The sequence below is a fragment of the Eulemur rufifrons genome, chromosome 30 (assembly GCF_041146395.1).
Source record: "Eulemur rufifrons isolate Redbay chromosome 30, OSU_ERuf_1, whole genome shotgun sequence".
In the NCBI taxonomy this organism is placed as follows: domain Eukaryota; kingdom Metazoa; phylum Chordata; class Mammalia; order Primates; family Lemuridae; genus Eulemur; species Eulemur rufifrons.
Window position 1 is genome coordinate 129,348,590 of NC_091012.1, and position 104,566 is coordinate 129,453,155.

Genomic DNA, 104,566 nt, shown 5'->3' on the forward strand with positions numbered 1-104,566 from the left:
GTGTAAATTTATTCCTTTGTAGAATCATGGTTCTGTTGTTTTTGTCTAACGTGATAATTCAGAAAATCCTTGCTAGTGAATTCTAAAGCTCCTTTTAGAAATTATATGGGATGTGAAATACAGAAACCTCACTGAAATCAAGAAATAATGATGCCAGCCAGACTGGGAAAATGTAAGCAGATAGTGCCACAATTAGCTCATATAGTGCCTTTGAGCAAGTTAGGAAAAGGTGCCCTCCCTGGGCAGACACAGCCCCATGGGCTCATGGTTTGGCAAACAGAGCAGGGGTCATATTTTAGCCCCACTCACCCTCTTGGGTGCATTCTTGTGCAGGGTATGACCTGTACAGCCATACATGGCATCCAGTACTCATACCCATCTCCTGACCTCATCCCCAATGATCAGATTATAGAATCTGCACAAGATGTTTAGCTTTATACCTTGGCCCCAGAGAGGGATGGAACTGTAATCTAGACCATATGTCAGGAAAATTGTGAATGCAGATGAGATACACACACTGCCACTTCTCAAATGCCAAGAGCCTTTCAGAGGAGGGGAGTAGACTAAGATTACTTTTTAAAAGAGTTATATATAAGGAAAAAAATCATTGCTGTAACTGCATGGTAGATATTGTTGATTGTTACAACTGGTACACTCTGGCCCAGCCAGAGCTATAATTATTTTTTAAAATGTGTCAAGTCTTAAAAAGTATAGTGACAAGAGGGAGCAGCTATTGGGAACACTGAAGTGTCCTGCAATGCTGCTGTTTCCATATGTATCAAACCTTGATTGCTCCTAGTTCCATAGGGTCTCTTGCTTCCCACCTACCCTGCTTGAGCAGTGCCTCAAGTATGTCCTTATTAGGAACATTTCAAAACCCTTTAGTTAAGTCTTTCACTAAGGTTCCCTTGCATATATTTCAAGTGAATGTTGTATCCCAGACTAACCATAATAATAATATAATACATTTCTGTGAGTGCTGATTTGTCTTTGCAATATTTCTTCTCTGATTTATTTAATTGTCTTGTATTTATATGTTAAATCGACAAAAATGTTAAAATCGACAAACATGTTAAAATCAACGCAATAAATTTGCATTGAAGTTCTTTAAGTTTGGTAAATTTCACAAAGAGAAAACATTTGCAGTCTCTTTCCCTGGTGGCACGGCATGGCATGGAAGTGGTAGGACATGTCTGATTAAGACAAACATGACAATAACATCCATGGGGAAGCAGCAGACACCCTGTGACTGTGAAATTAGAGCAAGGGTTGTTCTGCCTCATGAGATCAGCTTCCGAGGCTGTTTTTTCATTTTCCCATTTCTCCTTCAAGATTATCTCTTCAACGCATGCTGCCTGTGGCCTATAGGCAATGTACAAGACCCTATTCAGATCCCATCCAAGGATCTGCTTCCTCAGCATCAAACAGTGGGATCTCAGGAAGGTGAGGGAGGATTTGGGATTTCTGGATTGCTGGTTACCATGTGGGAGCCCCAAACAGGTGAAGCTGGCCTCACCCCCACAAGAAGTCTATGAGCAATCTATCCTTCCAAGATCCTCCGCTCTTATAAAGATTCCAAACACCAAATTGATAACATTTGAGATACTCAATATTTGGGAAGGTGAGACCTCAGAAACCATTTTTCTGAAGCAGATTATGTAACCAAAGTGTACATAAAGGATGTAAAATTTCCAATGTCCTTTAGATCCTCACCCCTTATTTTTCCTATTATGTTTTGTGCCTGGGCTGTGGTCCTTAAGCCAAATGTCAGACAGACGCGGGCAGGACAGAAAGAGAATGTTCCTGAGAAGCATCCTCCTTTGGATTTAAAATTGGTCCCACAGTCTCAGGCTCTATTGTAAGGAGACAGAGGTGGTACCAATATTAGGAGGGAAGGAGTGTCAGAACAGTGGCCAGTATTTGAAGAAGTGTTTCCTCAGAACACTGGGGAAGTTTTTTTGTCCCCAAAACACACTGTAATCATTAATCCCACAAAGGAACTCTCATTGACTTCAGTGGATAGCATCATGATAGTGCTCATCAAAAATGGTGAAACAGCTTCACTTGGGATACTGGGTTGTGTCTAAGGAGGTCACCTAGGAGGCAGGTCAGTTTGTTGAAGGCCATTTGGACAAAGATCTAATTTACTAAATGACCAATTCACCAAGTGAACTTGTTTGGTGTCATTTTGTCTCCATAACAGCATTTTTTTGTTTTCTTTCTTTTGAGACAGAGTGACCCCCTGAGTAGAGTGCCGTGCATTAGCCCAGCTCACAGCAACCTCAAACTCCTGGACTAAAGTGATCCTCCTGCCTCAGCCTCCCGAGTAGCTGGGACCATAGGTGCGCTCCACCACACCGGGCTAAGTTTTTAAAAAAATTTTTGTAGAGATGGTTATCTTGCTATGTTGCTCAGGCTTATGTCAAACTCCTGGCCTCAAGTGATCTGCCCACCTCTGCCTCCTAGGGTGCTGGGATTACAGGTGTGAGTCACTGTGCCTGGTCTATAACAGCATTTTAAGGACTATTTAGTTTGTCTCTGTCTCAGCTCCTCACTGCTGCAGTATGAGTCTGAAAGACAGGAAAAAGGAAGGACTGAATAGGCATAAGAACATAATCTTAACGTGTGGACTGCCATGTGAGTTGTATTTAACTCAGGCTAGTTTTGAGCCCAGGGCCTCGTGAAGCAAAACCCTGCAGTTGGTTCGTGAAAATCTTACTTATTGATGTTCTTATTATTTCCATTAATATTGACAATTTAATTCTAAAAAAGTGGATTGTGTTGCATATAACTCATGCACAGAAAACAATAAGAAATAACAAATTAAAAAAGATCATTTTGTTTTAATAAAACACTGTGGCTCCAGGGGAAAAAAAATTTTTTTTCTAGTGTGGCAATCAATGTGTTAAATATGAAGAATTCTTACAAGTATGTACTTTTTTTCTTTTCACCTTAGTCTCCAGGTACCGCATCAAGAAGTCAAGGCAAAAATTGAATATATATTCCTCGAGAATATATTCTTTTAAATATATTTAATAAATATAATCCTTACTGTGATGAAATCTTATGCTTCCTGGCATTTCCTCTGTTTATCTCTCAGTCTCAAACTAGCCACTGGAAGCTGGAGCAGAGACAAATTCAACATTCTTTAAATGTTATAATGAAAAAGAAAATGACCTCCAATCAACTAAAATTAAATTGTCATAGAAATAGCTAAATTTGGTGAAGTAATTATTTTCAGTGAATTAATTCAGAATTGGCCCTCTTTTCTGGGTCAAAGATGGAGTATTTAGAGTCAAAGACCTGAACCCTACAAGAGAAACAGTTATTGGTTTCCACGTTGGATGTTGACATGTGGCTTTCTGAAAACTGCTTTGGCTGAAGCCCCTGTGGCAAGAAGATGGGCAGACCCTCTTCGCTGGGCTCAGATAAGTCATACATGGTGCCACTCTAGGGTCCAGTTCTGGCTTTTCATCTTTAGGAAGATCATGAATTGGCTTCAGAAACGAATAATAACATTCCCCATGATATACCATAACTACTTCTTGACAAATATTTGAGAAATGACTTGGACACAGGTTTCTAGTGGGTGATAACCAGAGAAAGGCTTCATGGATATGGGGACCAAGATATGGAGGTTTTGTATCTCAGGGAGTGAGGATACTAAGATACAAGACTGATTCTTATATAGCACAGCCTATTAGTACAAAATGAACCACTAAAATTCGCTTGGAAATTTGAAAGCTAAAAAGTGGTAGCCTTCCTTTTTGGTTTTATCCCAGAATTTTCAGCATATGGAAAAACATAGCTTATATGATAATATGCATTAAAGCAGAGACCAACACCTAAGAATGTAGACTGGCCATACATACACCAAAAGGGGTGCATGTGTGTATAGCAGAATTAGCAAATAATGAGATCAAAAGTTGAAAATGTTTTTATACTAGGTGGAAATGCCAAGTAATGAGCAAAGATTTCATCAGTTATTTCTCCCATGGCTGCAAAACATACTCCTGAAGAAGTACTCAATGGGAACAAAAGCCATAAATAAAAAGAAGCAATGCACACCTGTAATCCTAGCACTCTGGGAGGCCAAGGCGGAGGATTGCTTGAGGTCAGGAGTTCGAGACCAGCCTGAGCAAGAGCGAGACCCCGTCTCTACTAAAAATAGAAAGAAATTATATGGACAGCTAAAAAATATATATATATAGAAAAATTAGCCGGGCATGGTGGCGCATGCCTGTAGTCCCAGCTACTCGGGAGGCTGAGGCAGGAGGATCGCTTAAGACCAGGAGTTGGAGGTTGCTGTGAGCTAGGCTGACACCACGGCACTCTAGCCCGGGCAACAGAGCGAGACTCTGTCTCAAAATAAAAATAAAAAAAAAAAAGAAGCAATGATCCTAGCTTTTAGATGTAGAATACATGAAAATTCTATTAAGAGTACATATTCAGATTCCAAGATAGATTTAATGATGATAATGTCTAGTTTTATTTATCCCTTAGACCATAGCAAATTCTTCATGGAGGCACATCAATCACATGGATTGCTGCAAAATTCAAGAGCCAATATTAAGAAAAAAAAAAAAAAAGGTGAGCTAATGAGGGGTTTGGTGCTTTAGTTGAGTGACAGAGTAAAGTCACACATTTATGTTCTGGAATATTTAACATGAATTTGGTTAAGGGCCAAACACAGGGGGACCCAGCTAAGCAGGACTGATTTTTCATTCACCCACTCAATCAACACTAATTGAGCTCCAACTATATACTCAACACTGTATCAGGCATGGTAGAAGATACCAAAAACTGTTTCAATGAGTAACTACCGATCCAGTTAGAAAAACATGCCTCATCCACATATGAAAACATAAATAACAACAGGAGGTGATACATTATCGTCAAACTTTTCTATAAGCCAGGCTTGTGCTAAATGCTTTATACTCATCCTCTTGATCTTCAGTCTGTGAGGTAGCTGCTATTATGCCCATTTTACAGATGAGAACACTTAAGTTCAAACAGTTTAAACAGCATGCCAAAGGTCACACCTTTGTAAATGGTGGAACGAATTTGAACTCAATTTGGACTGACTCCAAGGTCTTACTAAAGAAATTGCTAAGGAAATCAGAGAATGGGAAAGGCTAATAAGAGGGAAGAGATGAGGTGCCCCTTAAGGGAAAGATGGGCTTCAGATAGTCAAGGAGGAGGAGGAACGGCTGAATGAGTCATGCATGGGGACTAGCAAAGAGCTTGCGGAAGCAATGATTACGTTAGTCTAGCTGTCCAGCGGAATTCATATGTGGGCTAGATTTTGGTGGACAATGAATACTAGGCCGAAGATTATGAACTGTAGGTAATTAGCAGCCGCGAGAAACTGTAATAAATTCCTAGTTTCAAGCTGTAGACCTCAGGAAATGAACTGCGAGCCTGGTTGGGGAACTGGCGCCCAGGTGGCTAGGGGTCGCAGGAGCCGGGAATGTAGCTGGGGTATCCCGTCCGGGTCTCCCCCTTTCCCTTCCGGGCAGGGTCCCACTACTCGGGTTCCACTTGGCGGCAGAGACAGGGTCAGGGACAGGGCTACGATCTTGGCCCACGGAGGGGCGCTCAGGCTGCCGCGGGGGGCGGGCCACTTTCTCCTGCCTCGGGTAAGGTTAGCAACCTCACGGAAGCGGACTCGTCCCCTGCCCGGAGGCGGGTTCTCCTTGGCTCCCGCAGGCCGCCTCCTTTTTCTTCCCCCGCCCCCAGACCGCGACTCTAAGAGTTCCGCTCCGTGGGGAGGCGGGGCCGGGGTGGGTCTAGGGGCGGGGGCTGTAAGCTCCTCCCAGTGAGTGGGCGTGGCCTCCGGCGGAGCGCTTGTCTTACCTGTGCCCCTCAGGCCCCGCTCCAAGGGTTCCACTCCGCGGCGGGGGCGGGTCAGGGGGTCGGGCCAAGGGCACCCAGGTGGCCGCGGCGGAAGGGCTTGTTTCTTCGGCTTCAGCTGGGGTTGGCGGCCAACCGGGGAGGAAAGGGGCTCAGGGAGACAACCTGGTTCCCGCCTGGATCTGGGTTCTCCTTGGCTCCTCTGGGCCGCCCAATTTTATTCCCCCCACCCCAGGCCGCGACTTGGAGGATTCCGCGCCGCGGTGGGGGCGGGGTAGGGGGCGGGGCTTAGCCCGGCCTTCCTGGGCTCCCAGGCGGTTGGGGCTGGTGGACCACCTTCTGGCGCCCGGGGGCCTCCTCACCACCGCCTGGAGACAAGAGAGGCTCCGCAGGGGCGTCCTCGCCTCACGCCCAAAACCCAGGTTCCCTCTACTCCTGAGAGGCCGCCTGCGACCTGCGAGCGTCGACAGCCCCGCGGCCCTGGTCGAGGCGGAGCCGCCATAGCGCCAGCCCCCGTCTCCGCCCCCGCGCCTCCCGGCCGTGCGAAACTCTGGTTGGCTTGCTTTCCAGTCATACTTTGGGTGTATCATTTTGAAAAATCTCGACCTCCTCTTGCCCAGCCCCTTCCCGAGAACTAACAGAGGCTGTGTTTGGGGATCAGGCCCCCTTGGCGGCCGCAGCCCCGGCATCCCGCCTCCACACAGCAGGTCTGGCGTCCCAGCCCCGGAGCACTGGAGAGATGCGGAGCAGGAGCAACTCCGGCGTCCGGTTGGACGGGTACGCGCGGCTAGTGCAGCAAACCATCCTGTGTTACCAGGTAAGGAGGAACCACCCTGAGGGAACGCTTAGAACTGCCCTCTCGTGTCGCTCATTCTCCTCCCCAGGCCTTTGTCCCCTCTTGTGACCTGAAACTTTCCAGTTAAGAGGTTTCCTATTTGAATCCAGTCCTTGCTAGCTAGTGATTACCTCCCCATTCGCCTTAAAAGTCAGGGGACCTAACGGCTGCTGCGACTACTCTTCACAGAATTCTTTGGCCATTGTTCAGGATCCAAGACAGAATGGAGCCCCCTCGGTGCCCTGGGTACAAAATGCGTCTTTTGCGTTGACTCTGATTTTTTTTTTTTTATACGTGAGAGGAGGTGTGTGTAGGTTGGACAGAACACACAGAATGAGGACGGTGAACTCTGAACTGTGAGGACAGTAGACAGGAGTGAAGAAGCTCCTGAGCTTTGCATACGACTCTGGACTTTGGGGTGATTGCTGCTGTCCCTCTCATAAGTTACCTTGTTAGAGACTCACCTGTGAGGGCCTTAGGGCCTACTCTGGTTCCTATTTTACAGATTAGAAAACTGCGAGGCTAAAAAGGTTACTGCACGTAGCAGGGTCAGACCCAAAGGTAGGTCCTCGTCTCCCAAGTTCAAGAGGTCCCATGAAGCTGCCCATGTATTCTGAGGTATGAATGTGCCTGCTGTATTACTGGGCCAAAGTTATGTGTGGGTCCATCATGTAAGACCACTGAACTATTTTTATTCCTAGTGAAGGCAGCAGCTATGTTGTTTGCCCTCAATCAACAGCAACTATTAATAGGGCCTTCAGAGTCAAAGAAGGAAGTGGAATTCAGGAGTTAGAGGCCTGGCCTGCAAAGTGGGAGCGTGGTCACTTCCAAGCCACTGACCATTTTCCCTTCTTAGCTAATTTCTTAGCCTTGTTTCCTCATTCAGGAAATATATGTTGTGCACCTGTTACATGCAAGGCACTCTACAAAGTGCTGGGCTTACAAAGAAGAATAAATGATTGTAGTGCAGTGACATTTATACTTACGGTATAGGTCCAAAGTTCCTTATCTGAAAACCCCTTGGGGCCAGATGTGGTTTGCCAGTCAGAAATGTTTGGCTTTTAGAAAGGTAACATGAATATAATGTCCTATATTCACTATAATAACCGCAGCCAAATCTGAGCAAAACCCCTTAATGAAACACATTATTATTTCCACATCAGAGTATGAGTATTCACACTGAGTGAGATAAGTAAAAACTAAAAAGAGTTTCACATTAGTTCAGGTCATCTTTTGCCACCAAAAGAGTTTGCTGCAGACTTAAGAAAACACTAAATTTTCAGAGCTTACTGACTTTGAGATTGAACATGAAGGACTGTGGTCTTTATTTTGGGAGCTTTGAGAAAGGACCCCCCCAACCCAGTTTGTGGAGGCAGGAGAGGAGTCCTGGAAAAGGTGATGTTCAAGTTGAGAGTTGAAGAAGGAGTAGGCCGGCAAACGGAGGTTAACTTTTGCCTTCCTCCTTAGAATATAATTAGCATCTGTAAAGTGTTTTAAAATCCAAGTTGAAAAGCCGTTCCCTTTGTTACTGTGATGGAAAGGGCTGTGAGGAGAGCTGATGAAGCTTAGTTCTTTCGTCAGACCTGGGTTTGAATCCCCAGCTCTGCCTTGAAAGACATGTATAACCTTTATTCATCCTTTCTGAATCCATATCCTCATCTGTAAAATGGGGATAATAATACATGCTTTCACTGAGTATGTGTAAAGAAAAAATTAGTGCCTAGTACATTGCCTGGCATCTAGGGTGCAATCAGTAAATAACAGGTGCTCTTGGTGGGGTTATGACTTTCATATAGGCCACATGTTAGTGCCAGGCCTGGTGGTCCTTGTATGACCATTCTGACCTACAATTCTTCCTTTCCTGAAGGCTCTGATATAGCTATTAAGTGCTTTTTAGTCCTTGACAATAATTATGTCTCCCCATTGATGCAGTGAGATCTTAAGTACAGAGACCTCATCAGTTCTGTTGCTTTGCATCAAGCAGTGCCCCAGATACATGAAAGGTACCCTTAAGTCCTTGTTGATAAAATACTTCCTGCAGGGTTTGAGCCAGCTATTGGTCCAAGCTTGCCTGAAGCCTCAGGAGCAAAAGAACTGTCTTCTCATTAAAGCAAATCTGCTGGGTTGGACTTTCCTCCCTAACATTTTAATGATTAAAAAAAGGCTGTCTGAGCCTTTAGTTGTATTTATTTTGGGGGTAGTTGGTGAGAAGCCCTTGTGTTTGCCCTTTTTTTCCATTCCTGGATGCATTGTCAAGCTCTTCTGGCTAACCAGGACACTCCAAGCACAGTTCAAATCCCGTGAGTCTACAGGTGCAGAATTGCACCCATTTGCCCCAGCAACCAGTCTTCACAATTGTAGAGCCCTAACCAATTCCTGGCCTCTTCATCTTCTCTGAGTGATCTTAGACAGTTCACCTAACCACCCGGTAAAAATGAATGAGCAATGTTATATTATGTATATTTTACCGCAATTAAAAAAATGAATGAGACTAATGATTTCTAAAGTTTATGCTGTATCTCCCCATCTTCTCCTGTAGATATGTGCAGATGTTTATGAGGTGTTTTTCAGTGCAAGCTCTGAAGTAATACAAGCTCTGAACTCTGTTTCTGATTTGCTTTTTAAATTGAGATCAACTTATATTGGTTTCATTTGTTAGAATTCATTCCATGTTAAATATGTCAAGCTAGTCATCATTCTTCTGTTAGAGGCAATAGTTTGTTCATATCAGCTAACATCTCCAACTAATTCCTTTTCCTGTATCTGTGAAAGAGAAAACTTTTCCCATTAGTCATTTACCAAATGTACTTGCTGCTAAATATTATTTAAATCTAAGGCAAAGAAGGAAAGAACTATGTTTACAAAAGGGTCCTTTTGCAGGTTTGATTTTCTAAATATATACTCTAGAGAGTATCCTTAAAAATTTGTTGGTTTAAAAAAAAGAAATTTCTATATTATTTTGGCTCAGGTAAGAAATACTAACTTTGTACACTTCTTCACTAACAGCTCTGCTTGAATACTCATTAATAAAAGTGTTCAGCATAAAGTCGTGATAGAAGAATGTGAATCAGAAAGAGAAATAGTGATCAAGGTAGTGTTCACTGTAACTGCAGATTATTTGGTATGATAAAGCAAATAATTAAGAGACCAGGATAGTAACTAAATATTGCTATTTAATGGCAGTGGAATTTAAGATGAGAAGAATGGAATAAATAAAACATGAAGCATGGAACAAATAGTAACAGTAATAAAGAGGAATTTGGGAGAGGATTAAAAAATATATAAATAAGTACTGGAAAATAATAATATGGCAGAAGAATAGGAAGAGACTGGAGTTAAAGCATTCTAAGGCCTTTATCACATTAAGAAGGAAGATAAAAGTATATCTTTTAAGTCAAGAGTTCATGTGGAAACATTCCATTAATATAATATAAGTGAATATATAACTTTAAAAATGATAGAGGAATAAAGAAAATCTAATCTTCCAAGAGAAGGAAAGAAAAAGGTGCTTGGGGAGGGTGGGAAATGAAAAAGAAAAGTATGGTAAATATAAAGAAAAAATAAGATGCAAATAAGTCCAACCATTAGTAATCACAATAAAGGCAAATCTTTAAATTAGCCAGATAATGGAAATTATTTTAAAAATTTAAAAACTATATGTAGTTTATTTTATTTATTTATTTATTTTTGAGACAGAGTCACGCTCTTTTGCCCTGGCTAGAGTGCCGTGGTGTCAGCCTAGCTCACAGCAACCTCAAACTCCTGGGCTTAAGCAATCCTTCTGCCTCAGCCTCCCGAGTAGCTGGGACTACAGGCATGTGCCACCATGCCCGGCTAATTTTTTTCTATATATATTTTTAGCTATCCAAATCATTTCTTTCTATTTTTAGTAGAGATGGGGTCTCGCTCTTGCTCAGGCTGGTCTCGAACTCCTGACCTCCAGCGATCCTCCTGCCTCGGCCTCCCAGAGTGCTAGGATTACAAGCATGAGCCACCACACCTGGCCTATATGTAGTTTATAAGAGACAAAACCTAAAATATAGGATACTGAAAGGTTGAAAGTAATTTAGTGGGACAAGATATACAAGGCAAATACTAACCAAAAAGAAGTTAATGTAATTATATGAATATCAGACAAAGTAGACTTTGAAATTTTTTAAAAATTATATTATCAAGGATACAGAATGTTATTACTACATGACAAAAGGATAATTCATTCACCCAGAAAATGTAGCAGTTTTCAATTCACAGGATACTAACAACGCAGCTTCGAAGTATATAAAGCAAAACTTGACCTAATTATAGGAGAACTTACAAACTTAGATTGGAGAGACCTGGTGGGAATGTGACTCATGGATTAGAATTTATAGCCTTGCCTTCTATATCAAGACTGGCTCTGGCTGGGCGCGGTGGTTTACGCCTGTAATCCTAGCATTCTGGGAGGCTGAAGCAGGAGGATTGTTTATCCAGGCATGGTGGCGTGCTCCTGTAGTTGCGCTCCTATAGTTCTGGCTGCTTGGGAGGCTGAGGCAGGAGGATCACTTGAGCCCAGGAGTTTGAGGTTTGACCTATGATGATGCCACTGCACTCTAGCTGGGGCTACTAAGTGAGACTCTGTCTCCCAAAAAAAAAAAAAGTGGGGGGCTAATAATGGGTCAAGGTCAAGTAGCTTCAGGATGAAGTGATCATTAGATTTAGGAATGTGTAAATCATTGGTAACCTTGCCAAGCATTTTATGTGGGTGTTAGAGGCAAAAATTGGCCAAATTCAACTCAAGAGAGAAGGAAAGGACAGAAATTGAAGATTCTGAGTTTAAACAATTCTTTTAAAGAGTTTTGCTATAAATAAGAGCAGTAGTTGAGTAGAGATGTAGGGTTGAGAGGGGTTTTCTGTTGTTTAATGTGAGAAATTATATATCTAGTGGGAATGATCTAGTAGGGGAAAACTGATAATGCAAGAGTGAAAATTACTAGAGCAAAGTCCTTGCGTGAGTTAGGGGGATGAATTGTGGTGTATGTGTGGTGGGGGACCTGAGAGAGGAGCATAGGTAGCTTATCCATCAAAACAAGAGGGAAGGCAGGGCACATCAGCACCATGTTCCCTTTCTGCTGTGGTTTAGATATGGTATATTTGGCCTTGCCCATTCTCATGTTGAAATTTGATCCCCAATAATGGAAGGTGTTTGGATCATGAGAGCAGATCCTTCAGAAGGGCTTGGTGCTGTTTTCTTAGTACTGAGTGAATTCTCACTCTATTAGTTCCCTCAAGAGTTGTCCTGATAACTGATTGTTAAAAAGAGCCTGGCACGTGCCTCCGCGCTCTCTTGCTTCCTCTCTCACCATGTGACGTCTGCACACACCGGCGCCCCTTTGCTTTCTGCCATGAGTGGAAGCTTCCTGAGGCCCTCACCAGAAGCAAATGCTGGTGCCATGCTTCTTGTACAGCCTGCAGAACTGTGAGCCAGATAAACCTCTTTCCTTTATAAATTACCCCGTACCAGGTATTCCTTTATAGCAACACAAACAGACTAAGACACTTGTGATGGTTTCTATTTCCTCAGCAAAACACAAGGCACAGTCATTAGCCAAGGGTAGTGGGGATAGTGAGGAGTTAATGGAGATTTGAGGAGAGAGGAGAAGGTATGAAACAGTCCTTTAGGAGAATGAGGTAATAGATAGGCATAGGATTTCTAGTATAATTGTTGAACAGCACTAAGGGGCATTCATTTGAAGGGAGTTCAGTCAGCATAGCTGTGTGTTTTTCTCTAGCCACATTCAGCTGCACAGGTGCACCCTCAGAGTAGGCAAAGAGGCAGATTTAACCAGAGCTAGGGTTTGGCCCAGTGAGTATAGTGGAGAGGGGCAAAGGATTACCAGATAACCCTTATCTTAAATAAACTGTTTCAGATAAAAGGTAAAGAGGGATAGCTCCCAACTCCTCTGATATGGCCACTATCCTGTGATACCATAGTCAAACAAGGCATGACGAGAAATAAGACTTGAGGAAATTCACATATGAATGTTGATGCAAAAATACAAAGTAAAAGATTAAGAGAATGAATCAAGCAATGTATATAAAAAATGTTGATCAGATGTGGTTTATCCCAGAAATACAAGGAAATTTACTATTAAATCTATTAGTGTAATTTACCACATTAATAAAGAAGAAAAACACTGTGATCATCTCATTAATAAAGAAGAAAATTCAGAAAAGCATTTGATAAAATTCAGCATCTATTAATAATTTTAAAAGCACCTCTTAGAAAACTAGATATACAAGGGAACTTTATTATCCTGATAAAGAGTAATGTAAAAACAAATCTACAAACCTCATAACTAATGTATTGGAGAAGGATTAGAAACAATATCTTGAAAGTCAGTAACATCAAGGATCCCCACTTATCCCTTCTGTTCAGCATTGCAAAATTGTGACCCATGTAACAGACATGAAAAGGAAATAAGAGGCAAGGATATTATCATTATTTGCAGATATAAGTACCCTAGATAATCCCAAACTACCAGAACTAGAGTTTTCCATTTTTCAAGCACATTTTCCATATATAAGATCCATATGCAATAATCAAGGTGCCTCTTGACATCAACCACAAACAATTCATAAATGTTATAATTTCTTATAAAATTATAAGGCTGAGTGCAGTGACTCACACCTATAATCTCAGCACTTTGAGAGGCCGAGGCAGGAGGATCACTTGAGGCCAAGAGTTTGAGACCAGCCTGGTCAATATAGCAAGACCTTATCTCTACCAAAAAAAAAAAAAATTAAAAATTAGCCAGGTGTGGTGGCACATGCCTGTAGTCCCAGCTACTCTGGAGCCTGAGGTGGGAGCATCGCTAGAGCCCAGGAGTTTGAGGCTGCGTGAGCTATGATCCCACTACTGCACTCCAGCGAGACCCTGTATCTGAAAAACAAACAAAAAACAGGCATTTACAGTAGCAACCAAAACTATAAGGCATCCTTGTATAAATTTAATAGAAGGGCTAGACATGCCTCGAGAAAGTTGTAAAGCTCTATTGAGGAACCTAAAAGAAGACTAAAATAAGAGGAGAGACATACCATGTTTTGGAATGGGAAGATTCAATGTTGCAAAGATATATTCTCCCCAGATTAATGTGTAAATTCAGTGGGCTGCCAATCAAAACCCAAAAAGAACTTTTCATGGAAATTGATGCTGAAATTCACATGCTGTAGTAAGGAGCCAAGAATTAATTACCAAGACATGTTTTAAGTAGAAAAAGGGAAGGGATGCCTTACCAGATTTCAACACATAAACCTATGGTCATTAAAATTGTGTGATACTGGCATAGCAACAAATAGGCCAATGGGAAAGAATAAAGACCCCAGAAACAGAAAGGATACATTATTCAATAAAAAATGCTAGGACAATTGGCTACCTATTATGGAAAGAAAGATATTTATCCCTCTCCTTTAAACCATACACAAGAATAAATTCCAGAAGGATTAAAGACCTAAATATGAAAAACAAAGCTATAAAACTTAAAACAAAATAGAATATTTTTATGATCTTGAGATAAGGAATGATTTCTCAAACTAATCATAAAAGTCATAAATCATAAAATAACAGATTGATAAATTCAACTGTATACAAAAGTAAACCTCCTTATATATGACAGGAAGTTTATGTAAACAAGGCTAAAAGGCTACAGAATAGAAAAGATTTTTGACTCACATCTTAGAAGCAGATCCTCTGCCCTAGTCAAGCTCTCAGATGACTGCAGCCCCAGCCAACATCTTGGCTGAAATCTCACGAGAGGCCCTGAGCCAAACCCACCCAGCTAAGGCTGCTTCTGAATTCCTGACCCACAGAGGTTTATTGGTTTTAAATTACCAAGTTTGGGGATTGTTTGTTATTCACCAATATACAGCTAATACAGAAGCTTAATCCTAAAGGAGCCCTTAGGGAATCAGCCACTTATATAATTGATTGGATTCAAGTTTCAGTCTTAGTTGAGAGCTTGCTTTAATTTGATTAGAATAACAAGTACCATCCATTGTCATAGCGTCTGGGTTTGTAAATATTCTCTCTTCATTACTTGCCTTAATAGCAATGAGAAGTGATTTGCAATGTAGTGCCAGAATAACCAAAAAATATTTTAAATCTAAGTGACTTACTTAACTGCTTCACTCTAATTAAGTTGATTCCCTTCATCATATATAGTAATTTAATTAAAATTTTGGAGACAAGGCCTTGCTCTGTTGCCCAGGCTGGAGTGCAGTGGCATCATCACAGCTCACTGTAGCCTCAAACTCCTGGGCTCAAGTGATCCTCCTGCCTCAGCCTCTCAAGTAGCTTGTACTACAGGCATGTGCCACCACATCTGGATCATTTTTGTATTTTTTTTGTAGAGATGGGTATAGTAATTTTATATAATATATTTCTATTATTGTATTCTACAATATAAACAAGCAAGTTGCAGAGGAAGAAACTAATAGGTGAAAAGATGGCTTAGCCTCACTAGTGATTGGAGAAAATAAAGCAAATTCAAACACCACATTCAGACTGACAGGTGGCAACAGTTTGAAAGCATAATTCTAAGTGTTGGCAAGGTAGTGGAGAAAGGGTAACTCTCATATACCACTCATGAGAAGCAGTGTTAGTTAAGGTAGGCTAACTGCTATAACAAACCCCAAAATTTCATTGGCTAAACACAGAAGTTTATTTCTTACACATATAACAGTCCACTGTGAGTCCAGGTCAGTGGAGTGTCACCCGGAAACTCTAGGCTACCAGTGGCCCTACCATCTTTAGTGTGTAGCTTCCAAGGTCACCCTGGATGTCAACGTCCAGCTGGTGTATCAGAAAAGAATATAAAAGACTGTTCATGGGAAGGTTTTATGGGAAGTTGTGTACTTCACCTCCATTCACATTCCTTTGCCTAAAATTCAAGCACATGGCCACATGGAACTTCAAGGGATCATGGGAAATGTAGTATAGCTGAGTGCCTGGGAAGAAGAGGAAATTGGATTGCTGATTATCTAGTAGTCTGTGCCCTAGAATGTAAACTATAGATTGTTAATTTGTACGATCACCTTGGAAAGCAATTTGAGAAGGTGAAATTGAAGCTATGTATACTCAATGACCCAGGAAGTCCATATCTAAATGTAGATACTACTGATGTGCTCTTGCCCACTGACCAAGGAGACGTGTACAAGGACATTTTTTGAAGCATTGTTTGTAAAAGGGAAAAATTAGAAACAATCTAAATGTTCATCAATTTGGAAATGGACAAATGGAGATGTAGCCACACAATGGAATACTATACAGCAGTTAAAATGAATGGCCCAGGCCAGGCGCGGTGGCTCACACCTGTAATCCTAGCACTCTGGGAGGCTGAGACGGGCAGATTGTTTGAGCTCAGGAGTTCGAGACCAGCCTGAGCAAGAGCGAGATCCCGTCTCTACTAAAAATAGAAAGAAATTATATGGACAGCTAAAAATATATATAGAAAAAATTAGCCGGGCCTAGTGGTGCATGCCTGTAGTCCCAGCTACTCGGGAGGCTGAGGCAGGAGAATTGCTTGAGCCCAGGAGTTTGAGGTTGCTGTGAGCTAGGCTGACGCCACGGCACTCTAACCCGGGCAACAGAGTGAGACTCTGCCTCAAAAAAAAAAAAATAAATAAAATAAATAAAGAATGGCCCAGGCCGGGCGCGGTGGCTCACGCCTGTAATCCTAGCACTCTGGAAGGCCGAGATGGGCGGATCGTTTGAGCTCAGGAGTTCGAGACCAGCCTGAGCAAGAGCGAGACCCCATCTCTACTAAAAATAGAAAGAAATTATATGGACAGCTAAAAAATATATATATATAGAAAAAATTAGCCGGGCATGGTGGTGCATGCCTGTAGTCCCAGCTACTCGGGAGGCTGAGACAGTAGGATCGCTTGAGCTCAGGAGTTTGAGGTTGCTGTGAGCTAGGCTGACGCCACGGCACTCACTCTAGCCTGGGCAACAGAGTGAGACTCTGTCTCAAAAAAAAAAAAAAAAAAGAATGGCCCAGATATGTATCAAATTGGATAACCCTCAAAAATTTAAAGTTGAATGGTAACTATAGTTAATAACAACATATTGTATTCTTGCAAATCACTGAGAGTAAATTTTAAGTGTTCTCACCACAAAAAATAAGTATATGAGGCAATACATGTTAATTATTTCAATTTAGCCATTTTACCTTGTACACATATTTCAAAACATTTTGTACATGATTAAATATACAATTTTGTCAATTAAGAGGAATTTTTTAAAAAATGTAAAATTGAGTGAAAAAAGCAAGTTATAGAAGAATAAGTACAGAATGCTACTACGTATATAGAACTTTTAAAACACCCAAAATGTTGTTATATCTTGCTTATGGACACATATATTTGTTGTAAAAAATTTAAAAACATGGACAAGAAAAATACAGTCCAGCTCCGGAGTAGTATAGCAGTTCATAGAGTGTGGTCCCCAGATCCCTGAGGGTTCCTGAGACTCTTTCAGGGTCTCTTCCAGGTCAAAACTATTTTCATACTATTACTAAGATGTTATTTGCCTTTTTTCCCATGTTGACATTTGCAATGATCATAGAAAGCTGGTGTCTTTAGCACAAATCAAACAGTGACTCCAAACTATACTAGGAGTCATATACTTGCAGTTAAAAAAAAATGCCAGTTACACTTAACTGTCCTTGTTGAAGCAATAAAAATTTTTATTTTTAAAATTTTATCTCATCTTTAAAATATTCTGTGTGTTGAAGTGGGAAGTACTTACAAAGTACTTCTGCTATATTTCGAAGTAGAATGGCTACCCTTAGGAAAATCACTTGCACGATTGTCTGAGTTGTCAGCTGGACTAGCAGGGGTTTTTTTTTCTTGGAATACCATTTTTAACTTGAAACGTTGACAAACGATAGTTATTCAGACTTGGGCATTTGGCAGACATTTTCTCAAAAATGAACAAAGTGAGCCTGTTGCTTCAAGGAAAACACTGACAATAATTGTTGCCAATGATAAAATTTGAACTTTCAATCGAAATGACATTTTGAGGAAACTTGTATCTGTTATTGTGAGCTTAGCAGTTTCTTGATACTTAAAAACTTTTCTGATGAGACTGGTAGTGATATTAACAAATGTGATTTTTTTAATATTATATAAGGAAATGTGTCAACATTTGGGAGAGCTGCATAACTCAGTGAACCGATATTTTCCAAATGGTGAATGCTTGATTGTTGTGAAATCACAAATGGGCAAATGATCCATTCAAAGTGCAAGGTAGACCAATGAATTTTAAAATATCAGACTACATAAAGCTCATTTTTATAGTTTGAGATTCCACATTTCAACTAATCTTTAAGATACTGTCACTTGTTGAGTTTTAGTTGTAGCAAAGAATATTCTTAATTATCCAAAAAGACTTAGAATATTCCACCCTTTTAAACTGCATATTTGTGTGCAGCTAGATTTCCTTCTTCAACTAAAACACCGTATTGCCACAGGGTGACTACAGAAGCAGAGAAGAGAATATAGCTGTCTTCCATTAAGCCAGACGTTAAAGAGACTTGTAAAAATGTAAAGCACTGCCACTCTTCTTGTTATTTTTTTGTTTTGGAAAAATTTTTCAAAAGTTTTGTTTTGAAATGACATAAAAAGTTATTTATGTTAACATGTAATAGGTTTATTTTTTAATGAATTAGCAAATATTTTAAATTTTCTTGGTTTTAATTTCCAATGTGGTAAATATAAATAGCTAGAATTCACATAAATAAAAACTCTTTGGGGTCTTCAGTAATTTTTAAGAGTAGTAAAGGGGTCCTGAGAGAAAAATGTTTGTGAACCCTGGGAAGTTTGTGAACTATCGGGGAAGACCACAAAGAAGGCTTCAACTTGATCTATAATGTTTTCTTTCTTTTTTAAAAAAAGGAGATAATCTGGCACAGTTACAGTGGAATGCTTTCATTTGTTGGATCTGGGTAATGGAAATATGAGTATTGGTTATATTCTCTTTACTTTTCTATATGTTTGAGGTTTTAGTTTTTTAAAATTAAGGCTATGTTAATAAACAGTCTAGGAGTAATCTAGGAGTCAAGCTTCTATTCCTTTGATTCCCTCATTCCCCACCTAGACTGGGGAGAATTTTCTAATTAATGAGATCACTAAAGTATATCTCAGCTCCACCCACTTGTGTCCCTGTCCACTGCCACCACCCTAGTCCAAATCACCATCATCTCTTGCCTGGACCACCCTTCTGGTCTCCCGATCTGTTCCCTGCTTCTACTCGTGGCCTCTCCTCTCCAGAGCAGTAAGTGAGCTTCCATCAGGCACCAGACTACACTACTCTCCTGCTTACAGCCTTTCCATGGCTTTTGTTGCTCCTAGAACAAAATGTAGAGCCCTTCCTATGGCCTGCCAGCCTCTGGGAGCCACCGGGCCGAGCTCCAGCCGCCCTTCACTCCAGTCTCCCCTCCCTCACCATCCGTGGGGTCCTGGTCCATGCTTAGCAACTGTCTCCCTGGACTTGCAAATTTGGCTTCTGTGTTAAGAGTGACATCAGGAGGAGAAAATAAGAGTAAGCCACCCCCAATTTTTTATGCCTTACAGCAAACTCATGATCTTTCTCAGCAAATCTGGGTACCACCACCCATTTAGATGCCCCCGCCTGTCCACTTATATGCAATCCATCCCCAAGCTCTGTTGATTTTACCTCCTAAACATCTCTCAAACCCACCTGCTGCTTCTGTTCCTGTCTCCTACCACCACCAACCTCGTCTAAGCCACCAGCCTCGCTGTCTCTGCTCCTGCTCTAGCTTCCCCCTGCACAGTCTCAGCCCCTACCCAGTACTTCTCCCCGCCGGAGCCAAAGTTCTGTTCTCCAGGGCCAAGCACCAGCATTCTGGGCGGTGCTGGGTGCGATAAGGACAGAGCTGACATTTTTAGTCCCTGGGTGGACAGGGACTGTCTGGACAGGTGGTTGTCAGTCTGTGTGTTGATTCGAGAAAGGGAGTGCTCTATGGATAGCACTCTCTCCTTCCTGGCATAATCCAGAGCCCTGCCTTCTGCATGTCCTACTTCAACTCTTTTTGGGTGTGGCAAGGAGGAAGGCTTTTGCTGTACCCTTTTCAGGACAACTTTTAAATAAATATTTTAGTGTCAGATAAAAACATTTGAGTCATTCAAAGAAAAAAGTCCCTGAATCCTCCATTTACAAATCAAGAACTGCAATAACCCATACAGGGAGAGATTTAGAATTGTTCAAGCTTTGCAGGGATCCAAAAGATCATCTAGTCAGATCACCTGGTCTCCTTTTACAGTTAAAGAACCCCAGTCAAGAGGGTTGAGGGGACCTTTTTCAAGGTCATTCTGCTCATGAGCCTGTAGCCCTGTCGTGAACACTCTGTGTTGTTGGGACCAGGTCAGAGGAATGGAGATAAATATTAATACTTTAGGTACACTAGATTGCTGTGAATATCAAATAAAATTTCATTCTCTTTACTTTGTGTGTTAAAATAGTGAAACTTTAATAGGCTATTTCTTTAAATGTTCCACTAAATTTAGTTCTGCCATGTTGTTCCTTGTCACTTATATTTACATATCACGTTATTAATTAGTCAAGTAAATATCACATCTGTCTCACAATGGGTAGGGAGAACATAATTAATGTTCATAAAATACATCTAGAGAAGTGGCTCTTAAAATGGGTTACAGATTGATTTGAGATTTTGATGAAGGCTGAATATCCTATCCTCTCCCAAGAACAGTGGTCACACAGAAATTTCAGGAGTCTTATGGACCTCCACTTCTACCCCTCCTAAGCCCATTCTCAGACTTGTAGCAGATCCTCTGGAGACATAATGTTACGAGCCCAGATGTGGAGTGATGTGTGGTGTCTCCATGCTCCAAACCCAAACCTGAACCTAAAACTTATGGACTATAAACCTAGTCTTATAATTGAAAATATCAAATAATGTCATCTGCAATACCCCTGTTTAGGTGAAAGCTTACTATTGCAGCACCCAGCAATCCATTGATAATGAAAATTCAGGTGTAGGCCAGAAGGGAACTGACAGCCCCCCTGAGCTGAATGTATTCTGTAAGTTTCCACACCACCAGGCAAAGCCTGACATCTCAGCAATCCCCCTCCTTACCACAAGAATTGGCAAGAGAGGCAAAGAATTAAAGTCTCCTAGGAGAGTAGTAAAGTCATTGGCACATTTGATTGTAGCTAAGGAGCCCAGAGCGGTTTCCTCCGTGAGTTTAGAAAGTTTTAAGATGGGCTTTGGGATCTGGAACGAAGCTGGAACAAAGTGGATGTCTGCAATGCTTGGCTCCCAACCCAGTTTATTTCCCTGTAAGCAATCATTCCGTCATATCAGACGGTGCAAATACCTAGGCCCAGGACAGCTTGCAGCTTGTGTGTTATTTGTAAACCCAGAGGGAAAAATCTAATAAGCAGCAATTTGGAGAATGACATCATTTGAAAGTGAGAATTGCACACCTGTGATCTCCTTAGGTAAAGCAAGAGGCATATTAGAACGCATGGTTTCAGGATTATTTTCTGAACCACCTGAGGTTTACCTACAAAATTGTACAAAAATCTTATCTTTTAAACTAATGTAAAAAGAAAGTGTTACTCATAGAACTATAGAAGCAATCATTTTTAAATAAATGCTATTAAAATTCCCCCTTTAAAATACATCTCAAGTCTAAAACATTGACCTTCCCCACACCCTCTAATATTTTAAAAGGTAGTTGCCAGAACAAATTCTGGTACAACAAACGAACGAATTAAACCAATTTTTGGAGTTTTTGTAATAGGATTTTTTACTTTCTATTTTTTGCTTTACCAACATGGGGGTGGAGGTGGTGGTAAGTAATCGTGTATTTTCAACATTTAACTTTGTGTCTTCTGTGTATTTCATTTGAATAATTGAACTGTACTTTCCTTCTTTGGAACAGAGCAAGACTGGGACCTGCATTTAGTGATTCTTAATCCAAAGGAAAAAAGACCAAGGCTAGGGGTTGGCCTGAGGCTTCTGACCTCTGTCCCCTGGAGTGTCCAAAAGGGAACTGACTGAAGGCCTGGGGATGGGGAGGGCTTCACAGAGGAGGGAACATCTAAAGGAGAGTAAGTAGTTGCCAGAAGAGCTCTACAGGCAGCGGGAGGAGTGAGTGTATGCAGGTGCCTGAAAGTGTGAGAGTGGAGCACATGCAGGAAACACTAATCTGGGTTTTCTTGGTGTCTAAGGAGGGAGCGTCAGATGATTAGGCTGGATGTAAGAGAAGAACCAGCACGTGAGCCTCAGATGGCAATCTAAAGGATTTAGATTCTATCTTGCAGGCACTGGAGAATTCTGAGCAGGGCAGCGAAGTCTTATGTGACCACCCATTGTGGAGGATGGATTGGAAGGAACCCATACAAGAGGCAAGGAGATCAGTAGGGAGCAATTTTAATTTTCTTGTGGGACAGAGGTAGGGGAAAGAGGGAATTTGTACTCTCTGTGCCATATCTGGTGCATAGATGACAACATTCATCTCTGTGCCCTGCAGCTAGAAATTGAATTGCAAATTGTTAAATGTAAGTAGTAGCATAGTTTGGTGCTACCATCAAGCATGTGTGTTTGGCCTTAGTATTGCCTCAATCTTGCATGTCTTTAATAGCACCAAATAAATGTTTTTACAGTGTTTACTTCACCACGGCCATATAAGCATTCATGGTTATATTTGCCAGGATTCTTTCAGTTGTAAATGACAGACACTCACTTGCAATAGCCCTTAAGCATGAAAGAGAATTTATTGCTTAAATAACCGAAGAGTCCAGGGAGTTGTTCTAGATTCAGGCATGGCTGGATTCAGGAGCTCAAATCATCAAATACAGTGTGTCTCTTTACATTGCTTTGCCCCCATTTGAGTGGGCTTTATTCACTGGCAGGCTCATCCCATGTGGTGGCAGGGGTAGCCCCTTGGCAGCTCCAGATTATAGTCTTCCAGAGTGGTAGACCCTGCAGAAAGCAAGCTTTTTGTATAGTGGCTCCAGCGAAAGTCCAGACTGAGACTGGCTATCTGTTGGTCCAGCTTGGGTTGTGTGCCCATCCCTGAACCCTGCCCAGATTGGCTAGGCTTGGGTCACATATCCTTCCCTGCAGCTGGGGCCAGGGCCAGGGCCAAGAGGCAGGCAGTGATGGGGTCAGCCCCACCCGAACCACACTGAGTCAGAGCAGGAGAAATTATAGGCCATTACCAGACAAAGAGGGAACAGGTGCTGGACTGGCAGAGGCAACAGCATTTCCATCGGGGCGGGGAGGTGGTGAGGGGCCCAAGGGAACACTTGCTCTCCGATACAATTTGAACTCTCATTTTTATAGAAAGAGAAATCAAGGCCCAGAGCATTTAAGTAATTTGTGTAAGATCATGTGGCCAGTAAGTGGCAGAGCAGAGATTTGAAACCAGGGGTACCTTACACAAAGCAGGGTCCATGCTCTTAACCATTACGTTGTCCACTGCGCCTCCTGGGTGGGATAGATCTCAGGATCCTTCTGCCCACATAATACCAGAGACTAAGCCCACATTACCTGCAATCCTGTCCATTCTGTTTGGACAGTTGTAAATAAGTATAAGAATTAGGAAATTCTTATACTTAGTTGAAATAGAAACAGTTTAGTAATGGAAAAAATCAAATCCCTCTTTGAGAGGACAATAGCGGCTGACTTACTCTCCCTTAAGCCTCCTGTAAACACCTGAATTCTTCCCCTGTTCCCATGATTCATGGCTTTTAGCTTTTTCATTGCCCTGATCACCCTCCTCTAGGTATGTGCTAGGTAGTGAATGTCCCTTTTAAAACATGGTGATTGGCAGTAACAAAATACACCAGATGTGCTCTGCCAGGCTGGCAGTTCAGTGGGGCTCTTATTTCTCATGTTCTGAAAATTCTACTTCTATTAACACAGCATTGGATTATTGGTTCATGGTACTCACACGCTGTTGGTAGGTTGCTGTTGAAACTTTTTTAGGCAGTGTGGTATAGTTGAATCTTCTTGTACCTAAGTGTTGGGCAAGCTGTGGCTGGGTCATAGGGTGGCTGCTGGGGTGAAGGATGATTTAGCAAAGAGAGAAAAGGCTCTGTTTAAAGATTTGGTGGGGTCCCAGAGGTGGGGGTATATGTGTAAAGGGAGGTGAGTCAACTAACTCAATGTGGGAGATGGCTAATAAAATTAATTCTGCAAACATTTATTAAACATGTGGGCCCAATACATGAATCCTTGTTGAATTCCATCTATTTGTTTCTATGTAAGTATTCCCTCAGCATCCACTGTGCAGCCCTTACCCATCCCTCCCCTCACATGCACGCCTCCACTGAGGAGCACTGTATGTCATCATTTCAACATCTCTGCTCTCTTCTGTTGTTAAAATCCACCCCAGTCCCTGCTTGCATTGGGAATCATCTTTGTATTGCCAACAGCCAGGAAGATTGTGTAAGTGTTGTTTCCTCAAGTTTGTGTGGTGAAGGCTTATGTTTCTTGTTTTCATTTTTCAAATAGAAAATTATGTTCAATATATGTTTTTAAACTACACACACACACCACCCTAGGGAGTTATATACCCTGTCTCCTCTGGTCACCCTCTACCACTGTACTCCCACCCCCACTGAAATTCACTGCCCTAACTTCTGCCTCCTGAAACTTCACCTCTGTCCTGTGAGGTTACTATTCTCTATTTCACCCATCTCTGAGTTTAGCAATAAACCTATTGCTTTCCTATGCTTGAAGCATCTCCCTTGTTTTGTCCACTTTTCTACTTTTAAAGTAAAAATGAAGCTTTGCCCCCTTAAACCATTCCCAAGGTTCATGCTGTGCATGTCTGATTTGCTTCTTCAGAGTTTCCTGAAGAAAGACTGAATAGAAGAACGTGCATAATAATAAAATGAGCATTCTTAAATGGAAAATTACTTGTATTAGCTATGCATAATACATAGATAATGTCTACACTTTTAAGTATCTTTGAAAAGATATTTCAGGCTATAAATCAGCAAAAATATAACCTTTATTATATATTTGTTCATTTATTTATTCAGCACCTAACTAGACCAGGACCTTGGATTAGAGTGGAAAACAAAAAAGACAGACTTTGCCCTTAGGAAGCTTATAGCATGGGAACAATGCTTAAGGTTGTGCCAGAAAGACATCCCATGTTCATGGATCAGAGGACTCATTATGGTTGAGATGACAATATTCTCCAAACTGGTCTAAGGTGTGGGATTTATATTAAGGTTCATTTTCCTGCATATGCATGTCCAGTTGTCCCAACACTATTTGTTTAAAAGGCTTGTCTTTAGACGTTTGTCAAAAATTGGTTTGTCATGTTCATGTGAACCTATTTCTGTATTCTTTGTTCTGTCCATCTATGTGTCTATTCCTTTACCCCTTGTTAGGTTCATGCACATTTTGGATTGTTATATCTTCATGGTAAACTGACTTTCATGGTTTACTGTGTCTTTTTTTCTCTGTACAAGATGGGCAGTGTTTTACGTACAAGTTGCTCCATAGCCTGATTACTAGAGGGATGATAACACAGAGCAGAACCACAGCCAACCTGGGATGGACATGAGGCATGGATGAGAAATAAACGTTTGTTGTAATAAGCCCCTGAGATTTCAGTGATGTTTGTTACCAGAGCATAGGGGTCAAGCCCTGGGCCCAATCCTTTCTAGGCCTTAGGGGCCTTCCCTTTTTTCTCATCAACAGGAACCAACAAGGTCACTTTCCCTAGATTAGCAACTGAGAAAAGGTGGAGAAGGAAGGAGGGGCAAACAAATGGCTAGAGGTAAAAGACAATCTGCCCAGCTGTTGGCCCCTTGCCCTCGATGAAACGCAGTTTGTATTAGGCTCGTCTGCCTTGGGCCTTTCTCCTAGAGTTGAAGGATATCTATCACTGTCAGGTTTGCTTGTAGCACAGGTGCTTAGTATCAATTCAGGTTCATGCTATCTCCACTAAGACTGTCTTGTGTTACTGCTCATTATGGATGGCCCTGTCCTTCCTGACCCCACATCTGGTCACCTCAGGAAATAGCTATTGAATGGGAGAGTGGGACAGAATTTACCACCGATATTAATTTAGTCATTATTTTTTTCAGGCAAAGTGCACAGAGAGCTTAGTAAAGTAAAACAGAAAGAAAAGATTTATATGAATCAACAAAATTCAGGGCTAAACTTGAGGGGAAAGGCAAGACCTGAGTGGTGCAGAGAGGGTGCAGAGTTGCCAAGGGGGTTTGTTTCAAAAATATCAATGGCATAAAATCTCTCCACTAGCAATATTTATAGTAAAGATAAAAGAGGGCACCCCAGACTTTTTTCCCCCTAACAAAAATGACGGTTATATCAAGCTCACTTGCAGATTCTTCCGCTAGCCATGTATCTTCATCTGATTTCCTGAAATTATTATCATTATATGAAAAAGAAATAATGTGAATGAAAGCTATTCAAATAGGTCAATACTATTAAACATAGCAGTTATTGAGTACTTATGTGTGCCAGACACAGTCCAAAAAGCTTGATACGAATTAACTCATTTAATCTTCACAAATAAGCCTATGGGGTGTAGGCACTGTCATAATCCCATTTTACAGGTGGAGATGCTGCAGTTATTTGCTCAAGGTCACACAGCTGGATTGTGGTAGAGCTTTGAACATGGGCAGTCTGATTCCAGAGCCTGTGCTCTTAAGCATGGTACATGGAAAGTTGTCTTTCTATATAGGCAGAAATGGTGAAATAGTACCTGGTAAAAAAGAAACTAAAAATTAGCTCACAGAAGAGCAAATCCAGTGCCCCCCCTCCCCAAAAAAAGAATGACTAGATGCTTCAATTCACTGTTAGGGAAATAAAAATTTTAATAGTAAAACTGGTGATGAGATATCACTTTGCACCCATTAGACTGACAAAAAAATTGAAAACATAGATAACTTGCTGGCAGGGATAGGGAATACTTATTAAAATTAAAAGTGCATATGCATTTAACCTGTCAACCCAGCAATCTCATTTTTGGGATTCTTTTCCATAGAAATAAAAGCACTGTTGACAAGAACATATGTTATAAGGATATTTATTGCAGTATTTTTGTAGTGGCAAATTTAAAAAAGAAAAAACCCTAGAAAACAAATGAATACCCATCAAGAGGAGAAATGACTGAATGCATCATTATATGTATCCTTCATGGAATATTATACAGCCTCTAATACTCACGAGTTTGAGTTATACGAGATGACTTGGCATGATCTCATAAGGTTCTGTTGAATGAGATATGCAGGGTGCAGCAGTATATAACATATGATCTTCCAAGCCCATTCGTAAAAAATAATGACCCCCCCCCCAAAAAAAACCTATGCATGAACAGGAATGTATACATAGGCATATATATACATATATAAAATTTCTGATTTTAGTAGCACAGAGAAAAAACATGGAAAAATATATACAGGGTTGTTACATGGACTGTGTTTATGGGATTGCTCATGTGAGAGGAGGAGGGAGCCAAGCAAGAAAGAAGGAAAAAAAGACAGCTGAAAAAGGGATATGTAAATGATTGTGGTTGTACATTTCTACAACGTTAGGTGTGTGTATAGATATAACTAAATATTTTTAAAAGATTGGAAAGCAGCACATGGTTAAAATGATCACATCTGAAACCATAAGCTTAGCCTGGACAAATCTCCCCAACCTTCCTCCTGTGGTTTGCATTTGCCTGTATTTAGCTTGCAAAACGGCATCAGACAAGGCAGCCTTTTGTTCCCCCTCCATTTACACACCTAATATAAAGGCAGACCCCAGAGCTCTGAACAGATGGGCCTGTTTGCGTGGTTCACAAGAATCAGCGAGTGAGAGTGCAGATGGTGCAGCACAATCTATCTCCAAGTAGGAGAATAACTCAAAGACAACACCACTGTGTCATCCTCATTAGAGGACAGCAGACCAGGGGTGGCAGAGTATGTCCCAGTCTGTGGTCATTTCAGTTTTTATGAATCATGTCAAAATAGAACCGCCCACATCTTCCAACACAATGCATTATTTTTTATAGACTTAGAGAAGCAAGTCATAAAGTAAATATTCCTTTTGCCAAGTGAAGTAACACCCTAATTTTACATGGCTTGTGTATGCATAGTTTTGAATGTGGGGATCCCCTAAAACACTCAGACTGCTTCTCTGTCATTGAATGAAGAGGACAGACAGTCTAGCTTTGGGTGGGCATAAACTATCCACTCCAACAGTTAAGCCCAAACTAAAGAATAAAAGAGATGACTTTCAGTTTACAGGACAGTGATATTTCATAATCCAAACCACACGTAGTGCTATGTGTAAGCGGTCACTTCTGTGTCATCGGAAGTTTGTTTATCTCAGTGCACTCACAGTTGGTGGGGATGCCAGGAAGAGGTTGAGTCTTATTCTGGATCTCCTGATGATTTCCTGTCCCGGGCTTGCCCACCAGACCTTGGAACAGATAAAGATGCTTATGTTGTACGTTGTTGGTAAAGAGTGATTTTTGAAAAAAAACCTCAACAGTCCACTATTGAAGTAAGATTTGTACTTTCACTCAGCCATTCCTAGACTTCAGTTCTGGTTGACTTTTTAATATCATTGATTTGCAGTTGTTAGCTGTTAGAACTATGTCAATACGCTGAATGCTGTTGTCCCTGAGGCTAATATCAGTTGAGTTTTAGATGTTTTTGTAGACAGCATAGATTAAAGGAGAAAGTCAAATATTTAATTCCTTAGGTGGGAACATGTGAAACGATGCCAATATTTTTACCTAATAACCTTGGCATTATCACTGAAAGTACCCAGTGGAGTTTTTTCATGAGCCCTCACATAAATAATGTGGTACTCTTTTGAGTAATTTTTTTTGTTTTGTTTTGTTTTTTAGAAACGAGGTCTCACTCTGTCATCCAGTCTGAGTAATGTACTTTTTTAAGCCAGCAAGGTTCTGATTGTTTTGATGCATTTTATTAGATATATATTTCTTTGTATACTTCCAGGAAAAGTCAACAGAGGCTTTATCTTTATGTGATTCTTTTCCTATCTTATCCATTTTATTTCTAGGCACAGAGTTTATTAGGACTGCCTTTTAAAAAATTAATAGCTTTTTTGAGGTATAATCTACTTACCATATAATTCACCTACTTAATGTGTACAATTGAATGGTTTTTAATATATTCACAGAGTTGCATTCATCACCATGATCAATTTTAAACCATTTTCATCACCTCCAAAAAGAAAAAAAAAAGTCTATTAGCAGCCACTCACTCCCCACTCCACCTCCAGTCCCAGCCCAGGCAACCACTAACCTACTTTCTGTCTCCATAGATTTGCCCCTTCTGGCCATTTCATACAATATGTGGCCTTTTGTGATTGGCTTCTTAAACTTAGCATAATGTTTTCAAGGTTTGTCCGTGTTGTAGCATGTATCGGTACTTCCTTTTCTGCCAAATACAGTTTCATTGTTTGTATAGACCACATTTTGTTTATCCATTCATCAGTTGATGGATATTTGGCTTGTTTATGCTTTTTGGCTTTCATGAATAATGCTGCTATGAACATTTGTGTAGAGTTTTTTGTGGGGAGGTCTGGCTTTTTAGTGACTCAGGGGCCCTTTGAAATACCAGTGATATCATAACTGAATAGAACACCCAGATGTGCTCTTGCTGGGTTCCCTCTGTTCAGACATATGAAATATCTGGATTGCCCAGATCAGGAAGGTGGCTTCCCTGGGCACACAGATCTAGAGAGTGGAGTGCGGCCCTGCATTCAGGTTTCTTGCTCCCCGGTTCAATGCTTTACCAACTGGCCTGGACACGTGAAGGCCGAAGAAGACCTAAAGCCAGCAAGGCACATATGTGTGAAAGCCTTGTGGACTTTTTCTGTTTGCTATTTCTTCTGCTTTGTCATTTACAACAGTGTGGTCTGATCTGAACATGAAAGAAGGACATGGATTAGAAGGTTCCTTAGAGATTGTATAGCCCCATGTCCTTGTTATACAGTTGAGGAAATTGAGGCACAGAGAAGTGATGTGATTTCTCGCCTGAGTTCGTGGCAGAGCAAGCACTGGAATTCTAGTCTCTCCTTTCCTTGTCCCACATCCTTGTCTGCCCCTTTAGGGCAAGCATCTGTGCCCAGGAGCTGCGTGGAAGGTGGTGCTGAGCCATTTTGTGTCTCTTCTCTAATAGAATCCTGTCACGGGTCTGCTGTCAGCCAGCCATGAGCAGAAGGACGCCTGGGTGCGGGACAACATCTACAGCATCCTGGCCGTGTGGGGTCTCGGCATGGCCTACCGCAAGAATGCCGATCGTGATGAAGACAAGGCCAAGGCCTACGAGCTGGAACAGGTAATGGTGACTGACGGCCGTGTCTTGGCTGCTTGGCCCCTTTTCCTTGAACTGAAAAGCCCACAAGGAAGTAGCCATGTGTGCAGAACAGTCTGGGTGCAGACCTCTTCTTCCATTTCTGCTGTAGAGTATTTTGGGGAGGCACTTAGATGGTCTCAACTTCACATTTATCTTTCTGTTTTCGATTTTTCTCTCCATAAAACAATAGCATCAAAAATCACACCAAATAAGAAATGAAGGCATCCAAATTTCTAACCCCAAAGTGTCGACTTGCCTAACTATTAATAGCTACATTTCTTTCACACGTGCTGTCCATTTCATACATATTTATATACAAGGCATCATTATAAACTAATATGGTTGGTTTTTAAAAGTAAGCTCACCAGAGCTACACATTCCAAAGTGTGTACTCTTCAGAGTAGTCACGTTGGAAGAATATTTATCCAAACATTAGTGCCACTGCTTAAAATATTTTTGAAACTTCCCTTAAAAATACCTTTCTAGTTTGAGCCATTCCAGGAAAGAAGTCTTATTAATTTACGGTAACCCTTTACTTTTGAACCAAATTGGTGCTATCCAGTTGTCATGCCCATGTTACCCACCATACAGCACAATGAAGTCCTTTTATTGTTTTCCAAAATCAGAAAGCAAGATATGTACCAAAGCAAAGATTTGCTATCATTGAGCTTGTAAGAAAATAATCTGCCCTTGAGCACAGGAAGTGTTTTCTGAGTGATTTGAGTGATGGTATTAAAGTAGGGAGCATTGAAATGTAAAAGTATAATTCTCTTGGAGTGGGACACCTCGGGATCTATCTGTGATTCAGACATTCCTCAATGGCTCTCACATTCAGTGCGTTTTTGAGCACAGGAAGGGTTCTTAGAGCCTGGTTGGTGCTTGTCTATAGCAACCCAAGTGGGCCTGAGTGCCAGGTAGCATGAGGGAAGCTTGTTGACCACGGGGAGGCTAACAAAGAAGCTTGACAGTGGAGGCAGGGTTTGGATTTGACAAGACGAGCTGAGTGTGAGATGAAGAAATCACCCAGACTTGTCAGGGAAGGCAAGTAGGGATGGTTTTAAAAATTGCATACAGCAAGCATCGAATACTCCTCTAAGAAGCTGGATGACTTTTATGTAAGTGAATCATTCATGTAATAGTATAATTTGACATTGATGTCCTACAAATCTCCCATCTTCTTTGAGACAAAATCAAAGTAAAGTAGTGCCCATTCACACACACACGCACACACACACTCACACACTCCTACGTGGCTTGGGTTAAGTTGACTAGATTTGCTGCCCCTTGACTAACCATAGTGAGACATGAACAGGCCACGTTGTTTGCTAATGCCTTTTACTGTACAGTGAGTGTGGTAAATAACACGGGGACCTTCCAGTGATCCTCAACAAGGACACTATTGCATTTCGGGCTTGAACGTTTCAGTCCTTCATTGTGTGAGACTATCCCATGCACTGCAGGACATTTAGGGTCCCTGGCCCCTACTCACTAAATGCCTGCAGCCCCCACCTCCATCACTGTGACAATAAAAATGCCTCCACCCCTTGGGAATGGTAATATCACCTGCAGTTGGGAACCACTGTATTACTTCCTAATGGAAAATAACTTGATTTGAGGGGCAGTTAATTGACAAATGTTTTTGCTGTACACTGTAAGAAATATTAATTATAACAATGTTAACTTTGCCTTATAATTATGAGGGAACATTTTCTGCCCCAGCAGAGTTTATGACATAAAGTGAGATTATGTCCTAGAATCCTAGGATTTAGGACCATCCCTTCCAGACTTTTCACTGGTGATAAATTTTCAGGGCCCTTCACTTTGTCATCCCCTATAAACCATGTACGTTCTGTGAGAGAGATATTCATGCCCCTAGGTGGGAACTTTTTCAGCCAGACTACTTTGACCTACAAAATATCCCATTCTCTAGCCACTTGTGAAGTATTAATAGTTTTATAGTGTTTTTAACAGGGCTGAGTGTAAGACCACTCTTTAAATGGGCCTGACTCGTGGAGGAGGTGGCAGGCAACATAACGTATTGGTTAAGAGCTCAAACTCTGGCGTCTGAGTGCCTGGCTCTGTCCTCGCTGCGCCCCTTGCCAACTGGGAGACTTTAGCAATCAATGTTACTTCATCTCTCTCAGCCTCAGGTTCCTCTTCTAGAAAGTGGGGTAATAATACAACCCCCCTCATAAGGCTGGTGCAAGAATTAGAGATAATCCAGGCAAAGTGTTTTGTACAATGCCTGGACATAGTGTCTAATTAATTCATGTAGCATTGTTGTTATTTATAATGATGATAATAATAGTAATTGGCTGCAATACATCATATTATTAAGAAACCTTGGCGGCCACTTGTGTTTTGTAAGAACTTTACTCAATAGTCCAGTAATGTTGTCACAAATGTCTATTTTGGCAAAACATCATTACTTTTGGGCAGGCGTGGCAGACTTAATTCATCCTTAGTGTAACAAAAATAAATTACCAAGAAATGTGACATAAAACGCCAGAGTACTAGGCTTATAAAAATTCTGTTGCTAAAATGTCAGCAAGAAATCACTGAATTCCAGAGCTGAGAGATGCCATCGGATCCAGCCCCTTTATTTGAGATATCACTTTGGCAAGATTTTTCTTCCTTTGTCATGGAGTGGAGAAGGGGAGGTAATATGCACAGGCAGAATGCTCGTGTGTGCTTGGGACCTGCCTTATTTCTGATTCCACTCTATTTCCACAGAACGTGGTGAAGCTGATGCGCGGTCTGCTGCAGTGTATGATGAGACAGGTAGGCAGAGCACGACAAGTGTGGGTTTGCAGAGCATCTGAGTGGGCATTTCATGTCATTTTTAATTGTGACAATTAACACGCTTAACACATTTTCTTCTCAAGAGGAGGAGAAATTGAAAATATTTTGCTATTTACTTTTTTAAAAATTATCTTCAAGAATTGTATTATACTATAGAACCACAGTGTCAAAGGACACTTTCTGAGAATCTCTTTTGAAGAGTTACATGTGTAAAAGGAGAACATGCCTTTTTTTTAAATGGGGAAGAAAACATTTTTTTTTTTTTTTTTTTTTTAGAAAGCCACATACTATTGTTTATTCTGTCAAGTTTATCAAAGGGTATATTTTCGTTTGAGATGAAATGCTTGGGTTTTTAAAACTTGACATTACCATTTACTGGTATTTTCAGTGAGGGGTAAAGAAAACAATTCATTGAGCATGTACTGTATAGAGAACATTATACTAGAATCTGCACAAATCCAAGACAGATACGACATACTCCCCACCCTCAGTCAGCACCTTCAACGACATAGTTGCTCTTTTCCTTTCAACATTAGAAATGAGAAGTTGAAATTTAAACAGATCTTTTTCCTCCCTCTTCCTTCTCCCTCTTCCTTCTCCCTCTTCCCTCCCTTTCTCCTTGAGTACCTACCATGTGTCACAGCTGGGGATTTGCAGACAAGGACACCCTTTGGCATGAACCCTCACCCCTGCAGAGCTTGTTAAAATCCTAGGCTGGGACACTTCCGGGGATAGGTGAGAAGAATCCCCAGCACAGCCCCTCTGTGTGGTGCTCACTAGCAGCCGCCTTCCGTTCCTCTGGCTCCCCGAAGTAGCACATAAGAGGTCTAGATCCAGGTGATTGGCCCTGGGTGTGACCTCTGGCAGCCATGAACCCCCATAACTATGTGGAGCCGGCTCGCCTTCCCCCTCAGGTGGACAAAGTGGAGAAGTTCAAGTACACTCAGAGTACCAAGGACAGCCTGCATGCCAAGTACAACAGCGCCACCTGCAGCACCGTGGTGGGCGACGACCAGTGGGGCCACCTCCAGGTGGATGCTACCTCTCTCTTCCTTCTGTTCCTGGCCCAGATGACTGCCTCCGGTGAGCCAGGGCTGCTTGAGCCCATTGTACAGGGAGTGACAATCCAGAAAAGGAGTGGGGAGGAGGGCAGGCACCAACCAGTGTCTTAGTCCATTTGTGCTGCTATAAGAAAATACCTGAGACTGGGCAATTTATAAAAAACAGAAATGTATTTTCTCACAGTTCTGGAGGCTGGGAAATCCAAGGTCAAGGTGCCAACAGGTTTGGTTGTCTGGTGAGGGTCGCATCCTCCAGAAGGGAGGAACATTGTGTCCTCACATGGCAGAAGACAGAAAGGCAAGAGAGCCAAATGCTCGGTGAAGCGTCTTATAAAAGGGTCTTAGTCCCACTCAGGAGGGGAGGAGCTGTCATGGCCTAATGGCTCCTTAAGACTCTACCTCTTAATACCATCATATGGCAACACCTGAATTTTGGAGGGAACACTTTCAAGCCATAGCAATCAGTATTTTAAGTGAGCAGTTTATGCAAAGGAAAAGCTTGCTTCTCTATGATATTATACACATTTGCCTCTGTGATAGAGCAGGGAGTGTAGCTATCCTCCCTGACCTACAGACAGGACAGTCAGCCTCCACCTGGGCCCTTGCAGGACAAGGGCTGTTGAGCTGGCTGTTAGCTTCTTTCTATTAATCCCAGAGCTTCCTTACTGTCACTGTCACCTAGTCCCTGGAGCAACCTAGGTCAGGTCCGACTTTGACAATTCAGCTATCTGCAGGCAGTCTCACATCTGCTCTTAGACATTTCTCCTCTGGGATTAGCAGCCCTTCGGCTCTCCCTCTCACTACCCTAGTCACCCTCTTCTAGACACACCCTCGTTTATCCAAATTACATTCAAACAACATCATTTCCACCACTCAGCAGCGCGCCCAGAGCAGACCGACCAGCCTGCAGTGCCTGTGCTGTGAGTAAGCCCACAAGCCACAGATGGCATGCCTCGTTCCTCTTGAAGCCAGAGTTGCCGGCTTCTATGGCAGCCTGGACGCCAGGTCTCCTGAGCTCTAGGCTGTGGCCATCTGTGCACACCAAGTGATCATTCTTGCCCATGATGGCATCTGCTATGGATGCTCCCCTGGGTTAGGGCACTTAGCAACTGTGTCTCAGAGTCCCCATCACCCACCAGTCCAGTCAACTGACCTGCCTGAGGCCACCCATTTATTTCAGACTGCAAGCATGAAACTCTAAAAATCCCAGAAGTCAGTAAGTAATATCATTATGGCTTAGTGAATAAATTGCACATTTATAAAAATACTTTAGGGTTATGAAAGTTAGTATGAGATCACTATAGGTATTTTTGAAAATATACCAAAATACAAAGAAAAAAATTCCACTGCCAATTTTCATTTGGTTGTATCTCCTCCAAGTCATTTTTCTATACTTTTTTTTTTACATATTTAAGGATACATTGTATACATAAACATAGCCTTTTTATGATATTGCATTATAACTTAAGCATTTTCCCAATGATCTTACAAGTTCTTCATAAACACTATTTTTGTGACTTTATCAATGGATATATCATAATTAATTTAACTATTCCTTTATTCTTTTTTTTTTTTGCTGTTATAACTAGTGTTGCAATACCAACGTTGACCCCATTTGTATTTACCTCCTTCTGATAGTTAGATGTCATTCAAAGGCTGCTCATACATACTGCCAAATTGTTTTCAGTTTCTAGTTAAACTTTGTTGTAAACTTCTAATCTAGCTTACTAAAACTTCTCTCATCAATGTAAGAGTGCGTATCTTATATTCATACCAGTGTCAATAATTCATATTTTTAAAATACATATATTTTCCATAACTGATTATAATTTCAAGAGCCCAAGCAAAAAATCAGCTTTCTTGGACTTGCCTGCCACAGTGAGTTGATGCAACCCCTGGGCAAGTCCTGGGAGCTGGGCTTTCCAGGGGGTGGAGGGTCAGCTCCTGATGTTGGGGGCTCTAGTTTCCCTATATGCCTCTGGTCAAAAGTACTCACCCTTCCTTGGGCTCACTCAAGGATAGGGACAGTGTCTCTGGTTCTTTTGGGCTAAAATCCTTGCTTTGTTGGAACTTTCTCTGCACCAATACAACATGTACCAAAGGTCCCATACCTTCTCTTTCAACCCTTTCTACTCATAGGCACACACAGGAAAGTGCAGCCCATCCATCCACCCCTCCTTCTTTCCTGCCTGCCTTCCTTCCTTCCTTCCTTTTTCTGAGATTAGACATTAACTGTTATGACTGACTTCAAACTTAATTTTTGATGCCCTATAAAGAAAAATGAAAGTAAGGGTAAAACTGCCTATTTCCTAGTGTGATATTTAGAATTTATAATTGGCAGCTCTCTCTTCACAACATGATTAATAACCTCTTTGTTTTTCTTTACTAGGCTTACATATTATTTTCACCCTTGACGAGGTGGCCTTCATACAGAATCTTGTCTTTTACATAGAAGCGGCATATAAAGTTGCTGTAAGTATGAACCCTGGTAGCCTTTGCAGGCATGCCAGTCATCGAAAAGAATAAAAATCATACAGTTCCTTGAGGGCCAGGCTCTTTGGGGCTGACCAGAAGGTTAACAAGACTAGAGCCATGAGATTGTATCACCTCTACATGCAAAGTGCACAGTTTTGCCCTGGGATACAGTTGGGGGTTTTATGTTTTTGGAATATACCACATGCTCTGTCTGAATCCACTATGCTTGTTTTAAATAAGACCCTAAAATGTCCTGTGGGGTACATATGGGCTGCCCTGAGTTGGGGTTGATGAAATAGCAGCATTGGCACCTTGGTGGGAGCTGGGGTATGGGGAGGATCACCCCTGCCAGCCCACAGGTGGAGGGGCCCAAGCCAGGCAGATCCCGGACCTGGGCCAGATCTGTGTGGGTATAAATGTGTACAAACCCCACTTCCTCCGGGCTTCTGTCTAGTTAGGAAGGCAAAGACCGGTGCTCTGCTACACAACAACTAAACTAAAGTATGCAAAGTTGGCTTTTTGAGGCAGTAAGGAAAGGGTAGAGGCTGGTTTTAAAAAGATTGAAAAACAAAAGCCACTATGGTCTGAAGGAAGGTCAGCTAACTTTTTCTATAAAGGGCCAGAGAGAAATATTTTTGGCTTTGTGGGCCCTATGGTCTCTGCTGTAGCTCCTCGGCTCTGCCTTGGTGGCATGAAAGCAGCCATAGACAACATGTAAACAACTGAGCATGGCTGTATCCCATATAGACTTTACAAAAATAGGTGGCAAGCTAGATTTAGTCCAAGGGCTATGTTTCACTGACCCCAGGTCTAAAGCAGCGATTCTCAACCGGGGGCGATCTTGCCCTTGACATTTGGCAACATCTGGAGACACTTTGGATTGTCACATCTGGGGGAGGTGCTACTGGCATCTAGTGGGCTGAGGCCAGGGATGCTGCCAGCCACCCTACAGGGTACAGGACAGCCACCTGGGACACAGAATTATCTGGCTCAAAATGTCAGTTAGTGCCGAAGTTGACAAACACTCGTCTAAAGAAACTTGAGAAATTTTTGTGGAAAGAGTGGGCCTTTAGTTGTCCCTTGAAGGTTTGGCGGGGTCTAGATAAGCAGAAGGGCATTTGGGATGGGGAATAGCTTGAGCAGTCCCAGAAGGCAGGAACACGCTCTGAGTGTGTGCCTGGGGAGCAGCTGGGGAAAGCAGTGCAGAGTGCAGGAGTAGACTTAAGTAGAAGTTGACATTGAAGAAGAGTAGAAAATAAAGTCGGCTTGTGGGCTTGCAGAGGGGAGGCCAGATCATGGAGGGTATGGCCATCCGGTGAGAGAGACGTGAATGTGGCCCACTAGGGAATAAACCCTTTGTCATTTTAGACTCCGAAGCAGGAAGTGAAGTGATCAAAGCAGTTTTTGAGGATGAGTCGCTTGACACCAGGATTGGAGTAAGATGGGCTGGATTGCAGGAAGGCCCAGACATGAGGAGTACGGAAGGAAGGAATCCTAGGCTCAGCTGCAAGGCTCACTGGGCAGGAAAGAATCTAAAGTTGCTCTAGGATATCTAAGTCTCAATTTTCACATCTTAAAAATGTTCATCTTTGGAGATCAACGTTGGTACTATTTTTATTGGGTTGTAAGCTTTCACTAGTACGTGTAGCATTGTTTCCAACTAGCATCCAATACTTGGGTGTTGAAGTGAAAATACAAATTATAAAAGTTAGGTACACATATATCAAGTCCTCTGCGTGACAGCTTTCTGAGCCAGTTCATATTAATCAGTTTTTAAATACCATATAAGTTCAGTGTTCTGTGCCTCAGTTTTGACTTTGGCTCTAATTACTTGCTAAGCATATTTTTCCCCATGAGGTAATGCTAAAAATAGGTATTAAATTATTTTAGATGGCTTTGTTGGCTTCAAGTAGATATAAGCCATGTGTTAAAGTTTCTTTATTCCATCTAACAATTTAATATAAGGTCAAAGGCACTGGCTAAATAGAGGGGCAGCATTTTATTTGATTTTAAGATAAATAAAATATTTTGTTCTCCATACATCAAGAGTTTCTTATAAATTAATACCTTTTAGAAAAAGAAATTTGAGAGTGTTTTTGCATGCACTTTTGTTCCACTTGAGTATTTTCTTCTAAAATTCTGCACAAAGATCACATGAACTGAAATTGAGAAAGAACACAGCATGGGTATGTAAAGCCTTAGGAGAAGAGATAATTGTGTTTCATTATGCCTGCGGTAACATAAAGGAAACATTTTCCCATAGCACTTCTCATATACCTCTTTCTCCCCTTCTGATTACTATCTTTTTCTCCCCCAGGATTATGGAATGTGGGAGCGTGGAGATAAAACGAATCAGGGCATTCCAGAATTGAATGCAAGCTCAGTGGGAATGGCTAAGGTAATAGTTGTCCTGTTTGTTCTTCTTCTGTTTGTTTTTACTGCTTCGATTGGTTCTGTTCGTGAGGAGTTTGGATTTAATCTGATTAGCATATTTTTCAAAAGTCAACAGCAAGTATGTGAAGAAGTTCAGGTGACACATGTGCCTCCGCCAACTGAAATTATGGGTAAAGAAAGTCGGTTTCCTGCACTGAAGTCTGTATGTGGCAGAAACTCAGAGTGCTCTGTCCCTGTTAGCCATTGTTATCACCCATGGGTCTAAGCTCTTGCTGTTGTTTAAGAAGCTGCATGTATAGTGTCCAGTCTTCTTTTCTGGGGCATAGAGAGAGGGCTGAAGTATATGACCACTTTGGAGGTTGGGCTCACAAGTTCAAAAGTCTACAAGGTCAGGCAAGTATTAATGAGTGAAGTTGGCCAGATAGCAAGATATCAGAGGGCGAGTATTGGGCACTCTAGGAACTTTCCGTAAAGGTATTCCAATTCAGACTCATTTCAGAAATACTCTTCAAGCCAAACAAAACACCCATGGGGCAGATTCAATCTGCAGGCTACGGGTTTTGCATCTCTTGCCATAGGCATTTAGCTGGCCTCCTTCCCTCCTTCCTTCTCAAGACTGAAGCATATTTTTTGGACAGAGTAAAGGCCCCAGCACTAGAATTTTTAAAGCAACAATAAATATGCTCTATTAAGATAAACATACTTATTACTAAAAGAATTAACTTTCTGAAATGCCAGATATGCTAATGTTCAAAGTTAACTGCTAAAATGGGTGAGAAGAAAACCAACCATGAATTTAGTGCCATACACACACATTTACAATACTATGAACTTGTTATCATTTCATTTTTTGGTAGTATACTAACTTCATTTTAGGAAATGTCTTTCTGTTTTCTCTTTCTTGTTCCTGCAATGAGCAGCAACATACAGGAAATCTCTGATCCACTGAAAATAAGGATAGAACAATAAGGATAGGACTCTTTAGCTGGATTTTAAAGATGCGTTTCATGGCCTTCGGGGAAATCATGTATGCTAGATTGCTTAATGAAAAAGGAGTGCCAGATATTGGCCTGTATGTTTATTGGAAAGAAAAATAACTCATACCTGTGTTTGCAGGCAGCTCTTGAGGCAATCGATGAACTGGATCTTTTTGGTGCCCAAGGAGGACGCAAGTCAGTGATCCATGTCCTGCCTGATGAAGTTGAGCACTGCCAGGTAACAGTTTAGCTTCTTGCATTGAGACTAGGGAAGGAGAGAGAGTCCTGGAGTGGAAGACATGAGCCCCGGTTCAGATTCCCCACCTTTCTAGCTGAGTGGTACTTAGCTTCTTTGAGCCTCCATTTCCTCATCCATAAAACAGGCATTCTGGGACCCTTTCCTCCTGCCTCACAAGGTGTTTATAAGGATCAAAGTAAATCACTTAGACAGTTTCTCTAAGCACTTTTTAAGCCAGAAAGTACTATGCAAATGAAGACATGATGATGCTGTGTATATGGAGTCAGCAATCAAAGCAGCCTTGTTTTGATGGAAGCAAAATCTGTTTTATGTTTTTTGAGCACATAGGTGGTTTTCTCTCAGGTTTATGTCATGGTGCCCCAAAAGTGAATGACTAGCAAGCACTAGTGCACTTGATGCGGGGAGCAGGGGTTGAGGATGGATGGGATGGGTAGCGGAGAAGAGATGAGAGATGAGAAATTAGTAGAACTTCATGAAATACAGGTCAGAGAAAGAAGTGATTTAATACAGATTAGGGGACTCCATTAAGCAGACAGAAAGTCATCAATTGCTAGACAGTTAGCAAACTCTTATTTAGTGAGGGCCCACTATGTGCCAGGTACTGTGCCAGGGCTACAGTGGGTCAGATACATAAAAACTTGTGAATGGAGAGTTTCTGGTGGGAGTTTGTGTTTCCAGGCAGAGAAAGCCTAGGGAAGAATGACAAAAGAACAGGGCCCAGGGTCACTTGGCTCTAAGAAATAAAACTTTATTCTGAAGCCAAAGGGTTCCTCCCATCTCAACCTCACCTTCCAGCTCAGTCCATTTTCCCCCATTAAGTAGTCCTTAAGGGAGAATCCGATCTTTCTTGGGGCAATAGAGTCAAGCTGGTGTGCATCTTAGTAGATGAATAGTCTAGTGGAAATGTGTGAGCTTTGCAGCCAGATAGGCTTGGGTTAGAATCCTAGCTCTGTCACTTACTAGCTGCATGCCCTTAGGCAGAAGTCTCTGTGTCTCAGAGTGTCAGAGTGTCAGAGTCTACAGGTGTGAATTGGACATAATACCCTAAGTCTTTCTTCATATGGAAGATTTAATGAGCTTATGTTTGCAGAGGTCTAGCCCCATGTCTGTACATGTTAGACCCTTTCCAAACTTTTCCTTATAATTTCAACTTCGTTCCAAGTTTCAATTACCTTATAATTGAAGCCATGTCATGGTGCCTCTAATTAACCCTAGAAAGATTCTAGGACTACGCTTATTCTGTTGGTTACCGTTCGGCCTGAGCATTCATGAGAGCTTCTGGATTTGACTCCTTCTTTAAGTGGTTTCTGGGTCACACAATCCAGCTGGTCACATTCCACAGAAGCCAGACATTTCTCCATGCTGGCCCCATATGTGTGTTCTTTTCTGGTCTCTGTTTTCATAGCCAGGATGCCTTAGCCTGCTGACACAGGTATCCCTGTAGTTCCTGCGTGTCCTAAAGGTCCAGCAAAGTCAACAGAAAGCACGGAAGGACAGGAGACAAGGAGTTCCCAGCACAGGCTCCAGGCAGCCCCATGCTGTCTCCAGCCCCTGCTCCTCCTCAAAGAGCAGGAATCATTGGCTGGGTGGGCAAGATGGCCAGCAGGGGCCATGCTGGTAGGATAAAATTCTACTCACAATTGAGCACCTCACTTGAATGTTCCCTTGGGACTGAGATCATAGTCTTTAGGTACTCCATCTAACTCTTAGTGCTTCTCCAAACCACCTTTTTGTTTTTCATTCAGTCTATTCTGTTCTCCATGCTGCCAAGAGCATCAACATCTAAAGAGATTGATGCTGGACTTCTTTCCATTATTTCCTTCCCGGGCTTTGCAGTGGAAGATGTAAACCTGGTGAATGTGACCAAAAGTGAAATTATTTCTAAGCTCCAGGTAAGCATTGGTCACACTGGTGCCCTTCTGCCCTGTGTTAAGTGCCACTTTCACATGAGCAGCTCACTCAGGCCTCAGTTCTCCATGAGGTTAATGGCTTGGTTTGGCCAGTGGACTCATAAAGTATCAAAGCTCAGTTTACACATGAAAACAAAGTCTCATTGATTAAGTGGCTTGGTTCTCTTCCTAAGTAGCAGAACTTGCATTCAAGCGGGCACCTTTGAATTTATACCACTGCCATCATTCTAAGAGAGAGCCACTTAACCCTTTAGAGGTCACAGACAGACTCCTTTAAGACTCTCTGGAAAGCTATAGAGTCACCACCAGAAAAAAAATGCATATGTCCCAATATCCTCAAACTTCACACATAATTTCAGGGGACGTGGTGACCTCAAAGTTACAGTAAGTTTAAAAAATCCCCGTTCTGAGGTAAAATGCAGTAACAATGACACAATGCACTAAACTGAGAATGTCATTAAGTACTTCAGCCAACTGTGGTTACCAGTAGAATTATCAAAGAATGTAAGTTTCCTAAGCTGAAATCTGCATGTTAATTGTCCTACTTAGATCTAGTGGAAAATGCTTTTGTCCTTGGAGTCCCTATGTCTCCAATCATATTCCCAAAAGAAGGCAGCTGTATCCGTCAGGGCTCAGTGGAGAAAAAGGAACCTCTTCAGGTAGTCGAAGTGGGAAGGGAGTTAGTGTGGGGAATGAAATGTTTAGGAGAAGACCAGGTTCTAGGCTGAGCCTCCTAGGAGGACCCCCAAAACAGCGTGTAGCTGGCTGCCAGGGCCAGAGTTGCCTCCACGCCCATGCTAGAGCAGCGTCTGCTGCAGCAGCCTCCACACACATAAGAAATTGGAGAATGGGTACCCAAAGCTGCGATCCAAGGATTAGGGGGTCAGAGTAAGAGAATGCTGCCCCTGCCCTCCTTTCTTGGCACCCAGGAAGCTGGAGAGGAGCACTGGAGCCTGCAGCAGGAAAACTAGCAGCAACAGTCCTAAGTGTAGCAAGTCCTTTCTTAGCTCCCTGCTAAGCCTTTCAGGGGCACATCTGACTAACTGCTAGTAGTCTGGGGAATGTCCTTTTAGCTTCCCAATCTTTCAAGTAAGAGTAAACCAATCCAAGTATCAGCCCTGGTGGCTTCTCCAAATAGTGAGGGTCCCTTTGCATCTTCATGTGATACGGTAAATCAGAATGAAAGAATGGTCATTCACTGAACTCTTAGTAATTACTCTTGCAGCCCTGCTACTCCAGTGGAATACTTTGGCATTCTCTTCCAAGTACTGATCAAACCTGAATTTACTTTGCTTATTACTTAAAAAATAACTATACTGATAAGCAAAGAGCACTTGGTACAAAATTCGTTACTAAAAAATTTCATGGGAAAGAGGGTGAAGGGCTGAAATGAATTAACACAAAAGGCAAAGAAATTCCTCTGATCTCATCAAATGTCCTTTATTTCTTTATCTTATTAGGGGCGTTATGGATGCTGTCGCTTTCTTCGAGATGGTTATAAAACCCCAAGAGAGGTTGTATTTAAATACTGTTTCTTATGGTTCCTTAACTGCTTCATATCTAAGTTGCCACTGTGTTGTTCTCTCTCTATTGATTATAATTATATGTTGGAATACTGGAAAGGGAAGTATTAATTTTGGAGTCAGCAAGCCTGGAGTTAGGCAATAGAATAGTAAGACCCTCAGGAAGACAGCGAGCTGTTAGTTTAAAACCAGCTTGTAGACAAGGACAAACAGTGCTGTAGCCTACACATTTTTTGTAAAGACCGCGGCTTCCTCTTTGGCTTTCTTTGCGACAGTGACTAATTTGATGATATAAATAAAACAGATCATCTGCTAAGCACTGTGATAGGCAAATTGCTGTTTATTTGTTAGAAATATAGGAAGCTTTAGTGTAGTAAACTATCAAGGAGTCATGTGTATATTTCTGATTTACTTTCTGAAATTTTACCACGGAAAACTGCCAAAAATAGCATCTCCCCATTATAGCAAAATCCTAGTCATACCAACCTCAGTGCTGCATTAAGCCAGACGAGCAAGGGAAACCCAACGAGGCACAATGCTATTCTGTACGTAATGTAACATCACCCTTTAAATGTTTGACTTATTTGATTCCAGGACCCAAACCGATTGCATTATGACCCTGCTGAACTCAAGCTCTTTGAAAACATTGAATGTGAGTGGCCTGTGTTCTGGACATATTTTATAATAGATGGAGTTTTCAGCGGTGATGCTGTTCAGGTGAGAAAATGCTGGGCGTTATGTTGTCAATAAGCATTTTCATCCCATTGGTGTACTCATGATTATTAAAATGTAGGGTTATGCAAGAATTTAGGTCACTGTTTTGGTTATCTGACGCCACTTAACAAACTTTCCCAAAACTCAGTGAATTAAAGCAATAGCTATTTTATTTGTTTGCTTTTTTTTTTTTTTTTTTTTGAGACAGAATCTTGCTCTGTTGCCCTGGCTACAGTGCTGTGGTGTCAGCCCAGCTCACAGCAACCCCAAACTCCTGGGGCTCAAGCAATCCTTCTGCCTCAGCCTCCCGAGTAGCTGGGACTACAGGCATGCGCCACCATGCCCGGCTAATTTTTTCTCTATAGATTTTTAGTTGTCTGGCTAATTTCTTTCTATTTTTAGTAGAGATGGGGTCTCGCTCTTGCTCAGGCTGGTTTTGAACTCCTGACCTCGAGCGATCCTCCTGCCTCGGCCTTGGCCTATTTGTTTGCTCTTGATTCTGCAATTTGGGCAGGGCCCAGCAGGGACAGGTTGTCAATGCCTCACCTGGCGTCAGCTGGGACAGTTCCATAGGGATGCAGGATCTACTTCCAAGATGGCCTCAACTTACTGGTTGATGCTGGCTGTCAGCTGATGCTGGGAGCTCAGCTGTGCTGTTGGCTGGGGCCATGGCTCTCCTCCATGTGTCAAGCTTGGGCTACTCACACCATTGTAGTCTCTGGCCCCTTAGACTTTTTATGTGGTAGTTGTCTTCCTCCCACCTCCCAGAATGCCAAAGCAGAAGCTGCCAAGCTTTCTTAAGACTTAGGCTAGAAACTGGCAAAGGGTTACTTTCATCACATTCTATTGGTAAAAGGGACATCCCATATTCAAACGGGAGGGGACTAAACAAGGGCATGAGTACCAGGAGGCATGGGTCACTGGGGACCACCAAAGAACAGTCTGTCACAGACAGGTTTTGTTGTTGCTGTTCTTTCCAGATCAGCCAGTGGTTTTGCTGTCTTTGGCTCTAGTTTAATGTGCTCTGAGATAACATCTTATTTAATGTAACAGCCTCCTAATTGGTCTCCTAACCTCCAGCCTGGCTCCCTGCTATTTCCATTCTCCGCACCCATGCCAGAGTGATCTTATTAAAAGGCAAATTAGATTATGCTACTGCACTGGCTTTCAGATTTCTTTTGGGAAGAAGTGCAAGTGCTTTATGTGTTTTGTGGGGTTCCATAGCATCTGGTCCGTGTTTTCACCACTTTAGCCTAATTGCTTACTACTTATTTCCTTTCTTGAGTTCTGTGATCCAAGCACACTAAACTCCTTTCGGTCCTTTGAACAGGCCATGCTCTCTCTCCTCTCATCTCAAAGGCCTAAAACATTCTTTTCTTTCCCAGTGCCCTTCCCTCCTTCACTTGGTTCATTGGAAGTGTCTCTTCTTTCAGAAAGCCTCCTCTGACCCTAAAAGCTGGGTCAGGTACCACTATGCCCCATAGCACCTATAACAACATGAGTCACACTGTATTTCGTCTCCCACTTACATGTCAAAGGAGCCTGGTAGAGGCCATCTCTATCCAGTTCACAGATATATTACCTGTGCCTAGTACATAGCAAGTGCTCAGTAAATATTTGTTAATGTAACACTCATTTGTTCAAGACAAATTGCTTTAGCTTCTACTTGGTACCATGCCCTGAGCTGAGCCCTGAGCATACCTTGTGGAGCAGAACCGACATGCCCTTGCCATGCTCTTGCGAAGCTTATGTGAATGACTGACACTCGGATGCTTTGCCATCTTTTCAGCCGGTTCTATCACATGTTTGGTGGAGGGGCTGATGAGTAATCAGAGATTCGTTTTAGCTTTTGAAAGCTCCACTGCTCAGGAATGCCCAGGGGCTTCAGAACTGGCAGTAAGCTTGAAATGTCAATGTTCCCCCATTGTTGATTCTTACTCTTAAGGTTTACTGATAATCTTGGGTTTTCTTTTTATCCCAGAATTGAAAGATCTCAAAAGGATTGACTTTGAATTTCAGTTGTGAGCAGGCTTAACAATGATGGAGGGGGGGAAGCTGAAGAAAGGAAAGTAACTGTGCTTAGCATCTTGTTTTTAAGCCTCTCAGAATCTACTACCCTATACCAGTGCTGTCTCTCACTTGTTGCCAGTGACATTTAAAAAATGATGCACTCGTGGTCATGCTTTGCCATCCTTACATTTAAAACGAAAAGAAAATGAGATCTGGAAGGCACTTGACTGGGCTCTCCAAAGAAGAAATGTGCTAAACAGTTGGGTGGCTGGTTAAGGGTTTTCCTGCTTCCTTCTTTTCCCTTTTAATACATTGGTTTTTATTACTGCTTTTTTTAATTTGATGGAAATGTTTGCTTCAACAGCTATATTGGGCAGTGCATCCCAAGAATCAGTGTGCATGAATCATAGTATGTACATTTCCTTTTTCTCACATCAGATTTGTTACAGCCAATATTTCTTAAATAATAAATGTTTGAATGAGTGCCTTTAAAAATTTCTTTATTAGTACATAATATTTATACCTATTTATGGGGCACATGTGATATTTTGATACATGCATATAATGAGTAATGATCAAGTCAGAGTAGGATATTCATCACTTCGAACATGTATCATTTCTTTGTGTTGGGAACATTTCAGGTCTTCTAGCTATTTTGAAATATATAATATTATTGTTAACTATAGTCACCCTTCTCTGCTAGCAAACATTAGTACTTATTCCTTCTATCTAACTGTATGTTTGTACCCATTAACCAACCTCTCTTCATCTCCCCCACCCCTACCCCTACCCTCCCAGCCTCTGGTAACCACCATTCCACACTCTACTTCCATCAGATCAACTTGTTTAGCTCCCATATATGAATGAGAACATTCAATATTTGTCTTTCTGTGCCTGGCTTATTTCACTTAACAGTGTCTTCCAGTTCCATCCATCTTGCTGCAAATAACAGGATTTCATTCTTTTTTGTGGCTGAATACTAATGAGTGTCTTTTAAGTGGAAAACTACCAATAGGTAGAAATGGGAGACACTGTTTAAGATTTGGCTCCCCATCCTACCCAAAAGTTTATAACCTGGTTGGTGAGACAAAATTTAAATAAGAAGTTAAGAGTGAAATGTTTAAATTATGAGTTCAAGACAGCACAGGAAAGATGTGTGACACCCAGTGTGGACATGAGTGCTGTAGGCATTCCGAGTAAGAAACAGCTACTGCACGATAGGGTGCTCTATCCCTTTCCCCAGAAGCATGACAAGGCAGGGCTGAGCACAGACACATTCAAGGAAGGAACAACCAATTGCGTTTAGCGCCTCCTAACATTTGCTGGCAGCAGGTGCCCCTCCTGTACTTCTGGAGCTGAGATACTCGTACATTTCTTTGTCCTGTGTCCAACCTCTAATCTTTTTCCAAGAGAGCTGTTTTTCTATGATGTACTGCTGGTACAGCATTCACAACTAGACCTCTTTCTTACGGTGTGTGATGGGGCTATTTTGCAGGTCCAAGAGTACCGGGAGGCCCTAGAGGGAATATTAATCAGAGGCAAGAATGGGATTCGCCTGGTACCGGAACTCTATGCCATCCCACCGGACAAGGTAACTGAGTGGCACAGAGCCCTTTGCAGAGCTTTTCTAGAACAAAGTGAGTTGGTGCTTAGCCTGTTGATATTCTTCATCCCCCTTTTGGACTGAAAGAACATTTTTCTTTTTCTTTCTTTCTTTCTTTTTTTTTTTTTTTTTTTTTTGTTGAGACAGAGTCTTACTCTGTCACCTAGGCTAGAGGCAGTGTTATGATCACAGCACACTGCAACCTCCAACTCCTGAGCTCGAGGGATCCTCCTGCCTCAGCCTCCCAAGTATCTGGGACTACAGGTGCATGCCACCATGCCTAGCTAATTTTTCTAATTTTCGTAGAGACGGGGTCTCGCTCTTGCTCAGGCTGGTCTCAAACTCCTGGCCTCAAGCGATCCTCCCACCTCAGCCTCCCAGAGTGCTGGCATCACAGGCTTGAGCCACTGCACCAGGCCTTAAAGAACACTTTTCTCCAGAAGTGATTTCTAAAGGCGTAGGTAGTGTTCCTGTCTATAACAAGGAGTTATGGCTTTGGAAAAACATGTGGAACGTGCTTGACCATGAGTGTCCTAGGATGGTGGCAGTTGAAGACCTTCAGAGGAGATACCCTGTCCCTCTGCTGACCCCAGGCAGAAGGAACTCTAAAGAACACAAAACACTATTGTGCACCATTTTCTTACACATTTCTACAGATGAAGAAGACTGATGTATAGGGCTAGTTGAGAATTTCTACCTTTGATTCAGGCCATGCCTGAGCTAGAGCTTGAGTAATCAGAAGCCATTCTACTTCAGGGAGAGAAAAACTGTCCAGTTCCAAGAAGATGCCTAAAGATAGTTTTGTTCTATCCAGTTTCCTAAATTGGGTCATGATGGACCTATATATCTTGGTGGGAATATTTCCATGTCAGAGTCTCATGGTTAGAAGAAAAGAATTCTCAATTCTAGGCTGTTTGTCCCTCAGATGCTCCTGATGCTTTGAAGCTTGATTGCATTTGTGGGATGAAAAGGCCTTCAGAGAGCCGTATCTTCCCCAAATCAACAGGGCCCAGGGGAGATTGTAACTCAGCAGAAGCCTGCCATGTCACAGCTTGGTTGTAGGTGTTCTGTGGTTGAATCAGGCCCATGTGCCCATGGCTAAAGGACTGGCAGGGGCCTTTGAAAGCATCTGCCTCAGCTCTGAGGCTGTGGAACCTGTCAGAGCTCAGATAGTGCTGGGCTCCACCCTGGGACCAGACCCCAGGCTCAGGGCCTCCCCACAGCCCCACATTGCCTCCTAACGGGTGGTGCGGTTCCAGGTCATGGAAATATCTACACAGTGGACGCCCTCGCTGGGCTTCCTTCCCAAAGCAGTGGTATAGTAGACTTCCCTTTACTTTTGCATAGAAAATAAGTTTTAAAGAGTCTGATATTTTATTCTTAAGGCAAAAAAGATGCCACTGTGTACTACTTTGGGCCTTGATTTAATCTAAAAGGAACTATTAATATTATGTGTTAGATAATTGAACCATTAAACCAACTAGAAAATGAAAGAAAGGAGTTAAGTTTCTGTGAGAACTATTATAGAATTTTCCATTGCTAGGAGCATTGCATTCTTTTGCATTTATAACAACCCATCCCACCAGCTGGCTCACTGGCAGATTCACTGGGCAGCCCCTTGAGGTGGCTGTCTCCTTCTGGGTGGTCTCACTGAGCCTGGAACCCACCAGCCTGGACCCTTAGCCCTGAGCTCCGGAATGTTGATGGCCCCTCATCCCAGCACGAGCAGACTGCTCACATTGTCCAAGTTCGCTCAGGACTGATTTCGTTTCAGAGTTAAGGGCAAGACTTCAGACAAGAACTGGTCTTCCCTCATGACACAGATCAGGGTCTGGAGCCTTCCAGGGCTGTTTTCTAAGTGTCATAAACCCAGATCTCCTGTAAATATATTCATTTTACTAGGTGTGATGTGGGTGTGTGGGTGGGGACTGGTTACTTTCCAGCAACTACATGCTCATGTCCCTTATTCAGGTTGCTCCTTTTCCGGTACTGAGGCGTCTGGCAAAACAAAATTAGTAATGGGAGGTAATTTGGAACCTGGAAGCAGAGCAAGGGAAAATAAATGACTTCAGGGGTATTTTACTTATTTCATGGCTGGGAATAACCATCCCTATTCTACTAAAGGGCACATTGCCCTGACAGTAGTAAATGCTAGGTGTTATCAGCTACACTTTCCTTTCTGATGAACAATAGTAGCTACATGATGTAAAAAATTACTCTGCAACTTTCTCTCTTCTAAATTCCACACTGATCTTTGGGTTTCTACTTGTCGTTACAACGTCCTTCTTTATTCAGTGTGTTTACACTTCTGCGCTGCGTACCGATTGTGGACACGATTTTACATTGACTGTATTTTGTGTTGGCTGCTTCCAGATGACAGCTGGAAAGGTTCATCAGTCACATCAATAGCATGTAGAGACCCCTGGGAAGGATTCCCTCAGATGGGGCCACACCGGCCCATATGGCACCTGTGTGCAAGTTAGAAAAGGGGCCTTGTCCTCTGAGTGGCTGCGGCCCCGGGCCAGGAAGTGGCATGCAGCTTGGATGTCAGCCTCACTCATTTCCTCAGCCCAACATGCTTGTGCAGGGCACCACCATCCACAGGGCCCTCCACAGACAGCTGGAGACTAATGAAGTGTGCCTAGCAAATGTGGATTGAGCAGCCACTCCGTGCCAGGCACCAGGCTGGGTACTGGGACACAAAGGTGGTCACAACACCAGCTCTGTCTCTGTGAGCTTGCAGGCCAGTGGGGGCCAGGGGAGCTGGTCTAGGAGCTGGAGGGCAGCCACAGGAGTGGCAGCGGCAAAAGCATGGTGCCTTTGAGGACCTGCAAGCAGTTCGAAAGGACTCCAGTGCAGAGGGGGAAGGGACGCCTCCACGTGGAGGCAGGAGCTGGCCCATGGGTGGGAGGAGGACAGAGCCAGGCTGTCTTGTGATGTGGACACCTTGTCTGCTTTCTGTTCTTTGCATCGAATACTTCTCATTCTAGATCTTCGTGGTCTTTCTTAACACTACTTATATTTCAAATAGTTTTAATGTGCTGATTATTGTAAAAGTAATCTTGTGCATTACAAAACAGGCAAGATCCTGTAGAAAGAAGAAAATATTTATCTCTAATCCTACTGCTCAAAGCTCTTTTCACACTGTTATCCTATTTCATTTTGATTACTAATGACATTTAATTCTCTGTTTAGTTTATGCGCTTAAGGTTTTCTTAATGTTTGTTACTACTGAAAAAATTAAAATTTTACTAAATATATTAATAATATCACTGATTAATCCACAAGCAAAGAATGACTCGCTCATGGTGTGACTTTCCCCCTTGGTGAAGGATAAGTGTTTCCTATTTCCTTTGATTGACTTACATTTCCTGGAGGAAAAAAGGGGTCACTGCCATTACCCCCAACCAATGTTGTGATGAGTAAAAGCTCGAAGGCCAGCATGCAGTGTAGAAGAGAGAAAGTTGCAGACTAACTTACAGTGTGCAGCCAGCACTGCCCACCAGAAAGCGCACTGACACTTGTTTTGATGAGACAGAAGCCCCTGTTGGATTCTGCTTTTAGAGGCCCTAAAGAGGGTTAGCAGGCTGGTCGTACGCTTGATTCTCCTCAGTGAATGGTGCCACCTTCTGGTCGTTTTCTTGCACAGGCACATGGTTTGTAAACCCCTGGGGATGGGATAGAAGAAACCTGACAGGGCTGTAGGCTGTTTGCGCACAATACGGCCAAATGTAAGCATGAGCAGTGACAGTGCTGGTGGCCCAGAGCTGTGTACAAAGCAGGCAGGCCAGGCCTCCGGCGCCTGTTGCCTTGAGTGTGCTTGTGGGGAGAGCACTGCCCTGGGGCCAGGCCTGAATTCGAGTCCCACCTCTGCTGCTCACAGCCCCGCAGCCCCAGGCGGGCTTGGCCTCCAGGCCTCTGGATCCTGGCACTTGCACAGAATCCGTCTGCAGGATGAGCTCCATTTTGCAAATCCTCCACGCACTCCCCAGGGCAAGGTGCCATTGGCTTTTTGATCCTGTGACATTCTGACTTTGGGTTTTTCTCTCTTTGCCAGGTGGATGAAGAGTATAAGAACCCTCACACGGTGGACAGAGTTCCTCTGGGGAAGCTGCCCCATCTGTGGGGCCAGTCCTTGTACATCCTCAGCTCGCTATTGGCAGAGGTAGGGGACTTGGTGGCCTCACAGGCTGGAAACCATCTGATTGGAGGTGCAAGGAACCCTGGAAGAGCACAAGGCTCTTGGCCGGGTGTGAGTGTGGATGTCTTCCGCAGCTCCTTGCCTTTAAGATCAGCTGCACTGTGTTGGCTCCCAGGCTTGACTCCTGGCCTCGTGTGTCCACATTTACATTAAAACTGCTTCTGCGTCAGCTGCATGCCAAGCCCTCCCTAGCCCCTCCTGCCCGCATTCCTGTTCTGTGGCTAGAACCTGTTTGAGTTGATGGTCAGCAGCAGCTGGAAGCCTCTCAGCCAACATTAGCACATCTGACCCTGGAAGAAACAGGATTTGGAAAACTATTAGATTGGCTTCCAGCTGCCTCTGCCTCAGTCCTAGGCACAGGAAGCAGGAGGACTACAGAATTCTCTATGGGAAGAGACAGCAGGATTTTTTTTGTTTGTTTAAGACAGAGTCTTGCCCTGTCACCCTGGCTAGAGTGCAGTGGCGTCATCATAGCTCACTACAACCTCCAGCTCCTGGGCTCAAGCGATCCTCTTGCCTCAGCCTCCTGAGTAGCTGGGACTACAGGCGCATACCATGATGCTGGGCTAATTTTTCTATTTTTTGGAGTTGGAGGGGGTGGATCTCACTCTTGCTGGAGCTGGTCTCAAATTCCTGAGCCCTAGCGATCCTCCAGCCTCCCTGAGTGCTAGGCAGGAGCCACCACTGCCTGAGGAGGGGTATTATGTGGAAAATTTTGTGTCAGGTGTTACTTGCCCCCAGGCTTTGTTTTTAAAATGCAAATACTTTTGAGCTGCCTCAAAATGAATCCCCCAGTCCTAAGTGTGAGTGACTTTATCGGAAGGGCTCATCCTTCCTCCTGGGGAGGGACTGTGGGGGAAATAGCCCAAAGAAGAGGGCGGGGCTACCAGCCTCTACGGCTGGCCCACCCAGTGTGTTCTGCCAGGCTCTAGAAATGGGGGAAGGAGCAGTGGGTCAGAATGCTGCAGGATCCTAGTGTGCAAAAGACCAGGTTATAACTGTCACAGTGGACGCAGCCCACAGGAGCTATATTGCTGAGGTGGAGCAGCTGTTTCATGGGTACCTCTAGTCTCCCCAGTTTCATGGTCATGTCCTTGGGGTAGGGACTGTGTTTTATGCTTCTGTCTTTATTAGTAGGGAAAATGAATATATCTCCTTTGAAAAGCCAGCCCTGTCCCTGACTAGTTCTCTGACTTCGGGTAGACCTCTTAACCTCTCTAGGCCTCAGTTTCTTCATCTGTAAAGTGAAGAGGTTGGACTTGGTCATCTCTGTGATACCTTCCAGCTCTGGTTTCTGTATCAGATGAGAAAGGAGTAACTCTACTCTGCAACCTCCTTTCCAATGTACAGGCCTTGTGTGGGCCCAGCATTAGGTCTATTTCCTGCTCAGAACTCCCAAAACACCTCGATCCCCTCTCTTGGGGCTGGGATTATTTTTTGACAGTGGGAGGAGAGATGCATATTCCAAGAGCATACTTTGATGGTGGGGGCCTTTGTGTTTCAGAACAGCCAGCCCTGGGCCAAGTCCACACTCTGCACTTCTGCTATGCATGTTACCTCAGTTTCCCCACCTGAAAAATGGTGATGATGGTAGTGCTTGCCTGTTAGGTGGCCTACATGTGACAGTGTATATACAGGGGCTCAGCACAGCACCCAGCACATAGTAAGAGCTCAGGATGTATCAGTGATCATTCTTTTTGCTCATACAAGATGATGGACTTGACTAGCCCTAGAGAGTTAAGGTGCCAAAAATGCAATACCTTTATCAGTGGCAAACTACACTTGATCTTTGCCAAAAGGCCGAGAAGCGATTATCAGTGGCAATTTGAATGATACACTCTGTTTCAGAAAAAATAAGAAATTGACTCGAAAAAAGTAAAGAAAAAAAATACTGAATATTTTGAGCCCTAAAATATTTTGTTTTCAAACTTAGGTTTAAGATGAAATTTTAGTTAGTATTTCATAGTGTCAACGTTCCTCTTTCATAGGGATTTCTTGCCGCTGGTGAAATTGATCCCTTAAATAGAAGATTTTCCACGTCGGTCAAACCTGATGTTGTGGTACAAGGTTTGTGAGCGTGTTTACTATTCATATTTAACTTTGTAAAACCAATGTTATTTTTAATTCAGATTGTTTCCTGGTTTCTTATTTAATTAAAAAAATATGTACATGTGTATGAGATACCTTGTATAACTGAGTAGCTCCCAAAGGCAACTGTAGTCTACCCAAGCAAAGACTGACTTTCTACAAAGCAATTATTTTCTTGAATCTAAACCTTGATTGCAACTGGGGCACAGATGATTCATTGAGCATCATTTTTCATAACTGTTATTCTTTGAAAAATAGAACCTGAGCCTGGTGAAAACTCAGAACCCAAACAAGGGTTGTTTATTCCTCCCATGGTTCTGCTGTCTTTCCACCTTTCACCAGTGTCCACCTCGCTGGCCCTTCTCTTTAGCTGGCTCCTCCTCCAGAGAGGTGGGAGGCTGGCCTGACCACGTGACTCCACCTCTCTGTGCCTTAGGACTCATGCCCCCTCACTGAGTCGTCTTGAGATGAACTGAGATTGCAATGGGGAATGCTCTGTGCAGTGCCTGGCCTGTGCAAGTCCTCTTCCTCCCATCCTCTTAGGGAGGACCTCCTGGCAGCTCCGTAACATTTTTCATGCCTCATGGACCACTCCTATACCATCTAATGTCGCAGCACATTGTGTATGCACCTTGTTGCCCCAAGATGAGACTGCACACTTCTTAAGGACAAGGCCCACATCATTCTTGTAGCTTCTGTGTTGACTGGCACATATGCCACAGACACTGAAAGCAGTGATTGAATAGATAAAGAGCTCATTTCGGTGCACTTGCCACAATGCAGTGAGATGAGCTGCGGGTCATCACCCAATCGATGCCTTGAGGCAGGCCTGCCACGAGACACACCTGACTGTCACAAATTCTGATTAGGTCAAATGTGTGGTGGTGATGATGATGATGATCATCTCCACCTTACACGTGAGGCTTAGAGGTTACCCCACTCACTCGAGTACCCACCGCTGACAGCTGCAGGTGCGAGCCCATTTCTGCTGTCCAGGTGGGCTGATCCAGCAGGCTGCATCACCCCTGCACTTAACCAGGGCATGTCCTGGTAGGTAGCCTCTTAAATCTACAAGACTGCTTTTCCACCTGCAGGCTGGGACATGGTAGATCCTAATCAGCATCTTTTTAATGTAATAGAATAGAACAAAGTAGAAATTTTCAGAGGGTCTGGCGTGGAGTAAGAGAAGTACAGTCTCAGGAACTGATCCACGTTGCTCCCAGGTCTCCATCAAAACCACTGCTCTGAAAGAGTTCCTCCTACAGAGAGTGGCCGCTGTGTGGTTTTGATAAATGTGGAGTTCTGCACGGCATCGGAAGCTTCAGAAGAGAGAGGTGTTAAGGGAAGCCCCAGGCCAGCCCTATATGGCTGATGTTTCCATTTGCAGGGGCCTGAGGGATTATGTTTCATTCCTGGTTCAGTTGTAACTGGCCAGTTAAGCATGCTTGTTTGTGAAGATCATATGAGATAATGAATATTAAAATACTTTAAAAAGCATTACGTGCTATGTGACTATAAGGAAGTGACATTCAGTTCTCAATGGCATTTATATGTATTGTACATCCAGGCTCCCCCAGCACCTTAACAGCAGCCGAGCCTTTTTCCTCTGGCCTGAGCACTGCCCTGAGCCCCTCCCATTCCCAGAAGGCTGAAGATGGCACCAACCACTCTCCCTGTGTCTGTGCTCCCCTTCTCAAGCCCCTTCCCCGCACTCCTTCCCTTTGCCACAGCACCCTCCCTTCTCATAAAGGCCAGCAGTACCAGTGCAGCAGGTGCGGCCCAGCTGATCCCTGACGTGGCCCCAGCTGACCTTCAGGTCCCAGGTCTCAGGCACTCTGAGCTCCCTGCCTGCTGGAGTGCCACGCGCCCGGCCTCACCCACTGGAGATGGGAGCCAGGCCAGCTCTGGGGCAGCTCTTCCCCACCAGCAGGGCCCTGGGCTGTTGTTCTGGGTGGGCCAGACTGCTCCACGACCACCGATGTCCCTAATCGAAGGCCCACTTTCCTTTCTCTGATAGGAAAGATGTCCCCTCCTTTCTCTCCCTCAGTTGAAGCATCCCCTGCCAGCAGACTCCACCATATCACTTTTCTTTTCCCTGTCTTTTGGGAGCAGGGGCACAGACTTCTCCTGGCATCCCCCAAGCGGAGCTGTTTCCACGCCTGACCTGTGTGAAAAGGACACAAGACAGGTTTAGAATAAATGCAGACCTAGAGGGAGGCAAGACATTATTTGATATGGGGTGATTTGGCCTGGGACCTATTGAAGACAGTTTCTAGACGCCTCTTATCAGACTGTCTTGTACCTCGAGGACACTTGATAAATATGCACCATGGGTGTTGAGGGGTGGCAAGGGCAGAGAGACCAGGAAGAGCAGCAGGATGAATGCTGTCATTTCCAAAGCCAACCAGTGCATGGAAGAGCATGCTAATGTGTGTGTCATCAGGCAGAAGAGAGGGCAACAACTAATGCATAGCAATGTGTGGAGACAAGAGTCACAATGTAATGCAGATTCTCTGGTCTTCTTGTTCGCAGTTACTGTTTTGGCAGAAAACAATCACATTAAGGAGTTGCTGAGGAAACATGGGATAAACGTGCAGAGTATCGCAGACATTCATCCAATTCGAGTCCAGCCAGGCCGGATTCTTAGTCATATATATGCCAAGCTTGGTAGGTTTGGGGAAATATCGGGGCATTTTGGGCAAGGGCATCTTGGTTCTAGGTTTGGGGTCTGAGGGAGACTGTGATGTATGCAAGTTCTAGAGAATTGGGCAAAACACTAACGCAGCTGGTTCTGCCGCTTTGATGGGAAGAGAAATGGGCAAACAAGCATGTTCTTCTCACGCCCGTTCAGTAGATACCACCACAGGTCGGCTGTACGATTGGCCAGATCTGTTGTAAAATAAAGAGCCACCTTTGAAAATTCATGGTTAGAAGAGTCATGTGTGTCTTGATTATGCTTCTAATTTGTATCTGTAGTATCAGAAAATTTTCATTTAGCCCATTTAAATAGGAGAAGGGTCTCTTTACTTTCTGTAGAATCTGACTGCATAATATTATGATTCAATATTAAATAATTTAAAAGTAAACATTAATATAGTCCTTTTAATAGTTTTGTTCCATACAGACTGAACCATGTATATTCATATACACACCTGAAAACAAGCGGGGTGGGATTTGGTTTTATATTTAGCTTTGTCCCATTTTAAAGAAGGACAATGGTAGTAGAAAAACCAAACCCCAAAGTGTGTTGTCTAATGTAAAAATAAGCCTAACCTTAGCCTCAGTTGTTACTGCATTTCCTTTAACTCCAATTTCTCTTTTATTTTTAAAATAGGTCGGAATAAGAATATGAAATTGAGTGGGCGACCGTATCGGCACATTGGCGTCCTTGGAACCTCTAAACTATATGTGATTAGGAACCAAATCTTTACTTTTACACCCCAGGTGAGAAGAGCATTCTTTTATTTATATTAAGTTCTCTTTACTGCCTAGTAAGCTTTCCTACTTTGAATGTGGCAGAATTCTGCATACACAAGTTCAGATAGAGACAAAATGATACCCAGTACCTAGTGCAATTCCTCACTCATAGTAGGTGCTCAAAATTTGGTTGAATCAAATTGAGTGTGCCATCATTTCCAGTTATGAAATTCACACTTTTAGAAATTTGCTGGTGACGTGTCACTTGACTACAGCCCTTGTGCCCCTAATGGCAATAGTCCCTAACCCTTGTGTAGGCTGTCGTCAGACCCTCTGTGTAACTCACAGCCAGTCTGATTTTCAGGCCCTAGCCCCCTTACCGGGATGCTAAATATACTGATTATGGAACTGATTATGTTTCCAAAGAAAACTAGTCCCAAGGAAGCACGTACCAAACGTTTTCCACCCATTTGGGCAGCTAGAAAGACCAAGAGGGGATTGCTTTGGCAGCATGGGTCACAGCCCTCACTTACCTGGGTACACAGTTGGTCACGGTGTCTTGGGTCAGTGGCCCCAATCTACTCACTGAAATCCTGTGAGTTGTTTCCATTAGTAACAAATTTCAGTCCAGAGCTGAGCATACGCTATTCTAGAGGCCAGGAGAACAATTTGATTTTCATCAACATCAGGCAACGGTGCCTTTAGTTGACATTAACCAGGCCATCAGTCAGGTAAACAGAGTCTCCACATCTCACCTGCTCTCAGTGCCCCTGCTCGGAAAGCATCTTCAAACCCAGTAGCCCTGGAAGGAGTAGGAATTAAGGAATTATTGATTTGCTTTCAGAGACAGCGGCACTGGGCAAGATGCTTAAATCCCCATCTGTGAAGCTGAATATAGATTTAGCAGCACACCTTTCCCTTCTGCACTAAGATAGTGACAGCTCCTGGCAGGCGACAGACTAATTTGTTTGATCTCGAGGAGAGCAGCCCCATGACTGGGCAGCTTAAAGGCAGCACTGAACCTCTTTCCTGGCAATAAAACTCCAGGATTAGTGCTGCCCTGAGTGACAGCTGGTGGTTCAGGTAAACAAAGAGCTCTCACCTGGCCTGTCCTGCCTTTCAGTTCACCGATCAGCATCACTTCTACCTGGCCCTGGACAACGAGATGATTGTGGAGATGCTGAGGATCGAGCTGGCCTACCTGTGCACCTGCTGGCGGATGATCGGCAGACCCACGCTCACCTTCCCCATCACTCACACCATGCTCGGTAATGCTGGGAATTTGATCAGGCTGATTCCTGCCACGGTGGTGGTTTGGGCCATTTTCCAAATATTTAAAATGGCTCCTTTGGACAGAGTTAAGGACGGAAGGGGGTTCTTAGCAGTTTGGTTTCTTATCTTGGGAATCTTCTTTGCCAGAAGCATTTTAATTAGATTGTGTTGGTGAACGTATTTCAGTGTATACCAGGGGAAAAAAAGTATTCCCAGACTGAGTAAACTAACTCATCTTTTTTTTTTTTTTTTTTTCCTTAGCAAATGATGGCTCAGACATTCATCCTGCAGTTCTTTCTACAATTAGAAAACTAGAGGATGGATATTTTGGAGGAGCTAGGTAATTTGTGATTTTTTTTTTAAATAAGAGTAGCACTGACCCTTCTTAAAGTCTTTCGCTGCCTGTCTCCCATTTTTCATATCAGTTGCTGAACAGAGAAGCATGGACTTTTAGAGTAAAAGGAGGTTAAGACTTATGTAATCCAGTCTCCTGTGTGAAACTTGACTTATCTCTAAAATAGCATTTGGTTGATGTCTTTTAAGCTTTTATAGGTACCAGCAGGCCTCGGGCATAGGGAATGAATATACCAAGTCTCTCTGAAGTGACATTCTTGGAGCGCGTGTGTGGAATGCTGTGTGTGTTTCTGTTAAAAGGCATGGAAGAAAATGCCTAGTGCTTGGGATCCAGCAGGTGCTCAATAAAGGCTCCTTGCATTGACTTGAGTGTGCTGTCACCCTAAGAATAATTCAAAGAACTTGACAAATTCCTCAGTGGCCCTCAGAGCAGAGCTCCTGAATGGGCCTGCATAGATCACTGTTCCCTCGCTCTCAGTGGAACACGTTCCCTTCCTGTTTACAGGCCCAAAGTAGGACAGATGTGCCCAGGTATTATGCTTGAGCATCTTGAGCGATGGGGGCTTGCCCTCCAGGAAACCCCCTTCCATGTGTGTAGTGTCTGACTGTCACAAGGCAGAGGATTGCTCTACGCACCTATGCCCTCATCTCCCCGAATCCCCTGGGATTTGCCAGAAGGGCCCCAAGAGAACCTCACTGTGTAGCCTGGCCCCAGTGTGGCCTTTCTGGGGCTCAGGGAAGCTTCCGTTTGGTCCCTGATGGAATGCCCGTTGCCAAAAGTGTTTGGGAGTTGAAGTTGCCTTTTCTTCTCACAGCCTCCCACCCCAGGGACCCTGCTACCAAAGAAAAGTCACTGTCATTTTTAAAAATTGAAGTACAATACAGATAATATAACCTACCATCCTAACCACCATCCTAACCATTTCTAAGCGTACGGTTCAGTAGTGTTAAGTACATTCACATTGTTATGCACCCAGTCCCCAGAACTCTTCTCATCTCGCAAAAGTAAAACTCTATGCATTTAATAACTCCCCATTTCCCCGTCTCCCCAGCCCCCGGCAACCACCGTCCTTTCTGTGTCTATGAGTGTGACTACGACAGATAGCTCATATAATTGGAATCATGCAATATTAATCAATTTATGACTAGCTCATTTTACCTAGCATAATGTCCTCAAGGTTAATGGCTGTATTTCTCACTCTGGCCTCAGTGATTTGCTGTGCCCGCTGAGGTCACTGCCTCCACCCACAGAATGTGCTGTGGGTTTTGCTGTACATTTGAAGTGACCCTCGATCCAAGCTTTTCCTGGCCTTTCTCTCGGGAACATCAGCCAGATTGTCCCCAACGGTTTGCCGTGTACACTTCCAGGGCTAGTGCCACTACTGCAATCTGCATCCACTTTTGTACATTTTCCCTCCAGTTTGGATAAGTTACCACCTGGCATGTGGCATTGTAATGGAGAGAAAATACCACAGGCCTGTAATTAACCATTTTGCAACATAAATTCTTTCATTGAAATTTAATCATTGTAAAAAGGATATTGTCTGCAGTTAATTGAGTATTCGCAGTGTGTTCTATGTGCTGTCTCATGTAGTCTTCACTTTATGACATGGGCTGTATTCCCATTTGATGGACAAGGAACTGCAGACTCAGAGAGCCAGGGGCACAGAGGAACAGGTGCAGAAGCTCTGTGTGGACTGCCAGACCCAGCCTCTCACCCGCGGGCTGAGCTGGAGGAGGGTTCCCAGGCAGGGGCGAGCATGGCAGGCGCCACGGAAGAGACAGGAATGCCTAGACTCCTTCTCCAACACAATTCTTGATCATTAAAACCTTTATAATTCATAAATTATATTATAAAATTAATATAGTTATAATTAATTCTAACATACGTTATATAATTATAACTACATTAATATAATAAATTATGTTATAAAGATTATATTGCAAAGATAATTCTGTTTCTGTTAATTAAGGTTGAATCCCATTTTTACTTTTCCTCCAGTTAAAAGATTTTTAAAAAGCTGAACTCGCCCTGCACGCTGGATTCTACACCCTGAATCCACGTTGGGTAGCTCACTGTTCATCAAAGGCCTCTTTGAGCCAGCGCCTCTCTGCCTCGGAGCTCTCTTTAGCCTAATAAACCTGACTCCCTTCACCTTCATCACAGAAAAACTTTCCATTGCCTTTACCCACTCTAGCCCACCTAGTCCTCTTCCCCAGCCCCAGGGCTGGGGGAGTTTTTACTCAATTGTGGGAAGGCTTTCCTTTCCTTCAGACCATCTGTCTGCTGTAGCCCCTATGAATTCCTTTCCTTTGCCACCACCAGCTCCTTAACTGTATTTCTCAGCCTTTTAACCTAAGTCACAATCTGATGCCCGCAGCTCCCAGGGAGGGTTCCTGTTGTTTTCTGCTTCCTATCTAACATTTTCAGAATGTTTCTTTTTTTTTTTTTTTTTTTTTGAGACAGAGTCTCACTCTGTTGCCCAGGCTAGAGTGAGTGCCGTGGCGTCAGCCTAGTTCACAGCAACCTCAAACTCCTGAGCTCAAGGGATCCTCCTGTCTCAGCCTCCCGAGTAGTTGGGACTACAGGCATGCACCACCATGCCCGGCTAATTTTTTTGATATATATTTTTAGCTGTCCATATAATTTCTTTCTATTTTTAGTAGAGATGGGATCTCGCTCTTGCTCAGGCTGGTCTCGAACTCCTGAGCTCAAACGATCCGCCCACCTCGGCCTCCCAGAGTGCTAGGATTACAGGGGTGAGCCACCGCGCCCGGCCCAGAATGTTTCTTTCTGTGGAAATCCTCCCAGCATCTGGGGGTGGACCTGCAGAACCGGGACGCTGCCACCAGCTTCCGGTTTTTAGTGGCACGGTGCTCAGCTTAATGTCATAGGGCCAGGTGGGGCATCTGGTCCAGGCTGGAGATAGCCTGCCCATTGAATTTCTTCTAGAGAACTTGCCTCTTCCATCCTAACACCCCTGTCCTGTGTGACTGCACTTTGCGCTAGAGACTCATCATAACAGCGAGAGCGTGCCCAGAGAACTGCTGCTTCTCGTCCAATCGTTTTAGGACAAAAAACAAAGAACGAAAAAACATGGATTGGTTCTGATTAAAAGTGGTTTGCTCAACATATTTTATAAAACTTTTGGTTGTTTCAGTAAAATAGATTTGTATTTGTGTTGGGTTTGGGAGTACGAAATCAGCATGATTTATATGGCTTTTAATATGCTGTGTGCTTTCACTTCATACTTGCTATTGAATTTTTGTTTAATTCTTGGCTGACTACTTCTATGGAGCAATCTGCAGAGTAATATATTTATTGATTCTGGCAGACGCACCACCTGGTTGTTAAAAAATCTGTCAGTGATTCATAGAGGAAGTTTGTCCACACTCTACCTGTATCCCCAACATATTGTCTCCTTGGCAGAGTGAAATTAGGGAACCTTTCGGAATTTCTCACCACATCATTCTACACATATCTGACCTTCTTGGATCCAGACTGTGATGAGAAGTTGTTTGATGACGCCGGTGAAGAGAACGTCAGTCCTGACACCGATTCAGATCCAGGAGGATATTTGGAAGACATCAGTGATCAAGGTATGGGTTGGAATGATTTTGTAGGTGGTTCACTGAATTTATTTAAACCTTGGCATTGTGAGAAAATTGCCCTAAGACCTAAGCACAGACAATGATGGATAATTAAACTAAAAGCAAACAGAAAAAGGAGAGGTTTCTGAAACTTACACATCTTAAAATGACTAAAATGCCAGTTTAAAAACCTAAACTGCAAATGATGCCCTTGACAGTGGGGCTTTTTTAAACCTAGAAGAGTCTCAGGAACAGGGACTTTTCACAAAATACATTTTGAAGACAGAAACACACTGCTTGAATTTTCAAAGGAGTGGCAGAGCGATCTAGCTTTGGTTGGGTATGAATGATGAAACCCTAGGTATGTGACATTTCTCAGTCCGAACAAGGTTTGGAAGTGAAATGACCTGTTTTTTACTTTTGGATAGTAGTTGGGGTTAGGGCGGGCAGTTCCTTAAAGCTTAGCTCACTCGTGACAAATTAACACAAAAATACTAGACCTTGTCTTATATATTATTCAGTTCATCTTGGGATGATGAGACGTGGACACTATCTTGACTTGAATTTTCTTTTCCTGGGATGAAGTTTTTGTAAACAGTAAATTAACACACACATAACATTATCTCTATAAATCTCTTTACTCTTTGGGGGTAGGTGGGGGTGTAAATGTAGATATCTAGATGTTGTCTTCCACTAAGTCTATGCAGTGACATCTGCTACACACAGTCACTATTATGCAGTTCAGATATTTCTGCAGCTTGTTTTCATTGGCTCTTTTGCTTGCTTGTCCAATTACAGAAAGCCAGGATGAACTTGACCAGTATATCAACCACCTTCTGCAAAGCACATCCCTGAGTTGCTATCTGCCCCCTCTTTGTAAGAAGACAGAAGACAGCCTTATCTTCAGTGCTGTACACTCTACTCAAGACATACTTTCTGTGATGGCAAAAGCAAAGGATTTGGACGTTCCATGTACGTTATTAAGTCTTTTCTGCCTATTAAAATACCTTCTTTTATCAAGGTAATGCCTGGACATAATTAAAAGCCAAAGAATCCTAGAAGACAACAAAATGAGGCCCCCCCCCCCTTTCTCTTTAAAGGCAGCCACTTTCAACTCTTTTAGCTATTTCTTCTGGCATTTATATATCTATATTTTCTAAAATAATGTATGTATACTGCTGTCTTTGGTTGTGTCAACTTGATTCAGTACCTTTTGACTCACTGTTAAATATTTTGTGGGTTAGCATTTGGCTGTCTTAAATCACCATTCCTCTGCTTAATCTCCCCTAACCCACCAAGGGAGTTGTATTAAAGTTTAGTTAAATCAATATTCATTCTTGGTATTATTATATGTATGCCAATATTATTTCCAACTCAGCATTATAGTATGCTGTGATTATATTACCATATTTACTCTTTGTTTTTCCTAAAGTTGCCCTGGCTTTTCATGTGCTTTGCTTCCTTTCTGCATCTTCCAATGGCCTCGCAATACAAATTTCCACAAGATCAATCATATCAGTGAATCTCTCGATTCCACTACTTTTCTTAAAGTCCACGAGTCTCCTTCTATCTGGGCCAGTTGTGCTCTAGGCCTATCACATACTTAGTATCCTGGGAATTTCTTTGGTTCATCGTTAGTCGGATTTCCTGTTTCTTGAATCTGGTGTCTTCCCCTTTCTTGATATTATTTCTTTGTTTGGGTAGAGCACATTCTAGAATAGTTTTAATAGGTTAAAAAAAAAAATGGTGTGATGGAAAAGAGGGCATGGTGGTGACAGCCTTCAACTTGCATATTTCTGAAGTTGTCTGCCCCTCTGCCTTGGGTGCCCTCCATGTCTGGGATGCACTTTTTACCCTGAGATCTTCCTTCACCGTCACTCTGGATGGTGTCTTGACTTGTCTCCTGTGTTGGCTCTCCTGTTTTCTGTATCTCAACTCTTCCTCTTTCTTGTTTCATTCTCTTATTTTAGTGGCAGACATCCAGTAGTTTCTTGAGATATAGTGCATGGTGGGTAAAAATTGTTAAAACCTTACAAGTCTGAAAATATCTACAAATATTCTATACTCATTTGAGAGTTTAGCTGAGTATAGAATTCTAGACTGAAAATACATTTTTCTTCCAATTTTCAAAATCATGACTTCATTGTCGTCTTGTCATCAGTGTTACTGTTGAGAAATTAAAGCCATTCTGATTTTTGATCCTCCAAAAATAAACTCTTTTTCTCTTTGAAAGTGTTTAGGATCTTCTCCGCTCTCAGGTTCTGATATTTCCATGATGTGCCTTGATCTTAGCATGTTTTCATTCATTGTGTTAGGTAATCAATCAGTGGGTCTATCCAATCTGGAAATTTATGTTTTTCAGTCCTATAACGTTTTCCTGAAAAACTTTTTGATTCATTTCCTTCCTTACATCTTCTCTGTTCTCTCTTTCTGGTATTTCTATGATTCCAAAGTTGACTTCCTGGAGAAGTCTCTGTCATTTCTCTTCTGTTTTCCATTTCTCTATCTGTTCTGAGGGCAATTGCCTCAACTTTTTGTTCCACTCTCTTAATTTTTTTTCACTTTTGCTATCATGTTTTAAATCTTTGTTCCCCGAATTGCATCTGTTCTTATTTCATGCATGCAATGTAATTTATTATTCTAAGAATATTAATGACAGAGGTTTTTGTTTGTGTTTGTTTATATTTACATTTTCTTCTCTCTGAATTGTTTCCATTTCTCCCAAGTCACTTTTTCCTGTTTAAGTTTTTATCTTCCCCTTGAGAGTCCTCCCTCCATTGCCTGGTGCTCCTTGGTTATCTGATCATGCAGGAGCATCTCCAAGCCTATGTGGGGGGAGGGCTTATTGACTTATTGGGCCTGTATGGGTATAGGCTGGTCAGATTTCCTAGAGATACTCCACAATCTCCTACTTGAAGGGCAAGGGTCTGGTTGCCTAGAGCCATATAGTTACTTAATTCCCCTAAGGAATGTATCCAGGCCTTCAGATGTGCTGGTCAGTGCTCCCCTCCCCACTAAGACCCTCCCCCTTTTACCCTCTTCAAAGAGACACTCTGTCTTCTGTGAGAGTGAGCAAGGCAGTCACCAAGCTGTGTGCAGTTGAGGAGGGTATCTAGAGGCTCACTGCTTCTCAAACAGCTTCTCCCCACTCTTCCTTATTTTGGACACCTGCTTTGGACCCCCAGGTACAGCAAGTTCCTGAGACTTCTGAGGATTCTCTGATGTAAATCTGACTGGTTCTTGGATTTCTCCACTGTAGACTCGGGCTTTGGTTGCCTTGTGTCTGCTAAATCAGTTATCTTTCATCCATCAACTTTCCCATTTTCAAAATTTTGTTACTATTATCTTCTCTCCTGCTTTTCCCTATTCTTGAGGACTTGTCTTTTTCTATAATATACATAGTCATACAACACGTAACATTTCAGTCAATGACAGACCACATAGATAATGGTGGTCCCCTACGATTGTAATGCAGCTGAAAAGTTCTTATCATCTAGTGACATCATAGCTGCCATGACATTGTAGCACAACGCATTCATTACGTGTTTGTGGTGATGCAGGTGTAAAAAGGTATAAACAAATGTACTGCACTGCCAGTTATATAAAAGTCCAGCATGTACAATTATGCACAGTGCATAATAGTTGATAATGGTAATAAATTACTATATTGCTGGTTTATGGATTTACTATACTATACTTTCTATCATTATTTTACAGTATCGTCCTTCTACTTATTAAAAAAAAGTTAACTGTAAAACAGCCTCAGGCAGGTCCTTCAGTAGTCCGAAGAAACATTATTATCATAGGAGATGACAGCTCTGTGTGTGTTATTGCCCCAAAGACCTTCCAGTGGGACAAGATGTGGAGCTGGAAGACAGTGATATTGATAATCCTGACCCTGTGTAGACCTAGGTTAATGTGTGTGTTTGTGCCTTTATTTCTAACAAAAAGTTTAGAAAGTAAAAAATAAAAATTTTTAAAAATAGAAAAAAGCTTATAAGATAAGGATATAAAAAAGAAAATATTTTTGTACAGCTGTACAATGTGTTTGTGTTTTAAGCTATGTTATTACAAAAGAGTCAAAAAGCTTAAAAAATTTTAAAGTAAAAAAGTTATAGCAAGCTAAGGTTAATTTATTATTGAAGAATGAAAAATACTAAATTTTTTTGGATACATTTAATGTAGCCTAAGTGTCCAGTGTTTACAAAGCCTACAGCAGTGCACAGTAACGTCCTAGGCCTTCACGTTCACTCACCACTCACTCACTCACACACCCAGAGCAACTTCCAGTCCTGCAAACCCCATTCGTGGTAAGTGCCCTACACAGGTGTACTGTTTTTTAATCTTTTATACTGTATTTTTACAGTACCTTTTCTATGTTTAAGTATGTTTAGATACACAAATACTCACCATTGTGTTACAGTTGCCTACAGTATTCAGTACGGTAACACACTGTACAAGTTTGTAGCCTAGAAGCAATAGACTATACCGTCTAGCCTAGGTGTGTGGCAGGCTGTACCATCTAGGTTTGGTAAGTACACTCCATGATCACACAACGCTGAAATTGCCTAACAGCGCGTTTCTCAGAACAAATCCTGTCATTAAGTGACACATGACTGTATATATTTTCTGCAGTGTTAGTGGGGGATTGGGGAGAAAGTAAAAATTACAGTGTGTATTCAATTCACTAGTATAACCTGGAGGTTTATAAATACCTTTTAAATATGCATCATCTTTACCTTGAAAGCTTCCTATTCTCCTGAGATGATGTGATATAACCTGGAAGACAGAGATGGCTTAATGAATAAATATTGCTGATGATAATATCCAAAGGCAGTTAAAAAAACAAGCCCTAACTCCTGGCAGGGCTGTCCAGTACTGGACAGGAAGCCCAGTGACCTTAGACAAATGGTCTACCCTCTCCAGCTCTCAGTGTCCTCATCTGAAAGAAAATAGGGGTCAGGCTCAGTCACTTCTAAGGTTCTGTAAGTCCTAAGATGCTTTGTAATTTTCCCTGAATTCCAGGAGGGAAAAGTAAAATTGAGCTCTCAAAGCATGATCCATTCATTCCCTGCTCATTTCTTGTTCCCCCATTTAGCACATGATGTGGCTATATGATGAGTTCTTGCTGAAATTAAAGAAGTTACAATTCCTTCAGCTGGTTTGTGTTAAATAAGGAGTAGCCATGTACTTCTCAAAAGGACTGTTGTATTGCTTCTCCTCCTCAGACAGCTCTTTGTTCTTTTGTTCTGCAGTTGTTCCCATGACTTTGCCAAATAATGTTCTAAGTGTCCACCGTAAATCACTGAATCTTGTTGACTGTCCTGAGCCACTCCTGAAAAAGGTAAAGTATTTGGAATAGCTTTTTTTTTTTTTTTTTTTTAAGTGTAATGTTCTACAATTCTGGGTTGGTCCCAAGAACTCTTTTGAGTGGTGGAACTCAAAAGAAAGAGAATATTCCTTGATATCCAGGACCTTTAGGTTTGGAAGCTTTGGGTTGTGATGTGGACCCACCTAGTTGTCTGGGATCTGATTTGCATCAGTGTGTACACTGAATTTGATGCAAACCTTTATACTCTGCCTGTAGGAGAAGGCTACTGCCTTTCTGCCCACTCACCAGAATCTATGTAGCACCAGAGGAAATAAACCAGCTCACCACCCAGCCCTGTCCTATCTGCCAGCCAGCCAAGGTGGGACTACTTGCAGAACAGGGTGCAGGACTCCTTGTTCCTAACGTCTTAATGTAATTTTAAAAACCCGTAAAAGATTCCTCAGGAAAATAGAATCTCACGGTGTTCCTCATTGATTTCCATAATCTGTTACTTTATCCAGAAGTCTTCCCTGATTTTATCCCACATGAATAGAAAGACTCAGTGCCTGGTGGAGACTATTTTAACCTAACTTCAATTTTAGCTTGTTTAAAACATACTTTTTGTGTTCGCTTTGCTTTCAAAAAATATTTTAGTAAAATCTAACATAGATACAGAAAGGTACATAAAGTGTAGAGCTCAATGAATTGTCACTGAGCCAATATACCCAGTAAATGGCCACCCTCTGTGCCCCCTCCCCAGCTTTTCCTCCCCCTCCAATCCAAAGATAACTCTGCCATGATTCCTAACACCAGGGGTTAGTTTTGCCTGTTTTTGAACCTTGCGTAAATAAAACTCGCACGTATTTTAGCCTGTTTAGTCAGTTTCTTGCAAATGTTGACCAGCACAGTGATTCACTGATCAAAAATAGTCAGAGCCTATAAATAAAAAGGGACAAAAGAGTCACTGAGAAACGGGAACACAGCACAGCAACAGAGTTCTAAGACCAGGTTGATGTCTCACTTCTTGATCTTCTGAAAGTTCCCAAGCTCAGTCGCTCTCCCCGGCTCTCGGCTTCTGTATGGCCCACCTCCCGAAGATGACATCCAGTGGCCCAGAGATGACCAGGGTGAAGTGGACTGTGAGAAGCTGGTTGAGCAGCTGAAAGATTGTTCGAACCTGCAGGACCAAGCAGACATTCTGTACATTCTTTACATCATAAAGTAAGTATCTTCGTCCATTTGGGCAGCTATAACAAAATACTGTAAACTGGGTGCCTTATGCACTACAGAAATTCATTTCTCACAGTTCTGGAAGCTGGGAAGTTCATGATCAAGGCAAAATCAGTGTCTGGTGAGGGCGGGACCCACTTTCTCATAGATGGTGCCTTCTCGACGTGTCCTTACGTGGTGGAAGAGGCGAGGAAACTGTGCAGTCCCTTTTGTAAGGTCACTACTCTCATTCAGGGGGGCTCCACCCCATGACCTAATCATCTCCAAAAGGCCCTACCTCCTACTATCATCACCTTGGGGGTTTAGGATTTCAGCATATGAACTAGGGGGAAACATTTAGACCATAGCAGTGAGTTTATGGTCTTCGCCAGGTTGAGTTTTCTCAGTGTTCTTCATCCTTTTTCCTAGTCCTCTTGGTCTTCTGGCTAGCCTGGGTCGTGATTACATTCCCCCACATTACCCAGGTTCACCATGGTGAGACTTCCAGCCCCTTCTCTGGCTACTGACGCTGGTCTCCCAGGACTAGAAGACCGGGTGAGGCCAGGATCCCACAATGTCCTGATGTTAGGCTTCTGTTTCAAAAGACACAGGGATGCTTCGGTAGGACATAACCCTGTCAGTGACACGGAGGCACTGGACATGCTCGAGCACTCAGCAGAATGTGCAGTGATTCATTCTTCTCCCAGCCTTTAAACATTCCGGGCCATATTTCTGGATTTTTCTACCTCTTGACAGGGGTCCCAGCTGGGACACAAATCTCTCTGGACAGCATGGGGTCACCGTTCACAACCTTCTCAGCGAGCTCTACGGGAAGGCCGGCTTGAACCAGGAGTGGGGCTTGATTCGATACATTTCGGGACTGCTCAGGAAGAAAGTGGAAGTCCTGGGCGAGGTCAGAGAGACTGTGCCGTTGCCCTTTGTCCTCTCTAGCCCCTTGCTCTCTTCCTCTTCCACTTCCAATCTTCCAGTTACAAAGGCTCGAGGCAAGCACTATTTGTAAAGGAGACCTGTTCTTTAATCCAGAGATGGAGCAGGCCCTCCCCTCCCAGCCACCTGCTGCTCTGCGAAAGTGAGCAGAGGCAGGGAAATTCAAGTGGATTAGTTTTGTTCTTTCTTAGCTACAGAAAAAGCCTTGCCAAGAAACCGAATGAAAATGCTCTGTGGCCTGGCATCCTCTTAAACAGAGTTCTCTTTTTTCTGCACGTCCACAGTATGATGATCATTAATATTTATAACTCTGAGGCCCTGCAAAATCCAGAACCACTTTCTAAGACATTCGAGTTCAGTGTTACAGTGGTTAAGGTGAGATGGTCTTTATTATATGTGAATAATGGAGAAAGTGGTAATTTAGGACTATAATATGGCCATTAACTCTTACCATCGGTATCTTAGGACTCATTCCCGCCTTGTTGAATATCAGGGAGTCCATTGTGTTTGCTACAGTGGATGGGCATTAAATGCCTGCTAATGGGCCCTGCAGAGCCAGGCCTGGGCCACACATTGGAGACACCGAAACCATGGGGACTTAGTCCAGAGTCTAAGTATGAATTTTTCAAATAAAGAGCAACGTGAATCATAAAGTTTGTAAGGATAAATTTATGATCTTACTGGCAGTGCCCCTCCCAGTCATCTTTGCCAGTCTCTCTTGCACTCACCCTTGTCCTAAATGTGTAGGCGTGCACGGACCTGCTGTCACACCAGAAGCAGCTCACGGTGGGCCTGCCACCCGAGCCCCGGGAGAGGACCATTTCTGCGTAAGTCCTTGGCCCCGGGGCCCTCAGGTTTGTGGGGGGAGCCATGGGGAAAACATCGGTGCTCTCCACCGTTCGTTCAGGAGGAGGGGCTTTGTACAGACACTCTGTCACATGGGCGCTTCTAGCACAGAAAATAGGGATCTTCCATGGAGGGCAAGGAGGCACTGCCACAGCACCTCACCTTGTTCGTGACCTGATGCTCCTTCCTAGACCCCTTCCCCCGGAGGAGCTCACACAACTCATCTACGAGGCGAGCGGGCAGGACATCAGCATCGCCGTCCTCACGCAGGTCAGCAGCTGGCATGGGGCACACTGGCCACGGCCTTCCCTGGAGGGGCAGGGGGCCTCTCGGCCACCCCTGGGTCTCTGAAACCACGTCTCCGTGTGTCTGCGTCAGGAGATTGTGGTTTACCTGGCCATGTACGTCAGGGCCCAGCCCAGCCTCTTCGTGGAGATGCTCAGACTACGGATTGGACTGATCATTCAGGTGATGGCCACTGAGCTGGCGCGGAGCCTCAACTGCTCAGGTGAGACATGGCGGCTCCCGACCACGGGGAAGCCCTGCTCAGGTGTTCTCCAACTGGCCTCCCGCTCCTGTGGGCGAGCTCAGGCTTCCCCCGGTTCTCTCATTTGGATGTAAGTCCCATCAAGCCTTGCAGCACAGGGTGCCGAAGTTCCGGAGTCAGGGAGGATGAAGCACCAGTGACGTTTGCCATCGACCCTCCTAAGCAATGCAGCATCTTCCGCTCTGCACCTGACATTGAAGCCCCTTACTGGGTGTCTTCGCTGTGAGCCTGATCCCCCCATTAGTAACACCTTCACTGGGAGAAATTCTACCAGTTTAAATATAAAAACCAATTGCATGATGCAGCCCAACACTGGGGATCAGTACAATGTGAAAAACTCTGTGGCTAAGAATTAAGCAATTACATGATTTAAACAGCAGCATTTCAGATCACTACGGATCACTGCATTTTAGCCCTGAAGCAATAGTGAGGGCCTCCTGGGCGGGGGGCCCTGCCACAGCATCCTTGGTTACCCCCTCAACACCCAGGTCCACCTGACCCTACCTTCACCCTCCACCAGCCCTGTGTCTGGGACACTTACAAGATATTTGTTTTTAGGGGAAGAAGCTTCCGAAAGTTTAATGAACCTCAGCCCTTTTGATATGAAAAATCTCCTGCACCATATTCTAAGTGGCAAAGAGTTTGGCGTTGAGAGAAGCGGTAAGTAAATGCTCCTGTTACCTCTCCGGGGAGCTGCCTCCTTTCTACTCACGTCAGCATCAGCACTAGAGATTCGGGACCCAACGAATGTAGGAAGGTGAGGCTCCTACCTTAAGGAGATGGCCGGAGTGCCAGGCTCAGGCTTCCTGCTTGCTTGCACGGCTTTGGGACGTGCTTGCGGGTTTGCTGGGAGAGCTTTCCTGCCACAGGGTAGACTGGCACGTGAGTGTGATGTGCCGCCTCCCATGGCCGTAAGTGCCAGGTGCCATCATAGGTGCACAAGTGTTAGAAGTCAGGGGGAGACCCCAAGTGTCAGGACGAAAGGGCTGTCCTTTCAAATCAGCTGAGTGTCCTGGCCTTGGTTTGGGTAAAAGTATTTCTCAACTAGGACTCACGCCACCCTCCACGGGGCAGGGAGAAGACCCCACCCTGTGACACCTCACAGCACGTTCGAGCTGGGTTAGTTTGCATCATCCTGTCTCGCTCACTCCGTTTTTATCTGTGCCAGAATCCTGCTCGCAGTGCTACGAAATATAATCGCCCCCATCCTGGTGTGCTTCTTGTTCTCAAATGCTCCCTAATTATAATTGAAGCAATTATCATTTCTCCTCCTCACAAAGAAGCCAAATGATTTGCAGACACATTGGTGAATTTATTTCATCAAGCCAAAGAAGTGCACTGTGGGCTATCATTCCTTTTATTTAATGAAAAGGACCTTAGGTACTTGGTATTTTTCCCGAGTGTGTGCCAGCCACAGAGACCGCACCGTGCAACAGACGTGCATTGGTGGCTTTTCTCCCCTCCTGAAGGAGGAGTGCTCAAGATCCCATTCCAAAAGGAATTGCTAGTTCTTTTCAGTGCACAATTCTTGAAATGTAAATGTACAAGATAAATATTTAATATGTTCTGCTCATCATTGTAGTAGTCATGGTTTGATGCAGATAATTACTAAATATTTGTCATTAGATGTAAAGCTAGAGATTTTGTGAACCTAGGAACCAAGTAATGTCATTTGAAAGCCATAAATATGTCTAATTGCAAATAAGGACAGAAGACAAGCTGTCTTTTTAAAATATAACATCATTTGTTAATTGTCCTTTGTAATTGTCCAATTTCTATAAATTGGGAAGCTCAAATAGGCTTAGAATTTTGATTAAATCTTAAGATGTCTTAGATGAAGATTTGCAGCGAATACTCTATCCAGGCCTGCCTGTGGCTTCCCAGACCCCATTTGGCTTCTGCTTTCCACCTCCCTGGTGTCCCTCCTCCCTGTCTGGCTGGTCATTGTGGCTCCTTTGTGGGTTTCTCCCTCTCCGCTGTCCTTTAAATGTTAGTGTCCCCAGGTTCCTTATTTGTCACTACTGCCCTGGACAGTGCCGTCCACTCCCGTGGCTTCAGTGGGGTTGGATGGGAGGGTGGGACATGCAGGGGATGCTGCCTGAGGAAGTGGCCTTTGGGCTGGGCCTGCTTTGCCAGCACAGGCACATGCCCCATGCAGCGTGGCTGGCTGGGAGCAGAGGGGCGGATAGGGCTCCAGTAGGTAGGGCTTTGGGTGGCGCTGGGAGGATTGTTTGGGCTTTATCCTGAAAACAGCGAGGCCTGGGAGCTTCTGAACGGGCAGTGACATGATCACACTTGCCTTTTAGAATGAACTCTGTGACCGCAACACAGAGGCAGGGCTCGTGGCAGGGCCAGGGCCAGATGTGAGTCCCAAGGCTGGTGCAGTAGGTTGGAAGTGAGGGAAAAACCTCCCCGCCCTGCCCCTCAGGCCTCCACCTCCAGGCCCTGGCCACCTGGCTGTCCCAGCACTTCCCTTTCCTGCCCGAGGCCCTTCATCAGGCTCAGTCTGCTCTGCCACCTCCATTTCTTCTGGCGCCTCTCACCTCGGGCCAGGGGGTGGGCCCTCCTCTGTGCACCTCTGCAGCACCGACTTCTGCCCCTGAGCTCTGTCAGCCCTGGGCACTGTCAGCCCTGGGCACAGCGCATTCCCGCCTGCATCAGGGCCCGGCGGGGGCTGGGGGGGCTCTGCATCATCCAGCCCATGGCCCTGGCTGCCTGAGGTACAAGCCCCCCAGGAGCCCTCAGCAGTTTTGTCATTTCCCTGGGGCATTCCAAGGGTCACAAGGGAGTGGGGACAGAGCCCGGCAAGGTCAGTTCCAGTCCTACACATTAGTCATGACGAACCCTGTAGAAAAATGCAAATTGGATTGGGTGTATCATTGACCACTCGTCACTCATGAAATCAAATGCCATCATTAAACATGATGTGATAGAATATTTAATGCTATGGAAAGACATTCATGATATATTAAGTGCAAAAATGCGGGTCACAGAACCATGTGTATGTCCATATCATATATGTATCTACCGTGTATGTTTATATATCTATACGTATGTATGTGAGGATTCTGATTTGTGAGTTAAAAACAACTGGAAAAAAAACTGGAAGGATAACAACTAAAATGTCAATCGACATTAGTTCTGGCTTCCTTAAGTAGGTGGTTTCAGTTTTCTACAAGGAAGGTGTGCTTTTGGATAAGGAAAAATTATTTTAAAAAAACATATCCAACTAAGTAAAGGGCTTTCTGGCCACTGTTTTGCGCGTGCTGCGAAAGCCCCCCCACTCTTCCATCCAGCCCTGTACAAGCACGTGCTGCTGGCCGGGCAGCGAGGGCCCTCGCCAGCAAGAGGGGGACACGGGCACAGATCCAGATAAGCACATGGCCCGATTTCCTCCCTCGGGGTAGGTGCTGGGTAGTTCCTAAGAACCACGTGTGTGTGTGTGTGTTTCCCTCCCCAGTGCGCCCTATCCACTCCTCCACGTCCAGCCTTGCCATTTCCATCCACGAGGTGGGACACACTGGAGTCACCAAAACTGAGAGGAGTGGCATTAGCAGACTGAGGAGCGAAATGAAACAGGTAAGAAGAACACTTCGGTGGCAGCGAGGGGAGAGCAGTGGTTTCCCTGCCTGGGCTCACCCCAGAAAGCGATAGAAACCCAGGGCCTGAGGCTGCAGCCTGCTCTTTGTAGAGGATGGGAGGTCCCTTCTGTCCCGGGATTTGAACACACCCCATCCCCAGATAGATATCCCAGAGCCACTCACGTGCACCCATACCTACTCAACCTTAACGTGGTGTTCATGTGAACATTCTGGAAAACACCATTGTCCATGTTTGCCTCTGGTCCCAAGAACTACTCTTTTGAGTAGGCCACAGCCATTGAAAAAAGTAGAGTCAGGCAAAAAGTAACTGATCATCTCTGCATCAAATGCACCCTTCAAATGAAAGAATGAGAGGGCCCTGGAAATAGACTGGCATGCCCGTGACGCCTGTAGTCTCCACCAAACACAGGTGTCTCTTTTCTTTGTTTACCTTTATGTAATTTACAGTAAAATTATTTTGAACTGACCCCACAGGCCTGCAACTCAACATCTTTTCAGTCCTAATGTGCCAGGTACTGTGCTAGGCCTTGACCGTGATCCACGGTGGGAAATAGTTTCCTTCTGACCGTGACCTGCAGTGAGAAATGCACTCGGCTTTTCTTCTCAGTTTCAAATGCTGATCAGGACCCACCAGATCAAACTGGTGATGCACTAATGGGTCACCCCTTACAGTTTGACCAACATGACCCCGGCTTATCAGAGGGTGATAGAAGTAGCTAGGTGTTCTTGACTCAAAGCTGGTTTTTATTTCCTAATGTATTCTTACTTTCAGATGACTAGGCGATTTAGTGCTGATGACCAGGTGACACATTTTTGCCTTGTTTTGTCTTTCCTGTGTGCATTTCATGTTCTTTCTGGCTTGAATGTGGAAAGCAAGGCAGTGACGATGCAGAGTGTGAGGGCGTGGAGAACGGCTCTGCCCCAAAATCCAGCTCGGGCGGACGTGGCTCCGCAGGCTACAGGCGGCCCCCCAGGGACAGGCAGAGAGCAGGGCTCAAAGACAGGCGAGAAATGACCTTGCTCCATGCCTTTAAAAAAATCCATTTATCAAACTCTTGGGCTTTGTAGGCTACTTTGTGAAAGAGATGGTCCAGGCTGTGCCTCAGTGGGAGTTTATGTTCAAAAAGAGGGAACTAAAGGGGAAATAAATAGGGGGAAATGTGGTCCCACATTATATCAACAGAAAGAATACTGCTATTCGTGTCCTCATCTCCTGGGGGGATTTAACCCTGGAAGGAAAAAATGTAAGGATGCTGTTCTTTTATATCACCCTGGTGACATACTTCCTCCTCCCCGCTCCAGAAAACATTTCTAACGCTCTGATGTCTCTATTCCCCAGAGGCCTAGATAGAAGACCTATTAATGACACAAAGGCAGGTTCCACATGTTGTCCAAGGGCAAAACATACTTGATCTCTCCTTCCAATTTATGCTGTGCCCAAGTAAGGAACTGACTTTCCAAACAGCTTCCTTTGCCAGCCACTCGGTGGCACCGTCCCTCTGGTTCCGCATCCCGATGGCCTGGCAGTGGGCAAATATGAGTGGTTCCTTCTGCCTCCATTTCACACTGTCCTTGCATGTTATTGGGGACAAAATGATCACCTTTCTACTTTGATGCGTTTGGATTCAACTAGCCAGTACAAGTTTTGTATTTAGCTACCTATGTCAAGGAAATATTCTCTGTTTAAAATTTGATAGATGTCCTGGCATTTTAAATTTCAATTCACTTTTGCAAGAGCACCATGTATGTACACAGACTGCTGCACTCATGCAAGCTAAGGGTACAGTCTAGATTTTTAGATGAGGAAATACTTGTTTGGCCAAAGGTTGTCAGCCTGATGATATGTCATTTCACAAACACCTATTAAATATCTGTGAGGTACAGATGTTAGTGTCACTTACAGGTATTTTGTTGATCTCTGTAGATTTTCACAGCTCTTACCATAAAATATTAGCATTTCATGGCTGTGAGTTTGAAAAATAGTGTCATAACTCCATTAGGCACCCTCCACATACGACTCGAGCCGGGTAACATTTAGCAAGTTCTCGGTGGAGGAAAGCCCAGGCTGTGCTGCCAGGTGCCCGAGCTGGGTCGGCCTGTGTTCCCGAGTGAGAACTTCTCCACGCCCGCATTCTCCGCTCCTCCTTTCCGTGGGTGTTTTGGATGCTGCTCCATGTGCCTCCTCTCTGCTTGTGTCTCTTGGTGTCATTGCACATGACTGAGTCGACTCTTTTTGTTTTGTAGTTCTATTCTGTGAGCCAGGGCACGTCCAGCACTTCATATTCCTACAAGTCTGCGGTAAACCATGTGTCGATCCCGTCCCTCCCGCCTCCTCCTTGTTTGTCGTGTCTGAATCCTCTCGTGTCCTTCCTCGTGCTCCCACCCCATCCCCGGCGCCCGCAGACTCGCGCAGGGCTGACGTGTTTTCATGTGATGCCGACGGGCTCCTCCAGTGGGAATTCTGAGGGGAGGTCTAGAAAGAAGGCCGAGAAGTTCTTGAACTGAGCTTGGTTTGCTATCTTAGCTCTCAGTTCTCTGCTCGTGTGCCTCTGTGCGGTGCGGGTGAGGCACGCTCTCCTCACCAATTTCCACTGGCTTCTAGAACCTTCAGGGCATTGGTTCCATGCCCATGGCAGTGAACCCTTGCAGACTAGCGCTCTGCACTCATGATGCCCCAGCTGGGTGTGGAGCCCCAGATCCAGAGGAGGACTAAGAAGTGTGTTCATTGCAGAGGCGAGTCCCAATCTTCCTCCTGAAACTAGGAGGACAGAATCCGCTGAGTCGCTGATGAGTCTGGCTGTAATTACTTGTATTTGTGTCCAATCGATGCCTTATTTAAATGGCAATGAGCCCAATGGAATAACCCGACCTAACTGCCTTTTCAGACTAAGATCTATTGAAGTCCAAAGGGAGCAGAGAGAAGGATCCTGCCCCCTGCCCTGCCAGTGTGCTTACTATTTGCATTTTGTTTTTAACCCTTTAAATCTGACGTTACACATTGAGAAATGAGAGTGACAGGTAGTGCAGAAGAAAGAGATGTGTGAGGATGAAGCTTATCCCTTCTCCCACCTGGAGGCCAAGGGGCTAGAAGCCACCCACGGCAAGACAGCAGGCCGGGAGGGGATGCGCCCACTCACAGGCCTGGCCTCTGGGCACCACCCTGGTGTGGGCGCCCTGGCAGCGCTTCCTCGAGGCCAGAATCAGTCCTGCCTCAGGGGAGGAAGTGGGGAGGGGATGGCACCCTCTTCCCCCGCGTCAGGAAAGCATGTGTGCCCAGCTCACAGGCTGTCATTGCTCCAAATTAGGATAAAGCCCAGTGCCAAGGACAGGAAAGTAGAAAGTGGGATTGGAAAGGACGTGGGCGTGGGTAGACCATGGTCTCTGCGGTCCCCACCTGTAACCATGGACTCCCAGCCTTGTTTGCTTTGCCCGCAAATCCTTTCCCCCGTGTTACATGTTGTGTTCTCTGTGGCACCCACCATATGGGCAGGTGACTGTCACTTCCCTGTGCCACTGTAGCAGTAAAGCGGGCTCTTTGGCCCTGGGCTGCACTGCGGGTGCCTCTGAGAGGCTCACCTGCTCCAGGGCCTGGCGGCGCCCTCAAAGCTTTCCTGTTGCGAGGGGACGGGCTCCGCACACCAGGCCCAGTCCTCTTGGGGAGCAGCCCTGGCAGTGACAGCTGCCCTCATGAGCACTGGGCACAAGCCAGGCTTGCTCTCGGGGGTTTCTGCGCCTTCATTCAGTGAGTGCTCGCAGGCAGCTCTCTGAAGGAGGGCCGACCGTGTCCCCATCGTGCAGATGAGACCGGGCCCAGAGTTAGCGGCAGGAATGCACTGCCTGGGTTGGGCTCTGGACGCAGCTGGCGTTGCGTGGGGCTCAGCTCCGTAGCTGACCCCGGGCCCGGGCCCTCCCCTGTTCGACCTCCTCCCTGAGAGTGCCGGGTCCTTTGGATGCTGTACGGCCTCTTGGGGATGGGGGAGTATGTGGAGGGAGTTAAGTAACCAAACCAGAGCATGAAAAATAAATCCAGCGTCAGGAAGTAGACAAGGAGGAAGCAAGGAACCATGTGCCTCTCTGGGCAGGGGTATTCTGGTATTTCTGACTAGTTCCCTGGGCGTCCTTCATGCTGGCCAGCTTCCCCTGGGGCGCCACCCCTGAGGCTCCTGAAGGCCACATGCTGTCTTGCAGAGGTCCAGCACCCCATCCTCGCCCACTGGAACATCATCGACGGACTCGGGAGGACAACACATTGGCTGGGGGGAGCAGCAGGGCCAGTGGCTGCGCAGGAGAAGACTGGATGGGGCCATCAACAGGGTCCCCGTGGGATTCTACCAGAAGGTGTGGAAGATCCTTCAGAAGGTGAGCTTGGCCGCCTCAGGCATCGGTGCTGGGAGACACAGGCTCCCGGGGAAAGGAACTGTCCCCCTTACTGCCTTGGTGAGGTGCGGTGGCCCTTCCAGGCACCAGGTGGCATATGGCTGCAGAACAAGCAAACACACCTCCCCGACCTTGAGTAGCTCGCAACCTGGCACAGGGTTTCTCCACCTCGACACATTCGGGGCCAAGTCATTCTCAGTTATGGGACTGTCCCATGCCGTGGAGGATGGTGACCAACGTCCCTGGCCTCTCCCCACTGGACGCCAGTAGCACCTCCTCCCCCAGCTGTGACAACCAAGCGTCTCCAGATATTGCCAAGTGTCCCCTGGGAGGCAAATCCCCCTGGTTGAGAACCAGTAGCTGGAACCACAGCAAGGAAGACAAGGGGGCAGCGCAGGCTGTGTGGGACCAGCGTAGACGTAGTTCAGGAACATAGAAAAGTCAGAAGATAGGCAAGTACTGACGTGGGCAGGAAGGCTTTGGATGAAAACGCTGTAATGTGGATGACCCGGAACAGCCCCTGCAGACCCGGGCCCTGGAGTGACAGTTCAGCAGGGACCTGGATCAGGCCAGCTCCCAGCCTCCTGCCCGTTCAGACAGGCATGGTGTCCCTTTGTTCAAGGACGTGAGCAGGGCACAGTGTTGGGTTCCAAAGGCATACTGAAATGGAGAGCTTCCAGTCTGGTCCCAGGTCCCATGTGCCCTGATGGCACAATCTCTCCTACACCCTGGGCTACCCCTGCCTCCCCAACGGGAACCCTCAGGCCCCACTCCGCTCAGCGCGGGCCTTCCACGGCATTTCCCATGTGCCGGGGGGCGCTGGGAACACAGGAGGTGACGCAGCCACAGAATGCGCCCGTGCGTGCCTGAGCACAGGAGCCCGTCTGAACTGTTGTCCCAGGGGAGCATCGTGGGAAGACAGGCCCCCTTGTTCTCTGCCCCCCACATTCCATCTCCCTCCCACACTGGCCTCAGAACATTTGTGTGCCTCCCTGGGCCCCACCAGAGCTTGTCTTTCCTCTTACACAGGGGGACAGCTTAAAGCTTCTGTGCAAACCAAGACAGATTATTTTTCCCCTAAACTATTCCTTTTTAGCTCATTTCACAGTAGAAGAGAGAACCATAATCCCAGATGAGAGCACACTACAACTGCCCTCCAAAGCCACATTCGGTCCGTGTTCTTTCTGCAGCGAGGCCCTGGCCTGTCGGGAGCTTTTGGCCTCTGTGTTTGGTGCGGCCCGAGGTCTTCCTCTCAGCCGCTGCAGGGGGTGCGAGGAGGTCAGAGCAGGCCCCGCCTGCGAGCAGCAGGGCTCCTGGTGCCCAGGGACCCACGTGCGAGCCGGCAGAGGCCTCTGGTCCTCCGTTCTCAGCCTCTCCTCAGCGGGCGGGAATATGTGCTGTGGCCCTGCCCTGGGCCTGCTGGGGACATCACCGGCCGGGACATTGGGATTTAGAAGGTGGCCAATTGGACCAGAACAAACTGTTCCTAGAAAATCTTCCCCACTCTTCCTGGGGCATCACATGCTTCCGTCCGGACTTCCACTGGCCCGATCCCAAGATGCTTTTATTATGAAAAAGCAGCATTTTGTGTTGAGCCGGCGCTTGGTATTTATATACATGGGTGTGCGTGTGCGTGTCTGTGCATGTGCTGGAGTCTTTTGCGATTGGTGCTTATTATAGAAATCTCAAAAATAGATGCCTGCAAAGGCACAGAAGCATTACCTCGCCAGAAGGAGCCACGAAAACCTCCCTTTATTACGGCACCAAAGGGGGCCTCGCAGCCGCCAGGGCCGGTTGCCGAGCGCGCTGTGGAACCTCCAGGGAGGACTCGGCAGCTCCCCAGGGCATTGTTCGGGTGAGATCTGAAAGACGCCTGCCGCTTTCCCTGGAATCATTCCATCGAAAACGCAGCCTGGGGGCAGTGAGAACAGCTCTCTAAAAATAACTCTGACAGTCTGGCGTGCTCCAGCCCTCGCGCAGGTTTCCAGGGCAGAGAGAGTGGTGTGTGCTCGTGCGTGCGTGCGTGCGTGCGCACGCGTGCACATGTGTGCGTGCATGTGTGTGTGCACTCGTCATCATGTTCTGCAGTATCACTGAAATGTGTGTGTTCTCCCTCAGTGCCACGGCCTCTCCATCGATGGTTATGTCCTCCCGTCCTCAACGACCCAAGAGGTATGATGAGCAAAGGCCAGATGCCAGCCCCTGCCCCCTTCTTGGCCCGTGACCACTGGTGCTCCTTTCAAGCTCGTCATGTGTAGACCTAAGGCCATTTGTGGGTCTGAGCTTTTTAAGCCACTTAACCCTCACACTCTGCGAAGCTGCTTTCCCGTATTTGTTAGCATCACCTTTTCTCTCCGCTTCATCCCAGAAACAGCATTTCTGGGCTATCAAGCTCATTAGATTTGCCCCAAGACCCCTTAAGACCCTCCGGAGAGAAAAGAGCCAAGCCCCATGCGACACTTGCTGGCACCTTCTCTCCAGCTGAGAGCTGTCACCTTCCCTGCTGACTTGTCCCCGTTCGTTCTTTTAAAAATGGATTTTTTTTTTTTTTTTTTAATTTTTACCCCACCCAAAGCAGCATGCTTTATGCCGTAAGGAATCATGAAGAAGCCACAGTGCACAGTTGAGAGTAGAGAAATGAGGCTAGGACAAGGCCGACTGACACCCCCCCCCCACCCCTGCCAGGAGGGCCCCTGCTGGCAGGCTCAGGACAGTGGCCAGAAAGGAGGAGCAGCTGAGCTGAGGCCCCACCCAGGCAGCGCAGTGCCCAGCCTTGTTTGCTTGGTTATCAGGCTGTGTCTGTGCCCGTCTCTCACTGCTGGTTGCCTGCTGTCCCTTTGGCAGATGACCCCGCACGAGATCAAGTTCGCTGTCCACGTTGAGTCGGTGCTGAACCGCGTGCCACAGCCCGAGTACCGGCAGCTGCTGGTGGAAGCCATCATGGTGCTGACGCTGCTCTCGGACACGGAGATGGACAGCATCGGGGGCATCATCCACGTGGACCAGATGGTGCAGACAGCCAACCAGCTGTTCCTGCAGGACCAGGTGGGGCGCCGGGGCGGCCGGCTCGGCTGGCATTTGTCCCTGTTGAGGCTGGAGAGTCTGTGTCCAGTAGGAAAGAATGGACTCGAACGAGGAAAATGTCATCACAGATGGGGAAAAAATGTCAGCCATTTGGTTAGAAACTGGCACAGTAGCTACCTGGGAAATCTAAAGACCTTTGGGGACGGACAGGCCTGCCTCGGTGTAGGGTTTAGTCCAAACACCACCGCTTGCTACACATGTGGCCCCGGGTGAACCCCTTACCCTGTGCACAGTCAGTTCGGGTGGAGCTGTCCTCTCATTCTAGTCTGCAACGAGCTGCAAACCGAGGTCTGTGCAAACACAGCGCAGCACCCGGAGGAGAAACACAATGCTCCCCGGCGGCCCTGGCTCTCTGCCGTCGCCATCAGCTTCCCCGCGGGCCTCGGGCCTCCAGCGACCCGGCCCCTCGCGCACGCCACGCACCTCCACCGCGCACAGGCATGACGGGGAGTGCGCGCTCTGCTCACGTGTTCCTCCTGCCTTCTCCCACTGCAGGTGTCGTTTGGAGCCATGGACACCCTGGAGAAAGACCAAGCCACGGGCATTTGCCATTACTTCTACGACAGTGCTCCGAGCGGGGCTTATGGGACCATGACCTACCTAACAAAAGCAGTGGCTTCGCATTTGCAGGAATTGCTGCCCAGTTCAGGCTGCCAGATGCAATAGGGTCTCCCCTGTAAATGTGACCACACCCTGAACTTGTCACATGCCCCCTAGCCTCACTGGGAACTTTCTTTTGTCCCCCAAGATCCCCTAGACTGTTGCAAAAGCATGTGCCATCAGAACCCTTACAGAGAGGATATGGCAACACTCAAGCTGAAACCGAGGTGCCGTAAAGCCACAGGCAGAGCTGGTGAATCCTGTGCTCCCCAAGGAGCCCCCTGGGATCATCTTCTAGGTTGATTTCACTGGAACATTTGTCACAGCATCTGGTCTCATGGACTCTGAGGAGGAATTGGAAATTGGTATCTTTCGAGTGCAGAGTGAACTGAGAAGCCAGCTTAAATTGGCTCTTGCAGAGAGTTACAGAAATAGGTTCCATGAGCTAGTGACACATCTTAAAGATGCAAAGATCCTTCTAGCAGCAGAAGCTAGACACTGGACCTTAACAAGGAGAACATCTTAACAGGATGCAGTCTGTCTGTCTGTGCACCACCCTGTTTGCCAAATAGAACAACTCTCTTTTTCTGTTGGATTTTGGTTGTCTTGTGCCTGACTCTCTTTCTTAGCCTCTCACGTTATTGGCATGGCTGCCATCGTGTAACATAATTCTCTATCGCCAAGATTTAGCAAATTGCTGCTAGTTAACTTTGGCTCATGGTCTGCAAGATTTTATCCTGCCTGCCCATGAACTAGGGGTTTTGTCTGCCTTATGAAAAGTCTCATATCTTCTGGAATCTAGTGGGGGGCAAATGGATCCAACTCTCCTTATAGTCAGGCAAACTGCCGTGTTAGGGCTGGTGTGGCAGGGGGTGGTCTGGAAAGGCCCATGTCCACCCTCACCCTCCGCACGGGGTGACGCCCTGGCAACCATGCCTCCTCCCGCGCCGGGTGACCCATCCCGTGATGAGTGTGTGTCAGCAGGTGCATGGGAATTAGTGGTGTGTTCCCCAAAAAATAACGCTTCCCTCTTAAAAATAGAGCCAGGCTGGAGCTTGAACCCTCTTCATAGAAGCGCTGTCATCTTGAAGCTCTCAGGTACGTGTAGTTGGAGGCACTGATTTCAGAGGAGCAGGGATAGGTCCTGCCAGGGTCTGGCCCATCTTTGACCAGTGTCCTGATGAATGGAGTTTCTCTCCAGACATTGTCTTACCTTGGGGTGACGGGGAGAAACAACAAGAACAGGGAAAACAGTTTCTGTAAATAATAAGCCTTGAAAGACGCATAGTCGCCTGGCGGCCAAATGGCACTCAGCCTGGTTGAGAGTGATGGGTTAGATTTATGGCAACTCTGCCTCCTAAATGGAAACGAGGCTGTTGGATCGTTCCTCGGACCTGTATGTGCAGGTGAAGAGGTGACGACACTCTAGCTGCTTTGAGGGGGCATCGCTGTGCCCAGCGCCCTCAGAGCCAAGATGCAGTGCTGACGGTTATTCTCGAAGCAGAGGGAAGGCGGGAGCTTCGGGTGCCTGGCAGCTTCCTGGCAGAGTCTCCATTCAGGCCAAGCCAAATCCTCTGCAGCTGCCCTGGGAGGGGCCGTCTGGAAGATGTCCCAGTGTCCCGGGCTTGGTGATGTGCAGGTACCTTCACGTGGGACTGCAATGCCTTGGTTTGCATTTCTTCCAAACCCCAATACTCTCCTTGCAGAGATGCAGAGTAGTTGCATGGAGAAAATCCCCCGGAGTCCCTGTCAACTCCTGCAGCAGTGGACTCATGCCTTCCCGGCATTTGGTGGCAGCCTGCGGCCGCAGCCCCACAGCAGGTGCACAGTGCCCCCGCCCCGCCCCTGTGCCTTCCTGTTGGCCCCCAGCCCAGGGCCCTCTCCCCTCGAGAGCCCGAAAGCCCGTCTGCATTTGCCTCTGAGGCTCCCTGGGGGTCACAGCTTCCCAGGTTTCCTAGTGGCATTTTCTTTTTTATTTTTATTTTTTTGTTTTTCAGCTCATTATGGGGGTACAAAAGATCAGGCTATATACATTGCCCATGCCTCCCCATTCCCCCCAAGTCTGAGCTTCAATTGTGTCCATTCCCTAGACAGTGCACATCGCACTCATCATGTAGGTGTGCACCCCTCCCCTCCCCCCCACCCCCATCCCCCCCGTCAGAACTTCAAGCATGACCATTCCCCAGGCAGTGCACATCGCACTCATCAAGTAGGTATACACCCATCCCTTCCACCCAGTCCCCACCTCTGTCTGATACCCAATTGGTGTTATTCCCAAATGTGCACTCAGGGAAACCAGTTTGCTGGTGAGTACATGTGGTGCTTATTTTTCCATTCTTGGGATACTTCACTTAATAGAATGGGTTCCAGCTCTCTCCAGGAGAACCAAAGAGATGCCATATCGCCATTATTTCTAATAGCTGAGTAATATTCCATGGTATACATATACCACATTTTGCTAATCCACTCATGAATCGATGGGCATTTGGGTTGTTTCCACATCTTTGCAATTGTGAATTGTGCTGCTATAAACATTCGGGTGCAGGTTGTCTTTTTTATAGAATGACTTTTGTTCTTTTGGGTAGATGCCCAGTAATGGGATTGCTGGATCGAATGGCAGGTCTACTTGAATCTGTTTAAGGTATCTCCATAATGCTTTCCACAGGGGCTGCACTAGTTTGCAGTCCCACCAGCAGTGTATGATTGTTCCTGTCTGTCCGCATCCACGCCAACATGTATAGTTTTGGGACTTTTTGATAAAGGCCGTTCTCACTGGAGTTAAGTGATATCTCATTGTGGTTTTGATTTGCATTTCCCTGATGATTAGAGATGTTGAACACTTTTTCATATGTTTGTTAGCCAATTTTATATCTTCTTTTGAAAAATTTCTATTCATGTCCTTTGCCCACTTTTTGATAGGGTTGTTCGATTTTTTTCTTACTGATTTTCCTGAGTTCTAAATAGATTCTTGTTATCAGTCCTTTATCTGATGTGTAGTAGGCGAAAATTTTTTCCCTTTCTGTAGGTTGTCTGTTTACTCTCGTGACTGTTTCTTTGGCTGTGCAGAAGCTTTTTAATTTGATCAGGTCCCATTTATTTATTTTTGTTGCTGCTGTGGTTGCCTTAGGGGTCTTCTTCATAAATTCTTTGCCTAGGCCAATGTCTGTAAGAGTCTTTCCTACATTTTCTTCTAGAATTCTAATAGTTTCCGACCTAAGGTTTAAGTCTGTTATCCACCGTGATTTGATTTTTGTGAGAGGTGAGAGCTGTGTGTCCTGTTTTAGTCTTCTACATGTGGCTATCCAGTTTTCCCAGCACCATTTATTAAATAAGGAATCTTTTCCCCAGAGTATGTTTTTGTCTGCTTTGTCAAAGATTAGATGGCTATATGAGGATGGTTTTCCTAGTAGCATTTTCATAGCCTTTGTTTGTTGTTTTTTTGGGGGGGGGGAGGGTGTGGAGGGTGTTTTTAAGACATGCCTGACATAAACGGGAGTCACAGAGTCAGTAATTCCTCGTCTCCCTGGTGGATCATCTCAAACACAGATAATGTAAGGAAGGTACAAGGCGTGAACTTCCCCGCGGCTTCTTGGGATCAGCTCGGAAGGGTTCGAGCCCTCCCGACAGAGCCAGGTGCTAATTTAGAACAATCACCTGCCCACCGAGGACGATGACGGCAGAGCCGGCAGAGCCGCAGCTGCTGTGCTGGGCGCACCTGCCGGGACGCGGCCGGGAGAGGAGCCATAACAAGCGGTTCAGCCGAGCCTCGAGCCACTCTTTTGAAACCTCTTCAAAATGAAATCCTGAAATAGGACTGCATTTCCACAGGCATCAAGCTGTCAGCTTCAAAGAAGGAGAACAGGCTTCTGAGGCTTGATCCCTTCAGCGAGCAGCTGAGGCCCTCGCCGAGGAGAGGAACAAATGTTTGAGGTGCTGACATCAAGCGCGCCTGGGGGGCTCGGTTTCCACGCCAGCCGGGAGCGGGCGCCAAGCCCCTTGGGCCTCGGGTCTGGGCTGGGGAGCAGGTGTGGGGCAGCTCTTTTCTGTCTGCCCCCTCAGAGCTGAGAAGCCAGTTTTGGCCTTTGCTGGGGCTGGGGGGGTTAGCGTGTTCTGTCTCGGAGGACAAGCTGGTGGAGCCAGGAACAAGCATTTCTTTTAACATCTTCAGTTGAAAAGCAGCTGGCACCTCGCCCACTGCTCTCCCTGGCTCTGACGGAGGCGAAGCTCAGCATCCCAGTATGACACTAGCGGCTCCGTGATCTTGGGCAGGTGAGGGAACCTCTGTGTGCCTCAGTTTGCCCATCTGCAAATGTGCAAGAGGCCTACAGACTGCACAGGACCAAGCACGGGGGAATGGCATGGAGTCCCCTAACTCCCCGTCCTCTGGCAGTTGGGGGCGGGGCACAGGCTTCCTGCTTACAGGAAACCATGGTGGCATGGTGACGGGGCCAGGGTCTCCTGGGGTGGGCATCAGTCAGGAAGGGGCTGCTCCTTCTGAGAGGGGAGGAGAGATTGCCAGGCCTCAGCTGCCCACACAGGCAGGATGGAAATGCTCCCGGTGGGGAAAAAGAACAAGAAAAAACACCAGAAGATCAGGAGGCAGGAGACGCAGTTTGGCGGCTGATTGATGCCGTTATTTCTGGCCAAGAAGACAGGAGGCTTGGCCTCCCTTGATGTAAATTACAGCCCCACCAGCTCTCAGTTCTGTTGACTGACAAATAGCTTTTGTCTTTTCTGCTTCCTTGTTGTCAAAGGGTACAAAAGCCTCTCACCCACTCCCTTTGTGCCATTATCTTTCAAGGTGACTCGTGCTTTTGAAGTCCCTGCCATCTGCTCTGTGGCTCTGCATTTTGCAGAAGGTGAGAGCACCATGTTCCCAGAATGCCTTCTGTTCTCCAGACGTGGCCACTAATAGCTCTGCCTGTGAGGGGGAAAGAAAGCAGCATTGTCCCCTCTTAGAGCCGAGTCCCCATTGTGTCCCTCAGAAGGCCACTCAGGAAAGCCACAGCCTTGAGTTACCAAGAGAGTTGTGTGAGGGATGAGAAGACTCGAAACTGCAAGAGAAAGTGTTCTCCAGCCTAACGCTCGGCATGTCTGACTGGCGGTCTGGGAGAGGGAGACATTCCATCAGAAAACTGCTGTGGTTTTCTTTAAAGGAACATATGTGCAGTTTTGGCAAAAATGCCTTCTTAGAAGGGCTGGAATAATTGGAACCAATGAACTCTAGAGTCATGTGATTCGTTCTTCTGCCTTACTGCAATATGTAAACTATTCTGAGAAATGAACGAATCCAACAGCATGTCTCTGTGCACTCTGGGCCAGGCATTGCTGGGCACACGGAAGTATGGCCTGGTGTGGCGGGGGATGAAAGAGCGTCTGTTTTGTTTTCAAAGGCCTTTGAGGAAGGACAGTCCCCAGGCTCCTGTGGTGAACGTTCCCAACACTGGTCTAGCAGGACAGTACCCAAATCCCGTGTGGCACTGGCCTATCTCCCAATGGGTGGCTGCCAGACCCCTCCACCTCCAGCTGGTGTGGCTGAGGCGCCAGCTCCGCAAAGGGCATGGCTTCGGGTTGTCCACACAGGCCCAAGCTGCATCTGAACTGGACACAAGGGGATGGCTGTGCCTTCCATGTCTCCTCTTTTGAAAGACCTTTCTAGATACAAACCCAGGATGGACTTTTGTCTTAGTCCATTTGTGTTGCTATAAAGGAACACTGGGTAATTTATAATGAAAAGTAGTTTATTTGGCTCACAGTTCTGCAGGCTGTACAAGATACATGGCGCCACATCTGCTTCTGGTGAGGCCTTCAGGAAGCTTCCACTCCTGGCGGAAGGGAAGGGGAGCCGGCATGTGTGGAGATCACATGGCAGGAGAGGAAGCAGGAGAAAGAGGAGGGAGGTGCTAGGCTCTTTTCAACAAACACTCATTACTGTGAGGATGGCAGCAAGCCATTCATGAAGGGGCCACCCTCATGACCCAAACACCTTCCACTAGGCCGCACCTCCAACATCGGGGATCAAATTTCAACATGAGGTTTGCAGGGACAAACATCTAAACTCCAGCAATTTGCCAAAGAGAAATCCCAGTAACTGGCTCTAATCTCTGTGCCACCTATTGCCATTGTGTCCACGTTCTTATTTGCAAACAACAGACACCAACCACGACTGGGTTAAGCAGGCAATATGTTTATTAAAGATTATCAGATAAGTCACATGCTTACCAGGCCTCCAGGCCCCCCCGCCAGGACCCAGACCCCATACCACTCCCCAGTGCTCCCGGGCTCACAGCCTGGGGCCTGCACCACAGATACCCCAGTGCTGGACACTGTCACCGGGGCCATTGCCTCTGCTCTTTTGGAAACTAAATGTAGAGGCTGTTACCTGTCACCAGGATGGATTTCAGACGGCCACCGGCTGCCAATTGAAGGTGCTGATCACAGCGGCTGAAGGGAGGTCAGAAAAGCCAGTGTCTGAGAGTTCCGCCTTCTAAGATGGAGGTGGGGCCAGCTTCATCATAGCGGGATCCCCTGAACACAGGAAGGGGGTTCAGATACCGAACACCCCAAATTAAGTGTCTGCTCCAGCCAGGATTCCTCTGTCCAGAAGAGAAAGGCCTGTGTCCCGACTCCCGGACATCCGCCCCGGAGAGCTGACAGAAGAGGCACATCTGCCCTTCGGGGAAGGGTGTGCACCAGGAGCAAAGAGGGGCGCGCAGGGACCCCCCCCACACCCCCAGGCACGCAGAAGTTGTCCCAGTGCCCACCTCTGGGCTCAAGGCAGGACAATTGTTTGTTCCGTCTTCGGGTAGAAGCGCTACCGAGCCGCAGCGGCTGGATGGCCCGGCGGCCCACCTCCCGCCACCGGGCTTCCAAGGAGCCGGCCTCAAACAGCCTGGCGAAGCCCCGAGGAATTGCCAACGTGCCTCGCGTTTTTCCTGATCACCAGCCCAGCCCCATTAGACTTTCGTGGACCCTGAGTGACAGCCCATCTGGGACAAGATGCAAATGATTGTCACATCTTTTCTTCTAAGTCTTTAGCCAGCTGGGGGATTTAAAAATAAAGAATTGGAACCACTCGTGGTATAAGCCTCTCTCCTGACAGTGTGAATAATTTTCCCCAGCTGTCACCAGGGAGCGTTCCCTGAGTTCTTGTATGCATTCAAGTCACTCGAGGGAGGCACAGCCACCTAAGCGAGGAGCCCTCTCTGCCTCTTGCCTCCCTCTTCCTTCTAGAGAGGCAGGCACGAGGTCGCCTCTCCAGTTCTCTTTCCCTCATTAACCACAAGAGATTTGCAGCCCAAGTGGCCCAGCAGGCTCCCAGGAGGCTTGGAGAAGCCACTGCACACACAGCCAGGGAAGGCAGCGCTTTGCACCAGAAGATGAGGAAGCCGTCCTGAGTGGACCCTCGCGCTGCAGCCTGAATCTCCCTGGCAGGGCTCTGGCCTTTCCAGCCCCTGAAGCAGGGACTCACTTGCGCTATGGCGGTGACTGCCCCCACCCCGGCAGTGTGGGCGCCTCTGTCCCTGGGTCCCCTGATGGCACCTGGACAGCAGCTCTGCGCTGTGGGCATGCACTGATGCGGCGGGCACTGGCTGGGGTGCAAACGGCCCCACGTGTGGCAGGGAGAGAGACAAAAATAAGTCAACACTGCTAGAGGAGTCAAATTCGAGCCTGGACAGGGGAAGGGTTCACTCCGAGCAAGGGGCCAGCAGGGGCCTGGCAGAGTCAACTGTGCCACAGCCGGGGGTGTGGGGCAGCGACAGGGAGTGGGGCCAGAGGACACACGGGCCCAGCACTGGGGACTGCCAGCTCTTGGCCAAGGAAACACAGGGCCTTCCTGGGCTCAGGCAGGGGCAGAGAGGCCAAAGCAGAGCTGCTGTTTCATGCCCCTCGCTGCCAGGCACCCTCCACCAGGCCCGGCCCAGCTTACGCAGCCATGCAAGGGGGAAGAGGGACGTGTGTGGCGTGTTGACCCCTCCAAGCCCTCTCCTGGGTCTGATGGGCTCCTCGAAGGTCAAGGATGAGTGAAAAACACTCACCTGCAAAAGGAGGTAGGCCATGGGGCACGAGCTTCTCAATGTGATCCATCAGAATTGGGCTATGTTCTGTAGATGTCAAAGCACCATGCTGGGTGGGGACAGGACGGCTGGGCAGGGCCAAGGCCATCTCCATGGCTCCCTGCAGCTCAGCCGAGGGGGCTAAGAGACCAACCCCTGACCCCTCCTCCCTCTCCCTGCCCGAGACAATAAACAGTGAACAATGAAATGCATCACATGTCTGGGGACAGCATGGACAAGAATAAGCAGAGAAAGGGGCAGGGGGCATGGGCAGGGGAGGGACTTACTCGGGGTGGCTGGAGAAGCTCTTTCGTAGGCGGGATTTGATCGGAGATTGAAGGAGGTGAGGGCCGGAGCCAGGCGGTGCAAGGGCCTGAGGGCAGACTGCAGTGCGCATGTCTGCGCCCCAGGGAGGCCAGGGGCCAGGAGTGGAGCCATGGGGGGAGTGTAGGCTTTGGCTTTTGTCACAAGTCACCTGGCAGTTTGAACAGAGGAATGATGCAATCATTGCCAACCCTTCCCGGGGAGACTCACTCGAAAGGGAAGCGCGGTGGTGGGGCGGCAGCTAGGGGCAGAGGAGAGGTGGCCTCATCCCACGGCAGGCTCGGAGGGCCTGTGTCTGTGAGGGGTGAGTGAGGAAGGCGACAAGGGCCTCAGCATCTGAGCTGGCTTCCACCCCTTTGGAGCACCTGACAGCCTCCTGGAGCAGCCCCTGCTTTGCTGCTGCTCAGGGCAAAGAATCTGGTGGCTGGAAAACGGAGGTGACTGAGAGAGGGACAGAAGCTCTTCCTGTTCCCGACCGCAGCACCTCCCCGTCTCAGGCCTGCACCCCGTGCGGCCCCCGCTGCTCTCGGGGACGTGCCGTGCTGTGTACGTGTACATGTAGACACGGGGCCACTGCCCTCGGCGCACTGGGCCACCTTGCTGCACAGTCGGAACAGCGAAGGACACGGTGGCCTCAGTCTCCTGCTCTCACCCGCCTGTTTTCCCCGTCACAAATCCGGTGGACGTCACACCTCTTCTCTGACATCCACCTGCCCTTCAAGTTGGGACCTCGGGAGGCAGGAGTTTTACAGGCTGTGGGACTGAGGACTCGAGAGCGTCTACAGTCTTCACATTCTGCAAGTTGTGCAAAGGCTGCTTCCTCTGCACTTTATATAGATGTGCTGTGCTGGGTTTTAAATTTGACACATTTCTATTTTTAAACTTCAAAAAAGCACAATCGAAAAAAAGAAAGCAAGAAAGAAATGTAGTGAGTCATCCGCTAGAAGAAGGAGGGGTGCTCCCTGCTGGGAGGTGGGGTCAGGGGACATTGCAGGAGGCTGGCCAGGGTGTGTCCCGAGCACAGGGAGAGTGGAAACATGGGTGGGAAGAGTTGAGGCCAAGAGGCCTGGTGCTGAGGAGTCCTTGGAATAAGTGACTTTGTCCCCCCGGGGGCCTTCCATCTGGCAAACCTCAGGCCTGTTGGAAAAGCAGAGGAAGGCGGAGAGCTGAGCTCGGGCCGGGCCGCGCACCCTCGGGTGCTGGTCAAGGGCACGCCATCGTCATCTCCATCTTGCTGGGTAGGTGACCACCGTCAGCACCGGGAGCTTACAGATGGGGAACCCGAGGCTCAAGAGGGCTTGTGAATTCCATAAATTTGCCCATGTTAGTGGCGGATCAAGATAGAAGCTCATTTCCTGACTCCATGTTTACCTACATCTGGGCAAAGAACGTGGCATTTGTCTAACAAATTTAACTCGGAAGACTGACTCATTTTCTTGGTTTGCACAGGTTGGGATGGTAGCTATGAAGAGAAATTGAAGGGGAAGGGAGTGCTCAGCTTGGCGTGCAGGGATCAGAAAGGCTCGTCCAAATCGTGCTTGCAAGTGGGCAGCCGGTGGCTGCACCTGCTCCAGACTCAACACGCCAGAAAGGGACACTCACGGAACAGGGGGTGGAAGGTGGCCGAGTTCCTCAGCTGCTCCAAGTCCATTTCTCCAGCTGCGAAGTGGGGACACTAGGCCCGTGTCCAGGTCAGAAGAAATGTGGCTCGTGCTTTGGAACCTGCAAAGCTCTTGACCAGTGTCTGCTGTCATGTGGACACAGCCACCCTAGAGACCGTGAGCAGATGGTCAGCCTTGGGCAGAATTGAAACATAGGCACCATTTGGCTTAAAGCCTCGCACCTCGCTTTGGCCACCTCCTAGATCCCTGGCCCTGTCACCACCAGGTGCTGGGGATCAGACGGGCCAGAATTCTGACCAGCATGCTGCTGCCTGGAGCTGGGCACCCTTTGATTACACATAGTACCTTGCTGCCTCAGTTTGCTCCTCTGTGCAATGGGATGGGGATTTTATAAACTGTCTTCGTTTGGTGGTTCCAGACATTAACAAGATAACGTCATGCTAATGTTTATAATCCCTGGGCACACAGCAGAGGCTCAGCAGACAGTGGCTGCAGCCACTCCCCCCTCCCACGGTGGCATCCGCCTAGGTCTGCGGGCCCCCGATCACCCTCGAGAGGAGCCCAGCGTGGTTCTGAAAGTGGGCTCTGGATTCAGATGGGTGACTTTTGGGCCACATGGCCGTGGATGGCAAGTCACCCTTGGAGCCTGGTTTCTCACCAGTCAAATGGGGCTGAGAGTGCTCATCGTGGAAGGTTTGGGAGGACCACGGAGGAGACATCCATCTTAAAGGAAGAGCGAGAGAGGTCTGTGAGGACTCGGGCCGGGCTCACCTGGGAAAGCCCGATTCCAGTGTCTGCTGACGACGTCTGGAGAGGTTGAGGGCGCTGCCCTGAGCTTCTCCCTCCCCCAAAGCAGGGCTCTCTGATGCAGACCAAGGACAAAGCAAGGCGGACAGAGGCAGGTGGTGGCACTTTTGGGAAGAGAAGCAAAGAGCTTAAAAGCCCTGTCTTCATCTTTAACCTCTGAATTTCTTCTTCCTCTTGGCACTTGCCACCGAAGGGCCGGTGATGCAAAGGGGCCCGGAGGCTGCTCCCTCGCTGGGGAGAAGCACAGCTGCGCTCAGGAGGGGGAGAGCTTGGGATGGGGGCTGCCCGGGGAGGCTGAGGAGCAGGACTTGTCTTTTGTCTGGGCCACCGGGAGCCTTCAGGGCACACAGGTGGCCTAGCCCACTGGTGGCAACCACAGAGAGCTCGGGGCCAGGGAACTGGCAGCAAACAGTGCTGCTTTGCTGCACAGCAGCCTGAGAGCGCGAGAGCCGCCTGGCACCCGGGTGGCTCGGGGCGCTGGCACTGGTCTGCCCAGTCCAAATCCCAGCCCGCTGCCTCCCAGCTCCTCCACCACTGGGCGCAGTGACAGTGCCTGCCCCTCGCATGGCTGTGGCGAGGATTGCGTGTATTAATATTTTTAAAGTGCCTGGATACCACTTGGCACATAGCAAGTGCCAAATAAATGTTTAATTAAAAAAATAGATAGTGGGGAGAAAGCTCCTGGAAGCGAGCAAACATTCCATAAATTCTTCTTTAAAAAGAACCCCAAATGCCTCGTCCTCCGTTCTGTCCTGTCGCCAGCCTTCCTCCCCTGCTCTGGCTGCTGAGTGTTAGCACAAAGAAGCCCGAGGGCCTGGTTGCTCCCAGCCCTCCCGGGAGGGTTTGCATCTCACCAGTCACAGTGTGTCTTGGTGACAGCTCTAACCTGTGGAATTCTCAGCCTCCCAGCCGGACAGCGTGCTGGTCAGGTGACAGGGAGCGAGGCGGAGGGTAAAAACCTGCAACCCCCCGCCCGCTGTCTTTGCAGCCTAAGTGCAGGCTGGCACCGCTCAGCCCCATCTGCTCCCAGGACTCCAAAAGACGGGCTCGCACGAGTGGACCCAGTCCTCAGTCATCTCTCGGGACACTTCCAGCTGCACACCATAGGCTGCCCAGCTTACCAGTGGCTCCGACAGTGAAGACATCGATCATGCCGGGGAAGAAGTGCGGAGCTGGGAGGGCGCAGGGTTGCTTCAGCGGCTCAACAGCGTCATGAAGGACCCACGTCCTTCCCATCTTTCTTCTCCCTCAGAGAGGTGTGACGCTTTCTCCCCTCGTGGCTGCGAGATGGCTGCCACAGCTCCAAGCGTCACATGCTTAAAAGACAACATTCCAACCAGGGAGGGGTGGGGCTTTCTTGGGCTTCTCCCTCTCTCTCTCCTGTCAGCCCCCATCAACCCGTGCCAGGTGGGGAAGTCCTTCCCAGGCACCCCCAGCAGACTTTCCCGTCATTGTAACTGTCCGGGACTGAGTCCCATGCCCGTGTTAGTCTATCGCTGTCAAAGGCTATGAGGATCAACAGGATCAATATGGAACTACTGTGCTTCTAAATATAGAACTATTGTGGGCCTGGGGGAAGCCGCCACCTTCTGAGAGCTCACCTGTTAAATACCTGCACCAAACTCGGGGGCCTGTTAGTGAGGGAGGAGGTGGCTGGCTGGGCAAGCTCGGGTCTGCCGGGAGCAGGTAGCCTCCTAGGCCATCATCTGGCCCTTCCACACTTCCTGAAGCTTCCTGTGCCTTGTTGAGGACCCTCTGCGTCAGTCCTGGGCTAGGAGAAGGGAGGGTAGGGTGCCTGGCAGCATAGGTGGGTCTAAGTGCCAACAAAATATCCCCACACTGAAGCCAGATGGTGCACACAGAGGGACAGGGCACGTGGGGAGGGAGGAAGGCAGGACAGGGTGGCCCGAGCCGATGGAAATGAAGTAGAAGAGCCCAGAGCATGGCTAAGGGGAGGAGGCCCACTCGCTTTCCTCCCCGGCCGGCAGAAGCCTGGCGAGGGGTGTGGCGCACTGCGAGCGCTATAGGGGATGTCACCAGTGACATCTTCCCTAGAACCGCCACCCCTATAACACAACTCTGTGTGCTTTTGGGGAGCCTGAGCCCCATCCACGCTCTGGGGACTATAGCAGCTTCCCGCCTCTGTCTGTGCGTTTTTCTGGCCATCAGGACGTGTCCTTGGCAGGTCTCCCACGTGGCAAGGCGCTGCCTTGGGTTGAGGGCAGGAGGTGAGGTGGACTAAGGCCTGGAGAAACCTCTATGGGGACATGCCCCTTAGCCGCCACGGGCCCACCTTGCTGTGGCTGCGGAACCGCGGTCTCTGTCACAGACAAGCCCCTGCAGGCCATGCCCAGGGCAGGGAAGAGCCCAAGCAGGCACCGGGCACGTGGTGAGCGGCATTTCCCGAGCCAGGGTGACTTGGCAATAAGGTACCGATGGAGGGTTGGTTACTGAGTTGCAGTCATGAAATCTTAGGGTTGGAACAGACCCCTCGGGCCTCCAGCCCACCACTCACTTGATGCTTCAGAGCCGTTCAGAGCACTCTCCAGTCAGCCAGAGACTCCCTCCATAGTTACTCCCAGTCCTAGTGACGCCCCGGCCTCACCGAACACGCTGACCCGTTGCCATCAGGTGCGTTCGCTCTGCGACATGCCTCGAGCTGTGCACTTCTCCTCGTGTATGTGCTATGGCAAAAAGAAAGAATTTTTAAACAATGGAAGACTAAGATTCAAAGGGCCCATAGAGTGGCAAAGAGGAGTGAGAGGGAAAACGCCCACCTGGACGTGTCAGAACAAAATTTAGGAATATGAAAGATGGAGAGGAAGTTCTCGTAACTTAGATAAAGAACAGGTCACAGGCAAACGAGTAAGAATCTGACTGATGTGTCGCTAAAACTTGGGGACTAGAAGACAATGGAATAACGTTTCCAAATATTTCAAGAAAAGAACATAGCACCTAGAATTTCCTCTCCAAACTGTCATCGACACATGAGGGCCTGATAAAATATTCTCAAGCGCCACAGGCCTCAAGGGTTGGCCACACGAAGCCCTGCGCTGAAGTGAATTTGGGATGCAGTTCTTAAATAAAAGGGAGATATGAATTAAAGGTGGTCAGTTGCCTTGGTAAAATTTCTTATTGTCTTCAAAGAGTAGCCAAGACTAAAGATAAAGAACAAATGTATTAATAATTACCCAGAAAGCACGAAAAGTTTAGATAAAATCAGCAGGATAGAATTCGAGGTGGGGGTAGACACTGCGGGACGTGAAAGTTTGCTGATGTTCCTTTCGTCGAAGGAGTGAGAAAGATATCAACTCAAAAAAAAAATAAGAAACACAGAAACACAGAATCTCCGTCTTGAAGTCAAAATGGAGTGTCTGTGTGTCTGTTTGTCACACATTGTCTCGTAATATAACCCAAGTCTGTAACATACACGCTGTAACATACATGTATATCACATGCTGCAAATGGGAAGGCTGAGGCGTTGAAACACAGACTGGGGGACAGGCCACAGCACAGACGGAGACGTTCGCGATGAGCTACACAGCTCCATGATTACTATAATGACAACAAACCACGCTCACTTGCAAAAAGACGAATGTCGACAGATCGGGCTAATATAGAAAGATGTGTGCTGTTTATAAGCATAGGAACATGAAAGGGTGAAAGTAAAAGGATGAAAGAAGACCAGTCAGGCAAACGCGAACCGAAAGAGAGCTGCTGTCACTGTGTCACTGTCAGGTACGATAGGCTTCAGGACCAAAAGCGGTATTAAGGATGAAAAAGGTAACAACATGATGATCAAAGATTAAATTCACCGAGGAGAAATTTCCATTTTAAACATGTATGTACCCAGTAAATACCTTCAAAATAAATGAAAGAAACATTGATAAAACTACAAGGAGAAATAGGTGAATCTATCATCGTAGTGAGAGATTTCAACACATTCTTTTGCCAACTGAGAGATCAAGTTGACCAAAATACCATCCAGGACACAGAAGATCCTAATGACACAATTAGCCTTGATTTAATGGCCATATAGACAGGGCTGCACAACAACTTGAGAATACACGTGTGGATTCCACAAGCACACTTGAAGCATTAAAATTCTGAGTATTTACCAAGCCATAAAGAAAGAACCAATTTTTAAAAATAAATATCATACAGACCACGATCTCTGCTCTTTAAAAAGGTAAATAATACCAATATATTTGGAAAATTTTTTTGAATTGCTAAATAATTCATAGGATAAAGATAAAATCAAATGAAACTTTTAAAATATCCAGAAGTGAATGAAAATGCTACATGTCAATACTTGTGAGATACAGAAGAAACAGTGCTTTGAGGGAAATTATAGCCGTAAATAAGTATATTAGAAAAGAACACAGCCTTAAGATTAATGGATCAGGTTTGCATTTTAAGAAATTAGGGGTCGGGCATGGTGGCTCACGCCTGTAATCACATTGCTTTGGGAGGCCGAGGCGGGAGAATTGCTTGAAGCCAGGAGTTGGAGACTACAGTAAAATCAGCTGTAATTGGGCCACTGCACTCCAGCCTGGGCTACAGAGCGAGACCTTGTCTCTTAAAAAAAAGAGAAAGAAAAGAGAGAGAGAGAGAGATAAGGGAAAGGACATCAAAGATAATAAAAATGAGGGCAGATTATTGAAATAGAAAACAAAGATAAAAGATCAACAGAGCCAAAGGTTAGTTCTTTGGGAGAAGTAACAAAATAGATAAACCTCTGTGAAGATTGTTCAAGAGAACAGAGAGGAAACAAAACATGAATGAAAGGGGAACATGACTACAGAAGAACTAGATGTTTAAAAAAGATAAAAGAATACTAGCAATAATTCAACAATATGCCAGCAATTTTGAAAACTTAGACAAGAGGTGTTGGCAATATCCGTAGCACGCTGCTCACAAAGGCAGAAGCCTGGAAAGTCTTCGCCTGTTTGTGCGGGCGTGCATTCGCACGGTGGCATTTTTGGAAGAACTCAAGGATTGAACCACTGTGAGATGCCACAACGTGGATTCCTCTTTGCAGTACAGCAGTAAGTCCGAAAAGATTATAAATAGTGTGACACCCTTTCTATAAAACAAAACCATATCTATACCTTCTAGGAACACATACTGATGCAATAGAACCATATAATTATATAAACACAAGGGGAGAAGAATGAAACACATGGGCTTCAGGATGGAGATTGGAGATTCGGAGATTCTTTTTTTTTTTTTTTTTTTTTGTAGAGACAGGGTCTCACTATGTTGCCCAGGCTGGAGTGCAGTAGCCCAATCATAGCTCACTGTAACCTCTAATTCCTGGGCTCAAGCGATCCTCCCATCTAAGCCTCCAGAGTAGCTGGGACTACAGTTGCCACCACACCCAGTGTGCATGTGCTTATTTTTAAAAATAGCTAGCTAGATAACTGAATAGATAGAAACTGGTTGTGCTGGGCCAATGATGAGAGTAGGCTGACTGGAAAAAAGGAAGAGGCAGAAAAGGTATCAAATTTGCAATCATCATCATTACTTTTCCCCCAAATCTAGGAGCACTACAGAGCTAATGCAGTTGACCTTGGGTCTTTGGCTGAGCTATTTCTGTGGGTCTGTCCCTTTGCTCCCTCCAACTCAACTCATGCAGTTGGCGCCTCTCCCGCCGTGTGGAAGACACGTGCAAAGCGAGTGGCTGCTGCGGGGAGAGGCTTAGAGGCTGCTGAGATCAGCTCTTCCTTCTTACCGGGAAGCAGCAGCAGCTCAGGATTATGTCTCTACCCTCCCTGATACAAAAGTAACTGACAGATGAGGATTTCTAAGATGGCAGGATTAGCCTGAAGGTAAGGGGACCAGGGAAAGGGCCACAGAGATCTGTCGAAACATCATTCTGGTGTCTCTCAAAGTCTAGGGCCACTCTATTAGCTGCAGGCCACCAGCTAGGCCAGGCCAAGGTTGAAAGGAGTTTACTTCCCCCTGCCCTTCTGATGAGGTAGAAAGCAAGGGGTGACAGGCAGTGAGGGACAGATGGTGGGGACCACATAGTCTAGCCCACTTCCTGGAAGGGATGCAGAAGCTGGGCCAGGAGCTCCAAGGAGAGTCCAGACACCAGCCTGGGTGGAAACTGAAGGGGGCACAGGGTGCAGGCCCAGCCTGCTGAGACCTGGACAAGAGGGGCAGAGGTCACCGAAGGACACAGGTGTCACTGTGTGAGCAGTGGAGTTCAGTGGTTAAGAGCGCCCATTCTGGGGCCAGAGTCTAGGCTTGAATCCCTGCTCCTTCCCCAACATGCTGGGTGGCCTTGGGGAGGTCAACCACGCTGGGCCCCAGCTTCCTCAGTCAGTCCCTTTGACATGTATTCAGTGAGCACCTACTACATGACAGGCACTGGCATAGACACATGGGAGAATCAGTGAACAAAACAAGGATTCCTCCGCCCGTAGGGACAGGCACTAAGCAGTAGCTCTAACAAAGAGGTACTTATATAGGCAGTCACACAGAGGCCGGTGCTGGGCCAAAGGCCACCGAAAGACTGGAGTAAGGGGCTGGGTACCAAATAAGGAACTGAGGCTAGGTCTCCTCAAGAAAGAAAGATTTGAGCACAGACTCGAAAGGGTCACGGGAGAGCCAAGTGGCCACTGCTGGAGCACCCCTAGCAGAGGCGAGAGCCGGGCCAGGCCCGAGGGTGAGTGACCCAGGGTGAGGGGGGACTGTTGTGACTGGAGCAGAGGCAGGGCAGGAGAGAAAGAGGAGGACATAAGGACAGAGAGGCCACAGGGCCCAGATCACATAGGCCTTGGAAGCCACTAGAAGGACTTTGATTTTGACGTTGACTCTAGAATTGGGAACCGTCACAGAGCTCTGGGCAGATAAATGACCTAATACAACTTATGTCTTCGAAAGGGTAGAGTGGGCTGGGTGACAGAAGCAGGAAGACCTGTTGGAGGCGAGTGCAGTCCTCCAGGGCAGAGATGGTGGTGGCTTGGCCCAGGGTGGTGGCCGTGGAGGTCGTGAGAAGGGCCGGGTTCTGGAGCTCTGTTGAGGATAGGGCCAAGATAACTTGCTGGCCAATTGGAGGGGCAGCGAGAGGAAGAGGAGTCCAGGAGGGCCACAGGGCTTTTAGCCTGGGCAGCCGGCGGGATGGAGCAACCTTGACCGAGGTGGGGCAGGTCTCAGGGAAAGGCTTGGGAGTCTGATTTGGGGCACATGGATATGACATCCAGATAGTCGTAGTATCTATCTTAGAGGATGGCTGTGAAGATTAAATGCGGTCATATGTGTAAGGTGCTTAGACCAATGCCAGATACATCGTACGCCCTAAGTTAGCATTGCCTAACATCATCATCGCCATCCTCATTGTTGTCGTCATCTTCATCATCATCATCCTGGGGATGAGACTGTCAGACGGTCACAAGGGCTCAGAGGAAGGTGCTTTGGTTTGCACTGGTCCCTTGGCATTAAGCTCCTTCTCCACTCCTAAAGGACGGAGCAGTCCGGGCTGCCAACCCGGACTGGGACCCACGTTGAGGCCTGGCATCCCAGTGGGGAGCCTGACATGGGTCCCACTACATCTCCCACCGTAATCACTGTCCTGTCACTCTGTGCTAAGCCCCTGTCAACATAGTTTGGAATCGGGAGCTGGGGGTCTGCTCACCCACACTCACCAAGTCTGGCAGCAGCCAGCAGAGAAATGGCCACTCGTCCTGCATTTGCGAATGGAAAACAGAACATGCGTCCCTGTGAAGCAGCCACAGCGTGGGGTTTTGCTTTTTTCCAGCTTATTGAGGTCTGACTGATAAGCAAAAATGGTAAATATTTAGGGTGTACAACGTGATGTTCTGATATATGTATACACTAAAATGATTACCACAATCAAGCTAATTAACACATCCATCACCTCGCACAGTTATGTCTGCGTGTGCTGAGAACACTTGAGCTCCGCTCTCCTAGCGTCATCATTCTCTCTCAGTATTACTCTCCTCTTCGTATCATGCACACTAGCCACGATATGGAAACCTAAGTGTCCATCGACAGACGAATGGATAAAGACAGCGTGCAAGATATACACAGTGGAATACTATTAATATCAGCCTTAGAAAAGCAGGAAATCCTGCCACAACATGGATGGCCCTAGAGACATTATACGAAGTGAAATAAGCCAGACACAGAAAGACAGATACTGCACGATCTCACTTCCTTGTGGAGTCTAAACAAGTCAAACTCCCAGCAACAGCAGCAGGGTGGTTACCAGGGGCAGGGCTGGGTGCAAATACGGATGTGCTTGTCGACTGGTACACACCTTCACTTGCAGGCGGGTGACTTCTGGGGATGCAGCGTGCGGCACTGCCACTGCGGCGAATAGCGCACTGGAGCCACGCACAGTGTGAGTTGAGCACAGAGTTGCCAAAGGAATGAGAAAAGCTGAATGCTAACTGCTGGGGACGCAGGGCCAACGAGTCCGAATCCAAATGGACACTGGGCGGACTCTGGGTCAGGAAGCCAGAGCTCTGTCAAGGTGGGACAGTCTTTGCGACCGAGAGTGCCTGTTAGCATGTGCAGAGGCATTGTCCCACCTGCCACAACATCCAGTGGCTCTGGCTGATGGCTCATTGATGATCTGGGGCTGTTTCCTCCCATGTGGACCCTGGAAGAGGAAAGAACCACACGTAGCGACTCTCTGAAATGACAAAGAGCGGAAACAGCCATGAAGGCACTTCCAAGGTGGATCCAGCCTCCTCTCCCTCCCCAGGGACCTCCCCCCTCCTCCTGGTGAGGCTGGCCACATGCTCCGCTCAGAGGGCCCTCTCTCCATCAGAAAGTGGCAGCATCTGGGTCCAATGGTCACCAATACCCAAACTCTGGCTTCCCGAAATGTCCATTCAAAATCCCAAATCTCTCAGCAGTCATTTAAGCCTTGCAATTTTTACAAACACTTTAGAAGTTAGAGAACGTCTTTCCTTTGACCATTAAAATTTAAGCAACTGCACTATGAACAGAACAGTCAACTGTCAAATATCTAAATTCGACTTTGTTTTCAAGTGGACTTCTACTTAGGTGTCTGACCATGTTCTTAGCTTTCGAAATCCAGGTTGAAATAGAGTGACTTTTACACCAATGAAAATAAGCAGTTATTGAACATCCGTTCCATATATTCTAGGCACACTCATTTCTCGTGTCTCATTTATTCCTCACACCTCTCTGAGGGGAGGCATTATCGCCCCCCTTCCATGGGCAGGAAACCTGAGGCTTGGAGAGGTTCAGAAGCTGGGCCAGATTCCAGAACCCTCATAGGAGAGGCAGAGCTGCGATTCAAAGCTAGGCCTTGCTCCTTAAAACTGTACACCCTCTCCCAGAGTTGGAGGCCAAAGGACTCATCCTTTTCACCACCTCTTTTTAAAGCAACAGACATGCCCCCATTCTCAGGGCATGAGCGTCCTCAGGCTTCAGCACTGCGCGCCCACATGCTTGCATGGCCACTTGTGACTGTCAGTGTGCATTCCAGCAATTCTAGAGTGGCAGACGGAGGGTCGCTGTGCAAGTGGTAGGCTGCACGTGCTTTGGGGAGAAGCCTGCAAGTGTCACCGGCTCTACAAACAAATTTCAATGACCCCGTATGCTTTTTATAATCCTCTCCCTGCCATGTTTTAGATGCACAGGCCAGCAGGGCATGATGACCAGAACCCTGAAATTTTTAACTAACTACTTGACCTTTCTGAGTTGTTTCCCAGAAATGGTGGAATTTCTGCAAGACAAGGAACTGAGATTCTGAAGGCCCGTGGGTAGACTTCTTGATGCCAAGACTCACCATCCCCAACAACCTGCCCAATGCATGTAGCCCCTCCTTAAAAAGCCCATACTCTGTTAGTAGAAGAGAAGGATTTGAGGCTGATTCTCCATCCTCATTGTCTCCATAATTGGCTCTTTTTGCTGTGAGCAGCTGGACCTAGGCAAAACCCCCTTGCGTTTTGATAACATAAGGAGGTGAGAACTGGCAGGGGAAGGAGCTGCGTCCACAGGGTGCGTCCCATCAGCCTAGGGCAGCGCATCAGGAAAGGAAACTGTGCATTGCTGGCACCGACATTCCTAGAAGCTGGGAATGGGTGCAGCAGCCGATAAAGGGGCTGTGGCCCGGCCTCCAACAGCACCCACTACAACCAGCTACCGCTTCCTGTGCCACATGCGCCACACACATTCTCTTTTATCTTCGCTGTGGTCCCGGGACATGGTTGCAGTTATACTCATTTTACTGGACAAAAAACAGAGGCCCTAAATGCTCAAGTCATTTGTCCAGAGTTTCACAGCCTCCTGGTGGCAGAGGGTGCATCTGAAGCCAGGTTGTGTGACTTCAAAGTCCATGTAGGGTACCAGATTCAACAAATAAAAATACAGGACACTCAAGTTAAATCTGGATTTCATGCAAACAATGAGTACACTTTTAGTACAAACATGTTGCAGACAATATTTAGGACATGCTTATCTTACACCATTATGCATTGTTTACGTGACATGTAAA

At 45.9% G+C, this 104,566-nt stretch overlaps 1 protein-coding gene across 4 annotated transcripts; it reads left to right on the forward strand.

Moving 5' to 3' along the window:
• Positions 1–6,458: 6,458 nt before the first annotated feature.
• PHKA2 (phosphorylase kinase regulatory subunit alpha 2) lies at positions 6,459–85,130 on the forward strand. Of its 4 annotated transcripts, XM_069464351.1 has the most exons (34): positions 6,527–6,670; positions 29,904–30,062; positions 32,814–32,861; positions 33,797–33,965; positions 36,333–36,415; positions 38,736–38,816; positions 39,929–40,027; positions 41,794–41,940; positions 43,419–43,472; positions 44,076–44,198; positions 47,701–47,796; positions 51,866–51,973; positions 53,998–54,076; positions 56,630–56,764; positions 57,432–57,541; positions 58,638–58,782; positions 59,048–59,126; positions 62,571–62,746; positions 63,530–63,703; positions 67,987–68,080; positions 68,179–68,185; positions 69,145–69,263; positions 70,008–70,164; positions 70,947–71,026; positions 71,237–71,315; positions 71,424–71,553; positions 72,151–72,252; positions 75,053–75,171; positions 75,967–75,996; positions 77,439–77,492; positions 79,383–79,553; positions 81,690–81,743; positions 82,416–82,616; positions 83,151–85,130. In XM_069464351.1, the coding sequence occupies exons 1-34, from the start codon at positions 6,593–6,595 to the stop codon at positions 83,319–83,321; spliced, it is 3,711 nt and encodes a 1,236-aa protein (XP_069320452.1). In that variant the 5' UTR covers positions 6,527–6,592; the 3' UTR covers positions 83,322–85,130. The 4 variants fall into 4 exon arrangements, with proteins under 4 accessions (XP_069320453.1, XP_069320454.1, XP_069320452.1 ...); XM_069464352.1 differs by lacking the exon at positions 68,179–68,185 and having other exon boundaries at positions 6,459–6,670; positions 62,571–62,740; positions 67,987–68,075; positions 69,082–69,263; XM_069464353.1 differs by lacking the exon at positions 68,179–68,185 and having other exon boundaries at positions 6,459–6,670; positions 62,571–62,740; positions 67,987–68,073; positions 69,128–69,263.
• The last annotated feature ends 19,436 nt before the right edge of the window (positions 85,131–104,566 follow it).

Bases quoted from the DNA above. Each gene is read 5' to 3' on its own strand.
- PHKA2 (XM_069464352.1), top strand. From the start codon at position 6,593: ATGCGGAGCAGGAGCAACTCCGGCGTCCGGTTGGACGGGTACGCGCGG. The intron at 47,797-51,865 runs GTAACTGAGTGG...TCTCTTTGCCAG, and splicing joins ATGCCATCCCACCGGACAAG to GTGGATGAAGAGTATAAGAA. The intron at 58,783-59,047 runs GTAATGCTGGGA...TTTTTTCCTTAG, and splicing joins CATCACTCACACCATGCTCG to CAAATGATGGCTCAGACATT.